This window comes from Lissotriton vulgaris, chromosome 2_1, assembly GCF_964263255.1.
Source record: "Lissotriton vulgaris chromosome 2_1, aLisVul1.2, whole genome shotgun sequence".
NCBI lineage: Eukaryota > Metazoa > Chordata > Amphibia > Caudata > Salamandridae > Lissotriton > Lissotriton vulgaris.
This window is the reverse complement of record NC_141687.1, coordinates 529454306-529598484: the sequence shown is the minus strand read 5'-3', so window position 1 is coordinate 529598484 and position 144179 is coordinate 529454306. Positions and strand designations below refer to the sequence as shown.

Here is a 144179-nt window from a genome sequence, read left to right as displayed (position 1 = left end):
GATTCTCTGGCGCCCCCGTTAGCAATCCAGTTTCTCGCCCTTTGCCCCTTCAAATTGGGCCACGTGAGCTCCAAGCTCCGTTGATTTTGACTACTGGTTGTGGTGAAAATCTTTTGGGCCTGGATTTGCTAAAACGTTTGTATGCGACTTTGTATTGTTCTCCTGCGGGAGTGAAGCTTACTTTGGGCGAGAGGGTTGTCTCTCCTATGTATTTGTCTCTCGATAAGCTTCCACCGGAATTGAGTTCTCTTCCTGCGTCTTTGTGGGCGACGGGTCCAAATGATGTGGGCCTACTTGATATCTCCCCCTATGTTGTTCAGCTGAAATCAAATGTGCGATTGCCGCGTATTCCCCAATATCGTATCTCCCTTGATGGTGAACGAGCGCTGTTAGCGATCATCTATGATCTCATCGAGAAAGACGTTATTGAAGAGACGCGGGGAAACGTGTGCAATAGCCCTGTGCTGCCCATTCTTAAACGTACTGATCCTACAAAACCGCCTGTTTATCGCTTTGTTATCGATTTACGGGAGGTAAATAAAATTGTGGTTCCTCAATTCCCCGTTGTGCCTGACATCACGGCGCTACTGACTCTGATTCCAGCTACTGCATCATGGTTTTCGGTGATTGATTTGAAAAATGCGTTTTTCAGCATCCCGATCGCCGAAGAGAGCAGGGACCTTTTCGGTTTCTCTCTCGGTGGACGTAGCTTCCGGTTCAAACGCGCTCCTCAGGGCTACTGTGAAAGTCCATCGATTTACAGTCAAGCCTTGAAGGGTCAACTGGATGCGTTTCGGTTGCCGGTTGGTGCGGCTTTGATCCAATATGTTGATGACTTATTGGTGGCTGCCGACACTCAGGACATTTGCAAAATTGCTACAGTGTCGTTGCTGCAACATCTCTGTGAGTTAAATCACAAGGTGTCGCCTTCTAAACTCCAATATTGTTGCCAAGAAGTCACCTATCTAGGTCACTTATTGTCAAAGGAGGGAAGGAGATTGACCCCAGAGAGAATTGCAGCGATTGCGCGAATGGCTGTGCCAAAAACCCAAAGAGATGTGCGTGCCTTTCTAGGTATCACGTCGTACTGCAGGCAATGGATTCCTAATTTTTCATTGCTAGCGAAACCATTGGTGGCGCTTACGTGTAAGGATGTTACAACTCCTTTACCATGGACGGAAGAATGTCAGAAAAGTTTTTCTGAATTACGTGATTCATTGTGTTCGGCTCCTGTGTTGGGTACCCCTGACTACAGCAAGCCGTTTACACTATATGTTCACGAGAGGGAAGGTTGTGCTTTGAGTGTCTTAACGCAACCTTTCGGTGGTAAGCAACGTCCATGTGCATATTTTTCCTCGACCTTGGACAAAGTAGCTAGAGCATTGCCGAGTTGTTTACGAGCAACAGCGGCAGCTGCGGTCTCCATCCGACAATCAGCAGGATTGGTCATGGATAATATGCTTACGGTGATGGTTCCGCATGCAGTCGATACTTTGTTGAATCGTACGAAAACTCAGCACTTGACGAGTGCGAGGTTGTCTGGGTACGAATTGACGCTCTTGGCAAGCCATATTCAGATAAAACGTTGTAATGTCCTGAATCCGGCAACTTTGTTACCAATTAGCTCAGAGTCAGATGAAGTAGCAGAACATGACTGTTACTTGAGGACTGAAGAGGAAACGAAAGGTCGAGTGGACCTTAAAAACACCCCATTGGAAGATCCGGATGGCACTCTGTATGTGGATGGGTCATGTTTTAAGTTGCCGAATGGCGATGTGACTACCGCTTATGCTGTTGTAACGTTGAATACTGTTGTTGAAACTGCAAGATTGAATCAGAATTCTGCTCAAGCTGCGGAATTGATTGCTCTCACTAGAGCATGTGTGTTAGCGAAAGGGAAACGTGTGAATGTGTACACTGATAGTCAATATGCGTTCGGTGTAGCGCATAGTTTTGGACGATTGTGGCGAGAGCGTGGTTTCTTGACGTCGCACGGTACGAAGATACAGCATGGCCAGCTTGTGAACGATCTTTTGGATGCATTGACTCTGCCTACACAAGTTGCGATTGTTAAGTGTAGTGCGCATCGTAAAGTGACAGATGATATTGGTCGTGGTAACGCGTTTGCAGATGAGATTGCTAAGGAGACTGCCCGGAACCTTAGCACTCGAATGTATGTGACGAGTTCGGTTAGGTGGCCTACAGAATCAAGTATGTGTGAAGATACTGTTGGCAGCGTGAAAGCAATTCAGAATGAGGCCACCGAGACTGAAAAGGCGAAGTGGAAAGAAAGTACGGGAAAGTTGGATGCAAGTGGTTGTTGGATTGATTTGTCAGATCAGAAAAGATGGTTGTTGCCTGACGCGTATGTATTGGCCGTTGTGACAATGGCACATGGGTTAGCACATATTAGTGCGAAAGGTATTTGTAAGTTGTTGTCGCCTGTATGGAAGAATGATGGAATTACGAAATGTGCTGAACGTTTGGTGAAGAATTGTATGGTGTGCATAATGTACAATCCTGGCAAAGGAACCCCAACTCCCCCTGGCAGTTTTGCTCCTCCTTCGTATCCCTTTGAGGTGATTCAATTGGACTTCATCCATATGGAGCGATGCAATAACCTGAAATACGTTTTAGTTGTGGTTTGCGCATTCTCCCGATGGATCGAGGCCTATCCTCTCAGAGACAATACTGCTTTGTCTACTGCGAAAATCCTACTGAAGGAATACTTTCCTCGGTATGGAATGCCTAGAGTCGTGTGGTCAGATAACGGAAGTGAGTTTGTTGGAAGTGTGATGAAGAGTGTGTGTAAGGGCCTTGGAATAAATCAAAAATTCCACAGCGCCAATCATCCCCAGTCAGCTGGGTTGGTTGAAGGGTACAACGGCACCCTTAAACTAAAACTAGCGAAGATTCAGGCTACGACTGGTCTTTCGTGGCCTGACGCTTTGCCCTTAGCATTACTGTCAACTAGGGCGACTGTACACTCCCGAATAGGGCTTAGTCCCTACGAAATAGTGTTCGGCCGTCCTGCGAATGTGTGGGGGGTTCCTAGGCCGGGAATATTCTCTGATCTTGAGTATCCAATGCTGATTGACTACTTACATGACTTGACTGCTAAACTGAGGTTAATTCACCAACAGGTTTACAACGCATTGCCGACGCAGACGGAGGGTCCAGGCCACCAGCTCCAGCCCGGAGACTGGGTGGTAACACGCAACTTTTCACGAAAGAACAATCTGGACCCCAGGTTTACCGGACCTTACCAGGTGCTCCTGGCCACGAGGACTGCCGTTCGTCTTGAGGGGCGGAAAAATTGGGTACATGCTACCCATTGTAAGCGAGTCCCTATTCCTTTGCCGGCAGACCCGTGGGTAAGGAAAGGCATTGCATCATCAGAGACAGAAACATTGCCGGCGTTTGTGCCTTTCAGCGACGCACAGCCTGTTGGAGAATCCTCAGCGCAGCAGACAGTTACTGTTGAACACTTGTCAGCAAAAGACTCGAGACCAGATCAATCAACTGATCAGCAGGACGCTGTCTCTTCAACAGATCCTTTGTTCGACGAACAGACACGTCCCGGGAAACATCGATATTCTTTGCGATCTCACACTAAGGACAAATAAAATATTTTTGCTTTGTTGAAACTGCCAACTGCATCATCCCCGTTTTCCCGAGATCAGTTTTGAACGTTCGTATCATTGTAATTTTTGTACATATATTGAGCTTCCTCCTTGTATCTTTTTACTCCCACAGCTGAGAGACATTGTGCTTATACATACATATTGTGTATTGAAGGCCGTAGGGCCGCGCGCGTACTTCCTTCTGGATAGTAGGTCTTGACGCTAGGTTAAAGGCCGTCGGTTCCTAGGAACTCCTAGGGATTGACTATTGCTGCACAGAACGGAGTGCGTCAAGAAACGTTGCGGACGGTCGTAGGGAATGGCATTCTCGAAGCTGAATGATTTGGAAGGAGCTAAGGCGCACAGACTCAAGCTGCAGCAACTCAGTCGTACTAAATGCTTCATATTTCAATTGTTTATGTTATTTCTGACTGCTTCTGCATTATTGGCGGGTGGGGTGTATTACATTATGTCCTACTTCTTACCTGCTACACCTACTCCTACCCCTTACCCTAATCTCACCTCTACTGCTTCTCCCCATTCCTTTCACATGTTACCGGAACACGAGCAGGCTAGACGTGTAGAATTCCGCAACAATTCCTTTATTCAGCTCCTTCACCAGCATCAGTTAGTGGTTAACACTACTAATTGTTGGGTGTGTGGGTTGATGCCACATACTACAGATAAGGGAATTCCATATCTAGTGTTACCGTATAGTTCCCAAGGGTCAGCTCGAGCATTCCAAACGATGTTTCGAAGCGCACTGGGTTTCCACCCCATTCGAGAACCACATTCCCCCTACTCTGGCCCTACCTCGTATCAGAAGCCTTTGTCGATAGCAATAGAGGATATGGAGAGTGAGATCCATGACTATTCGCTTATCCCTGAGGAAGAGGTGCAAGCCTATAAGGTCCTAAGTAGAGGTGAATATAGTGTGTTCACTAGTGAAAAGCAGCTTAAAAGCTCGCCTCCAATATGGGTCGTACCCCACACTGGTAATTTTTGTATCATGGGTCGTGGCCGAAGATTGCAAGCCCGACTTGGAGCAAGTGGTTGCATCGAAAATTACATTTTGCCAATGTTCTCGTCCCCTGTGTTTCTGGCTGCCAAGGGTACATACTTTATCTGTTATGATCGTGCATACACATGGTTGCCCGCTGACTTCATGGGCACATGTTTTATTGCAAATCTGTTGCCTCCGACGTTCACTGTAGATGCCGATTATCATAAGACTAGAGTTGTACGAGGCGTAATTAGCGAAGAAGACACTGCCGGTCAAGAGGCAGGAGACTTTTTCAAGGGTTTCCTCCCGTTTTGGGGACCTATGGTTAACAGTAGGAACCTGAGACAGTTGACTCGAGTGGTAGAATCGACGGCTAATATTACTGCCAGTGCCCTTGGTAATATTACCACAGAACTTCAGGCGGAGAGACTTATGACGTTACAAAACCGTATGGTTTTAGATGTCATTTTAGCAGATCGCGGTGGGGTATGTAAGGTGATCCATTCGAGCTGCTGCATTTTCATTCCAGATAATGCTCCAACTGTCTATCAAGCCATCTCGAGGTTGCATAAGATCTCCGAATCCATACACGTGGATGTAGGGGATTGGACGCTGCTAGGATGGTTTTGGGGCCTGATGTCGACTTGGGGTTGGAAAATTCTGATGATCATCGGAGTTGTGGTAGTGTTCCTGTTCACGTGTTGCCTTTGTGTGCAGTGTGGTCCTGCCTTATGTGGCCTCTGTGCTACACTATGTATGAGACAACCATCTGTTACCAAGGGGACTCGATTGGACAGAGCTATGCTACAACAACATCTCGAGGGTCTGATGAATATCGAATATGATTCCGACTAGTGCTTGCCTACATGAGGGCAAAAGGAGCGTCTGAGGTTCCGTGACAATTATAAGTGGTGCTTTCGACTCGCACGAATATGGTCGAGTCTGGTATCTATGAACCGCAAATGACGAGTTTAGTAAGTGTGCGCAGTTTCGCTGTGCTAACTTAAACCGTTCGTTTGTTATGTGGGTTTTTCATCTGTACCCACGGGTTCCATCTTAGATACGGCATCCATTTTGTCTCTTGCCCTCAAGTAGCCAGCGAACGGACGCTGTCCGCTTCGCGACCCTGGGACTCCCAAGATATTTGCGGAAGACACATGTTCTTTGTAAGTGTCTTTATGACGAGGGGGATGCTACTGTAAGGCAGATGGCGCCGCTCGAGGCTCATCTTGCCGCACGGGCTTATTGTCTCAGCCGTGCATCTCATTAGGCACGTCCCTTTGATGCCTGTATCTCGTGTTTCCCGTTACCTCCCCTTTTACACCCTTTCCGATCTCCCCACTGTCTCCGTCTTCCTCTACACCTGTCCTTGTTCCTAATTCGATCTGTTTTATTGCTGATTGGAATTTGCTAATGGTGGGAAGATGGGTTTTTACAGTTGGGAACCGCCAAATGTTTCCGTACTTATGTTCCGGACCTTATGTGTTTCAAAGTGACCAAAGCGACCCCTCTGGGGGATAAATGTGAGAACCGAGTTGTAAACTTTTGTGTACAATGTTATCCTATGGGTAAAAACTGTATAAAAGGAGCGATCCACAGAACCAATTTGAAGCAGTCTCCCCAAGTTGCACGCTGTGTACTTGTCGTGATCTCTGTGTTCCCCGCAGCAAATAAACCTTGAATCTTTGACGTCAGAGGAAGTGTCCCGTGTCTCTGTGACTTGTACGCCGGAGCAGGTTACCCACGAAGGTTTCAGGTGTTGTGCCCTGGCACCGCTGGGTCCAAAAGAACCCAGTCCTTCAACTGTCCTGAGCACACCAGCAACTTGCTGATAGGCATCAAGAACTTCAACAGCTGGATCACTGCATGCACTGACACCCTTGCTCCCTTCAAGTGCAACCTAATGGCAAGAGTACAATCCCAGGCCAGCTGGTAAAGAGAGGAACTCAGGATGATAAAACACCACAAGCAACTGGAGCGCAAATGGAGAACAAGTCAAGACGCCATGGTTAAAGACATCTTGGAATCTGACCTAAGACAATACTACTAGCAAAAACAGAATACCACACGCACAACTCTTGTAGATTGTTTAGACGCCGGTACAAATAGCATAAAAAAATCCTCACCATCATAAGATATTCCACCACTCCTTCTGCTGCTTTCAGCAACATCAGCCCCTCAAAAACCTTTTCAACAAGTTAAGGGAATTGCTCTGTAAAGAAAATCACCTCCATATATTAGAACTTGACCCTCTACCGGACCCCATCACCGACACAACTCAACCTGCCTTCATGGCCAAAGAACGAACCCTGACCTGGTGGCCTGCTATCACCACTGTGAAAACAACCTCTGCCTTAAAGGCCATCCACTCTTGAGCCTCATCACGCCTTCACCAAAGGACTTCTACCAATCAGAGTAGTACTAACGTTCATCCTCAATGCCTCCATCAACTCGGGGGCATTCCCAGACACCTTGAAACATGACTAAGCATGGGCGGAAAATCCGTTCCGCTCGCGGATTTTGCGGATTTTCCGTAAATTCGCAATCCGCGAACTCTCGCGAATTTACCGAAAATCCGCAAATTCGCACGCAGCGGATTGTTTTTCTTGGTGATACAATAGTGCGGCGTTCACTTACCGTCATTCAGCGTTTGCCAAGTTGTTTTTCTCGATATTTTGCGAGTGCTGTGCCATTTTGGATCTTGCTGCGGGATCCGCGGGAGTTTGGCGACGCATCGCGAGAGTTCGCAATTGCGAACATGTAGGTGCGGCGGGCAGCAACAATCTCGCACTCGCGAAATTACAAAATTTGCAATTCTGCACAAGAAATCCACTAGCAAGCAGCATAGACCTTCTGAAAATGATGATTTTTATCAGAATAACTCCTCAGGTTGACATTTACCTGCACGTTTTTGGATTTGAGACCATTTGACTTTCTTTGGATCATGTTTGGATTAGAAATCAACTTTCACAAGTAAGTTTGTTTGGGGCATTACAGTTGCTGTTCTGCAGAAAAACGAGTTTTGCAAAACTGAAAGCACTCAGCAGGTGCAAAAGTTCACTCATCATTAGTAACCATTCCCTGTAGTGCTTCCTGAGGGGCCCCTCCAGAGTTCAGTTGCCTATGTTTGTTTGGGGCATTACAGTTGCTGTTCTGCAGAAAAACGCGTTTTGCAAAACTGAAAGCACTCAGCAGGTGCAAAAGTTCAAACTCATCATTAGTAACCATTCCCTGTAGTGCTTCCTGACTGGGGCCCCTCCAGAGTTCAGTTGCTAGTTGCAACAATTCTATGACCCTGCTCTGACCCTCACAGCAGGCTCATAGAATAGCTACAAGTAGGCCACAAAGGTCCTGGAAAAAAAAATTGCACTGCAACAGAAAGCAAATTACAGATAAGGAAGCAGGTGCCAGACTGGAATTTTAAAACAGTGACACATTAATGAATCAACCCCAAATTAATTCATGTCAGTTGAAGCAGGGCAGGTGTGCTTGCTTTTCTCCCCCATAATCTACAGTGATGAACCAGAGGGTGGCATTGATGTACCAGAGGGTGGCATGGGTGAAACAGGGTGGCAGTGTTGAAACAGAGGGTGCTGTGAACCTGTGATGATGAACCAGATGTAGAAACAACTTAGTCGCGACCGTTTCGAGCCGACAAGTAAGTTTGCAATTGCGAACTGGTACAAAACCCTCACGAACTAGCAGAAACCCTTGCAAACACAAAAAAAAATCCACAAATTCACGAGAATTCATGGATTTTGCGGATTGCGAGTTCTCAAATACGCAAATTTGCGAACGCCAGATTCGCAAAATTCGCCCATGCTTAAACATGACAACGTCATGCCTCAGCTCATTGAATCATTCACTGATCCAGGCACACTCTCCAACTAAAGACAGACCTCCAGCCAAGGTTCTAAAGAAATGATTCAACCAATGCCTAACCTATCAGCTCCAAACTAACTGTGGGCAATTAACTCCGCTTCGCTAGCGGGGGTTGTGGAGATTAGGTAACTATGCATTTCATTGAAAACACAGAATTCATGTAATAATTATGACTCCGCTACGCAATGGAGTTAACTACACCCACAACCCTTTGATAAAACAACTTTACCTAAACAGCATATAACCAACTTTGAAAAATACCAGGCAATGAGAGGGGTGATGATTTTGAGGTCACCCCAAACTAGGGGGAAGACAAGCAGATGCCATGAACACAAAGAGCATGTCATGCTGAACCATTCGGTGGTGGTCCCTTCCTCCTAGGACCACCACAAGCAAAGTTATGGGCAAAAGTACAATGCCAACCAAAGGCCCAGCAAAGCATTATGGGGAGAGATTCTAGAGTTTAGTGAATATTATAGTATTAGCTCTCAACTGAGCCCCAGAGCATACCCTTGAGGAATGTTTTGATATTGGATACTATAATATTCACTGCACTCTAGAATCTCGTGCCATAATGCTTTGAAGGGCCTTTGTTTGGGACTGTGTTTTTGCCCATAAGTGTGCTTGGGGTGGGCCTAGTAGGATGGGACCACCACCAATCGTTCAGCATGTTGTGCTCTTTGTGTTCAAGGCATCTGCTTGGTTCTCTCCCTAGATTCGTGAGGAAACCAACATCATCACATCTTTCACTGCTTGCTGGATTTTCATTTTCACTTTTGTGAGATGACTATGCATTTTTGCATGTAATGATCAAGTTATTTGTTGTTTTATCAAGGGTATGTGAGGTTTGTGTTTTATTAATTGGGGTGAGATGGAATTCCGCATAGTGGTACTCCTCCAACTACGCCCACCCTTACTCCAAGCCCACCAGCATCTCTAAGCCATGCAGTCCAGATTCAGGCACAGCCACATTACAGCACTCCATGCCACAACAAATGACATCTACGTGATCCTTGACAGAGGAGGCACAGCAGCCCTCATTTTCTTGGACCTCTCTGCAGCATTTGAAATGGTCTGACACCCCATCTTCATCATGCACCTGCATAAGATTGGCAACTACGAACCACCTTTCTACTGGATCTACTCCTTCTTAACAGATAGAATACAAACTGTCAGCCTGGCACCCTTCTCCTCAGACACAAACACATTTGCAGAGTGCATCATGGTTCACCACTCAGTTTCTTCTACATCAGTGTATATATGATCCCACAGGCCAATATCATCCGCACACAAGACATCAACATCATTGCCTATGCTGACGACATGCAACTCATACTCTCCCTCTCAGACAAGACACCCATAACAAGAAATAAGTTCACCACCTGCATGACCAAATTTGTTAGCTGGTTTTGAGCCGAATGTCTCAAGTTCAACAAAGAAGAAACAGAAATAATGAACTTTGTCAATAAAACCTCACCACTGGACTAAAGATAGTGCAGGGATAAACTCGGACCCACAACCATGCCAGGAACTTTGGAATCATTATCAGCAACAAACTGTACACAAATCATGACTGCCTACGTCAATGCCATCACTACACCCTGCTTCTAGACCCTAAAGATGCTAATAAAGATCTTCAAATGTCTCCCAAGCAACACCCGAAAAACATAGCTCACACTCCGGTCACTAGCAAGCTGAACTTCAGGAACACCATCCACACTGGTATCAGCTCATTCCAAACCATTCACATACACATTCAAGGTACTACACAATATAGCCCCCACTGACCTGAACAGTCGCATCTTCTTTCATCAACCACCCAGACAACCCCACTTCGAAGGACTCCTCCTTGAGCACATTTCACGCATACATAAGTCCAGATATGGAGTGCTGGCATTCTCTTACGTCACAAAAGCATGGAAGGACCTCACACTCCACATCAAAGCCTCCTGCTCTCCTCCTGATTTCCAGAATAAGCTGAAGACCTGCCTTTTAAATGAACCAAACTACCCTAGGCAGGGCTTAGTACACACACCTGCTAGCACCAGTATACCATCACGGGTGATAGTAAACATTACAACTACACAAAACACATGATTTTCTAAATACAAATGCAGTTGTATATTAGATTACTGTGGGAAGCTCCTATAGCACACGGGGGAATTCTTTAGCAGTCTGCTGCAGGTGTTTAAACTGCATATTTCAGTCTGCATGTTTAAAGTTTTACTGCCCACCCTCCCCCCCTTGGAATAACATAGGATCCTGCGGGATGGGGTCCCCAGGGCCTAATGAGGTTCGGGCAGGGGGGCCACCAGGACCTCCTCCTTTCAAAAAAACACAACTCTGGAGATGGTGTCCCCAGGGCCTTTTAAAATATCAGAAAGTGGGGGGGTGTCCCCCCCCCTAAAATAAAACTGCCCTGGGTGATGGAGTCCCCAGGGCCTCATAAGGTTCAGGGAGGGTGTGGCACTTGTTCCCCCTTTAAAAAGCATAAGGCCCTGAAGGATGGGTTTCCCAGGCTCTAATGAGGTTCGGTGAGAGTAGCCACTTGCTCTACCTCCCCTTTACAAAGAAAAAGGACCTGTGGGATGGGGTTCCAGCACCTAATAAGGTTCATAAATGGGGGCTCGTGGCCCCCTTTTTTTTAAAAAAAACATAAGCCCCTGTAGTCAAACCCTCCTCAAAGAGCGGCAGGGTTGGCTTTACATTTGGTAATAAAATATTACTTTAAATGAAAAAAAACTAGAAATTCACTGTAAAACCAAATGTTAAAGTAATGTTATAGTTAAGTGTAATAAAATCATCTTTTTATATTTTTAAAAACTTTTTGGGGGGGACCAGCACATATTTTCTGCATCAGATATTTCCCCTGAGCAAGAGGGGGAAAACACACCAAGTGGTAAAGCGGAGGAAGAAAAAGATGGAAAATTGTCATAAAGGTAGAAAACAGGATCCTGCAACAGTTAGCTAAATGGGCAGGGAGTGTCTGGTGGGAGATTAGAGAGGCAAGAGGTATATTCAAGACGAGCAGACTTAGCATTCAGCGCACCAACCTGTAATTTCACTGACTGCAGGCTTCTGAACAGAGCTTTAGGCACCGGCCCTCATTCTTTTACAAACTATGAACTGTGTGTTTGTTTATGTATAGGCATACACACGTGTGTGCACAGAGCCAATCAAATGCTCTCAGGCACAACCTACTCATACAGTCTAGAAGGTATCACTCCAGCCACGCATCGCTTTATAACAACTAAACCAGGAGAATATTTTGTACTCAGAGAACTTTCCTTTTCTCACCCACCTCGCACCACAGGGCACCGCACAGCTCTTACCATCCAGTCATGGCGTCGGCCTAATATTGATTTAATCTGAAAGAAAAAAACAGACCGTTTGATGAGAATTCTTAACATCAAAGTTATAAAGGAATATTGCTGAGGGCGACAACACATGTAACACATCTTAGAGCCACTTTCCCGAAGTGTGTGAGTCTGGCACCAATCCCGCAGCCTACAATAATCAAGGGTGCAGCTCCGTAATTTATTTCTGTTTCATAAGTAATCGAGAAGTTTACTCACAGGAAGCCCTCTGGGCAGACGTGGTAAACAGTCTACAAATCCATATGGCTTGCAATCAGAAAAGGCTGTGCTGGGATCAGTGGATTAAAAAAAGTCTGGTCTGATTGTTTATCATATCACCATTTAATTTCTGCAAGGGACTGACAGAAGAATAGTCGGGTGTTTATTGTGCCAGCTGTGTCAGAGGTCAAACAGTGAGTACTGAAGGTCCCTCTGGGCGGCTGAGTCAGTTTGTCCTATACTTCAAAGTGGTATCTGTCCCACGCAACCTTTCTCCCCAGTTGTTAATTTACCACAGCATCTCCGGTGCATCAGCCATGTGTCTGTCAAGGGTTATTGGCGCTGTCTTGCTGTGAGCGCTTGTCAGACAGCCACACAATGCTTTGCAATGTCTGTTATAACTACACTGTCAATAAAAATAAATAGCGCTTTCAGAGCCAATAAAATAACTCTAGCACAAGTTTCACTGGATTCACAGGGATTTTGCATCTTGTGTTTTACTTTAGGAAATCAAGTAGGTTTCGCCTTAAAGTCAGTGGCTTTAGCCATCAATGGGGCTGCGTTGCAGTGGCACTGGGGTCACTGGCCCGAGGGCCCTCTGAAGCTGAATTGTTATTAGAATTTACTACCCATTTGGGGGTTTTGGGGCACAGTTTCCTTGCTTGCACTGAGGACCATTGTTCCCTTGTCACATCACTGCTCAAAGTGAGTCTCATTGATCCTATTTGGAAATAAGTGCATCTCTTTACATATTATATGTTTGTGCCTGTGGCTCCATTCTTTTTAATGAAAGCAACAAAGCTTGGGCCACTTGTGTATCTCTATTGTTTACAGCTGTGCCCATCTTTATTATGGCATTTAGCACTAAGATTCACACAATGTGATTCTTAAACTCAATGGTGTCCAACACTCTTGTGGATCTTGTTCATGCTAGATATTTTAGGATATACAGCTGATGGAGTGAAAATCTTATTTCATTTGTAGGGTTGCATATAATCACATGTAGAGCACACCTACATATAATCATGTACTGAATTAACCTGATATGTTAGAATCGTGAAATGCATTAACATGAATACGTGATGAATTTTAGGCCATTGACAAGTAGAACGAAAAAATAACGTAGAAAATAAAAGCAACTAGCAGAAAGCATTAACGTGCAGAACTCGTGTTATGCAACTGACAATTATTCATGTATTAATTGTGCTATTAATTATGTCATTTCATACGTAGGTAAATGCATAAGTTGAAATTGCAATAATGTTATGTGAATTTGTAAACCTTCTATGATATTTTCTTATGTTTGCTGAAATTTGTAGGCCAGAAAGGCAAGTCCCTGAAAACTCTCACTTTAAGACTAACAGTTTGAATTTCATGTGTGCTGTGGAATTTTGTTCTTTCTCAGCAGGTGAAGATACACTCTTGTTACATAGAATAATGTCTTTGTTTTATTAGTTAGGCAAGGAAAGAATCATGTGGCCTGAGTCGATAAAGGAAGGTCCTTGTGCTCCACACTGAGAAGGCCTAGGAACCAAGCACAAATTGCAGCAATGAAGGCACAGTGGAAAAATTATCTTCAGGGCTGTACCTGGAACGGATGGCGTGATTGTATTTGCATCATGGGAGTGCTACCTTTGAATAACTGGTGGATGGATTTAGGGATTCAGGGATATTGCCCAATCTTTTTTGCTTTTGGAGAGAGAGCATCTTAGAACAAGCTTTGTAGCTTTATGCTACATGACCCATTGCTCATGGAGAGACTTCCTAGGAAGACTCCACATGCTGACACCTTTTATCCTTTTGGAAAATGCTCAGGTAGGGATGTCACTTTAGTGTTAGAGTAGGGATAGATACAAGTTGGAAAGAGGGGACCCCTACAACCTAGTGGTTTGCTAATCGTAGGGATTGTACAGACATGAATTGAAAAGGAGAAAATAGCAAACCAATTGATGGTATTTACGCCCTTGTTACAACCTCATTTTACATAATCATTACATGAACATTAATAATTCACTTAGACAATAACGTATGCAAAATATATGCTTATTTTATTTTTCTAATTCTTTTGTTTCATTTTTTTTAAAAACTTTTTTCCATTTTTTGACAATGATTCATTGAATAACTATAATAGTTCATACCAGTAACAATAAATAACATATAATACCTCTTGTGAACAAACATGCAACAATATACAATAAATACAGACAAGGTGCTTTACGATATGTTCGGTCGATGGAAAGTTATATGAAGGCAAAATGCGGTAGAGTGGGACACAACGCGTTTCGGCCTGAGGCCTTCATCAGGTGACCGTCATTTCGTTTTTTACACAAACAGGTGTACAACAAGTGCCTTAACAGTGGTAGTGTAGAAAGAGGGAAAACATTTTTAGTGGTTATGCCACCATTCTTTATATTTTCACATTCGCCATTCCTTTTTGTAATCTGCTGGTGTGCCTTCCGGCACGACTGGAAGGCACACCAGCAGATCCCCTCATTACGGAGAAACGCGCACAGCTATCAAATATTACAATCCAGAAGAGGCCACCTAGTGAAACCAACCCTCTCTACAAGTTACAAAAAGGAATGGCGAATGTGAAAATATAAAGAATGGTGGCATAACCACTAAAAAATGTTTCCCTCTTTCTACACTACCACTGTTAAGGCACTTGTTGTACACCTGTTTGTGTAAAAAACGAAATGACGGTCACCTGATGAAGGCCTCAGGCCGAAACGCGTTGTGTCCCACTCTACCGCATTTTGCCTTCATATAACTTTCCATCGACCGAACATATCGTAAAGCACCTTGTCTGTATTTATTGTATATTGTTGCATGTTTGTTCACAAGAGGTATTATATGTTATTTATTGTTACTGGTATGAACTATTATAGTTATTCTATGAATCATTGTCAAAAAATGGAAAAAAGTTTTTTAAAAAAATGAAACAAAAGAATTAGAAAAATAAAATAAGCATATATTTTGCATACGTTATTGTCTAAGTGAATTATTAATGTTCATGTAATGATTATGTAAAATGAGGTTGTAACAAGGGCGTAAATACCATCAATTGGTTTGCTATTTTCTCCTTTTCAATTCAGAGTAGGGATAGATGTAATGCTTTTCACTCACCAACCTTCAATGCAGGGAAATTTGGGCTCATGTTTCCTGATTTTCTGTATCTTACTTCTTGAACTAATTGTGCTGTTTGTACTGCACCGCTTAAACTGGATGTGCAGATTTGGCTTCATGCTAATTCCTTTGTATTTCCATACCCTTGTGTTGAGGTGTCTTTATGTCCAGTTATTTTTGGCTTCGTAATAAAGTAACTAACCTAAAGTAGTTGTCCATAGGTTATTATGTATCCAAGAGAGTTATTGTCTAATTGATTGGTTCATAATGACTTTTCTCCTCTTAACACTTTCATGCTGCAAAAAAAAAAACATTGGTTCATGAACCTAGAACAGGTCTAGAAAGTATGGGCTCGGCCAGTAAGATAAATTATATATACAATTAATATAAATGTAAATCATGTACATAGCCAGTAAATATTCAGATAAGACTATGGATTTTAAATCGATACCCATTTTCCTTAATGTTTTTCCGTCCTAACAAAAATAACTGCAGAACATAGAGGCATATTTGGTCAGTATGTAGATTGTCGTCTGTCTCTCAAAATTAATGTCCGGCATCAATTCCATGTTTTAATTACATTTTAACATGGATGGGTACCGCAAACATTCTGCTATGCACATAATATGGAACCTTTTCCTGAGTAATAGAAAATGCCACTCGTGGTGGAATTGATGAAGTGGTGTTTGATGTCAACAGTGATGTTTTTTGTGACCAATGTAATGTATTTGTGATATCACAAGTTTTGCATTGTTGAACAGAAGGAGTTAAGGCTGCAAGGTGACATGCAGCATTGTCAGCAATATGGCCGGTAAGATGTGTTTTCTGCAACCTTGCAATTCTATCATAATTTTTCTCCGTTGCCCTGCTTAAGAATCAGCAATAGTCAGCTGCTACAAAGACCTCTTGAAAGGGAAAGGCCTCCTACCTCATCCGTAATTCAATGATATACCCCATGAGTGTACGGTCTCCCTGATGTGGTTTCACCTAGAAACAAGATGGCGAGCATATTGTGTTGGTCCTTAACACCCAGTTCTGTGCAGGGCTCCAGTCGAGGGTATACATGGGTAGGTGTTGTGTACCCACTATTTTCAGAAGGTAGACGTCATCTACCTTGCGGCAAAGCTTTTTGCTTTCAGCAGAGTACCATGTTCCTTTCCTACTTTCTAATATACTGAACTCCTTCCGGTGTAATTTTCTGACATCGCCGCCCATGCACATTGTCTTTTGTTCTGAGTAGCAACGTGCAGGCGGGGAAGGGGCTTAAAAGATTCCAGCTGGGTCCTTAACAATAGCTGCAGTTAAGGGGCCATGGGTCTCTTTTTGTTGGAGTATCCTGGCTAGCAGCTAACGAGAACCTCATACCTAGATATAATGGTGGCTCACATCTTATCATTTCACAGGTAATTTACGGAGAAATGCTTTTGACTTTGTTCAGCCCCTGTATATAAGTGATATGCATACACTGAAAGAATGTCAGATGTGCTGGTCTGTCCCAGTATTTAAAAGAATAGCAATTTAAATACCATTATTTACTTTTATTTCTGTCAAAGGGGCAGATTTATGTCGGACTTGCGCCACGTTTACGCCGCCGTTGCGCCACGCAACGGCGTGGAAACGTGGCGCATCCCTGTGACCTATTTACAACATGACGCATCTAGGCAGATGCGTCACGTTGTAAAGCCCTGCGCCACATGAAACCTGCGTCAGGTTTCATGTGGGCGTTCTGTCGCAGGGTGGGCATTCCCTCGTAGGAAAGCCCCGTAAAACTGACGCAGTGAAATCTACAAGATTTCACTGAGTCAGTTTTATGACGTTGCTGGGTCAAATCCTTACGCCTGCTTGAAGCAGGCGTAAGGAGTGACGCACCACGTTATGTATGGGTGGCCTCTGTACATTGCAGGAGTTGCGTCGCACTTGTGACGCTACTCCAGCAATGCGCCGCCCGTACACCACAAGATGCGTCACGCATCTGCCCTTCCTTGCACCATGGTGCGCCGCATTGTAAATGCGGCACATCTGTGGTGCCGCAAGGAGGGAATTGCGTGACGCATCAGTTCTGGCGCATCCCTGCTGATTTGCAGAGATGCGCCAGAACTCATAAATCTGCCCCATAGTGCTTTAGCACTACAGTAGTGATAAAGCGATATAAAAGAATGAAAACAAAATTGTGATATTTAAATTGTTATTTGTGTGCGTGTGATGATAAGCACTCTGACACCCTGCATTGGGATGAGCACACTACTCATCCCAATGCAGGGTGTCAGAGTGCTTTACACCACACTAACAGATTATATATTGAAAATAATGTGTATGTGTGCACATCAATATAACAGATGTATTATATAATACAATGAGAATGGAAGCCATATGTCCTTCATACCTCGCTGTTCTATATTAGGATTCAAATTTATGAACTGCAAGTAACAAAGGGATCTCTGTCTTAAAAGCAGGAACCCACGTACCCAATTACATAAAATATAAATCTGTCATCTGCGTGCCACATAATTTGCTTTGCAGGAGACATATTACCCTATGCTACTTTGATTCAAAACTAGGGCAAGGCACAGCACAGATCTCTCCAGCAAATACGTTATCCTCCTGAGCTATCTTACCATTATTATTATTCCCTGAGATTTAACTGGCGCACAAAGATATCTGAAGCAGGTGCTTTAACCCTATACAAGATATTTTAAAATACAGACAGTGCAACTAATTAAGCAGAAGAGACTTACTGCCACATTTCTCCTTGTTGCCAATGTCTTTGTGGCAGGGATGAAAAAAACTAGTGGCCTCCTTTACATTTTTACCTTTACATTTACATTTAGGTAAGCACAGCAAGGCTTCTTGCTACGCTGCCCGATGCCAATGTGAAAGGCCAGGAATGCACAGCATTTATGAAATACAGTGTATTCCTGTCCTTTCCCCTTGCGGTGGCACACAATTCCCTGCCTTGTGCCAACACAGGCACCCTTGCACCATGGTGCAAGGGTGTCTGTGCTGCATGCAGGATTTTTTTTGTGCAGGAAGGGAAACCTTTCTGCACAAAAATTATTTGAGAGGCATTTTCCTCTTTCTATGTCTGCTGCAAAATGCAGCACACATGAAAAGAGGAAAAAACTAAGAGAAATGAAAACATTTCTCCTTGTAACGCCTGCTCTGGGGCGGCGCAAGGGTTGGACACTGCCCCAGGTTTACATGATTTTTTAACTTTGGAGAAGCGTCTAAATCCCTCGGGGTAGTCTGGCAACATCAACTGCAACGCCCATAGAACGTCTCCTTGGTGCAGATTAAGGCAAAGCATCGCTTTGCACAGCCTTGCCTTACTCCATATCTATGAGGCTATGCAAAGCCTTGCAGGGTGGGTCACCTCATAGATATGATTGAAAGGCTAGCACCACCAGAGCGTCAACAAAACGTGATTCTCCAGCAGCACAGGCCTCTTGTAAATAAGCCCCTAAACGTATGAGTTGAGGCTCAGATTTTTAGTCTGGGTTGTGTCATTATTTTGGCACAACCCCAATGCAAAGTATACTTTGTTCAAAATTGTAATGTGCTGAAATGTTCTCATGATAGACCTGCTAAACATGTGTGAGGTCTTACGGTCTGATGTCACTTCCTGTGAGGTCATGGGTTGTGATGCCACTTCCTGTGATGCCACATGCGATGTCATACACTGTGATGTCACATGTAGTGATGTCACACTCATTCTACCTAAATTGGTGAGTCTCCCACTTCTTTTTATTGGACTTGAGCCCTGCTGGAGGACAAGGAGTAGGCATCTCTTTGATCGCTGGATGGGAAAAATGGGAGGGCACAGAGGCTGCAGGGTTTTGCTCTACCCTGGATCTGGGAGGATTCCGTTGCTGGACTGGCTCATGCTTGGCAGCGACGAACAAAAAGTGGCTGAAATATGGCAGAGGAACTGAACCATTGGCGTAGGACTTACCAGCTGTGTACACACTTGGAGGTCCACAACAAGTCTCATCTGGAGCATTTCAGGGTATGAGAGCTGCCCCCGCCACACAAGATTTCCAAATGAGACAATGTGAGCTGGGGGAGTGACTTAGGAGCCATAAATGACAGAAGCGTGAGCTGAGAGCTCCGCGCCAGCCGTGCCATTTATCCTGTTTACCGTGGTGTCTGCCGGTGCCCAGGGGCGCATTTCTGGAGACCTGACACGCCGGAGGTGAGAGGGACCCCAATTTTACTCCTCTGAGGTCTGGGGTGAGAGGAGAGCGATGCTGGGGCTGCGTGTCACCAAGATGGCGGCCTGAGGCAGCCCCGGAGTGAAGAAGGAGGAGATGTGCCGTGGCTGCTGCTCAGGAGAGAACAATGCAGGCTGGTAGCGGACACTGGCACCTGGAGTACCAATGGCAACCCAAGGCCCAGCTGGGGGCCATTCTTGAGCCGGAGAAGGGGTGCGTAGCAGTCCCGTCCGGGAGCTCCGTGAAACGTGCTGCTGCGCGTACAGCGATAAAGGAGTAGGGGGTGGAACATGCCGGAGGGCGCCAGGCTGCTGCCCATGATTACCTGCCTGAGGATGAGAGTAGCAGAGATGCTTGGGGAGGCAGCGGCACAGTAGAGAATGCTGCCCCCCCGGGAACCACTCCACATGAGGTGAGCGCCAACGGCATCGTGTGAGAACTGGAGGCCGGCGGCTGGTGTACAGAGACTTCACGGCAGGGGCTGATACTCTGTCTGGGCCCTTGGGGTGCCGGTGACTGCTACAGGTGGGTCTGGAGCCACAGAAGATCCACCAGACAGACCACAGATTAAGCCTGGGTACTGAGTGGGGTGTGTGACAAACTCCACTTCACAGTAGGTTGCTGTGGGGCCGGACGGAAGCAGAGAAGACCGGCCCTAATTGGAGCCCTGTGCCAAAGGACTGATCCCACACGCTGGCGCTTGGTGGCTCCGGAGCTGGCTGTGCCAGGGAGCACTGATTTGTGGGTATGCCCTCTGGCCGAGGAGAATCGGTGGTAGAATTGTGGCTCTAACACCAAGCCAGGAGGCACTGCATCGACCTATGACCCAGGTGGGTCACCTCACCTGGAGGCTGAGGATAGTGGTCCCGCAGAGCACATTCGGGTCTGACTGAGAGGCGGTGAGGAGCGGGGACCGGGGTCCTCAGATGGCAGAAGTGGATGCAGACTGGGCTAGGGTCCAGATGGACCGGAAGGGTGATTTGGAGTCCGAGTGAGACCCCTACCCAGAGATAAACAAATAAAGCCTGGGCGCAGAAGAGCCACGATGCATTATGGAGCAGCACGCCCCCCTTTGGACTTGTAAATGTGAGGACCCTCTGCGTGCGTGATAAGGTCTGGACCCAGGCACTGCACGTGCAAGACTTTGGGGAAGTGTAGAGTTAGACGGACCTGGTGGTTTCTTAAGCTGTTGCGGAGTGGGGCTGTTTAAAAGGCGGCAGTTGAAGGGACAATCGAGCCACAGCGCGTGGCACTTCACACTAACTCTGGAGTGTTGTGGGGCCAAGATCTTGGCGTCAGCTACCAGGCCACCTAGAAAAGGGCGGACCAAATCCTTGACTGGAGATCGCACTCCCCTGGTGATGGGAAAGCCTAGAGAGAAGCAGGTGAGGCCTCCCCTAGAGCAGGAGGACAGTGCGCCTGACCCGGTGCAAAAGGAGTCAGGAGGTGAACCCTCAGAGGCTCCTTTCCACCAGCAGTTAGCAAAGATATTAGAAGCTGTTGCTGACACCAAGTAGACGCTATACCAAGATATCAGCACTGTCACAGTGGGCCTGGGCTTGCTGAGGATGGAGCATGCTAAGTTAGCGGACAGGGAGAAGCAGACTGAATCTTCCCTGGAGGTTCTCACCCCGGCACAGCAAGCTCTGATTGGGCAGGTCGGAGAGCTGTCTAGCAGGGTTAAAGTGCTGGAGCGGTGAGTAGAAGATGCAGAGGGGCGGAATCGGAGGAACAATGTGAGGGTCTTGGGTTTGCCGGAAGGAGTGGAGGGCCATGACATGGTCAAATATTTGGAGGGTTGGCTCCATGAGGGGGTGCGCCAGAAGGCCTATCCCAGTTCTATAGTTTGGAGAGAGCTCACAGTGTGCCTGCCAGGTCGTCGGGGAGGCCTCCATGCCCCATGGTGGCCAGACTGCTCCACTTCAAAGGCAGGGATGTGTTACTGCAGAAAGCGCGCTCTGAGGGGCCATATGAGGTTGAGAACAGTAAGGTGTTTCTGTTTCCAGCCTACACATTATAGGTCCAGAGGCACCGCACCTCTTTCCTTGAGGTCAAAAGAGCCTTGCGGGAGGAAGGGAGTCATTAGTCTTTGATATTTTCGACTCGGCTCTGGATAATGTTAAATGGGAAGACTAACTTTTGCTAGGATCCTAAGTCCGTCTGGGAGTGGATTGAGGCCTACAAAATCAAGGGTCCACCCTTGACACAGAAAGGAGGAGTCCCGACTAGAGCCAGGGAACCTGGGAAGAGACTACAACAACATCAAAAGCAGGGGACTGCAAAAAAAACAAGCCTGTCTCAGACCAAAAGGTAGAGAGGGGAGGCACTCCAGGCAGTGGCAGTCATGATGCTGGGCCAGAGATTATCATCGGAGAGGGGCTCAGGATCAAAGGGAAGGACTTGATGTTTCGGATTCGGACACATCCCGTAGTGGCAGCGTATGGCTGCATGTTGAGACTCCTCAAACAGCCGATGGGATATTGTGATTTTTGAACTGTTACTCTCACTTTCCCCTTTACCCTCTTCCTCCCTTGCTCTCCTGTGCTGGTCTCCCCTCTCCCTGTTCTTCCCCATCTGGCCTTCTTTTCCTCAGCGGGGATCCCTGGAGAAGGCTGGGAGGGTGGCTGGGTGCACGCTTGGACACAGGCTGGAGCGACCAGTCAAGGCGTCAAGAGAGAATATTTGTACCTTGTTGGGAATCTACTGAGGTTGCCGCACTCCCCCTTTGATCCTTGCGCTAGTAGATTTGGGCCTCAACTAGTTGATGCAGTTTTGTTTGTGGTTTGGGTAGATGGTCGTTGCTAGACCGCTCTGGGGTTGGGTTAGTTGTCCCAATGGGGGTGTTAGTTATTGATTTTTGTTTTGTGCATGCAGATGGGGGCGAAGGAGTGTGGTGGGGGTCCTTGGGGGGGAGCTTGAATTACATCCCATTCAATGCATAATACATTCAAGTTCATTACATGGAATGTGAGGGGTATGGGGTCCATGGCCAACACTTATAAGATCTATGCATATCTAAAGAGGAGAGACATGCAGGTGGCCCTCTTGCAAGAGACCCACCTGACTAGTGGCAAAGTGGATAATCTGCGCAAGAGGTGGAGGGGCTGGATATTTGCTACTACTTATTCTGCTTTTGCTAGGGGGGCATTGATATGGGTGAGACTAGGGGTCCCATTCGAACACACCCGCACTAAAGTAGACAGCGAGGTAATGTATGTCCTGGTGACAGGGAGACTGGCTGGACGGGAGATGATGTTTGGGAGTGTGTACATACCTAATGTGGACCAGGTGATATTCCTCATAACCCTCTCAGTGCAGCTGGTTGATGTGGGGGGACAGGCGGTCATTGGGGGTGATTTCAATTGTGTAGTGAATACTGCTGCAAATGGGTCGCAGCACCCCTTCCCGGGTTCACCGCAACATCGGGTGGCAGCGGGGCTCCGAGATTGGATGAGTCGCTAGGACCTGCGAGATATCTGGAGGGTGCAGCATGCGACGGATAGGGGATAGTCGTACTTCTCGCCAATGCACCAGGTACACACCAGACTAGACGCCTTCTTGTGCACACCAGACATTAGGGCATCCGTTACACAAACAAAGTATCTGGGTAGGACCCTTTCAGATCACAGTCTGTTGCTGTTGACCCTCCAACCATTGGGAGACAACCCCAAATTCCGCTGTGGCGGACCCACTTGCATTGGAAGATGGGCATTTCCGGGATTCTCTAAGAGCTCTTTTTGAGTCTTATTTCCCAATTAATGCTGAGTCTGTGTCCTCTTGTGTTGGTTGAATGGGAGGCATTCAAGGTGGTAGTGAGAGGACACTGTTTGGGGCAAGCCATAGGTGTGCAGCGGGAAATTCAGCAGCAACTACTGGATATGGAATCCCAGATTAAGCAGTTGGATAATGTTCAGGGTCAGGAAAATGACTTTGCTGAGCTTTTACAAAAGGCTCATGATAGATACAGTGCCAGTTATAGGGAATACCTAGACGGAGTGCAGAAAGAGGAGGGGAGGGCCAGCCGGCTATTGGCTTGGTTGATCAAACCTAAAGGTAGAGGGGCACTGATTATCCAGGTCCTCAGACTCGGGGAGTCGGTCAGTGACCCTGACCCTTTTCGGAGAAGTTGTATACCAGTCCTGGGCCAGTCTCTCGTTCGGAAATCCAGCAAACTTTGCCATTAAAGGTGCTGGATGAGCAGGTGCAGGATGAACTGGGAGGCCCGTGACCCTGCATGAGGTCAGAGCTTCTATTTCAGCCATGGCGAAAGGGAAGACGTTGTGCCGGACGGCCTCCCAGCGGAATTCTTCATCACTTATAAGGACTTATTGGCGCCAAGATTAGTGACTTGCCAAATCCCTACACCATGGGGTCGATCCCAGAGCGCATTGGTGATACCCCTCCCTAATTCTAAAGAAGCGACCGCTCCAGTAATAGAGTACAGACCACTCTCTATGCTCAACCTTGATTTTAAAATCCTTAGTAAAATTCTTGCACTGTGCTATTCCCACATATGCAAGATGTCATCCATGCAGACCAGAATGAGTTAATTCCCTCCCGTAACACCTCTTATAACCTGCATAGGCTGTATTATGTCTTGTTTCACGAAGAGTTACGATCCAGGCCCTCGGCGGCTGCTTTGTCAGTCAATCTGGAAGAGGCCTTAGACACAGTAGAATGGGAGTATCTTTTTAAGACTATACTACGATTAGGACTTGGGGAGGATTGGGTGAAGTGGGTTTGACTGTTGTATACATCACCAACGGCACGGGTTTGTACCGGGAAGTCTGTGTCCTCTCGTTATCTGATACAACAGGGTACTCGATAGGGGTGCCCCCTCTCGCCCCTTTTATTTGCCCTAGCTATTGAACCACTTGCGGAACTGATCCGGCAGGGTGGAACAGGGATAGGCCTTAGCTTAGACAGATGGATGCATATGATCTCCTTATATGCAGACGACCTCCTGATCTGCTTAGGAGAGGGGGTACCTGGCACCTCAACGGCACTTGAACTACTGGAGTGATTTGAGACACTGTTGGGCTTATGGGTGAACAAGAAAAAGACCTACCTATTTCCCCTGCCGGGTCCGGAACCCAGGCGAGGGATACTGCTGATCTACATTAACTGGGCTCCCCACTCCATCAAATATTTGGGAATCCATGTTTTCCATTCTTTGGAAGACCCACAGGAACGGAATCTGGATAGGGCGCTGCCGTCGCTTCGGGCCTGTGTGCACGTCTGGCGCTCACTGCAATTGCCGATCATGGCATGAATCTCCATCCTCAAGATGGTCATGTTGCCGAGACAACTATATATTTTTTTGATTTACTGACCCTGATGCCACGAGGGTGGTTCAGGCCCTTGAATGCCCTGGTGAGGGATCTGATATGGGGGGATGACAGAAGGAGGGTCTCCCAGAGGACGTTGCAGTGCCCAATGGTGGAAGGAGGCTTGGGTGTACCAGACTTTGAATTGTATATGTTGGCTGACCAGCTGCAGTGGCTGGCACAATGGGTGGAGGGAGTGAATGAAGGGGGTACATGGCTGATGGAACCTAAAGGTAAACCGGATGCATTGGTGGCTAAATAACTGAGACTGGCCGTTACTGTCCCATATAAGTCGGTATTGCAGTGTACAGCCATACATACCTGGCAACGCTGTGTTCGCAAGTTGGATGGGACTCTGTGGTACTCCCCCACGCTGCCTTTGGTTGGGCTCCCACATCGGGATCCGGTGACAGTGTTCACTGCGGAACAGCTGGGGTCTTGGACAGAGGTGTTCTTAGATATGGTGGGTGATTGCTACAAAGATGGCTCTATGGTCCCATTTGCAGACATTGTGGGGAATTATGGCCTTTCTCCCAGTCAGTTCTTGCAGTACGAAGCTTTGGTCTGAACCTCAGGACAGGTATGGGGTGGAAGTACGGAGGACGAACCAACTCGCCCAGTGCTGCATGCGCTGACCACCTTGGGCACTGCGGGACACAAAGTGAAGTGGCATCATGAGGCACTTGTCGCCGTGTCTGTTAGCCATATGGGGGTTCTCTGAGGCAAATGGGAGAGGGCGATAGGTAGGGAGTTCACGGATGGAGAATGGGGAAAAGTAATGAGGTCCCATAAGAATATATCGTGGAACACCAGGCTTAAATATACGCAGTTCAACTACCTGAGTCTTTGACGTCTCACATACTCAATGTTATGTATGGTGGCGGCAAGCTGAGGAAATGCCAGAGGTGTGCTTATGTGGGTGCTGGGTTTATACACATGACCTGGAGCTGTGGAGTAGTGCAGGGGTACTGGGCGGAAATCCTGGATAAGATAAAGAAAGCACTGGGGAGGGAACTGGCGCTGACTATATGAGTCTGTTTGTTAGGCCTCTTCCCGCGCACCCCCCCAAACGGAAGGTGGAAAACCGATTTATTTACCTAGCCCTGGGCCTAGCTAAAAGATAGTGCTTATGTGGAAAGCTCCTGCTTGGCCACAAGTGGCCAGTTGAAGCAGGGAGGTTATTGGTTGGGCAGGAGAGGAGGGCAGAGGCCTGAGTTGGGAAGAAGCAAGAGGTATCCGGAGACGACCGATAGCAGGCCTATGGAAAGAAGTGCTGGCAAACTGGGAAAAACCAGAGAGGGAACAGACAACAGGTGGGGAAAACTGGGAGTGGCAGTTAGTGACTTACGTGATCTCACACGGAAGACATTGGACTCACAAGGGAGGCGAGCACAGTATTTCCGCTACGAGAGGGTGAACCAGTGGTCCTGGAGAGGGGAAGGACAGATGGTGCATGAGAGAGTGGGGTTAATGGATGGGGAGAGAGCAGTCTCCCCAACTTCCTCCCCGTCCCCCCCTTCCAAGAGACCCACACACTATGCAGAACATATAATGTAATTGACAGGATTAACCCCCCTATGCATGCTGTATTTGATTATGTTTCCGTTTAGGTTCTGTTTCTTTTCCTTTTCTTTCTTTTTTAATAGTTTAATTGTTATTGGTAGAAGAGTGACATTGATGAGGACATTCCCTGAATCCTGGGTGACGGCTTGAACCACCCACCAAGACAAGGCACGGAAGAGCAATAGACAATGGTCGTGAAAATCATTGATGGAATGAGACGGGCGATGGGCATGCACAAAGTGGTGGACAATAGCGATTGTGCAAGGTAAGTGTTACCATGCACTACCCCAAGGGGAAAAAAGTATGTCTCCCTGTCTAAATGATACAAGAGAATAATACTGAAAAGTGTTGCAAATATTGCTTTTGTAATTGTAACAAATATGCAAAATGTCAATTAAAAAATGAGACAATTTGAGCTTCAGGGGAAGGTGACACAGGAAGTTCTCTGGCTTATTAAGTGGAATTTCCCTTCCTACCCTAACCAACATCTACAACTCACTTGGGGTAAGGGATCTAGCCCTGCAGAATCCTGGAAATATAACATTATGGCACCCCACTCTCCTGGCAGAGTATATTAAGCTGGCTCAGGCCAACAAATACGTGGTCTAGCCGTTGAACAAAACTTAAAGCCTAACATTTGTCTAAATAAAACATTACTAATCTACTCGAATACCAATAGCCAGTACACCGTCTGCTCATACCTCTAGCACAGTCTAAAGATGACCAAGAATAAGCCATCAAGAAAATCTCAGGTGCCAAACATGATTGAGTCTCAGTCGATTGCTGAAGCAGGAGAGGCACAGTTGCCACAGTCAAGACTGGTTCTTATCTACTGGACCGATTGAATAGAATCCTGGTCACCATACAATAGACAAGAGTCGCTTTCGAGACAAATATTGATACAGTGGCACCAGATGTGGGTCTCTATGCCACAGTCTGAGTAAGATTTCTGACAGAGTGAGAAAGACTGGAAAAATGTTGGCAGCTTTGCGACCACTAATGGAAAAACCTAATAAAGAATTTGGTGATCTACACAAAAGTCTATGGTTCCTACAATCTTTCTTGGTCAGAGAATGCTTAAGGCCTTTACATTAAAAGCAATATCCATATAACTGGTTTGCCAGAACAGGGTCAGGTTGTTATTTGTCAGACCATGTTGTTCTTGAGCTGTGTTTGCTATTGAAGTCCTTTAGTGACATTGCAAATTAATAATACAAAAAACAAAATTCATCATATCACATATCGGCCATTAAAAACAGATATCAATTGAAGTTTAGCTTTCATCCACGATGTTCTTCATATAAATTAATCAAAATAAAAGCCCCAAATTTTATCAAATCTTCTTCCCCCCGACCCTCAAAGCATAACTTTGCTTGTTTTCCCTGACTCTCCGCATTTTCTGTAACCATTCCTGCATGGGTGGGATCTGTTCTGACCGCCAGTTCTGTAGTAACAAAGATCCAGCTACTGCCATTGCAATATACACTAATTTGGCCAGCGAGTCCGAGAGCCTGAGATCTGGATCAAAACCGTAAAGCATCAATTTTACATTTAAGGAAATCATAATCTGACAGTAAGTTCTTAAAAAAGCAAAAATGTCATCCCAGAATACCGTAATTTTAGTGCAGTAGACCATTACATGGGACCAGTTGGCCAGAGCATGATTTGACCATCTAAAACAATCAGATGAATGACTACTATACATTTTAGAAATCGCCGCGGGTGTACGGTACAATAGCCATTTGCCAAAAAATAACATTCTGCGCCAGTTGGCACCTGTTAGAACTGGGGGGCCAAGGTCAATTTCAATTCCTCCAGGGCACGGGCATGTTTGCTCTCCTCCGCCGCCCTTTCTTTTTCCATTTGCTTCATCTTCATTTCAAGCCTCAACATTTCTAATTTATGATCTCTAGCCCTTTGGTTTTTCTCCAAATCCTCTGGGGAAAAACTTTCAGCTGAATGATTGCTGCCAGCCCTTGAGGCTGCTCTGGACACAGGCAGATCCCGTGGCCTGAAACCATCCCTTTGTGCATCCTCATCCACTTCTGCATCATCTGTCTCCCCAGCCTTTTTGGGCTCCCACCAGGCCCTTAAGGCCTCCTGTAGCTCCTCCTTCTTGGAGCGGCGCTTCATGGGGCATCCAAAGTTCCTGCAGAACTGCCTGAGTTGACCTACTTTGTAATCACTTAACATTTCAATATCAAACTCCAGTTCTGCAACATCACTTGCTGGTTTACCATTCTGAGACATGATGCTTGGATTCTTTCAGGGTTACGATCAAAAATAGAGCCAAAAATACAAAAAATGTAGTATGCGGTGGCGTAGTGGTCTGCACTCACTAGTGATGTACACCAATTACTGTGGGTCAAGTACAAATACAAGTTCAAATCCCACCGCCTGACCACCAATGTTAGAACTGGGGGTCTCTAGTTGGCAGAGGTAGGTACCACTGTCCAAATAGGGACCCTTGCTTCTAGTCAGGGCAAGGAGATAACCCTCTTAGATAACCCCTGCTCGCCCTCAAGGTAGCTTGGCCTGAGCAGTCTAGGCTAACCAGAGGCAATGCGTTAAGTATTTGTACCAACACTCACAGTAACACAGTGAAGACACCACAAACTGATTCTACAACAGTTTAGGAAAATAAAGATATTTATTCTAAACTACACAAGACCAAAACGGCAAAAATCCAACATACACAGTTCAAGAATATGGTTTCAAAAGAGTTCTTCAGGTTGTAATCAAAGTTCTTTAAGTTGCGTTAAAATAATCCACAGATGCGTGAAGAGTTCACAGTTGCGTCACGTTGACTCACAGTACCTTTTAGATGCAACAAAGTTCCACAAGCAGGAAGCTGGTGCGGTGGAAACAAGCGATGCGTTACTCCTGAGACCCTGGGGAGGCGATGCGACAGCCCCGCTGCAGCAGCGGGCGTGTGGCGGCGAATCCGGTCTGTATGGGGAGGAAGGCAGCTTGCGTGGATTCCGGTGCGTAGGTTCCGTAGGAAGTCTGTTCTCGCAAAGGCACGATGCGATGATCTCGTAGGGGCTGCGACGATCTCCGGGGCGACGATGCGCGGTCCAGCGGTGATCCTCTCTCTCGCAGCTCCTCGATGCGATGGTTCTGCGACGATGTTCGCAGCGACGTGATGCGGTCCGCAAGCAAGCGGTGCGGCGATCTCACCCAGACGACAGGCTCTGCGACGACCCTCGCAGCGATGTTCGATTCTCCCGCACCGGTCTGGTGCGTCCCGCAAACGAAGGGTACGACGGCTCCGGCAGCGATGTCAGGCGCTGCGCCGATCTCGACCTTCGTAGCGGCGGGAAACTTCTCGCACTGTCGGGGATGCGCTCCGCAAGCGAGCGATGCGACACTTTTCAGCTTCACAAGTCTCTCAGCTTAGTCTCAAGCTTCCCAGCTCAGGTTCAACTTCTAGAGGCCCCACAACTGGATCAAGCACTCTACGAAGGACAGAACTCTCTCAGCAGAGTTCAGGGAGACTGGGGGTGAAGTCCTTTTGTTCCTGGGACTTCGGAAACAGGGAGCCAGCTCTTCTCAGGCCCTTGGAGATTCCTTACAAGACAGGGGACACAGCTCACAGCAAAGTCCTTCCCCTCTCCTTGGCAGCAAAGCAACAGCAGGTCAGTCCAGCAGAGCAACAGCAGGACAGTCTTCCTTCTTCAGAGTCAGCTTTCTCCTTGGCAGAGGTTCCTTCTTGATTTCCAGGATGATCTAATTTTCTGTTGTCAGGGGTCCTGTACTTATACCCCTAAAGTCTTTGTTCTCTCTGTGCATGTGGGCCCTGAGCCCGGTCTGAACCAGTTCTGGGTGGATCCTGAGCACTTTGTTTTGCTGGCTGCATCTTTCCTTTCAGAGTGAGGGGCAGGGTCCTCAGCCGCCCAGCAGGAGGTGGAGCCAGCTTTGTGGCAGGCAGGCACAGCCCTATTCAGCCCAGGTGCTAACTCCGCCCACCACTCAGGTAGCAATTGCTTCATTCAGCCTAGTGCTGACTCATCGAGCCTCCGGGGGAATTCCCCAGCCCCTGTCACTCACAAACCAGACAGTCAATACACAGACAGGCCCAGGCACACAGAAGGGTCAGAAAAGAGAACAGCAACTTTCTAAAAGTGCTGTTCTCAAACACTGGATCTAAAAACCACCTTTCCTAAAAGATGCGTTATTAAATTCTGAGTTCAGGGATACTAGATACTTATGTCCTATCTTGTTCCTATGGGAAGAAATGCTGTTAACCACTGTAGCCAGCATCCCCCATGTTAACCTATGGAGCAAGATAGCCTTACAATAGTGAAAAACGAAAATGGCTGTAATTCACTACCAGAGCATGTCACCTGCACCAGTACATGCTCTACCTTTCACATACACGGCACCCTGCCCAGGGGGGTACCTTGGGCCTTCCGTAGGGGTGACTGATGTGCACGAAAAGGGAAGGGTTCGGCCTGGTCAGCGGGGACGCGGACCAGGAGGACATGGCAGTTCTAAACTGCCCGTAGGCGCTGCAGTGGCAGGCCCGAGACACCATTTTAGAGCTACTCCTGTGGGTGGCACAATCAGTGCTGCAGGCCCACTAGTAGCATTTGTCATCACCGGCCCTGGCACACCCAGTGCACTTTACTAGGGACTTCATGGTGATACAAATATGCCAAACATGTATATCCAATCATGATAACAATTTACATAGAGAGCATATGCACTTTAGCACTGATCAGCAGTGGTAAAGTGCGCAGAGTCCTATTGCCAACAGCCACGGGTCAGGAAAAATAAGGGAGGAAGAAGCAAAAAGTTTGGGGATGACCCTGCAAGAAGGGCCAGTTCCAACAGCACCCCTTAATGTACTAAAATTAAATTTATTAATAGTACTCCAAGTGTTCAGGGATGATACATGATTTTCTTGTTCCTGCCATTTTTTAACTGCTTTAAGGCCTAAATCCACCTCCTTACTCTGTGCTAAGCAGCGTTTCCAATCCCCAGGTTTCCTTAACACTACGTTGACAAAAAGGTCGTTAATCAATGGGGATGACTGAATAAACTGTACGGGATCCAATTGCTATAGAATTTTATAAATCATATTATAAGACCCAGCCAGCAGAAAGTTCCTATGGACTAGACGTGCCATCTCTGATGGGGATATCCACACTCCATTTGTTAGAAAATCGGTCACTTTAATGAATCCTGCCCTGACCCAATTTTCAACTATCTCTGACCCTGCCCCAATCCCTATAAACGAAAATAAATTAGACAACAAGGTTGTTGAATTAAAGGGGGGCAGAGAATATCTTTTAAGCATGGCTGAACGTTTCCTAAAGAACCATACTAATGTCTTGTAACGGACTAGTTTGGGAGATTTAAGAGCCTGCAAGGGGGTGGTATCTGAATTTCGAGGCAAATTAGATCAAAAAAGAAGTTAATAAATACGTTTTGATGTAGAGTTTGGTTTTAAAATCTTGACAAATACTGGGCAAAATAGGCCTTGTAGGCCTCCCTGATCCAAATCCTCATAAAGAGTGCTTATTGCAATTCAGGGTGTTTTTTTTTTTGCCCAAACAAAGCCTGATAACATAGATTCAACTTTAGAAAAAAATGCTCCTGGCAAAAAAACAAGGAATGGTGGAAAACAGAAAATTAAATAAAGGGAGAACAGACATTTTTATCAAAGCAACCCTGCCAAGGATTGACAATGGCAATGAATTCCACCGAGAAAATATTATACGAATCTTTGAAGAAGGGGATCGAAGTTAAGACTATACAAAACTTTAACTGAAGCTGTAAAAAAAACTCGAGGTATCTTTTTGGTTTTTCATTAATACAGCAACGTATGTCAGGATGCAATTCTGGATCTCTGCCTCCGCAGACCAGACTTTCCGTTTTCTTTTAATTGATCCGATACCCCCCCAAAGCCTCAAATTCTTCAAAAAGCTGAAATACCCGTACTTGAGATTGTAAATCGGGTTTAATTAGCAGCATAATATCATCAGCGTAAAGCTTGATCTTGGCCATTAATGGAACGGGAGGGAGAATATTGGCGCAATTCCGAATTGCAACTGCTAGGGGCTCAATAAAGAACGCAAAAAGAATGGGAGATAATGGGCAACCTTGCCTCGTGCCCCTCTTAACTAAAACTGACCCTACCATTGCCGTATTTATAAAGACATTGGCTTTAGCACCGGTATAAAGATTACGAATTAGATTGATAATTTTATCCGGGATACCGAAATATTGCAAAATAATAAAAAGTGTCTCCCAAACCACCAACTCAAAAGCTTTTTCAGCATCTAATAACAAAATTAATGCTGGAATCCCCTGTGTCTCAAAATAATCTAGAGCTTCAGTCAGATAATGCGTATTCGTTATCAATTGTCCACCTGCAATGAATCCATTTTGATCAGGATGTATCAAATCTGGTTAAACCGGATTGACAGTAATTTTGTAACGATTTTATAATCAGAATTTATTAGAGTGATTGGGCGGTATGAGTTAGGATCTTTGGCTTCTTTCCCCTTCTTCAAAAAGCTAACCACCGTGCCCCCCCCCCCAAAAGATTCTGGAATTGGTCCTCCTTCCAACATAGAATTGAGGAGTTGCAAAAAAATGTTGGAAAAGGCGCAAAAAAAACTTTATAAAACTCGGCAGGTAGCCCATCTGGACCACTGTGCCTTTCAGTAGGCCGGGTCACCCCCTTGCTCCCGCCGCTTCCAGGCGATCCGCAGAGGACTGCCAAGGACTCCCGCCCACCTGCTCCTGCCACCGCTGCCCTCCCTGCACCCGAGCGACCAAGCCACAGCTGAGCCGCTCGGCCGTCAGTTTTTTTCCCGCTGCTGACCCCCTGCGGCCCCGCCCACCACCGCCCATTGGATGCCCCGCTCCCGCCTACCCAGCTGACTCGCCCTCCCGTCCCCCTACTTATGACGCCCCCAGAGCGAACGCGCAGCGGACGCGCGCAGCGGGAGCGCCGATTGAGCGCCGAAGGTGCACCAAAGGTAAGCCCGTCTGCGCCCGTCCACGCCTGGACCGCGCCCAGTGCCATGACCCCTGGCTCCCGCAGACCCCATCCCCCCCCCGGACCTATGACGCCACCGAACTCTACGCACTCAACGCTGGTCGAACCCCGGGATGCTATCGAGCCACCCCGAGACGCACCCACGGACCCTTCTGCTGCCACTCCTGCAAGTTCACCTGCACCCGGACCTGCACTACACCAGCAACGACCAAGCTGAGCAGCAGCAGCAACCACCTCAAGTGCATCCTGCTCAACACCCGCTCCATCCACAGACACGCCGTCGAGCTCTGGGACCTGCTCGACACCACAGCCCCAGACGTCGCCTTCCTCACGGAAACCTGGATGAACGCCTCCTCTGCACCCGACATCGCCATCCCGGACGGCTACAAGATCATCTGGAGGGACCGCATCAACCAGACAGGAGGAGGCATCGCCATCATCCACAGGAACACCATCCGCATCACGACCAACACCGACGACACCCTCGCACCCGCCGAACACCTGCACTTCCTGATCCACATCAACCCCAAGACCACCCTCAGAGGCACCCTCATCTACAGACCCCCGGGACCACGCACACAATTCAGCGAAGACATCGCCGACTTCATCAGCTCGCACGCCCTCCTCTCCGCTGACTACATCCTCCTCGGGGACCTCAACTTCCACCTGGAAAACAACAACGACCGCAACACCACCACCCTGCTGGACAACTTCGCCAACCTCGGTCTCAAGCAGCTGGTGACCACCCCATCCACTACGCCGGACACACACTCGACCCTGTGTTCTCATCCAGCAAGGACATCGCCGTCAGCCATGCCACCGGACTCCACTGGACGGACCACAGCTGCGTCCACTTCAGCTTCAGTAGGACCACGATCCACCACCACCAGCAACAGGTTGCACGCAGAAGCTGGAACAAGATCACAGCCGACCAGCTCGCGACTTCCCTGAGCATGAACCCTCCCACCAACGCAACGAACCCAAGCCAGGCGGCCACCAACCTCGTGAAGTGGACCAGCAACTGCGCAGACGACCTCCCCCCTCTGAAGACCCCACCTAGCAGACCCGGCAGCAAGAAAGCCCCATGGTTCACCGACGAACTCAAGAGCTCCAAGAAGAACTGCCGAGCACTCAAGAAAGCCTGGCGCAGAGACCCAACACCGACCAACATGACTGCCCTCAAGCTCGCCACCCAAAAACACCACCAACTGATCCACGCCACCAAGAAAACTGCATTCAAGGAACGACTGGACAACAACGCACACAACAGCAAGGAACTCTTCAACATCGTTAAAGAGCTCTCCAACCCCAACGCCGGAAACAACGACATCACCCTTTCGCAAGACCTCTGCAACTCCCTTGCCTCCTACTTCCACAAAAAGATCGCGGACATACACAACAGCTTCAGCACTCAACCGACGCACGCCACGACTGAACCACCGCCCCCCACCACCACCCTCCGCGCCTGGACCCCGATCAGCACCGTAGACACCATCCGCACGATGAACTCCATCCACTCCGGATCTCCGACCGACCCCTGCCCTCACCACATCTTCAACAAGGCCGACGCTGTCATCGCACTCCACCTGCGGGACATCATCAACACCTCCTTCGATACCGCTACCTTCCCGGAGAGCTGGAAGCACGCCGAACTCAGCGCTCTTCTAAAGAAGCCATCAGCCGACCCCACCTACCTCAAGAATTACCGCCCCATCTCGCTGCTCCCCTTTCCTGCTAAAGTCATCGAGAAGACCGTCAACAAGCAGCTGGCCGCCTTCCTCGAGACGAACGGATCCCTCGACCTCTCGCAGTCTGGCTTCCGGGCCAACCACAGCACCGAGACCGCCCTGATCGCAGCCACTGATGACATCCGAGCTCTGCTCGACAACGGAGAAACAGCGGCCCTCATCCTCCTAGACCTCTCCGCGGCTTTCGACACTGTCTGCCACCGTACCCTAGTGCGGCGCCTCAGCAACATCGGAATCCAGGAGAAGGCACTGGGATGGACCATCTCGTTCCTCACCGGAAGGACACAGAGAGTCCGCCTCCCCCCGTTCAGATCAGAAGCCACCGAAGTCATCTGCGGCGTTCCTCAAGGCTCCTCGCTCAGCCCAACCCTCTTCAACGTCTACATGAGCCCCCTCACAGCCATCGCATGCCAGCACAACCTCAACATCATCTCCTATGCCGACGACACCCAGCTCATCCTCTCCCTCACCAACGACCCCACCACCGCCAAAGCCAACCTACACGAAGGGATGACAGACGTAGCCAAGTGGATGACAAACAGCCGCCTGAAACTGAACTCGGACAGGACGGAAGTCCTCATCCTGGGATCTTCACCCTCTGCCTGGGACGACTCCTGGTGGCCCCCCGCCCTAGGCAGCGCACCCAAACCAACAGACCATGCACGCAACCTGGGCTTCATCCTGGACTCCTCCCTCTCCATGACCAGACAAGTCAACGCTGTCTCCTCATCGTGCTTCAACATCCTGCGCATGCTACGTAAGATCTTCCGGTGGATCCCCACCGAGACCAGGAAGACGGTCACCCAGGCCCTCGTCACCAGCTGGCTGGACTACGGCAACTCCCTCTACGCCGGAACCACCGCCAAACTCCAGAAGAGACTCCAGCGGATTCAGAACGCCTCAGCACGTCTCATCCTGGACATCCCCCGTCGCAGCCACATCTCCGGACACCTGAGAGATCTGCACTGGCACAAGAGAATCACCTTCCGTCTCCTCACCCACGCACACAAAGCCCTACACAACCAAGGCCCAGGATACCTCAAAAGCCGCCTCAACTTCTACGCTCCCACACGCCAGCTTTGATCAACCGGCCATGCCCTCGCCGCCGCCCCCCGCATCCGAAGAGCCACCACAGGAGGAAGGTCCTTCTCCTACCTGGCCGCCAAGACTTGGAACTCCCTCCCGACCCACCTCCGCCTGACCCAAAACCACCTGGCCTTCAGGAAGCAGCTCAAGACCTGGCTGTTCGAGCAGTAGCGGATTCCCCCCTCCCCCAGCGCCTTGAGACCCTCCGGGTGAGTAGTGCGCTATATAAATGCTTTGATTGATTGATTTGATTGATAGGCCTTACCATTCGGGAGGTTTTTCACTACCAGCTCTATTTCTTCCAAAGAAAATGGACTTACCATTACCGATTGTTCCGTTTGGGGAAGAGAAGGCAATGCATATTTTTCTAAGAAATCAGTTAACTTTTGCTGATCTATTTTATGTTGCTGACTATAGATGTTATTATAGTGAGTAAGCATTTTCTTCCCTATCCCAGCCGAGCCTACTGAAAGCAAATGCGTTGCTGGGCACTTTAAAACTCGGATCAAATTTGTGGCGGCTTGTTCTCTAACCTGCCAGGCAAAAAACTTCCCCGTAAAGTTACTCTCTTTGTATATTTTCTGTTATTGACTACGAAAAATCTCCTCACTCTGAGCGTATAAATGTGCACTAAATTCTAGTTTGGCTTCGTTTAATTGTTCTAAAACACTACTGGAGGGGTTCTGCTGCCTCAAGATACTTAAAAAGTATGCGTTGTTCCAATGAATTTTTAATGGACCTAGCAGCGATCCGAGCGGCTGCGTCTTTCCCTATGACTATACAGAGGATAAAAGCCTTTGAAGCATCCCAAACGATGTAAAGTGGGGCTGTTTCAATATTGCAGGAAAGAAATGATCTAATCTCTAATTTTAATGCTGCGACCCATATTTCGTCATTCAAAGATGTATTATTAAACACCCAACGTTTGGGAGTTCTTAAATTTTTCCCTAAAACAAATTCAATGACTAGCATCGCGTGATCAGAAAAACCATTATACACAGTCCTCTGGTGACACAGACTCAGTTTTCTAGAGGTGAGAAAAAAGTCAATCCGAGAAGAAGACTTAAATCCCCCTGACCAACAAGTATATTCTTTTTTGGATGGATATTGTATACGCCAGGGGTCACAGACATCAAGTGTTATTTTATAGTTAAGGATAGTTTTCGATGCTTTGGGTTTAGGCTGCTTTCTCGATTGAGTAGTTGAATCCAGATTGTGATTCATAAGGACATTAAAGTCGCCACCAATAACAATATCTCCTGCCACCATCAATAAAGATTGAAACAGATCTTCATACACTCTGAAATTATCATCTAACGTCGCGTAAAAGCTAACGAAAGTAATAGGTCTCTGTCTGTTTTTAATTTTACATGAGGCCCAGCACCAACGTCCTGAACCATCCTCTTCTGTTTGAATAATTTCATCGTGTATGTTCTCATTTAAGAATATTGCGACCCCTCGCTGGGATTCAGTAAACAAGGAAAACCCTCGATACCAAGCCCATGATTTAAACATTAAAAACTCTTCGAGCTTAGAAGAGGAGATATGTGTCTCCTGTTAGAGTTTCACAGAGGGGTTTTCTGCCTTGATCCACATTTCTACCGCCCGCATTTTCTTCATATTATTTAAGCCATTAACGTTGAAAGAAATTATTTTCAAACCTTCTCTACTAGACATTCAAAATTAAACCACATTTGGACACTTTCTGTCCATCCAACTCTCTCTTTTTGAATATTATAAACGGCCAGAGATTTGTCCATAAACAAGCTAAGCAAAATAACACCAAGAGCTTCATTTTTCCATTCCTTTTTTTCACCCCGCCACCCATGAACTCAGCCCCACCCACCCCAGCATCCAGTGGCCCATCTCCCTTTCCCCACGCTGGCCCCGGGAACCTACCCCCTAACATTGGGGTGTCCTGTTCTTACACCCCTTGACCTCCAGGACCCCTTGCCCTGCACCACCCCGCTTCCTCCCCGACTTTCAAGAACACTTAAACATAATAGCAATTATCAAATCAAAGTAATGAATCAACTCAGCGATTTCTAACTCTTCTGACCATGTGAAATCTCCTTAAGCAGATCCTGTGCTTTACCTATGTCTGACAGCATATAAAATCTGCCCTTAACCAGCAGCAGCGGACATGTCAGAAAAGATTCAGCATTTAACTGTCTCATTGACTGCAAATTGTCTTTGCTGGATAGCCGTGGAAAGAATAGTCTCTTTTATCCGGACATCTGCAAAATTTAGCAAAATTGTGCGAGGGAGCGGGGAATTAGGGAAGGGTTGGGCAGATACACGGTGTGCTCTAGTGATTGTTAAATGGCCCTCATGCTTAGGAATCACTTTTTGTTTTAAAAAGGAAGTGACCCACTGCACCGTGTTGGACCCCTCTATTCCTTCCGGAATGCCCAATATTCGAAGGTTCGATCTTCGATTATAATTTTCCAGGTCGTCCAATTTCGTTTCCGATGTCCGTGTGGTCTTGGAGATCAATTTAACGTCTTTTTTGCCCTTGTCATCTGGTCCTCCAAGTTCAATATTCGGCTCTCAGCTTCTTGAAGACGAACTCGGAAGGTGGAAACAAAATCCTCAATCTTTTCCAATCGCTGGTGAATTGAGGCCAATTCTGATTTTTGAAACCTCTTCATCTCGCGCACCTCATGTAGAATTAAATTCAACATATCTTTTACTGAGATCTGGTATTCCCCCACAGTCTCGGTGTTCAAATCTAAGATGGGGCTAAATGGGTCATCAGGGGATGTAGATGGGATGTCATCTTGTAGCGTGACTGCATTCACCACATCATTTCCGTTTTGAGCTGAAGATACCGGTGGTTTTTTCCCTTCAGGTAAGGTCGTGACGGGTGTGGGGATAGTGGTGATAGTACTGACCGTCGGACCTAACGCTGGTCCCAAGTTCCCTGTAAACAAAGTCACAGCAAGTGTATCTGGAGAATGGCTTGTTGCAGAGAAGGCAGCTGGTTGAACAGGGCTGCAAATGAAATACATGTTTGGTTTTTTGTCAAACAGAGGAAATTGCTTTAGCGCACCTGGTGTCTTAACCGGTGTCTTAACCTTCTTCTCTGTGTTTAGACCTTCTTGAGTAGATTGAGCAGTTACAGCGATTTGGGAGGCCTCCAAGTCGATATTCACTGGCCCTGTCTCTTCTCCTGGGTTAGTTTGATTTGGCAGTTCCATGAGAGACCCCTCCAACTCATGTGAGCTCTCAGAGGAGACATCTTCCTTACATTCGCCCTAATTGCTTTTATCCAGTAGTTTAGCGGCGTTTTTTGCTTCTTTAGCTTGCAGGCGAAGGGCTTTCGCTTTACGTGTATTAAGCAATCTCCCCATATGGAAAATTCCGACCCTCCAAAGCCTTTAAAGCCTTCCACCAGTAATTACAAACTGAGCCTGCTCTTGCAGCTAAAAAGAGTTCACCTGCGCCGCTGTTGTAAAAAAGTTTACCCAAAGCCACAATCAATCTATCACCAGGGAGCAGGGGGCAAGATTGAGTCCGCGGGGGCTGCAAGCACAAGGGGCATAGGCTGGAAGGACTAGCTTACTGCGCTGTCTCAGTTCTTATCACACAGCGCTCACAGCGCTTTAACTGTTATTCTTTGGGCATAAATCGATGCACCTCACAATGTCCATCCCCTGTGCTTGCCGCCAGATGAAAAGACTCACCCACCGCCTCCGCCATGAAGAAATCCGACGAAAGTATAAGGGAAAAGTCTGTCGGTAGAGAGCAGGTCCGCAAATCCGTGAACCCACAGGACTCAGACTCCAGCTTCAGGCTGGGAGCTTAGGCTCGGAGGGGGCTCGGAGGGCTTGACTGTGGCTTCAGGGTTTTTGCTTCACCAGAAAATATCACCACCGCTCAAGAAAGGACTCTGAGACGCTGAAAAAACACGCTGGATTAGTGCGGAAGCTGGAGGCAGCAGAGACGCCAGCTACCTGCAGCCATCAACCTCGTGGGAGGAGGAGCAAGGAGCAGGGATCCCAGGTGCTACACGGAGGAGTGGAACTCCGTCATAGCGTGGGGGTGTTTGTTGACACATCAAAAATCAATAAAAAGTGATTTGAAAAAGGCAATTAAACATCCCTATAATATCTAGGGAATGGCACTTTATCTAATAGCCACTACTCAACACTATGAGAATAGCCTCCTCTGTAGCATACCTTGTTCTTAGTTACCAGCATGCATAGTGAATAATTATTCTTCCTAAATAAAATTGTTGATGAGTGTCTCGAATTCTGGTTCACACTTTTCATTTGTTGAGGGCAGGTGGTGGAACTTGATCACGAAGGTGAAGAAAAGTTGTTAAGATAAAACAAACAGGCAAATGTTGGGGATGGTGATGCATTGTGATACCCCTTTTCTGCATCCATATCAATTCCCGTAGTGATGACAAGGTCTAAAGCACAAAGGACTATATGTAGATGTTAAATGGGAAGGTGACTTTAACTGCATCACCGATTTGGAGAACGATAGGTCGAATCCCCCATGCTTAAGACAATGAGCGCCGGGAATGTGATACCAGATGCACACGTGGTTTGTGAATTGGAATATGTGTGATTCTTGCAGAAAACAACACACTCAGACCCATGAATAATCCTGTCATTCACAAGTACAAAAAATGCATCCCCATGTAAAAAATAAAACACAACACTCTAGAAAGCCAAAACTCCAACTAGTGTTTAATGTAAAATAGAAAGCAGCACAGCAAAAGATCAAAACATTGGTCATTTCAACTGATCAGAGAGCTCACTAGAAAACAGCCAGTTGTTGCACAGAACTAAGATACATAAAACATGATTCACAGAGGTAAACTTACACTTTTGTGTAAGTTTACAATTGTTTGCAATTCACAAGGGATTTTACTAGTGGAGTTCTGGACTTTTTTGGTTCCGTCCAGAGGTGTCAGGGATAACACCCGAAGACCCCGGAGTTCTACCTGTCTCGGTGCACAAATAAACAGAAACACGGGCTTCTCGATGGTGGCGTCAAAGACCAAAGGTTTATTACTGCAGGGACACAGAAGTCACAGAATCTACACACGGGCAGAATCTAGGAGCCTGTTCGATTTGTACAAAAGAGGGTTGCTCCTTATATACTAAAAATTGGGCTTCAGGCAAATTCTTTACATGTTAGTACATTCCCAAACCTTTGTGTCCTAAACAATAAATATTTGGAGTTGCACAGGAATCGTCAACAATATCTGATGTCAAAACATTACGAACGAGGGGTTCCCACTGTTCCATCATAATCCCATGTCAACTTTTCATTCAAGAGCCGGACCGCCTCATCGTAAATTTCGTTACCTCCCCCTAATAAAGGGCCAGAAGGAAAGGAGCAGAGCCAGGTGCAGGAGATAGAAAAGCAGGATAAGAGATGTTTGTGGGTCGTAAATGGGCAAGGCTACCAGCTTCGGCCGCCTAATCATGATCAGGCCAGTGGACACGAGAACCAGTATAGCAGGACTGGCCTCAGGCAGAGGAGGCAGCTTCTGTCGAGTCATGCAGCCATGGCGTATTCTGTCCTAAGGTGTACGTGTCACTGGCAAGGTGAATTGCCGGCCAAGCCTACGTGTCCTTAATCGAAATGAAGTAATCAGAGGTCATTGCGTGTCCATTGTCTATGTGAGGGCAAGAAACACAAAATGGCTGCCATAATCTAAGATGGATGCCATGGGTAGATCAGAAATGTGTTTGTAACAGGAGTACTCTTGCTCGTAGCATAGCGAAAACACCAGGATATACTAAATGGACCATTTGCGGTTCGCTGATACCAAAATTATGTATTTACGACAATGTTGAAAACACGGGTTCAAATCGTCACGGAACCTCAGACCCTCCTTTTGCCCTTACATAGGCAATTACTTAGTCTATGTCAGAGTCTAATTCTATGCTCATCAGGTCAGTGACATGTTGCTGTATCATCATCCTTTCTCGCGCCTTTTCTCCAAACGCAGGTGGGTTTTTGAGACAGGTTGCAGCACAAAGACTACACAAAGCGGGACCACACTGGATAATCAGGCAGCACGAGAATAGGAATACTAAGATGACACCAATGACCATCAGAACCTTCCATCCCCACGCTGATATCAGAGTCCAAAACCACTCCATGAAGGACCAGTTTCCCTTGTCTACATGTATTGAGTCGGAAATCTTGTGTAGCTTAGAGATCGCCTCATAAACAGTTGGAGCATTATTGGGAATAAAGACACAGCAGCTCGATTGGATCATTCTGCATACCCCACCTCGATCTGCAAGTATTACGTCTAGAACCATACGGTTCTGCAACGTCATGAGACGATCCGCCTGAAGCTCAGCTGTCAAGTTGCTAAGGGCACCAGCAGTTTCGGTAATAGTAGATTCAACTACCCGTGTTAGCTGACGTATGTTTCTACTATTGGCCATAGGCCCCCAGAACGGAAGGAAACCTTTGAAGAAGTCTCCAGCTTCCTGACCAGCGGTATCTTCCTTGCTGAAGACACCTCTTGCTACTCTAGTTTTGTGATAATCAGAAGAAGCAGTGTATGTTGGAGGCAACAATCGAGCAATATAACATGATCCTGAAAAGTCAGCAGGCAACCATGTATACGCTCTGTCTTGACAGATGAAGTAGGTACCCCTAGCAGTAAGAAAGGCAGGGGAAGAGTTAGACGGAAACACGTAGGTCTCAACGCACTCACTCCTCCCTAGCTGAGCTCTCGGATTCCTCCCATTTTCTTGCAAACAGACTTGACCCCGGTGAGGTACGACCCAGACTGGAGTTGAGCTTTTACGCTTGCTTTCTCCCAAGCTAAGGCGATACTCTGTAGAGTTCCAACTCAAATACACCCGTATTTCATCTCTAGGGTAAGATGGAGTATTATTGACGTCTCTAATCATGTCAATAATTCCCTGGACTAAAGCTTTGTTGACAGAGTTGTATTTAGTGGAACGTGGTGGACGCGGAGGATAGGTCTCAAGGGCATAGGCAAAAATGGTCTGAAAGGCCTGAAATGATCCATTGTAGCTGAAAGGCAAAACTAGATATGGAATGCCTTTATCCATAGTGTGGGGTATCAAGCCACACACCCAGCAGTCTGTTGTGTTAACTACCAGTTGGTGTTGATGCAAGAGCTGTACAAATGTGTTATTAATGAATTCTGAGCGTCGAGCTTGCTCATGTTCAGGAAATGAGTGAAAACGCATAGAGGAAATAGTAGAAGTAGCAGGATCAAGGGGAGGTACTGTTGTTACTGGCATAAAAATTAAATTCACACCAAAGACGATTCCACCCACCAACGTTATCAAAACAATCAAAAATGTAATGGCACATTGCATTAGAAAACATTTGCTGTGAAGAATTCTGTAAAGTCTATTTCTGCGAACATAAATTACATTTTCTCGTTGCAGCTCAGGAAGCTCCATCTTCTACAATCCGCTCCCGACCACTGATGATGTGTACGTAGATGAAAATGCCTCTATCAGCTCTGGGAGTTCCCAGAACTAACAGAAAGATCGACCTTGTGTCTGACCCCTGCAGATTCAACTAGGCACACAGCCACAACCCTACGGCTGCCCAGACGGCAAGGCAATTTTTAAAACAACAAGACAATAGCAAACTTCCTGGCTGGAGGCAAAAGTGTCAAAAATTCAAATGTGTAAAATTGGCAGTTTCCTGCTTTATTTGTCCATATTGCGAGATCGTAAATTGTATCTCAGTTTTGCAGGAGCTGTTTGATCTGGAAACAGTGTATTATCAGCAGGTGTTGCAATGTTCAGGTTCGCAGTGGGCAAATGTTCTTCTGATGTGAAAGACAAATGTTCAGGGTTCAAAGGAGCAGTTTCTGGAGAAGAGCCAGAGTTCGATGTATCAGTGATTAGTTCGGCATCGCTGAAAGGGATAAACCTGGGTGTTCGTTCAAACTCAGAGGCACCAATTCCCTTCTTCACCCAGTTATCGTAAGGAAGTGGCAAGGGCACACGTTTGACGTGTGTCGTGTGGATCCAATTCTTGCGACCAGCCACACGAATAGCAGTTCTCGTTGCTAGCAGCACTTGGTAGGGGCCGACGAATCTGGGTTGAAGATTCTTCGTCCTTGCAAAATTGCGCACGACAACTTGGTCGCCAGGTTTCAGCTGGTGTCCTGGACTCTCCGGTGGCTTTGGCAATGCATCGAAAACCTGTTGGTGAATAAGACTCAATTTAGCAGTCAAGTCGTAAAGGTAATCAATCAACATTGGATATTCCAGCTGTCTGAACTCCTTTGGCCTAGGCACCCCCCAAATATTGGCAGGACGACCGAATACAATCTCATAAGGGCTAAGCCCTACCCGAGAATGTACAGTCGCTCTTGTGGATAACAGAGCCAAAGGTAGTGCATCTGGCCAGGGCAAACCCGTGGATGCTTGTATCTTAGCAAGTTTCAGTTTGAGGGTGCCATTGTAACCCTCAACTAAACCAGCAGACTGTGGATGGTTTGCACTGTGAAATTTCTGCTTGATCCCTAAACCGGCACATACACTCTGCATAACTTTCCCTACAAACTCACTTCCGTTATCTGACCATACAATCCGTGGCATACCGTACCTAGGGAAGTATTCTTTGAGAAGAATTTTGGCAGTAGACAAAGCAGTGTTGTCCTTCAGTGGATATGCTTCGACCCATCTGGAAAAAGCACAAACTACCACTAGGACGTATTTTAGGTTGTTGCAACGATCCATGTGAATGAAGTCTAACTGAATCACTTCAAAGGGGCAGGAAGGAGGAGCGAAGTGACCAGCAGGTGTGGGGACTTCCTTGCCAGGATTATGCATCAGGCATACCATACAATTTCTCACCACTCTCTCTGCACACTTACTAATCCCATCATTCTTCCAGACTGGAGCCAACATCTTGCAAATCCCTTTAGAACTGATGTGCGCTGCTCCATGCGCCATCGTTGCTACTGCAAGCACATACGCATCAGGCAACATCCAACGCTGTTGTTCCGACAGATCAATCCAACATCCACTCGAGTCCAATTTACCCGTACTCTCTTTCCATGCAAGCTTTTCCTCCTCAGTCGCCTCTTTCTGAATTTCTTTCACACTTTCCACTGTGTCCTCACACATTCCAGACTCAGAAACCCATCTCGCAGACATAGCAACATACATTCTACTCATCATATTCCTAGCTGTCTGTTTAGCGGTCTCGTCAGCAAAAGCATTCCCACGACCAACATCATCCGTGATTGCTTTATGAGCACTGCACTTCACAATCGCAACTTCAGTCGGCAAGGTTAAAGATTCCAACAAGTCGTTAACTAGCTGACCATGTTGAATCTTAGTCCCATGGGACGTAATGAAACCTCTTTCTTTCCACAAACGGCCAAAACTATGGGCCACGCCAAACGCGTACTGACTATCTGTGAACACATTCACTCTCTTTCCCTTTGCTAAAACACACGCTCTCGTTAGAGCGATCAATTCTGCAGCTTGGGCAGAATTCTGACTCACTCTCGCAGTCTCCACAATCGTACTCAAAGTCGTTACTGCGTAAGCAGCAGTCACATCACCATTCTCCAGTTTAAAGCACGACCCATCAACATACAACGTGCCATCTGGATCTGACAACGGAGTGTCTTTTAGATCAATTCGTCCTTTAGTTTCTTCCTCGGTTCTGAAACAACAATCGTGGGGTTCAGAATCGCTCGACTCCTGATTAGTCGGCAACAATGTTGCTGGATTCAATATATTGCATCTTTTGATCTGAATATGACTCGCTAACAGTGTCAGCTCATAGCCTGATAATCTAGCACTGGTAAGATGCTGCGTCTTGGTTCGGTTCATGAGTGTATCCACAGCATGAGGAACCATGACCACTAGCATGTTATTCATCACCAAACCAGCAGATTGTCGAATGGAAGCTGCAGCTGCCGCTGTAGCTCTCAAACAACTAGGCAAAGCTCTAGCTACCGGATCTAATGTTGATGAAAAATACGCGCACGGGCGTTGTTTATCACCAAATCTCTGTGTCAGAACACTCAACGCGCAACCTTCTCTCTCGTGAACATAGAGCGTGAATGGTTTACTGTAGTCAGGTGTACCCAACACAGGAGCTGAACATAGTGCATTTTGTAATTCAGAAAAACTTTCCTGACATTCAGCAGACCACGGCACCGGACTCGGAACATTTTTCCCAGTCAAAGCTACCAATGGTTTTGCCAAAAGAGAAAAATTTGGGATCCACTGCCTGCAGTATGAGGTAATACCTAAAAAGGCACGTACTTCTCTCTGTGTGCGGGGAACACTCATCTGCGTAATTGCTTTTATTCTCTCTGGGGTCAACTTCCTTCCCTCCTTTGACAAGAGATGACCTAGGTAGGTCACTTCTTGGCAGCAGTATTGCATTTTCGAAGGTGACACCTTATGGTTCAAACTAGACAAATGATGCAATAAGGAAATTGTAGCTGCTTTGCAAGTTTCCTTGTCATCGGCAGCCACTAGAAGATCATCTACATACTGTACTAAGGCAGAACCAGGAGGAAGTACAAAGGAATCTAACTGACTTTTTAATGCCTGACTGTAAATGGATGGACTCTCACAATAGCCTTGTGGAGCACGTTTAAACCTGAAGCTTCGACCTCTTAGAGAGAAGCCGAAAATATCTCTGCTTTCCTCGGCTATCGGAATGCTGAAAAAGGCATTCTTCAAGTCGATGACTGAAAACCATGTGGCTGTAGCAGGAATCAACGTTAACAATGCAGTAATGTCTGGAACCACAGGAAACTGCGGAACCACAATTTTATTAACCTCTCTGAGATCGATAACAAATGTATACACTGGAGGCTTTGAAGGATCAGTGCGTTTTAAAAGTGGCAATACAGGACTGTTACAGACATTTCCTCTAGTTTCTTCAACCACGTCTTTCTTAATCAAATCTTGCACAATCAATAAAAGTGCACGTTCACCTTCACTAGAAATCTTGTATTGAGGAATTCGTGGAAATTTGACATTTGCTTTCAAAGTGACTACATATGGTGGGATTTCCAAAAGGCCTACATCGTTAGGACCAGTCGCCCAAAGAGTATCAGGGAGAGAACGCAGCTCTGGTGGGAGCGCATCCATTGACAAGTACATCGGAGAGGTGATTCTTTTACCCAATGTAAGCTGTACTCCTGATGGAGAACAGTACAATGTCGCATACAGGCGTTTTAACAAGTCTAAACCAAGCAGATTTTCATTACAACCTGTCGTCAAAATCAAGGGTGCTTTCAATTGACACGGCCCAACAGAGATAGGCAAAGGACCAGATACAGGGTTGTAAACAGGGGCGCCTGAAAAACCTACTGAAACATTTGTTAAGCCGGACAAAGGTGCGCCAGGGAGTTTCGCATGAATGATAGAACTTTTTGCGGCACCAGTATCCAACAGAAATGGTTCGACTACACCTGATGTTGCTACTGCGACATAAGGCCCACTCTGATCCACTGGAACTGATACTATTCCCTCTCTCTGTCCATGGCTGTCCTAGTACTCAGTTTGCTGAAATCCCTCATCAACCTCACAATAGTCTTCAACATGATACTGTTGAGATCTAGTTTGTTGGGCAGACTGTCCATTCCGCTGATCAAAATGATTAGAAGGACGATCATTCGTCTGTGGGGGCATAGCACCTCGTCCTCGACCTCTAGAATTTTGCATAGAACCACCACGACCTCTCTGAGCTGCTGCAGCATTATTTTGTGCTAAGACTGGACAGTCATTCTTATAATGACCTTCTTTCTTACAATACGCACACTGGTTCCACTGATATTGCGGCCTCGGTGAATTATAATCTGTCCGTTGATATGATCCTTGCTGTGTATTAGTCTGATTCATACGAGGCGGATATGCCTGCTGCAAAAGAACTTTAGTTTTTAAATCTTTCGTTTTCTTGTCTGACTTCTCTTTCTCCTCTTTATCCCTATTTTCATAATACTGTGCAGTTGCAAGTATTTGCGCAGTTGTAGAGACAGCCCACGCACTCTCGGAATCTTTCAATTTATTACTGAGCTCTGGCAACAGATTGTGTACAAATTTATCGACAAATAGTCTCTGTCCTCCTTCTGTGCTCATATCCTGACCACTGTGATCTACAAAAGTTTCTTCGAACCTTGTGAAAAAGTCGGAGACACTCTCGTCTTTCTTCTGTCTGCATGCGGACAACTTGTCCCAGTTAACGCGCAATGCTGGCATCAGAGTCTTCATTAATTCAATTATTCTACCTGGAAGATCAGCAATTAGAGGTTCGGGTTTGGAACCACCTATTTGCTGACCATCTGCCGCAATAATAGCTGCCCAATCACCACCTAGGGCAACAGGATGATTCTCCTTACGGATTTTAGCCCATATTGGTTGCGGAACTACATTCCCAAATAACATGTCAATGTCCGCTAAATTCATCACACAAGCCTCAACTGTTTGCGCTAACTCTTTATAGTATCCGGCGGGATTCTTACGCGGATCTGGTAAGGCCTGTTTAACTGCTAACACTTCGGCTCGCTTCCATGGAATGTGTATCCACACTCTCTGGAATTGGGCCGGAGCGGCTGCAATACCACGGTTCGCATCAGCTTGAACGGCTTCGCGCCAAATTGGAGGAACCTCCCTCATTGGATATTGGCGATTCTGCTTCGTACTATGTTTCTCTAACTCTCTCGGTGAACGAAGGGATGGATCATTCCTATAGCTTAAAATTAGTTCCATCGCTTCCTTTATATCCTCACCAACTATCATACCCGCAGCAAACTCTTTCTGAACATTAATTAATTCCTCTAGATTTGATTCAGAATCGTCTTCTTCTAATTCGTCACGCAAAAGAGAGCACATCTCATCGAACACATATCGTTGTGTCGGTTCTTTCCATTGCATAAATGTATCTAATACATCTCTAGTACTATATCTTCTACTTTTTGAAATCCATCTAAGAGCGGTGGAATCTAATATTCCCCGTTCTTCAGTACTGGGAAGCTGACTACGTCTCTGAACAGAGTCAGAGGCCGGAGTCTTAATTAAAGTTTTATAGAAGGGAGACAGAATATTGGAGACGGAATCAGTGATTCTCCGACGAACAGTAAGTGGAGTCATAATACTAGCAGAAGCAGAAAATACAGTAGCAGTTGGAACAGATAGAACAGGAACAGTAGGAGTATCAGGCAAAGTAGCTTGTGAAACAGCAGGTATAAGTGGTGCAGGTATAGGTAAAGAAGCTGGCAACCCTGGAAGAGGGGGTGCCGAAAGGAACATTAACATTGCCCACAGGAGGTACAGGAGCTTGATTCAGGGGAGCAGGAGCAGGAATACCAGGTTGTCCAGCAACCGGCAATTGAATATTCGGTACAGGGGGAGCCGTAGCACCCAGTACATACGGTGGGGGTGACCTTAACAGATAAGACAGCAGAGGATCATTCTCGGAGTCCTCTACCGCCTTAGTTGTACTCGATGGCAAGGCAGGGTAGCACTTGTCCATCGCTAAATTATGCTCTCTAGTAGCCACCTCTATTGCTTTGTCAGACTCATTAAGTTGCAGCTGCTTAGCAGCCTGTTCTAAAGTCAACTCTTGCTCTTTCTGTTCTTTCTTCAGCTTTTTAATTTCTCTCTGTTTAGATTCTTTTCGCCAATAACGGAAAGAATCAAACATTGCCGGCCGGGCTTTCTTCTTAAACAACTTCACTTCCAAATTATCAAGGACCTCGGGTTCAAAACTACCATGCAGTGGCCAACTGAGGACACTGTCTTTCTCGGTATATCGGATCCATACCTCATTATAAGATATTGGACCCACACCAAACTTACAGTATAAATCATATAGAGGAGTTCCAATCGGAGGAACCAGACATGAGTCCTCCAACCGGGAATCACTGTTGCAACCAAAACACGACAACATACAATTTTTCCGACTTACCATTTTATAATCCGGAACACAGAACAGACAAAAACACAAACAGAAATGTGCACTCGAACCAAGAACTTAGGCCTACCAAAAGCGAACAAATGTATCGATACCCAAACTAAACCAATAGATTATCGTAATAACCAGTGATAATCTTACGAAACCAAACCAAACCAAGAACTAAAAAGGATTATCCAAACAGGAGTAACCCCTACGAAGTAGCCAACTAGCAACCACTTAATACTTAACTGAGGCACTGAAGACGTCACCAAGGAGAAACCCGTCTACGTCTCGCCGTACTAAGGACTGCACCTCGGGTCCAAGACAGGGAGACGGTCAAGGCAACGGACCACTGCAGCCGTCCGAACGGGAACCCTCGTGGAAGAGAACGTCGGGCCACTTTTGCGATATGCCGGGATCGATGAAGTGGGGCGCCTCCCTCATGAATCTTCACACGAAGCTTCTCGATTTCTTCAGGCTTTTGGACCGGTACCGAATGACGTCGCCCCACGTTGGGCGCCAATTGGAGTTCTGGACTTTTTGGTTCCGTCCAGAGGTGTCAGGGATAACACCCGAAGACCCCGGAGTTCTACCTGTCTCGGTGCACAAATAAACAGAAACACGGGCTTCTCGATGGTGGCGTCAAAGACCAAAGGTTTATTACTGCAGGGACACAGAAGTCACAGAATCTACACACGGGCAGAATCTAGGAGCCTGTTCGATTTGTACAAAAGAGGGTTGCTCCTTATATACTAAAAATTGGGCTTCAGGCAAATTCTTTACATGTTAGTACATTCCCAAACCTTTGTGTCCTAAATAATAAATATTTGGAGTTGCACAGGAATCGTCAACAATATCTGATGTCAAAACATTACGAACGAGGGGTTCCCACTGTTCCATCATAATCCCATGTCAACTTTTCATTCAAGAGCCGGACCGCCTCATCGTAAATTTCGTTACCTCCCCCTAATAAAGGGCCAGAAGGAAAGGAGCAGAGCCAGGTGCAGGAGATAGAAAAGCAGGATAAGAGATGTTTGTGGGTCGTAAATGGGCAAGGCTACCAGCTTCGGCCGCCTAATCATGATCAGGCCAGTGGACACGAGAACCAGTATAGCAGGACTGGCCTCAGGCAGAGGAGGCAGCTTCTGTCGAGTCATGCAGCCATGGCGTATTCTGTCCTAAGGTGTACGTGTCACTGGCAAGGTGAATTGCCGGCCAAGCCTACGTGTCCTTAATCGAAATGAAGTAATCAGAGGTCATTGCGTGTCCATTGTCTATGTGAGGGCAAGAAACACAAAATGGCTGCCATAATCTAAGATGGATGCCATGGGTAGATCAGAAATGTGTTTGTAACAGGAGTACTCTTGCTCGTAGCATAGCGAAAACACCAGGATATACTAAATGGACCATTTGCGGTTCGCTGATACCAAAATTATGTATTTACGACAATGTTGAAAACACGGGTTCAAATCGTCACGGAACCTCACTAGTTGTATCTTTATTACTGTAGAGTCTCCACACATAAAAAGATAGACTGTCCTGATTTACAAAGGTAAACATACTCTTGTGTGTGTTTACAATTGTTTGTAATTCACAAAGGTATTTTACTTAGAGGTTGATATTTAGACTAGCATATATATACTTTTTCTCAATACAAGTCAGTGGAGCTTAATCATGTGACTGAAACTTTTTACTCTTAGTGAAAACTTATCTAATGAGCAGGTGTCAAGATCTTCTTCCCAAAGACGCTCTGTAAATCATCAAGGAGAAGATATTATTCATACATACAATACTAGGGTCATTCTTCTCCCTATCTTTGAGCAGAAGAACTAATTCATACAAACAACACTAGGCTAATTTATCTCCTTAAATTCTGCTTCCTCTTGCCAAGTTCGAAAATGAGGCTGCACTTCCAAGAAATGTGCAAATGTACAACCTTGAGCCTTCTGGCGTCCTGGCCAGTTTGAGTCATGAAAATGAATTCACATTTGTTTATAAATTATTGGTACTTTCTTATGTTATATACATGATTATTGACACTGTACTACATAAGAGTATATGAAAGAACATGATACTGGTAGGATTTCAGTTTTCACACCCACATTGACAGATTCTTCATGCGCACATGCTTCATTCTTGAAGGGTACACTCAATGAAATATGTTTAGGGGCGGAGCTTGCCTGGCTCCAAGATGGCCACATAAAAAGCCCTCTCCGACCGGACACATAATCCTACAAAATCCTGCACCGTCATTTTTTATCCGTGGACTCCCAGTGCCTTCCTGCTCCAGGCGATCCTGCAAATATAGACAATGCGGGCCTGCGATGCTGTGTTCCTGGTGGGGCCTACAGGCTGTGGCCGCGCCGGCCGCTGGGAGAGCCCTGTGATCATCTGGCGGTGCGGGACCAGCCATAGTTGCCCCAGGGCATGCTGACCGGGGGTGGCGGTGTCTGCCAGGCCTTGCCTGAAGAGATTGCGTTTTGGTCTTTTGTCAGGTCCAGGCCTGCTTCCTGACTGGTGAGGGACATTGCCTGCATTGAGGTTGGCGCCGGGGCTCCGTTTCTCAGCCCTGCATCAGCCTTGACTGCTGGATCACGTGGAGCCTGTGCCCGCTTCCATTGACGGTGGGCTGCTAAGCACAGCCTTGGCTGGACCGGGTTGCAGTTGCAGCCTGCATCTGCTCTGTGCTGGCTCCCAGGCGGGCCAGAGGGCGAGGGACACAGACTGCATTGTTGCTGGAGCAGAGGCCCCTGTGCCCGGATCCACCTCGGCCTTGGCATTTGGACCCTGTGGAGCCTGCACCCTCTCCTATTGTTGGTGAGCTGCTGTGCCTTGCTGTGGCTGGGCCAGAGGGGAGGACGGAGGGCGGGCGCTGGTCCTCCCTGGTCTGTGGGGGCTTGGTCTGCTGGTAGCAGCTCTCTCCTGGACTCGAACACTCAGTTTCTGCCCTTTGCCCCCATTCAGCCTGCTGGACATTGCTGTTTGGCCTGTCGGGGGCCAGCTCTGCACAGCTCACTGTGAAGATCCACCCACCCGCATAATAGGTGCTAGCTACCGACACCGCACAGGGCGTTGATAGGCCCTACCCAGCTCAGCGTTAGGAGTTTACTGCATCGGAGAGGCTTGAAATCTCTATCACTGGAATTCTCTCCAGGTAGGCTCCGCACTTGCTTAGAGAGGCTGATGCCCACAGGTGCTTACAACATATCGCTGTGTGTCCTGAGAGATATCAACATGGGAAAGCCTCAGAAGTCGCTAACCAAACTGCACTTTGATCCTCGCAAATCGAGTAGACAGATGGAACAAGACAAAAATCTGGCTCTGACGTCGGTGATCCTCCATCTGACCCTGGCCAACTAGTCTGAATAAAATTGATGGGAAGATTGACTCTCTTTCCTTCCGTATGGATAGGATGAGCGAGCGACTAGATAAGCATGCAGAGCGCTTAGACATGGCTGAAAGACGAGTCTCGAGGTTGAAGACACCTTGAATTCTACTTCACTCTCCCACACTGCCTTGGACAAGCAACTTAAAAGTCTGTAGGCTAAGGCAAAGGATTTGGAAGCCCGCTCTTGGCAGAATAGTTTGCGAATCGTGGGTATTGCAGAATCCACCAGTATCCCCAACATGGAGCTCTTTGTCGAGCATTTGCTAACATCACTGCTGGGTAGGGAATGTTTTTCCACTACGTTCATGGTAGAGAGAGCACACAGTTCACTGGCCCCACGTCCTGTTTCTGGGCCGCCATCTCGCCCAATTATAGCGAGGCTTTTGAACTATAGAGATCGGGACAGTGCGCTCCGAAGAACCCGGGAGCTGAAGGATCTTCAATACGAAGGCATGGCTGTCTCTCTATATCCCAATTTTAACCAGCAAGTGCAGGATACTCGTCATTTATTTGCTCCAGTTCAGAGGAAGCTTCACGGTCTGCAGTTAGAATACAACATGATGTACCCTGCAAATCTGCCCCTTCCCATTTACAGACTCTTAAATACCGATTCGGTATATTTCGGTATTTAACCCCTTCCATGCTCATGACGGAACGGTTCCGTCATGAGCGTCGGTTGGCCTGTGCTTATGACGGAACCGTTCCGTCATGGTTCTATTGGTTCTTTAGAACCTTCAGCACCGCAGCGGAATTCGCGCAGCGCTGAAGGGGTTAAGAGTCTGTAAATGGGAATTACCTACATCTAGCCCTAAATTCTGTGGACTATCTGGCATACAAATAAATAAGGCTAAATCAACACTTTTTCCCCTAACCACGGACACTGAACATTTTGCACTGGATTGCCCCTCAAATGGGCAGATGGCCCGTCAAATACCTGGGGATCTGGTTGAGTAGGGATGTGCAGGAGCTCTGGAGCATAAATTACGGTCACACCATCTCCTGGCTGGAAGGCAAGGTAAGGTCCTGGTCCAAACTACCACTATCCCTTGCGGGAAGAACTGCAAGAGCAAAAATGATATTCCTCCCCAAACTTTTGAACATTTTTGTTAACCTTCCTCTCCCACTTGCTCAAGCTTTTTATATGCTACATTATATATGGATAATACCTTTCTTGCTCCCCCTTCACTAGGCGGGATACCACCAATAGGATCCTCAGACCTACTACTATATTACTGTATTCGCGTCACATGTCAGAAAATACATAACACATTCCCCAACCTCCACCCACTCTGTTAGCTCTCGAGCACATACTAACCACGCCACCATCGCGCAAGTTAATTATGCGACTGTATACCTTCAAGCAGCGACATAACCCGGTGACTGAAGCTAAGGCATAGATGAGCTGGAACTCAGAGCTGCAACCACCTATAACAAATAAACAATGGTGTTTGTGCTGTGAGCAATTAAAAATGTTATCCCTCAATTATAAACTCAGGTTCATTCACTTTAAGTTTCTCAATCGCTACTACCGAACGACCATACAGCTGCACCATATGGGCAATTGCCCAGACACCTACTGCTGGAGATGTCAGGCCACACACACCTTTTTCTTGCGCCTAGCGTGGAGTTGTCCCCCAGTAGCAGCTTATTGGTCTGAGGTATTTTACAAAATACTCAAAATCCTGGAGATACAGGTAGAACCTATGCTCTTGCTAGGTCTGTTAAGTTACGTTAAAGAAGCTCCTGTGGGGTCCCAAGCCCTTGGTCAAAGCTTGGATACTTGACGTCACCTATTGCCAAGAACAGTTGTCCATTTTGGGGAAATGCTGCCTGCAGCTTACAGACCCAAGGATATATATAGGGCCCCTTCCTCACCTGGCTGCATGTATATAATTTAGAGGGTCAGCGTCTATCACTGACGCGTTAATGACTTATGAGTGGTGGGTAACCGAGTCCCCCTACCATAATGCTTCTGTATCTTTAGCCCAACAACCACTACCTCTGTATTTCTACTTCTACAATAGAACACCATTGACAACATAAAAATATACAATGTATCTGTGACTTAGACTATTTGTATGGTTATATGACCACAAACATGATGTGTATGGCAACGTTTTTTTTCTTTTTTTTCTTTCTCTACACTTTGAACTGTGGTATAGCTTCTCCCTGTTACATGTTTTTCAGATTCTCATGGAGTTATTGCGCTGGTAAATGGGAATACCATGCTTTGCCACTCCTCTAAGAGCTTCTGTATATGAAATCTCTAAATGCCAATAAAGAAAGTTTTTTAAAAAGAAATGTGGGGAATGTACAGCTCTGTCTCAGAGTAAAAAAACAGGGGCCTGGCCAGCTTCTGTCTTGACCCTGACCCAGACCAGTACGGTCAGCTCGGTTTTCATAACAGAAGAAAGGGTGTAAGGTTTCCAGAAACTTCTCCTCAGGTTGAGTAAATGGTATTAAAGGTGGAAATTCTTGGCGGTCAGACATGAGCTCGCTGTGGACCATACGTTTTGCCACAGGGAACTTTGAGGGTCCAGAACAAGACTTCTGCCTGGCTGTCAGTGTCAAGGGCTCCTCCAGTCGAGTTGGCAAGAATGTTGAATACTCGTTCCGTGATGTATTCTTCTTACTTACTTTGTGTATGTAAGCTATCTTTATATATGGCATGTATATATGCCATCTGTTATCTTGTTTTTGTGCCTATGTCACCTGATATTTTGGAATCTGCATTAACCAATATATTTTGGCTTCCTTCTAAAAGTGTTGAGTTAATAAAAACACATGTTTTCATTTTAAATGCACCTGAATCTGTTTCCTTGTCTTATCTTGAGAGTGCTGAGTATTTTGTACGTGTGCTATTTGAAGGTGCAGTGGCACATTTGCCTCCTCTTGGGAGTGCTGAGTTTAGGTGTGTCCTATTGTTTCAAATCAAAAGCAATACATATGCATAAATACAACTTGCAGTGGCAGCGGGCACCGATTGGGTGAGGGTGACAGGGGTGGAGGGTGTAAATAAAAATAGAAAAAAAAGACCTGCTACCCACGTCTCTCCTCCATATCTCTTGTCATCTGTCCCCGCCAGAACAGGAAGGAAGAAGCACCCGGCTCCCCATAGCCTATCACAACACTGCAATGCAGCGTTGTGATTGGTCTAAGCGCCATATCTCGGCGATCAGACAGGCAGTGGGAGCCTGGGATGTTCTCCACCCAGACTGTAATGGTGTACTGGTGTGAAATCGACTAGCTAATTCATTTTTCACTTGATCTGCTAGGTTGGTTGCTACAGTTATCAGTTGGACAGTTTATTGTCAAGGATGAATGGCAGACTAGTACACTATCCAAAGATATCATCCTGAGACAATACTGTTTAGTTAACATAATGCCAGAAACGAACATGCTACTCTCTATTTACTATGACATTTACACTTCACTTTCACTATCATCCATACAATTTTCACTTTCGACACTTATTTACAATCACTCACATAATACAGTTAGTTTGTACAAACAGCTTAGTTCATTTTTTAACATCAGTTATATACCAACCCACTCCATGTAACAAGCTTTTTATTCGTCGAAAGCTTTATTTTTTTCTCTACATGCAACAGTCTCTTTCCTGCATGCTGTGCCTCCCTCTTACTTGTGAAGCTCTACTTCCCGCATACGGGGCAGAGATCTCAGCATGCAAGATGAAGGCAAAAAGGAAAAAGACATCAGCCATTTTGGGACATTCTTTCACTACAACAACATCCTCCAGCCTGCTGCTCCTTTGAGTAATCCAAGCCCACCATGCTTGAGGAATCAGAGGCGAGGGCCCCCAATTTCACTGATGAAGAGCTACTAGTGATTTGCGATGGTCCTACATAATTACCGTCAGTTCTATTGGGAACATATAACTAGCTGAGTAATGGAGCACGGTCCCAAATTTGGAAGGGCATTGGCATACATTGCAGTGCAGTGGATGTGCACACCAGGGGGGTACAGGATAAAAAGGCACTGGTCTGGGACTTTCTTTGTTGGGTGAAGATTAAGGAACGGGACATTTTTGGTGTACCCTCTCAGCCATATTCTCAGCACCCTCAGATGGCACCACTGTAAAGGAGGCTTCTAAGCTCAACCTGGTCAACCGTCCACGCTAATCTGGAACAGTTTGAGCAGCAGAGAGTTGATAATTGTATTATGTTATCATTTTAATACGAGCAAATGAGTTGTGAAAGGTTGGGTTCGTGTTCAGTTTGAAGTTTGTTCTGCTACCAATCCACGTTGCCTCTAACCTCGGGGAGAGAGGATGTAGCCTTACGGCTATAGCGGTCGACCTTGAAGGTGGGGAGCCGAGCTCGAGTCTCAGCACAACTCTCAACATCCTGTGATTCTCGGCAAATCACTTAATCTATCCGTGCCTACCAAAAACAAGCATTTGCAATGCAATGGTCTCGGCATCATTAAAGGTAGAGCTATTGGCAATGCTCATGACATTTCTTTTTTTTCTTTAAATCATAAATAAATGGCATTGTCATTTACATTGCCAATACACAGCACTCTGCACTCAACAGCACACACCACTCTGCACATGCACTCACTGCTCTGCACACTCACTCTGCACTCACTACTCTGCACTCACTACTCTGCACTCACTATTCTGCATTCTGCACACTCACTCTGCACTCACTACTCTGCACTCTGCACTCACTACTCTGCACTCACTACTCTGCACTCTGCACTCACTCTGCATTCTGCACACTCACTCTGCACTCTGCACTCACTACTCTGCACTCACTATTCTGCACTCTGCACACTCACTCTGCACTCACTACTCTGCACTCTGCACTCACTACTCTGCACTCTACACTCACTACTCACTACTCTACACTCACTACTCTACACTCACTACTCTGCACTCACTACTCTGCACTCTGCACTCACTACTCTGCACTCTGCACTCACTATTCTGCACTCTGCACACTCACTCTGCACTCACTACTCTGCACTCACTACTCACTACTCACTACTCTGCACTCACTACTCTGCACTCACTACTCTGCACTCACTAGTCACTACTCTGCACTCACTACTCACTACTCTGCACTCACTACTCTGCACTCACTACTCACTACTCACTACTCTGCACTCACTACTCTGCACTCACTACTCACTACTCCGCACTCACTACTCACTACTCTGCACTCACTACTCACTACTCTGCACTCTCTACTCTGCCCTCACTACTCTGCACTCACTACTCTGCACTCACTACTCTGCACTCACTACTCTGCACTCTCTACTCACTACTCTGCACTCACTACTCTGCACTCACTACTCTGCACTCACTACTCACTACTCTGCACTTACTATGCGCTACTCTGCACTCACTACTCACTACTCTGCACTCACTACTCACTACTCTGCACTCACTACTCTGCACTTACTACGCACTACTCTGCACTCACTACTCACTATTCACTACTCTGCACTCACCACTCACTACTCTGCACTCACTATTCTGCACTCACTACTCTGCACTCACCACTCACTACTCACTGCTCTGCACTCACTGCTCTGCACTCACTGCTCTGCACTCACTACTCACTACTCGCAATCTCCAGTCTAATGGTCTAATGGTGCATAATTAATAATATATACTGTATACTTTTTACCCCCCAAAATAAAGAAAACAATATCATTTACAATGCGAATAGCTTTAAACAATGTCACTGCAAGACCTATTGCATTGTAAATGTTTAATTTCTAATACATGGTATGTGTTGCATTTCTTTTGAGCGAACTATGACGCTCTACGTTTCATTTTGTATTCTTCTGCCCGTTTTTGAAGGAATTGCCTTCGATTTAGCTCTCATAGTGCCAGAAAGACTTCTCACAAAGTGCTTGGTAGATGCACCACATATCATACTTCGAAAGTCAAAGTCATTGATCAGTGTGTAGTAATGTTGTGTTTGAAAGATAACTATGCACTAACAATTTGCTGTTCCTGTACAACTCTAGAGATAACCACTGTGGCTGAACTGGAAACTCTGATCATGATACCTGGGCTGAAAGCGGCATGTTAGTTAACTAGCCACCTAGACTGTGATCAGGAGAAAACGGATTTAGCCCACTGTATTTCGCTTTCCGTAACTGCAAAATCTGCACGCATGTAGAAGCGATACAATTCAGAGTGAGCCCAAAACAAATGAAACATACGTTGTGTGCAGCTTAATAAGACTCAAATATTGTAATATTATTGACAAATTGTGCATACTAAAAATGTATGCCCCTTGCTTTACTTGAGACGAAGTGAGTTTGGATAGAAAAATAAAAGATTGTCCCCGCCGCCACCCGGCCCGTTGAAGGAAGTCAGGCAGGCCGGGGGCGGGACCGAGGGACAACAGGAACTCACCGAACTTCCTACGGAGGAGAGGAGCCCCGCCCGCGGCACCAGAGCAGCTACCGGAGGAGTGCTGAAGGAAGTGAGGCTCCCCCCTGGAAGAGAGAATCTCGCCGGTGCAAGAAGCCAGGTAACGGCCTCCACCCGCAACAGGAATCCCGGTGAGTGCGAGCATCAGGAGGGGGGTCCCAAGTGTGATGTGTGTGCCCGTGGTCCCAAGTTAGCGTATGCGTGTGAATGCGCGACAGCAGCTGCACACAGCGAGGGCGTTCGCGTGCGCGTTTGAAATCGCCTCCAAGGCGATGCGCGCAGCCAGGAGTGTCTCCTGGGAAGCACACACGCCGACAATAGGTTCTCGGCGGAGACACGCTTCCGCGCGGCTTAGCCAAGACCTAATTAATATGTCCATCTGTAAGGAAACTGGTGCTCATATAAAGCGCTGTGATATCCTCAGATCTAGTTTACGCTACATAAAACTCTTTAAAAAAAACTCTGTTATTTTTGTGCATGAATGGAATGATTATTTTCTATACTAATGTTTTTTACATTTTGTTTTTAAAAATTACATATTAGAAATGCTTTTCAAAATTCAAATTTTGTTTCGGCAAAACATTTCTCACACAAGTGGGACACTTCATTAATGTTACATTTCCATTTGGTCAAAGCATGTTCATATAAGCCTGACATTGTCTACATTTAACTTTATTTAACCCAACCTATGAAAGTTTTCAGAAACCATTCCAATAAAGCCTTTCTAACAATGGGTTTGTGTGTAATATATTTTACACAATCCTACTAAGACACTCACTTAAAAAGAAAGTCAGCCTGGTAAAGAATGTTTTAATATTCATTTGGACATGATTATGTAATGAATTAATGTTTCTTTGAAAACAATGTTAATCCTCCATGGAAAGTGTGATATGAATTACTAATCATTTTCAAACTATTTAGAATGAGTGCTAGCATGGTAAAGGTAAATTAGTGTATATAGAATGTAATAATATCTTGTACTTAGGGATAAAATATCCCTTATTTATAAAAGTTTGAAAAGCTATTAGGTATTGGATATATGCACTTTTTAAATCATTCATTTTCAGCAGAGAGAGGTGAACATGAAACATCTAACCAGGACCTGGGGCACAGATCAAGATCCTGGCCTGCAAGGTGGGCATGAGAGCTGTCCACCACCCCGAGGATGAGCAACCTGATACTAGAGGGAAGGCTACATCCACTCAGACACAAGCAATGCTTCCTGACCAAAAGACGCAGGGACTGTACAGCCAACTGTGGGGGTGGAGGATGTGGACACCGCCAGCAAGGAGGAGTCAGATATTGGGGTCCTCCTGGCCTTCAAAAGGATCAATTAGTGATGTCCAAAGTACAGGCTTCACCATCAGCTAGGTCTGCAACCACCCCACTCAACTCTAGAGGCCACCATACTATGAGGCATCCTGCTGTGCTTTCTTCTTCACCTTTTTCTCTTCCTCTAAGTGCCTGCTTAGTAGATGAGCAATAGTCAAGGGGCACATTTACCCCAACACCCCAGACCCACCATGTGGAGCACACGCCCTTCCCCCAGATTACATCTCAATGAATGCTCTCACGGAGGTATTGAGGCCAATGGAAGAGGGCCATGAATCCTTCCCCCAAGATATTCAGGACTTAGTAGGAAACATACAGATGCTCCGGGAGTCAGTATCTTAACAGCTTTTTCTGTACCCTCATGACCTCATAATATTTTGGCAGCCTCCCTATTCTACATCAACTTCTGTTGCATAGATTTACATTCCTTCATCTGCCATGTAGTTCCCATTAATTCCCACTAATCCACAAGACCTGCGCATTTCTTTGGACAACATAAACTTCAGGTGAGGAGCCTAGACTGATTTAAAGTACCCCTGCAGGATATGTTGGCCTTTACACCAGCAAGCTCACAGTGCCACCGTCAGCCTCCTAACATTACCAGGAGGCAAATGGTTTCTGGCAACCACTGCATGACAACCCTGACCCATCAGGGATCGTGGAAACAGATGCAGACCTTTTGCTCAGTCACTCCTGCGTATGTGTACTCCGAGAAATATACAGAATACACATTGGGAGGTTTTCAATATATTTATTGAACAAACGTTATACTTGTATAGAATACATGTGCAGCGATAATCAGTAGACAGAAGCAGATTAAGGTGATTAAGAGCACCTACTTTGCTTGCTCACCGGTACAGCTCTACTATGGTGCTAAAACAGTGTATATATGCAGGCATATATACAGCTCTACTATGGTGCTAAAACAGTGTATACATGCAGGCATATAAACAAGGCAGTAATCAGGTGTACTCTAACTATGCAAACCGTACTCTAAGTGTACCTAGAGTGTATGTAGATGTAGAGTCAAGAATCTCCCCTAGTGACGATCCAACCCCATTGCCTGGTGGGGGAGAATGAAGGACCCGTCTTGGTCACAAACTGGACACCCCTCATGGAGATGTGAGACTGCTGCGTGGTGAAATCTCAGCATGCAGTGACCCTCGGCGTCAGCTGAACTGCCTCCTCTGCTGATCTGTCAAGATGCTCATTATTTATAACAGAAAACAGCCTTGTGATGTACATTGTAGATTAGTGATGTTATGGATATGTAGATAGCTCTGTTGCCCTGTGGGTGAAGATAGAACGACATTTGTACATAGTGCATAAAGAGGCCTTGCACATGATGTTTGAGGTATCTTGATAATGTTGTGCGAAGCTAGATGTGTAAACAAAGTAGTTTCAGAGAAACGAATCCAACATTGTTGTGCATGCAAATATAGGGAAATGTTCACAGCAGAAAAGTTACTGTGAAAAAGACGACAATGTAAGAAATGAGCAGCTTCACTACATGGGCTTAACCCGGGAACATAGCACATCTTAATTGTTTCCCTCACTACCCCTGTGTTTTGAATTTCCCACAGAGTGTCTTGTCGTGCAATGGCCAGCTTTGTTACTTCCCCATCAGTGGATATAAACATTGTTGTGGTACAAAGTGAGTCAGAGTATGCTCAGGACTGTCTGCCCCCAAGTCTGGAATTTGATACAGATACCCTCCTCCTGCTTTGGGCAATGACTTTATTATTATTTAGGACACTGGACTTTTGTTTAAAAGTTTGACTGCTACTTGGACCTTTGAGTATAACTTAAGGGACTGCTTATGATGGATTTTGTTTTCTTATACATTATTTTTGTAATTTATGTCCTTATATTTGCAGACTTCATCCCTGACAACTTACAATATGTTTTTTATTATTTGCCCATCCCACTTCTGAGTTTATTTCCCATATAAAACAAGCATTTACAATGCAATAGGTCTCGCAGCATTAAAGTTTGAGTTATTAGCAAACTTTGACTTGGTGAGAAGTGAGAGTGTGTGCAAGAGTACGCTGTTGCTCACAGCGGTTATTATTCACACAGCTCTGATGATGCACCTCACGCACGGGGCTGATGCAGTTATTATTCACACAGCTCTGATGATGCACATCAGGCACGGGCTCACAGCTGTTATTATTCACACAGCTCTGATGATGCACCTCAGGCACGGGCTCACAGCTGTTATTATTCACACAGCTCTGATGATGCACCTCAGGCACGGGCTCACAGCTGTTATTATTCACACAGCTCTGATGATGCACCTCAGGCGCGGGCTCATAGCTGTTATTATTCACATAGCTCTGATGACACACCTCAGGCACGGGCTGGCGCAGTTATTATTCACACAGCTCTGATGATGCACCTCAGGCATGGGGTTCACAGCTGTTATTCACACAGCTCTGATGATGCACCTCAGGCACGGGCTGACAGCTGTTATTATTCACACAGCTCTGATGATGCACATCAGGCACGGGGCTCACAGCTATTATTCACACAGCTCTGATGATGCACCTCAGGCACGGGGCTGACGCAGTTATTATTCACACAGCTCGGATGATGCACCTCAGGCACGGGGCTCACAGCTGTTATTCACACAGCTCTGATGATGCACCTCAGGCACGGGCTCACAGCTGTTATTATTCACACAGCTCTGATGATGCACCTCGGGCACGGGGCTGACGCAGTTATTATTCACACAGCTCTGAACATGCACCTCAGGCACAGGGTTCACAGCTGTTATTATTCACACAGCTCTGATGATGCACCTCACGCACAGGGCTGACGCAGTTGTTATTCACACAGCTCTGATGATGCACGGGTTCAGGACTTGTAAATAGCTACATGCTGAAGTAAAGTTTATCCGGCTTCGAAGCACTACTCTGAAGTGATACCGCCGTTACTCAACTTGGTGCATATAGATCCCTCCCATGGGCATGCCACTACCTCGTCTAATACATCAGTATATTCCGGGAAACTCCAGCAACCTCGTAAAGCTGCCAGTACGTGCCCCCCCTCCCACTTGGTGGGAGTTACACATGTATTATACCATGTAAGGGAGAGGAGAGCAAACATTTTAATACCAAGTTCACGCCCGTGAGTTTCTCATTAGAGTACGCTATATAGGGTTACTTTTTGGCATATGGAGAAATTATAGTCGGACTATTTCCAAAAAGGGTACTTCCGCATACATCTTTCCGTTGAAATGGTCTGTTGTGGTAGGGCCTTGTCGAAGCGCAGGGCGCGCAAAAGAAATGCAGCTGCTCGCCTATAGTCAGCCACCCATCCATGGTTTGTGCGCCCGGTACCGCGGCCGTGTCACGAGGGTGGTCATGGATAAGTGGGGGCACATGAAAGTGAACAGCAAAGAGGCGTCCTTGGACAGCCCCTGCCATACCCTATGCCCCGGCTTCGAGGAGCATTCACCTGCAGGCAGAGCTCCTCCGTGGACGTCATTTCTCCACTTCAAACCCAGGCTTCAAGGCGCACTCACCTGTAGCCACCGCTTTACCCCGGCTACAAGGTGCAACTCACTTGAAAGTACCTACAAATCCATACCTCGCCCTGGCTTCAAGGCCCACTCACCTGAAGGTGTTGCTCCTCCATGAAGCCACCCCCTCACCCCAGATGCAAGGAGCACTCACTTGTAACTCCACTCTTCCTACAACGCCATACGTCAAGCCTAGGCTTCAAGACGCACTCACCTGTAGCAACCCCTTCCCCCCAGCTGCAAGGTGCACTCACTTGTAAACACCGCTTTTTCTCCAACATCATACATACACCCCGAGCCCAGGCTTCAAAGCGCACTCACCTGTAGCTACCCCTTCACCCCAGATGCAAGGGGCACTCACTTGTAAACACGGCTCTTCCTCCAATGTCAAAAGTCCATCCCCTGCCCCGTGGACGTCATTCCTCCACTTCAAACCCAGGCTTCAAGGCACACTCACCTGCAGCCACCCCTTCACCCCAGATGCAAGGCGCACTCCCTTCACCCCAGCTGCAAGGCTTACTCACTTGTAAATATCGCTCTCTCTCCATCATACTTCCACCCCGAGCCCAGACTTCAAGGTGCACTCACCTGTAGCTACCCCTTCACCCCAGATGCAATGCGCTCTCACTTGTAAACACCGCTCTTCCTCCAACATGAGACTTCCACCCGAGCCCAGAATTCAAGGCGCACTCGCCTGTAGGCTCTGCCTCCGTTCAGGTAGTTCTGCCCCGGCCCCATGCCAGGAGGGTACTGGAGGCTGGCCAGCTCGTCGCGGTGGTACTGCTGCTGGTAGGCCAGGGAGTCGCCCTGCATGGGGGCATAGGCGGCATTGTGCGCCCAGCTGTAGGGCTCCATGCGCGGGCTGCCCCCGGGCCCGTGGCCCATCATGGCCCCGGAGTGCAGCGCGTACTTGGCCGAGTCCTTCTTGAGCGCAGCCTTGCTCTTGCGCCGGGGCTTGTGCTTGTAGTCCGGGTAATCCTTCATGTGCGTGGCCCGCAGGCACTTGGCCTCGTCGATGAAGGGCCTCTTCTCCGCATCGCTTAGAAGCTTCCACTCGGCGCACAGGCGCTTGCTGATCTCTGAGTTGTGCATCTTAGGGTTCTCCTGGGCCATCATGCGCCGCTGGTAGGGCACACTCAAAGTCGGTGGCCGATGGATGGGGGCCACACCTCAAGCTATTTGCTGGAGACCGCTCTGGCCCAGAGGCACGAATGCCCCTCTTCCGCTCCCGCGAGGTCTCACTCCCTCCCCATCCCAAATACAATTGAGTCATGTGAAAGGAAGTTCGAAATACAAAATGACACACCTGACTAAACCAGATAGTTATAACTGCTCTAAGAGAATGCACCCACACTCAAAACCTTAATAGTCATAACACCTCCCAATAATGCTGAAAAGTTTAAAAGCCCTCGTTTCTCTCCTCAAAGCCGGGGGTGGGTGGAAATTGAAAATAAGCAAAGTTCCCTCTAGGTGCTGTATTTAACAAAACAAGACGTGCGTGCGCACTTCTAAAAACGAAACCTATCGTGGGGGCGGGACTTCCGTCTTGTGCGCGAAGCCTGTGCCCACAGAGTGCCTGGCCCGAGAAGCAGTGGTGACGCGGGGCTCCCATGCCCAAGGGAGAGCCCTGCGGAGGCTGTAGATGTCCGGAGTGGCGGTAAGTGGCCCTTACTTGTAGGGGGGGCGGCAGGGGGGGTGTTGGTGCGCTCGTGTGTGTATGTCTGCGCACGTGTGTGTATGTGTGCGACGGTGGGGGGGGTGTCTCTGTATGTGTGCGTGCGTGTATGTGCGCTCGTGTGTGTGTCTGTGTGCGACGGCGGGGGGGTCTCTGTATGTGTGCGTGCGTGTATGTGCGCTCGGGTGTGTCTCTGTGTGTGCGCATGCGTAAGCAGGGGGAGGTGTGGCTGTGTGTGTGTTTGCGCTTCCCAGGAGACAGGAGATGGCCACAGCGAGCGTGTTTGCGCGCACGTGGCCTGCTCCGATCGCCTTCTTCAAGATGCGCGCTGCCAGCTCCTGTCTCCTGAAAAGCTGTGTTACTGACTATAGGTCTCTGGCGAGACCGCGCTTTCGCGCGGTTAACGCCACGAGACCTAAAAATGACTTTATGCTTTCCTTTCTACCAATCCTAAGGTGTTTTTTATTCGAAAATATATATATTTTAAACATTTTCAGAATTTTATGAACACATTCCAAGAATAATGTTTCATATTTTCTTGTTAGCGGCTCACAATCCACTCCTGGGATGTGAATGGGCTGGGGAGCAAATTAAAGTGAGTGGTGGTATCACAGTTCTTAAACAATCACAGCCCAGACATAATCCTGCTCAAGGAGACTCACCTAGTGGGGAACAAGTGTTTCCAGGAATTTAGGGGTGGGCGTAGTTCGCGTAGTAGCACTACGCGTAGCTATGCGAAGTGCGCTTCGCACTATGCGAGCTACGTGTAGCTGTGCGAACTGCGTAGCGCACTGTGCAAAATGCTGTTCACACTGATTGCACAGTGCTAGATGATTGTACGCAGTGTGCAATCAGTGCAAACCGCATCTTGCACAGTGCAATCGGTTGTTTTCTGCCAGTCCTCGTTGAGAAAGCGGCAGCTTTCTCAACGAGGACTGGTAGTTTCTCATCGCGTGCATGACCTGCCTGTTCCTGCCTTCAACCGAGATGACGCTATGGTACTAGATGGTCAAGTCAATCAATCAATCAAACAATCAGGGTTTTTGTAGAGTGCACCGCTCACCTGTGAGGGTCTCAAGGTGTGGGGGGGTGTGAACAGCTCCATTGGGGTCATTCGAAAGGCCAGATCTTAAGGTCCTTTCTGATTTGGTGCAGTTTCAGGCTTCTTCGGAGGTGAAGGGGGAGTTAATTCCAGGTCTTGGCTGCGAGGTAGAAGGATTTTCCACCTGCTCTGGTCCTGCAGAAAAAAGGGACTGTGGCTAGGGCGAGGTCGGCTGAGCGGAGCTTTCTCTTGGAGGCGTGGAAGGAGATTCGGTCGCTGGGGTATTGCGTTCTGGTGTTGTGGAGGGCTCTGTAGGTGTGTGTGAGTAGCTTGAAGGTTATTCTTTTTTTGACTGGGAGCCAGTGGAGGTCGCAAAGGATTTGGGTGATGTGGTCATATCATGGGATGTTGAGGATAAGTCTGGCTGCGGCGTTCAGGACAGTCTGGAGTTTGCGGAGGAGTTTTTTGTTGATTCTGACTTAGAGGGCATTGCCATTGTCCAGTCTGCTGGTGACAAGTGTTTGGGTGACAGTTTTCCTGGAGTCGGGGGGATCAACTAGAACGTCTTTTGAAGTATGCAGAGGGTGTTGAAGCATGTGGAGGATACCATGTTGATCTGGCGATTCATGGTTAGTGAAGAGTCGAATATGATGCAGAGGATGTGTGCATGGTCCGTTGGGATGGGAGAGTTTCCAAGGGCCGGGGTCTACCAGGTGATGTCCTATGCAGAGGGGGTGGAGCCAAGGACGGGGACTTCTGTTTTCTCTGAGTTTAAGCTGTAGGCAGCTGTTGCTCATCCAGGTCGTGATCGCATTCATCCCTTCTTGGAAGTTGTGCCTGGTGATGTTGGGGTCATTGGTGAGGGAGAGGATGAGCTTGGTGTCATTCGCGTAGTAGACAATGTTGTACCCCTGGTTTCTGATGATGGTTGCGAGGGGGGCCATGGAAACATTGAAGAGAGTGGAGTTGAGGGAGGATCCTTGTGGAACTCTGCATCTGGTCTCTGTCATTTTTTAGCAGAAAGGCAGGAGTCTTATTCTTTGTGTTCTGCCTGAGACGAAAGATCGTATCCAGTCTAAGGCTTTTCCTTGGATGACAGGGTCATGGAGTCTGGTGGCTAGTGTGCGGTGGGAGACAGTGTCAAAGGCTGCTAACAAGTCCAGGAGGATGACGGCTGTCGTGTGGTCTTAGTCGAGGAGGATAAGGATGCCATCGGTGGTGGCAAGGAGGGTGGTCTCAGTGTTGCGGCTGCTACAGATTCTGGATTAAGAGGTGTCTAGGGTGCTGTTGGTTTCTATGAAGTGTGCTAGCTGGGGTTTGATGGCCTTTTTGATGACTTCAGAGGCAAAGGGAAGCAGTGAAATGGGCCTGAAATTCTTGAGGTCTGTTGGGTCTGCAGATGGTTTCTTTAGGAGGGGCTTGACTTAGGCACGCTTTCAGTTGTCAAGGAATGTGGGGGTCTCAAGGGAGCATTTGATAGTTAGGCATAGCTCAGGTGTGATGGCAGTGGTGGCCCTGTGGAACATGTGTGGCGGGCAGGGCTCAGAAGGGGCTCCGGAGTGGATGCATTTCATTGTCTTTAAGGTGTCTTCTGTGGTGAGGGGGTCCAGGTGAGAAGGGTTTGTTGCATGGTGTTGTTGGGATAGGGAGTTGAGGTGGTGCCATGGTCTTGGCCTTGGTCATCGAAGTTGTCATAGAGCGTCTTAATCTTAAGGTGAAAGAAGGAGCTGAGTTTGTCGCAGAGGTCTTCGGAGAGAGGTACATTGCTTGTTTTGTTGTTGGGCTTGGTGAATTCTTGTATAATGGCGAAGAGTTTCTTGGAGTTGTGGGTGTTGAAGAGGACTCTGTCTTGGATTAAGCTTTTCTTTGTTGATTTGATGAGCTGGTGGTGTGCCGTGATGGCTGTTTTGTAGGTGGAATGTGCTTCCTGGGTTTTACTGTTTCTCTACGTCTTATCCAGTCGTCTGCAGGAGCACTTGAATTCTCAGACAACGTGGCAAACCAGTTCGTTTTCTTGTTGTGTCATCTCGTGGTGTTCTAGAGGGGGGCAAGAGCGTTGGCACAGTTGGCAATCCATTGGTGGAGGTTGCTTGCCGCTGTGTTGGTGTCTGTCATAGTTGGGGGAGTGCAGGTGAGGGCAGCGATTACTTTTTCTTCTGAGACTTTTTTCCAGCTTCTGCGTGGGAGGTGGCGTGTGTTTTGTAAAGGAGAAATGTATGCAGTGGTGGTCTGTCCAGAGCAGTTCAGGGTTGTGGCTGAAGCGAATGTTGTTTCTTCCTGCGAAGATTGTGTGTGTCCTGCTGTGTGAGTGGGGATAGAGACAAGTTGCTTCAGTCCTATGTTGGTGAGGTTCTCCAGGAGGGTGGTGGTTTTAGGATCGCTGTGGTTGTCCAGGTGGATGTTCAGGGCTCCAAGTAGTATGTAGTCCCTAGAGGTGACGGCGTTGGGTGTGATGTGGTCAGTGATGACGTTGGTGAAGGGGGTGCAGGCTTCAAGAGGTCTGTAGGTGAGTGTTCTGGGGAGCGTAGTTTTGGGTTTGGGATGTATCGGGAAGTAGATGTGTTCTATCAGGGGCAAGGCATCATCAGAGTTGGTGGCTGTCAGTCGGAAAGAGCTATTGTGGATGGTGGCGAGGCCTCCTTCTGGGCAGTTGGGGCAGTTTTTCTTAGGATCTTGTATCCATCGGGGATGGCGGTTGCGATGTCAGGTGAGGAGCTGACGTTGGTCCAGGTCTCTGTGAGGAAGGCGACGTTGAGCGTGTGTATGTTGAGGAGGTTCCAGATTTCTATGGCGTGTCTGTGCAGGGACCGTATGTTGAGGAGGATGCACCTCAGTGGCTTTTGTGCTGCGGTGTCCGGTGTGTTGGGGGGAGCTGCCAAGGTCTGGAATTGGGTGAAGGTGCAGCAGCAGTGTCAGCAGGAGATTGGGCATTAGGTGTTGCTTGGTTTAGAGAGTTGGCAGTTGATATTGCATCCAGGGTTGGGAGCGTGGAGAGTGCTGGGGTTGAAGCAGCAGGGGAATCGTGGGACCAGGGTCCCTGGTGCTGGTCACAGTCGGGTCACTGACGGGCGCAGGCATGCTTGGCTTTGGCATGCCAGAGGGCACCATTAAGTAGGGGTTGGGGGAGGGCGCTCAGCTGGGAGGCAAGGCCCGGGCAAAATGCTGGGGGGGGAGGGGCCGCAGGAGCAGAAGCACCAGGAAGCATGAGGGAAAAGAGGCAAAAGAAGGGCAAAGAGAAAGAGGCAGGGAAAGGAAAAACACAAAGGCTAGCAAGAAAAAGGCAAAGAACACACAACATGAAAAAGGCAAATAGGAGACAAACAGAGCAGACAGGAAAAAAGGCAATGAGGACACAACAGGGAAAAAGCAAATAGGACACAAACAAAGCAGACAGGAAAAAAAGGCAATGAGGACACAACAGGAAAAAAGGCAAAGAGAGCACATACAGAGCAGACAGGAAAAAAGGCATGAACACACAGCAGGAAAAAAGGGAAAGAGGGCACTAACAGAGCGGACTAGCAGAAGAGCAGAGCTCTTCCACTAGGTCACCAAGGATGAGGTGCATGCAGGAGCTTGTGGGTGGAGGAGGGCCTTGAACACCTACCTGGCAGGGAGCTCAAGCGGCGCTATGGGCAGTCCCACAATGGCGGAGCTGCGCTGGGGAGAGCAGTGACTCTAACCAGGAGTGCCAAAGAGATTAGAGAGACTTTCTAGTTTAGAAGGGAGTAGGCACCTGGGCCTAATGGGCTTCCCCCAGAATACTTCTGATATGTTGGTAGATTGCTGTGTGATCCAATCCGTAAAATTCTATACGAAGCGAGATCTTAGAACAGAGACTATAGTCCTTGCCCATGTGCGGGCAGGCGGCCAAAAAAGTGCTTCTCTAGCAGGCCAGTGACTCTTCTAAATGCTGAAGTTTAAATACTGGCTAAAACACTAGCCAACTACCTTCGGCAAGTAATTGACAAATTGATTAAACCACCAATCGGGATACATGCCCTTGCGTTTTACCTACCAGAATCTGCGAAGCCTGGCTATGTGGCATGCCCTGAGGGAGCTGAACGTCCTTTTATTGCTGGGATGCAGAAAAGCCTTTAAGTCCGTTGAATGGCAATTTCTGTTTGTGGTATTAAGCAAAAGTGGGTTTGGCAAGGAGTTCATATCCAGGGTATCTGTATAATAAGCCAGTTGCTCAGGTGCGAGTCAACAGATGCCTTTCAATAGAGTTCACCCTGGTATATGTCAGGGTTGCCCATGCCCTCCACTGTTGTTGGCCCTGGCCTTGGAACCCTTAGTGGGTGGGGTGCAAAGAGACAGTCAGTTGCAGAGTCTGCGGAGGAACCTGGACTAGAAGGAATCTCCTTTTACACAGATGACATTTTTTAATATCAGATCGACCCCCTGCGGTAAGATTCGGTAATTAAGAATCGGTAGTACTGATTCAGTAATTCCCGTTCATTCCTATGGGCCTCCTATTGACACCCTGTTGCACCCCTGAATTGTGCATGGGTGCGCATGTGGCATGTAAGGGCATGTATGTCTGATACATGGCATTGTTAAAAAAGCACAACATTTCTTTTTTAACGGTTTTCGTTATTTACCACCAACTTGTAGTTGGTGGTAAATAACAAATCTTTACACAGGAAAAGCACTCACTTGAGTGCTTCCTAAATTTCAGATTCGGTAATTTACCAAATCGGTATTTAAGAATTCGGTAATTTACCGAATTCTTAAATACCGATTCAGTAAATTACCGAATCTGAAATGTAGCCACCTACATCCCAAATGCCTAATACCAGTTGGTAACGGCCGAAATGCGGTAATTTTGGCATTACCAACCGGTATTAGGGTTCCTACATCTGGCCCTTTGTGATGTCATAGTGTTCTATACAGTTAAAGGTTCTGGGGTTTGAACAAACAACAGTCAGTTGAAAGTTTGATCATTGTCTCTAAAGGTTGGTGGTTTATTCTGTGTACATGATTAAGCTCTTCACATCATTTTGTGGATGCATTATCATTATTGGAACATCACATTGGTAATGATTTGGGCCAGGAAGAAGGATTGACCACCAGCTTCAAAATTAATGAGGAACCTGCGCATGAAGCTTTGTGGATATACCCCCTTTTTGCAGCGTGCACCTTATATCTGATGAGTGCAGTCCGGTTGTGGTGGTGCAGGTTGGGAGGTACAATGCAGAAGCCGGAGTGACTAAGGACAAGGCTCATTGTGGGTTGAATAGGCCAGGAGCAGCGATTTGTGGGGAGATTTGATCCCAATAATGGTAGCTGAGCAAATGGTGACGTCAAGCAAATTTTAAAGGTTAGAAGTAGTGGAGGCCGTTACTAGCTGGAAGGAGCAGACAACAGAACATTGAGGCATCAGGCGAGTTCTCACTTGTAGTGTAGATCCTATTTTCCCAATGGGCTCTGCGCATTGGAATAACATAAACAGCAGTGTAGACGTAGGACTGAGGTCATCTAGGTCTCTACTGACTATGTTAAACTTAATTTAGGTTTGCGCCAGCTAGGTCAGAGGTCACTGGAAACTTCCTTGAATGAATAGAGAGGGATGAACTTCCCTGGCTCAGACAAGAAGGGATTCAGTTTCTGACAACCGCATAAACATGACAACTTTGCTCCCTCAGAATAAGAATGTATCTCTAGAGTCGTGTGAAAACAATAGACAGCTATTTCACTCAGTCAGCAGTGCATACTTAGTTTCACCAGAATGCAGAGAAATAGAGAGACGGGTGTTTTCAATAAAAGGTGTTATTTATTGAGCAGTCTTCTTCCTCATGCAAGAGAAATGAATTGCCACAATTGCAATACTTAAAGTAAAGTAAAGTGCGTACAGTAAAAGTAGTATTATGAAATAATACTGTAAAAGCATTGATATGGTTTCTTAGCCATATGATACTTTAAAATGGATAAAATATATACATACACTAACGTACTCAACTGGTGCTTCTAACTAAGCCTACCCCGGTGTACCTGACCTAAGCCTAATACATGGGAAGGGATGAGTAAGTAGCAGTTTAAGTTAAGTTGGTTAAGATAGTTTTGCCAAGAATCTGCATCAAGAATTCTCTTAAGGGTTTAGTCAGCTCCGTACCTTGGTAATAGAATGTGGGAGGTCTGGTATCTCTTTCCTCAGGACTCGATCTCCCAGCCACCCGCAAGAGTAGGCTGGAAACACCGGAGCTGGATTTTCTCATCTGGAGAAAAAGACAGCGTCTCTCTCAGTGCGTCAAACGGGAGGGGCGGCTTCCGTGGGCTCTTGCATCAGCTGGGCTCTCGGGCAGGTAGATGGCCGCTATGCTCCAAACCACCGTGTGTTTGCTTAAGGCAACTTTTGGTATTTTATACCTGGAAGATGCCGGGTTTGACGTAAGGTTGGACATAAGACGTCACTAAGAACTAACAGTTCTTTCTGGACTTCAGGAGTTCTTGTTCAAATCAAAACAAAAGCAGAAAGGATTTTCCCGGGCTGCTGGAGGATTGGTTTGTTTAAAGAACGCGTTGTGCTTTCTAGGAGTCGATGGGAGTAGCCGTGCTGTGCTTTGGACTGCATGGGCTATTACTGAATATGGATCTGATTCTTATGCCCTTATCAGGATATTATTGATTATAACCTCACAAGGGCATAAATAAGGAATATTGAATTAGGATCCTAGATATAAACACGACACACTGTGTCACCTCACAAAACGTAAAACGTTTACTTGAACGCGGAGAAGCATCGCAGCTGAGAGTCAACTAGAGTGTGACCATGTGGTGGCCATCTTGAAAGTAGACACAATGTTGGCAACACAGTTTTGAGGTAGTGAACCACTTATCATGCACTCTTGGGCATGAGGTGCTCAAAGGAATAAAACTCCTTCGGTTGCATTTGGATTATCGCTGTGATGCGCACACCACTCATGAGTTTCTTTGGTCATTTTTGAGTGCATTTCAAATAATGTGATGACATGCACACCACACACGTGCTCTGTGGTCATTCCTTTCTTCAATTTTCGATGATGTGCACATCTCAAAAGCGCTATTATTACAGTGATGCGCGCACCTATTTGCTTCTACTGGAACTCTTAACAGAATTGTGTAATGTTTCTGTGAGTAGCGTGAAATATTTAGTTTATTTACTGAGGTAAAGGGGAATGATAAATAGAGAGACAAGTGATGCTGGACATGTTGATTAGAGACAACTGATGCCATACATGATAAATATTGTTGGTAGATTTAAGTGTTAGATATATAGAGACAATTGATGTTGTGTGTGATATGTAGAGTCAATTTTTACTGTATAACAATGGATTGCGGCAGGTTTGTTTATATGACATCATATCAAGTACCAATATGTCTGAACCTCCCCATTTTCTTTCTGACAAAGGTGAACCTATCCTCCCTTGGAAAAGGTGGAAGCAGATATTCGTTTCATACTTGATTGCTATGGGGCAAGAAGTTTTCAGCTGTTTGTAAACAAGGTATTTTATTACATTATTTGGGAATTGAGGAAAGGAATGTATACAAGAGATTTGATGAAATGGACATTGGGGAAGGTGAACCCAAAATGTTTTTGATATGTCTGTAATGAAGTTGGAAAAAACCTTTTAGATCGCAAATTAATGTGGTGTTTTACGAGGATGCAAGGGAAGCAAGAGAAATTGGAAGTTATGTTGCAGCTTTAAAAACATTGGCTCGCATATGCGAATTTGATCATCGTATTGATTCTATGGTTAGAGATCAAATAGTGAAGTGTGCAAAATGATGTGAAAGTTCAGGAGAAGCTTCTTGCGAAGAATCCTAATTTGAGAGACACAGTGGCAGTAGCTGAGGACATTGAAAACACGAGCCTGTGGGTATGTGAAATGCTGATGAGAAAGGGAAGGACAATTTGGGCCTAGATGGAACAGTGAATAAGGTAAAAAGGGATACGCAGATACACAGATAAGGATGGTGACAAAAGTTTGGGAATCAAAATCAAGGAAGAGGACAAGAAATTTGAAAAAATAAATATTCCCAGAATTATGCTAACATTTTCTAATAGTCACGGATGTTTTGCCAGATTTGTGCTTTACAAAAAATGTGGCAAGAAAAGGCATTTTGCATGTGTTTCCAGAGGGTCTAAACACCACGGTGGGATTTGTGTGGAAGAGGAGGGAAAATGTGTGCTAATTGTGAGGAATGATGGATTGGTGGACGCTAATCCCATTGAAATGCCAGAATGCAAAATTGTGTTTGATGGGAAAAAGAGTACTGGTACTGGCGGACTCAGGATCATCTTATACTATGAATGGAGACAAAAACTGGGACTTAATATTTGGAAATGAAGAGATCACATTACAAACTCCGGAAATAAACCAGGTAAGGTATGGAGGTATGAAAACAGATGCACTGGGAGAATCTGTAATGCTGATCATGAAATAGTGGGGAAAGTATATTGCAGACAGCTACTCCAGGGAGTGTCCCAGCGAGGTACAAGCTGAAAGGCCAGAGAGAAAACAAGCGCAGTTTGGGGGAAGAACCAGGTTTTCCGCTTTTTTTAAACAGCCCTGGATCACTTATAGCGTGTAATTCCAAGGGAAGCTGATTCCAAGTTGCTGCATCCAAAAAAGTGAGTGATCCACCTCCTGCTCTATGTCTGCGGATCCTAGGGGTGCCTACCAGAAATGTATGGGTAGTTCGAAGCTGTCTTGGAGGGCTGTAGATGCTAAATCTGGTACTTAAGTAAGCAGGCTTTTGCCAGGTTTGGTACTTAAGCAAGCTGGTCCTTTGCCAGTTTTAGTATCTACAACCCTCCAAAACAGCTTTGAACTAGCAATATATTTATGGTCTCTCCCTAATGGGTCGCTAATGTAGATCCCGAAGATGCAGCCTGATGCACATTTGTCTTGGGAGATTGGAGATTGAGCAGAATTCCAACTGCAACATTCTGGATCAGCTGGTCCAGGACATATTCCGGGTGGCCTACACACAGGGCATTCCCGTAGTCAATACTGGACAATGATCAATGCCTGGCCGACTGTTTTCTTTGCATGGAACAATAAGAGAGGTAGGAAATTCTTCAGGGATCTCATGATCCCAAAGCAGGTTCCAGCCAACCTGTTAATTTGGGGTCAAAATGACAGCGTGTTATCAAAACAAATCTCCAAATTTTTTACTGGATCTCTTTGGGGATCCGGCAAGGGTGCCTTGTCTGGCCAAAAAGTTAGCAAGATAATATTAATGCAGATACACCCCTGTTGTCCAGTGTACCCCTGATAAATTCAGATACGTCTACTAGAGCGGTTTCTGTGCTGTACTGGACCCTAAAGCCTGATTTCCGTGGGAGAGAAGCCGATTAGTCTCCACATAATTTGACAGATGTCCATTTACCTACTTCTCAAGTATCTTGGTAAAAGCCGGCAGCAGGGAAATGGGTCTGTAGTAAGAAGGGGTGGCTGGATGTGTTGGTGGCTTTTTCATTGCCGGTTTACAAACTCTAGGAACCGTGGCTGTTCCTAGAGATGTATTAAGAATCTTATTGACAATGGATTAATTAAATCAGCCTTATGCAGTTAGCAGTTTAGGAGGGAATGGGGGATTCGGGGAACCTGACTTTAAAGTTTTGAAACCGCAAGAGACCCTTCTAAAGATAAGGTTCCGAAGGAGCTCAGTTTTGAATTTCTTACAGATATCTTTATACTTAAAGTTTTAACATCAGTAGCCAGTATTCTGCCTACTCCTAGGCTTGCCTGAATACTTTGGACTTTGGATGCGAAAAAACTTGCCAGTTCTTCAACCCATTCACCAGAGGCCTCTTTCAAGTGAGTACAGGCAGATGGGGTCATAAAACTCTTAACTATTACAAAAATCTATTTTGAATTATTTCCTGTTTTTCCAATTTGCTCCTCATAATATATTCATTTAGCTTTCGTTATAGCTGTATAATAGTTATTTTATGCTTTTTTAAAGGATTATTTTATCCACTAAATTATATTTCCTCCTCCACTTACGTTCCAGTGCCTTAAAATGCTTTTTTCCAATTTGAGAGTGGACGAGAACCAGGGATTGAAGGGTGTGCCTCTGGATGCTCTGCACTGGAGGACAGGGGCCAGCTCCTCAGTGGCATTTCTAATCCAGTTATTACATTTTAGTGCGTCTTCCTCAATCATATCTAATAGTTCTGTTGTGTTCCGGGTTAGACGCTCCATAAGCTCAAGAGGATCGATTTTATAAAGGCTTTCACCCTATGTATTTGCCTGTTAGGTATCTGATCCAGTTTTATAGAGAGCAGCCAAGAAAACCTCATCAAATTGTGGTCAGACCAGATCAAAGGTAGTGGGTTTTCCATAAGCAGAGCCACGTTGAAACATACTTGGTCCAATATGTGACCCCCTTGATGTGTTTGTTTTAACACATGTTGGTTCAGGCTTAGCTGATTCATAAACGCTTTGAATTCGATCGCCTCACCAACACTCAGTTTATAAAAACAGAGTATTTTAGGGCAAGGTATGTATTGGCATTGCCCATTGATTTTAAAAAGGATCCTGCTGGGCCCGGTTGGCATATACACCAAAACTTCTGCAACTGAATGCTGTTGTGTGAGGTTGATACACAAGCCCATTGCTTCTGCTCCCATTAGCTCAGTAATTTCATTACACTGACAAGCCCATTGCTCCTTTATAATGATTGCTAGTCCGCCTCCCCTCCTTCCAGTCCATCCTAATAATCTTAAGACCCTTATGTATGGCCGTGGCAATGACCTGGTTTGAGGCTTCAGACAGACACATTCCCATAATACACAGTAAATTGAGATTCCACTTATCTAACAAATCATAAATGCTCTGCATGTGTTTTAGTATGGAGTGTGCATTGATTAGGGGGCACTTACAGCAGACATGCCCATTGCCAATGTCCTAGATTGAGTCAGTTACTGAACATCCCTAGAAAACCTAAAGATACATTCAAGGTAACAAGTATTTTGCTCCACCAAAGGAGCCCAGTGCTCCTTTATGCCTTTACTGGTTGGTGCAAGCTGCATGAGTTCCGCACTGCTGTATTTATTAAAAATGATCATACCATCTGGAGACAAACGGGCAGTATGGCTGGTGCTGGCCCCTTCCAGGACTCTGACGGGCACAGGCGGGCTTGTCTAGGGGTGCCTTTGGCGTGCCAGCAGTGGTGGCTGATCTCGTCCACACAGCATGTCTCTTTTTGAACATGAGTCCCGCTGATGACTAGAGTGCCCACAACCAAAAATTGGCGTCTGTAGTCATCCAACCCGGAATACTCTTTCCTCCCTTTACCAAATGTGAGCCCTCTTCCCCTACTTAAATGACACAACAGAGGATCAGGTTCAACAGAAAATACATTTGATTAATATATAAAAAGTATAAAAGGCTAAGAACATGCACAAAAAATATAGCTAATCACAGTAGAGGAGCTTAAAAGTGCAAAGTTCAGTTAATGACCCTTTAGATAACCTTTTGGGATGGAGATATCAGAGGGACATGGGGATAACACTTAATCCCATTGCTAAACAGAAGGTGTTAGAATTGGCAAATAAGGAGTTACCTGATTAAATCTGTTCAAAGTTTCCCAAGGTATTTGGTAATGAGTTTCGATTACTGAGAAATTTTGAACATAATATTGTACTGAAGAATGGTGAAGTGCCATGTGTGTTTAGAGTCAGGAAGGTTCCTCATATTATGTTGGCCCTGCTAGAGCAAGAAATAAAAAATTGAAAGAGAGAGGCTCTGAGTGATTGGCTCCATAGTCTTGGCATGCAAGGATGGCGGTAAAGGGATTTGAATCTGTGCTGACCTGAGGGGGTTGAATAAACACATCAGAGTTTATAGACAGCCTTTACAGAACATTTTGGAAATGTTGGCATTAATAAAAGACGCACATCTATTTAGTGTGATGGACGTGTCCTCTGCCTACCACAAGGTTATACTACATCCTGAATTGAGACCTATTACATAATTTGTGACACATGTGGGAGTATTCTGATTTATTTGCAGGCCTTTGGTCTTGCTTCGGCTGCAGACTGTTTCCAGATGGTCATGAAGAAGGTGTTAAAAGGTCTGGACACAGTGTTGTTCTTTCAGGATGACATACTAGTTTATGGGAAAATCAACAGGAGCGTGATGAGATTTTATGGAAGGTGTTGCAGCAGTTGCAAGATGCAGGGTTTGGTTATAAAAAAAGAGAAATGAGAATTAGGGTATCAACAGTGATTTACTTGGGTCACACCATCTCAGGAGAAGGTAAAAGTCCTAAAATTGATATTGCGAACAGTATTGTTCAGGCCCCCAAACCAGAGAATAAAGATCAGATGTGCTCACTTCTGGGGCTAGCAGAGTTCTGTTAAAAATTAATCCAAATGTTTGCTAGTATTTCTAAGTTTTTGTGGATACTATTAAAAAGTGTTCTCAGTTCAGTTGGACTGAGAAGTGTAATCGAGCTTTCAGAAGCATTAGAGGTAGCAATGGAAAACGACCAGTTTTAGGATACTTTGTTGCTAATAAGAATATGATTCTGTCTATTTAGTCCATCATCAAAGGTTTAGGTGTATTGCTGGCTCAAGCGGCCAATATGGCGTTTGCCTCTTGCTCGTTGAAGGGTGCGGAAGAATGGTATTCCATTATTGAGCGAGAGGCGTTGGCTGATTATTGGGCTATTCTCTTTTTAAAAGTTTTTTGTGGAGTCTACATTCCACTATAAGGTCAACTCCTCAACCACTTACCCAGATTTTCATGTGCAGAGAATTGGAAAATGTGCCCTCTAGGTTTAGACAGACAGAAGGATTGTCTAGTTACAATTTCGGGGTTGAGTATGTGCCTGGTTCGCAAAATAGTTTGGTGGACTGTTTACCAATGTTTCCAATTCATCGTTGTGAGTAAAATTTTGAAAGTACATTAGTGAGTACATTAGTGAGTTTGTTATGTGAATCAGCTTTGTATGATAAATAGTGGGATAAAGTAATCTCAAGTGATTCAGATTTGTTAGTATTGAAGGAATTCCTCATAAAAGGAAGGCCAAACAAAAAGGAAATACCCTCTACTTTAGATGGATTCTATAGTGTAAAATATGAGCTGACCATTGTTGAAGGGAAAATATTCAAGGAAAAACTTGTTGTGTTTCCAAGAGCTTTGAGAAAAAAGTTGATTAATTTACCCCCCTGAAGGGCATTTAGGAAGGAACAAGACAAAAGCAAGACTGTGTGAATTGTATTGGGGGCCGGGGATGGATCATGAGCTGGAAGAAGTTGTAAAGGTTTGTTTGCATTGTGTAAACAATGATAAGACATAGAAAACTCACACTGCTCCTTTGACTCCAGTTGAAATTCCAGTAGAGCCTTGGACTAAATTCGGTTTGGACATTGCTGGTCCCTTTGATTTAATGGCTCATGATGAACAATGTGTAATGCTACTAGTAGATTACACATCTAAATTGGTAGTCACTAAATGTGTGTCTTCTGTTAATACCAGAACAGTTATTGAATTCTTGAGGAGAAATTCTCAAGTCTCGTCACAGACAATGGGGTACAATTTGTGTCCCAGGAAACGGGAACTTTTCTAGAAGAACTTTCCATTTTACACTACAAGAGAGATCTTTATTCGCCTCAAGCTAATGGTTTAGCTCGAGTATGAATTAGATAGTGAAGAGCTGTGCCCAGCACATACTTCTTAATAAGAAATCCCTGAAAAACGTGTTGAGCACATTAGGTTACGTCTGATAGTGACATCAATATCTCCTTTTGCTTCACTTAGATGTAGGAAACCTCACTGTAAACATAACCCAGTTTGATTAAAGTTGAGCACAGAAGTAGAAGAACAGCATTCTAAATAAGATCTGGTTTTGGGTAGATTGGAACATCAAGACAAATCTAAAGTGTGTTTTGATACAAAGTATTGTGTGCAAAAAGTAGGTGGGAAGTGGGTGACTGAGTATTGGTGAAAAGACCTGGGATGTTAAAAAATGGATGTTAAAAATTTGTGGGTACATTTGTAATAACTTCTATGAGAAAATATGTTGCCATTTTGGATCCCGGAGATGTGTGGAGCATGTCCAAGTTAGTAAAAGTGGGGATCCGACTATTTCTAAGTGTGCAAACTGGGAATCATACTATTGTGGATTAAAGTTGTACTGAGGAACTGGAAGCAAAAAGGGAGAAATTCAAGCCTTGGTGGCATAAAGACTGTTTAATAAATGATCATTGTTCATGGACTCAGTGTATAGTTCATGATTTAACATTATGCGATATTGTGATCTGTTTATACATTTCATAGGATGATTGTCATTTTTGTGCCAACGCATTTTTGCTTCATTTTAATTCATTATTGATTATCTTTATACTTCAGTTAATCTTATATCATAGTTTTTAAATACAATGTTTGTGTTTTTCTATTTTGTATTGTAAATGGGAAAGGGGAAAGATGTGTTATGATCTGTATCAGGTTGGATCAGTTTGCTATGAGTGGAAAATCATGTATGTCACTTTGTGATGTTATGCTGCTCTATGCAGCTGAAGGTTCTGAGGATTAAACAAAATACAGTCACTTGGGGGGTTGATCGCTGTCTTTAAGGATTGGTGGTATATGCTGTGTACTTGATTAACCTCTTCAAATCATTTTGTGGAAGAGTAATCATTATTGGAACATAGCAGTTTTACTGTAAAGTATCCAGCAGTGCCTCCTATGTGTCCAAAACCAACATGGCAGAAACTTTCATCTCCTGTGCAAAGCTCCCTGTGCCCACACAATGGTTTGGCTACTATAATGGGCAAACATCCTTTGTGGTCATTCAAAACAGACTCTGGGGAGAACTCTTCTCTCACTTGGATTGGTACCCCCCCATCTAGCAAGACAATTGAGGGGGCAGGCCCATGTGAGAGCTACATCTGCTTGTGATAGAGTATGTCTTCTTTGAGGGTAATTAAGTTCCTAGGCACAGCCCAGATGACCATCCTGTGATGGAAAGGTCAGCACCTCTTCATTTGTCTCAGTCCTGGGAGCCCCATCACAACTAATGAACAAGCCATTCAGTTCCTGTGTGACAGTAAACACTGGAAGAAAGGCACATTTAGCTCAGGCAGAAAAATGACAACTTTCGAAAATTGTCATATTTAAAATAGTAATATAAAATCCGACATGACCATTAAGCTGGACTTTAAAATGAAATTGAAATTACTCTTTTAATCATGTTTCCAGCTACTCTAAAGCTGTTTTTATGCTTTGTAAGATGTTATGTTGTAACCCTGTGCTTTCCTCTGGGAAGCCCACCTTTACACAGTAAAAAAGGATTTTGGATCTTTTTCAGTGCCAGGGCATGTAAAACATAAAACATATACGTCTTAGTTTTTACACTTCATGCCCCTGCCCCATAGAAAGGAGTGCCTGATAAGTATTACAGAGTTACTCTCTCAGTCACTCCTACCCAAAATCTGTGTGACTCTCTCAACGCATTCTTTGTGAATAAAATCGAGGTTATTAAAAATAGCATTCCTCCTGGCCTGTCACACAACAACTTACCATCAGGTAATGAGAATAGCCAAATGATCTCTTGCTTCCCTCACATATCGCAAGAAGATCTAGTGAATTTACTGACAAAAGTCAAGACAGGCTCACCAAAAGATATATCTGCCCCCCAAAGGCCGGTTTGCACCCGCTTCACTGACCTGCTAATGCTACTACTTCACCAGTCCATCGATTCTGGGCTGGTTCCCAGAGTGTTTAAGAGAGCGATGATTGTCCCTATCCTTAAAAAAGAAGGAGCATATCCTAAGGATCTGAAAAATTGCCGCCCGATCTCCTTATTACCATATCTGGCAAAATTACTTGAGGCTCATGTAGCCCACCATCTTTGCTCTTTCATAAAAGAGTCAGAGTTCCTGGACTGAAGTTAGGCGAGATTTAGGCCAGCACACTCCACAGAGGCAGTGATCATGTCAGTCGTATATGACATGAAGAAGGAAGCTGACAAAATGGCAATACCCTAGCTTGGTGCTATTGGACCTGTCTGCTGTTTTTGACATGGTCGACCACATCATTCTGGCTGACCGGGTCAGGACCGCAGGTTTCCGGAATGCAGCCTTGAACTGGATCATCTCTTTCTTGAGTGAGAGATCACATTCAGTTTGATTCATCTGAGGTACAAGTGAATTGCAGGGTACCACAGGGTTTCTCCCTTTCTCCTCATCTTTTTAATATCTATACCCGCCCATTGGTCAATCACCTTAAGAACATGGAAATCAACATTTTTAATTATGCTGATTATATGCGTGTACTATCACGATTAACGATAGCCGCACATCTAAACAACAATTTCAGGATACCATGCTGTTCATCCGAGATTGGATGAACTGTAATCAGTTGAAGTTGAACTCTGACAAAACAGAGATTGTTATCACAATAAGTAAGGTGGACTATTGAACCCCTTATTTTGGCCCAGCGAAATGAATCTCCCTCCAATTCCTAAAAAGGTGGTAAAAAGCCTCGGGTCATCATCGATGAGGAAATATCATTTAAGCAGCATGTAGGAGCCGTGACCTTGTCAAGCTTCTGCCAATTACGGCGCACAAAAAAAGATAAAGAAATTCCTCACTAAGGAGGCTCTGACCCATGTCTAGAAATGACTATGCCAATTCTCTTTACCTGGGTCTTCCTAAAGTCCTGTTGCGCAGACTCCAGTTGATCTAGAATCAGGCCACTCAGTTTATATATTATCTACTCAAATATGGCCGCATCACCCAAGTGACAAAGGACCTTCACTGGCTGCCAGTCGCGCAGAGAACAATGTTTAATCTGTGCTGTACGGTCTTTAAGGACGTATATCTTTTTCTGTAATCGAGCTAATGAATATTCATTAGGCAGGTTACAATTTACGAATAGGCCTGGGTAAAATGGCATGTCTTCTACCTGTGGTAACTGGATTGGAAACAGCGGGCAATCTCACTATTTCGTCAAGTTCCTGCCATGGACTGAGATAAGAGACAAATTCCCTTCAAAACAAACATTTATTATTCTAGGCATTCACCAATGCAAGAAATTAGGAATTGCCGAGATTCTTCGGTCATGTCAGGGGCTGTCACTGTAATTACCATAATTGTGAGTTAATAATAATGAGTGGCTCCTGACAGTACTCTTCAAAGACTCTTTCCTAGCAGGGAGCTTGAATGTGGCACCTGCCGGCATGGGGAGCTCCGCAGGCAGGAACGGCAAACAGACTTCCCTGTGAGGGAAGGTTCACTGTTAGGGTGACTAAAATTAACATAAATATATTGTCCTGCACCTCACCACCTCACAGTGCATCAAAATGTAACAGTCATTTGGCGTGGGGGGGTTTAGCCCAGGGAGCAGCAGATCAGTCCCTATTCCACTCTGCAGCAGGACGATACATTTATTTTTAGTTCCTCTGTTTCGCTTTCCACGTGGGAATTTCACCCTCCTGTATCCAATGCCATCCTGTGATTGACTGTGGGGAGCAGTATGACAAACTTTGCTGAAGGGAGCAGTTACGGCCACCAGTAAAGACCACACGTCCCAGCCTGCCAAGCAGCAGCTATGCTGCCAACATCTTGGGGACGTGCCTGGATGCGATTAATAAGCCTGCAGGGCTCCCGTGGGGTGGGAGCTGGTTTACAAACTTTGCTGCAGGGAGCAGTTACCGCCACCAGTAAGGACCACAAGTCCCATCCTGCCAAGCGCCTGCAGGGGCGGCTCTAGGCTCATGGCGGCCCTGGGCAGGGAGCATAGGTAGGGGGCCCCCGGAGGAACGCAGGCGTGGAGGCTAGTGAAGAGGGGGGGTCAGGGTGTTTGGAAGTGGAACAGAGCCGGAGGCCGCCAAATCCCTGCCAGGGGCCGCCCGCAAATATGTATCCATCTTCAGAGGATTATTATATTGAGGATATATATTGGCGTGGCGACCCCTGGGGTTTGGCGGTCTGTGCAGGTGCACAGCTTGCACATGCCTAAGGCCGCCCCTGGCCCCTGCTACCCCGCCAATGTCTTGGGGAAGCGCTTAAGATGCCTTTAGGGCTCCCGCCGGTGGGGGGCCTTTTACAAACTTTGCTGAAGGGAGCAGTTACTGCTACCAGTAAGGGGCACAAGTCCCAGCCTGCCAAGCGGCACCTTCACCGCCAACGTCTTGGGGACATGCCTGAAGATGCCTAAGAAGCCTGCAGGGCTCCCGCGTGGCGGGAGCCGTTTTAAAGACTTTGCTGAAGGCTGCAGTTACCGCCACCAGTAAGGACCAAAAGTCCCAGCCTGCCAAGCGGCCGCTACACCACCAACATCTCGGGGACACGCCTGGTGGCGCTTACGAAGCCCGCAGGGCGGGAGCCATTTTACAAACTTTGCTGAAGGGAACAGTTACCGTTACCAGTAAAAATCACAAGTCCCAGCATGCCAATTGGCTGCTATGCCGCCATCTTGGGGACACGCCTGGTAGCTCATAAGAAGCCCACATGGCTCGCGCAGTGCAGGACTTGTACAGGAGTGCCCAATAAAAGCCCGGGCCAAGGGTGGGCCCATCTGCACCCGTTCGAGACCGGAGGAAGCTGGGCTGGGCCTACCCTCTTGGTTTCTTTTTTTTACCCTTTCAAACACCCAGCACCTTGTCGCAGCAAGATTGACCATCTTCCAGCTCCAGCTCCAGTGGCAGAGGAGCAGGTAGGGAGGCAGCTCCCCTTTTCATTATCATAGACAGCTGTAAATTGTTCACTGGTTACAGGCCTGGAGTATTAGGTAACTAAGGAACTTGTATCCTGAGCACCAAAGCTCTTGTGTTTAACTACGTGTATGCATCAGTAGACCCTGAATTTGGTTGTTCTTGTGTTGAAGCCCGTCACGTAGCTCATAGACTTTGGTATACCATGGGGAAACGTAAGGTGACTACAGATCCTGACAGGTCCACAGCAGGCACTGTAGTGAATATGGACTAGTTTTTACAGCGGGCCGCAACAGTGCTCACTAAGGAGATAGAGCTGATGAACCAGCGTCTTTCTAGTTCCCCCGTAAACGGTCCTCCACCCATGCCCGCAGATATACAAATGCCTGTGGATAGTGCTGATGGATCATCAAATAACTCTGGAGTGCAAGAACCTGTCGGACTGAACAGTTGCTCAATTGGCCAGCAGTTACCCCTTACACGCACTATTATGGTCAATAATTTTAGGAGGGACAATGTACCTTCAAGCCAGGGGCATGTGGTGGACACTTCCATCAATCATCGAGTTACACCAATAGCTGCCAGATTTGCTATGCGAGGGAGACCAGGATGTGTTGAGTCAGTCATTCAAGGGTCGGGTACGAAAAGAAAGGGCCAAATGCCTGGGAGAAAAGCCAAAAGACCAAGAGCTGATTTAACATCCCAGAAGTCCCCAAACGATCAAGCACTGACAAAGGCAGATATGATGTGTATATTAGAATCCTTCCAGGACTCTTTTAAGGCTATGATAGACTCCAAATTGGGTTCATTATTTCAACGTTTGACCTTGATTGAAAAGGGACATTTTGACCTCAAATGCTGTGTACCCCTAAGTGGTGAAGCACTCAACCTTGAATTAAGGCCATTAATGGCTCCCCCAGCAAAGGACTGTCCCACCATGGCAGCCCCACACTCAAACATTAGAGAGGATCCTCCTTCCCCCTTAAAGTCAACAAGTGGCCAGGCACACTCCTGACGGGTTTCGCCCTCCTCTTTGATACACACAGTGTCAAATCCTGGCGCAAACTTTAGCCCTGTGGAAAGGTTTTCTACACGGATCAGCCCACTCCTGAGAGTAACATAGCTGGAGAGCCATCTCAGGGGGGCAGGGGAGGGCTTTAAGCAGAACCTGCCTATTATACATCTGCCATCAGAATCGACAACATATGTTGTGATCCTGGGGAATGTGCCAACTCTCCCTCAGGGTGCCAGGGTGGATTGCTCTCAACTGAAGAATAAAGTCTTTTATTGGTTATCCTGTAATACTGCTCTAGGAATGAGGGCAGAGAAAAACATTAACATGGTGGGAAGGGTCAACTGGGTAGGCAGTTCTCATTAGTCCTGTAAGGGCGATTGTGTTATCATCGATTTCAATAGACCCCACATTGCAGAAAGGATTTTGGTTACCACTCCGAATAATGCCCCCCTTGGCCCCAAGTCATGCATCATGGCTCTACCTCTCAGAATGTTTTACAAACTTGAGACATTTGGGTGGAATTACATGACTAATTTTACAAGGGCTCTATTTGACAGGCAGACGCCATCATATCCACCTCACAGGAACTCAAATTCATATTTAAATCCTAATCCAAATGATATTTATTGGCCAGCAATCCAAATTATATGTATTGGCCAGCATAAGGCGGGCAGCAGTCAGTACTATCCCTTATGGAGCTAACAAACCATATTGCACCCTTGGCTGTGTTGGATGCTTTGGTTTGACTTAGTGGGCCTGCTCTCGGGAAACATCATGGCAAAGTAATGGGACCCCAGGTGAGATTGATTGTAATTTTATATCATGGAACATTGCCAGCTTAGCCAACAAGTTCTCTGACCCTTCGTGGATTGTATTCATAAAACAGTTCAGTGTAATTTGCTTGCAGGAAACATGGCTGTCTGAAAATAATTTACCACTGGAGGATTAAAGTCTTTTTTTGTTCCGGCTACCCCTCACCTGAAGGAAGATCAAGAGGTGGCCTTGCAATTTATATTTCTCTGGCAGTAGAATGTAAGATATTGGCTCTGCCTGTAGAGAGTCCATGTATACAGTCCCCTGGTAGTTTGCAAGGGGTCCCATAAATTGGGTCTTATTAATGTTTCTCCTGTGCCAAGAGTGTGTGTAATATTACCATTTTGGGCTCCTTTTTAAGGCAACATCTTAATGTAGCTTTCCAAGATTTCATAATTGTCGGGGATTTCAATATCCAGTCATGCGGAGACCCCAGGGTCTCTAGCCTGGCTGATCTGGGATGCCCACGTGTGAGGGGAATTCTTTTTGAACACTCTCTACAAGGGGATACATTAAATGGTTTCTTTCATGAATGTGACTTATTGTCCCTCATGTGTTCAACCGACCCCAGCAGTCAGGCCACTGTTCCATCTTTTAATGGGAGGGGTGGTGGCTCATTTATTGATGTTATACTGGTATTATCGCCTTATCTTGAATTATATGCAGGATTCGTTATTCCAGCTAGTGTACACATTGACCATACCCTTTGTGTCTTCATTTTCGTGGGCCCCTACTTTCGCACAGAGGAGGGGCTGGGCAGTGTGGGGTGGTGAGACCAACAAATGGTGGAAGTTGGCTAAAATGCACCCAGATATCCCCAGATGCATTTTATGAGTGAATATCGGTCTTGTGTGCCAATGAGTTAGCCCTGGGCACCACCTCCTCCACGACTCAGGGGGAGGTTGTTAGTGCTTTTAAAACTATTTCCCTTAAAATAAGTGACTTTTTAAGTGCCCGGCTTGGCGAACTGTCACTCAGAACACCAGATGTTACGAGTCCCTTTACTCCCAGGTAGCAAGGAAACTGCAGGAATCCCTAAATAGGAGCACAGGAGATTCTACATTTGTAAGATCGTGCTGAAGAGAGTATAAAATGGAACTGGCAAAACGTAAGTCCACTTTAAAGGAGGAAGCCTGGATAGAGTTAATTGAGGCCAGCACTCTGAGGGACAGTTCCTGGTTCTGGAACATAATTAATGGCCCCTTCTTAAATCACGAGGAAGGAAGGGCAGTGGGTGCCCATATTACTGAGGAGGAGTGGGTGCTCCATTTTGAAGCCATGTTACAGTGTCCCCCGAGTTAACTGCTCCTCTGTTCGTGAGGCAGGTATCCCTGATTTGGTTTTTAATATAGAAGAGGTCAAGGATGGTATTGTCGGGTTGGCAAGTAACAAAGCCCCGGGACCTGTCGGACCTTTGTAAATCGGATCCAACTTTTTTGGGCACCGGTTCTTACAGCAGCCTTGAATGCAGCAGCAAAATCCGGCTGTCCCGAGTCTTGGGCTACTTTCACTATAGTGCCTGTTTTTAAAAAAGGCTATTGAGACAGCACTCACTGCTATAGACTGATTTCTTTGCTGGACTCGGTGGTTAAGGTGGTGGGTCGAGTACTTCTAGATAGGTTGACTAGCTGGGCAGAGGAACATGCTAATCTATCAGACATCCAGTACGGGTCCACCCAGGACGGTCCACCGTGGCCCAGTGCCTTAACCTATCTTTGATTCTTAATTAATATACGGTTGCCCACCCTGGCACTATTTATTTAGCCTTAAATGGATCTGTCCTCCGCGTTTGATCGCATGAACAGGGCTAAACTTTGTCAGACCATGCTGGCTATCGGGGTAGATGGCAACATTGTCTATTTTTTGGAAAACCTCTACCAAGCAACAAAGGCGCAGGTCAGATTCTCACAAGATTTAAGAGTTTTCTGCAATTTTGCCAGAAAGAGAGGAGTACGTCAAGGGTGTAATTTAGCCCCCTACCTGTTTATTTGTATTTTAATGAGCTAGATAAAGTTTTATTTATGACAAGGGTTGATTATCCGCAGGTATGTCGATGTGGTCTGCCGGTTTTATTATACGCCGGTGATGTGGCCCTTACAACTTGGACCGCTAGGGGGTTACAAATACTGCTTGACTCCTTCTCTACCTTTATGATGGATCTGGATTTATCAATACACTACTCCAAATCTTATGTGATACAGGTAGGTCTTCGCACAAAAAAGACTTTTCAATTTAGGGTAGGATCTGCTCAGTATCTTCTCGTATCTGGGGGTCATAATGGATGAGCAGATGAAATGGGGCCACCCTAAAACAGAGAAAGAGGGGAGACTTTGTTAGGGCAAATACGGCCATTTTTAATTTTGCTTCTAAATTAAGTAAAAGACCGATTGCTGCACTTTTAAAGATATATCAGGCTAAGTGTGTCAGATACATAAAGAGTAGTTTTGGAAGAATAGGAAGAGTAGAAATATATACAAACCCTGAATATGTAACTAAAAAGGATCTGAGGTGGACAAGGGAGTCCCTCTGCAGTCTAAGCAAATTAGAGAGGGAAGAGCTGGAATTGAGGAAACCTAGTGTTGGAAATGTTTTAATATTAAACACAACACTATCGACTGAGCCATATCTCCTTGGATCTTTTAGCTATTACGAACGCTTTTTACTGACCAGGTTTGCCTGGAACTCTTTCACCTCTTGTTAGCCTAGCCACAGGGGAGCAGCAGAGGACAGATTCTAGCATCCTGTGGCTGCGGCGGTGAGTCTCCACAGGACGTGCTTCATTTTCTATTACTTTGTAAATATTATGCGATCCCCAGAATGTTTTTATTACCACTATTTTAAGGAGGTTGGAATTTAAGCAGGCCCATCCAGCTCTTATCTATTTACAGCTGTTGCATAGAGATTCTATTCTATTTGTCCTTAATTTCCTAAAGTCTGCAGTGAAGCTTAGAGCCTGCCTTGATTAAATGACAGTATCTGTTAGGGTTTGTTCTTATTCTAGTCACCCTGATGATACATACAGATCAAATAAGGCCTTAGGACTCATCCTTCTAATGGTTTACTTTTACTTTTATGTTCAAGGGAATATGCACTTTATATTGAATTTTGGCTATGTATTAAAAGAGATTTTCAGGCAGTCTGGTCCATCATGTGATGAATTGTGTAATTATTTTATGAAGTTTTTAACACCATGCATTGTTTTTTAATTATCAGAGAATGTTTATGGTTTTATATGTGAAAATTGAATAAAGTTGGTTTTATTGATTGATTGGCTGTGAATGCAGGGATGGCGATCTGCTTGAAACAGCAGGATGTTTGTGAAAAAAAGATAATCTCTATTAATGTGTCCCATTTAGTAAGGCATCGGGGAGCACTGAGTGTTTCCCCTGAGGGTGCTGACAGGCCCTGAATTCCTCTTTGTGAATCAGCCTCTTACTATCCCATCGCAGGGTGTGGGGCTTCAGTTGACTTCAGTTGAGGTCACAAACCACTGACACACACCGTCGGGTCCCATAAATAAGTCATTTTCACACCTCTGGCATTCGTAATTGAGGAAGGGCCGGAAAAGACCTTTTACATAATTCATTTGGTTGCATTACAGAGTCTTACCACAGTTCCTCAAGTAATTGTAAAAAAACACACAGAACATGAAGGTACTAGTCTCAAAATGTTCCGTATCCTAAACATGATGCTTGCAACATCATGTACATGATAATTAGCATTTGCCAACGGGCGAATATCTTCTTTCTCTTGGGATACAACCAGCTGCCTTGCTTCCTCTGTGCGTTTGAGGTATTTATCACGGCTCAATGTAGGTGAGTAAAAAGGATCGCCGAAGAGCTCAAGGATAGGTGTTCAAACACCGAAGGAAAATAATTGTTGAGACAATTACTGTATGTTTACACAAGGTATATCCTAATATGAAAGAATATGAGTGGTAGCCTGCTTCTGTTGTTCACATGAGTAAACTCTAGATTGTCACTTAGTGTTCTTTAGTATAACCTGAACCAATAAAATATATAATATAGTAGACTTGTGCCCTTGTATAACGCCAGATGGAACCCCTGTGGCATTTTCCTTAGCATATCTTGGTAATGACAGAAAATAGACCAAACAAACAACTAAATAAATTAACAGAGGGAAAAATCGAATCCAAGGACAGCAAATGAGATCCATAATGTACTACTTCCTTTTCCCAGTATGCCATGTGTGACTGCCGGCACACCTGCAGATATATGTTAGTTGAGCACAGCCCGACCCTCGCCCATGATATGCACTTACACAGATCTCAAATGTACATACTGTTGAACATTCCGCGTTACAAGTGCATTATAGCGCACCCTGGGTTTTTTGTTGTAAACTTACATTAAAATATAAAAAGGATTGTTTAAAAAGGCTTCTCCAATGAGTAGCTCATGGGCGACTGGTAGCTCTCCAGCTACCTGTGGGTAGCTCTCCTGTGTGCAGCTCAGCCTACGAAATTAGAAGCTTTTGTTTGGTTGAATTATTTATACCTATATCAAAATGTAAAAGTGTGTGTTTGATCTGAAATGTGTGTTTTTTCAGGGCACATCATTTCCAGAATCTTTTTAAAGGCGATATTTGAATGATAAACCATGCAGGTTTGGGAGACTTATTCTAATATTATTACCTTGATGCCAAGAGCATTGCAGCTGAGGCTGTTATGCATTAATGTTGTGAAGTTGTTCCAAATGGACTAAACCTTTTTTACGTTACGTCTGGCATTCCTGCAGTGAGTTGATCATAGCTTCTAATCTTGCAGGAGTGGCCACTAATGTAATCTTGTCTGATGTGTGCAACACTAATAATATTAGTAGCTCAGGAGGACTTTCACTGAACATAAGTAGCTCTTGTGAGTGAAATAGTTGGGGACCACTGCTTTAAAACATTCAACAAAAATAAAAGTCTTCAGGATTTCCTTAAAAAGTAGACAGTTGCCAAGGCTTCTGGATTAAACAGTGAGGTTGGTCATACCGTTTGACCAAAATAAGGGAGGCATGACCACCTGCGTGATTCCCAATCAGTGGGACTAGAAGTGGAAAGAGACAACCTGAGTGGAAGGGTCTATCATACTTACAAATACAAAAACCTTCCTATAGATATGAACAATCAATCATATGCTTTAATGAAAGGGGCTTACAACTCACCCTTGATTGCGCATGATGTAATAGTACTCTCTGTGCTTCTTAAACCTGATTGTGTTTTTCCAGGTAACTTTCAGAACTGCAAAATTGTGTATCCCATGATGCTGTATGAGTGCTGCTTCCAGAAGGCCCGAATGTAAACAGTTTTCAACAGTTAATGCAGAAAAGCACACAGGCTGCAAACAGTTTGCATTCTTGTCCTGTTGGAGGGAATGGATGGATCTTTCCTAGAAGATGAAGGGCATAAACATAAGAGGACGAGACAACATTAATGTGAGCCTTGGAAGAGAGCTCTTCATCTGTGAGAATCCCAAAAGATTTGAGTCGCTCTAATGTTTTAACAGTTCCAAGGGTAAAAAGCTATATTTCTGGTTGTCAGCCAACAATAGTTCAGTTTTATTAACACCACCACCTCAGTACATCAGACGTAAGGCCTAGTACAACAAAAAAACAGCAGCACTAGCAAGCACCCTTGGGAAAATATGTAAGACAAGGGAGACAAGGAGTGTGCACGAGGAGAGCGATCAGTGGAGATGGGGTTAAGACCCAGAGCACAGATGCCACCAGTATGTAACCAGGTATGCAACAGAAGTATTATGCAAACTTCCTTTCTTTGCTGCCTTGTCACTTGTGACTTTAGGCAAGAAGTAGAAAACAATCAAAATTAAAAATTGCTTGACTAACCTTCATAGCTGAGCTCATTCCTTTTAATGCACTTCCCTCCAACAAAATTTTGAAGGGAATAAATTGAAATTGTACAGTAATTATGCAGTCCCACCTTCCATTCAAAAGCTGTTCTGTGAAGTAGTATAGTTTTATGTTTATTATCTAAACGTTTGACTAGGAGTTAATTTAGAATTCAGGACAAGAGCCCTTAAAAAGATATGCAAAATATTTGTGACTGTCTTAAAGCAGAAGGCCCTTTTAAAAATCACTGTAGGTTTCAGAGCAGTGTCTGTGATATGAACATGAATTTGTGTTAATAATGAAATAAGATTTTTTTTTAATATTGATTTATTTTATCCTCCCTATTTGAATTTCACCTAAATATTTAAATGTATTGTATCATTCAGCAAGCAAAAGTCATTTCCCCAATAGGGTATATTTAAACTATCTTGGAAATTGTATCACCTCTGTAATCGGCTAATTACAGCAATCTGATTCAAACAGAGGGCCTGCATGCTGTTAATTGCATATAAATTCCATCATTGTTAATATTCTTAGGATTTTCTGAGCCCATACTCACCACAGCCACTGGTAATACATTAAACAACTAAACTGATTCTAAAAATGATCATTTGTAGTTTAGAGTTGCACTGGCTATTGACTCATTCTAATCAAATATTTAGAATGTGCCACATACTTTTGTTAAATACGTTCTTGCTCCGTGTTATGCTAAAATATTTTTACCATAAAGTTAAATTCCTACGGTATTGAAAGTGCCCCTCTGGAATATATTCATCTGTTTCAAACAAAATATTTCATACAGCACAAGATGCACAAATTCATGTCATCTCAGCCAACCCAAAAAGATAACGTTTTGTTCAAACATCCAGTGCATTCCAAAGTACTCGGCTGCTTCATAGTGCAGAACAGTTTTCATTAACATTACCAAAAAAACTACAGGGTTATGTTTTTCTCATTCCTTGCTAACCAACAAAGCCATTTCGTTCATGGTATTTTGATCCTTGGGCAGAGTGCACGCGTCTGCTGACCTGGAGGTGAATGTCAGCAGCCTGTTGAATACGAGTATCTCAAGTGTAGGTCTCGTCCGGATTGTGACTTGGAAAAGGAGATCTGAGTGTTGGAGAAGGAAACCCCGGTTCGCTGTGTAGGACCTTCGAGTTATGTTTCCTCGGTAAGCTCCTCTTCTTTGTGGTTGCACCGACACCTCGTACAGTATTTCAAAGCCCCAGAGCGTCGATATCGAGAAACATTCACTATCACAGCGTACCTGTTGTGTGCGGTGACCCTGCTCCAACTCTCCACGCAGGTGGTCTCGCTTCAATTTTCGGAATTGTAATTTTTTTGCCAGTTAATATTTTTGGATATTATCATTGTAATAATAATATATGCACAATGATACAGGGTCAGATTTATCAACACTTTGCCCCAGTAGATAGTCACCAAACTCGATGCAAAAAAGGGCAGTGTTGATTTTTTATTTTCTTTCCAGTAAAAATCTGAATTTGTGCTGAAACGTTGCCAAAAACAAAAGCAAGACAGCTCTTTACGCTGTTTGCATTGCTTTGCATCATGGGGCTGTTTGATGGATGGCTCAGTTGTACCATGCAACCGCCTATGATTGTTGACGCAAAGGACTATGGACTAACAATTGTAGACAGAGCTTTGTGCCAAAACTTTATCCCTCCTCAAGGTAGGCACGAAGACGAAGAAAAGTTTCCTTTTCATCAAACTTTTTTAAACTTTGCATATGTGCTGCAAAGTTCAGACCCATACAAAGTGGAGACGTTTTAAAATGATTCTGTGTTTTGTACTGAATAGGTTCTCTTCTAGTACAAAAGCTACACTAGACTAATGTAGACACCTTTGCACTATGTTGCAAAGGTGTGTGTGTGTCGCTAGGCGACCATAAAGTGTGCCAGTGCTTGTGAAGAGAGTTGTCACGCCATTATATTTGTAGATATGGTGCTGCCCTGCTCTCTTCCTTTCACCTAACACAGCACAGCAGTTTACATTTCTGACTGCATCACATAAAAAAGTAGTAAATGTGCCCCTTACTGTCTCTATTTACTTCTCACATTCATAAACAGCCAGGCCCTATGGCGTTGCATGTTTTTTACCTTCAGCACAGCATCAGTGCAGCAGCAAGAACTGCGTAGAGCTAGAAGCAGTAAATTGTAACTTTTCAAGGCTGATTTATAAAGTTGTCACGTAAAGCAACTAGGCGACCAACGTTGCTGCACAGCATTCCCTGAACGGGCGAGACATCTACGAAAACAAGGCCCTCCTGTTCTATTCCCAGGGTCTGGCGCACAATCTGGCTGTTTTGCACCATGCACACATTTTAGCACCATAATGCAAAAGTACCTGTGTGCAGAGGCTATCCTGGAAGACTGGAAGGTTGCCCTTTAAGTACCAAATACCATGCACAGACAAACTTTAAAACCTTTCCCCCGTTGGATGTGTGCTTTACATAGAGTGCAGCACTCGTGCAAAATTAGAAATGTTCGGAGAAATTAAAGTAATTGGGGGCATATCATGAAGGCGCCGCAATAAAATTATCGCCGCTTTATCGTCCGTTTTCGGGCGAAAAGCGGCAATACTTTTATCACATGATCAGCAAGGTCACGCTATCGCGTGAATCCTTGCCTCAGCGCCTGTTTCCTCAACGCCCAGCATCTCAACGCCAATGAGATGCATAGTAGTTCTGCGTTCTGCAGTAAAATAACGTTAGGAATGTCGCTAACACGAGCTACTCCTATCAGCAAGCAGGGTACAAACACGCGTGGCGACGATAATATCGCTAACCGCGCTTAACGCAGCTTTGTTTACGCCTGCAACAGAAGTGACTTACCCATTACTTCCAATGGGAGGTGGATTGTAGGGATGAGTCTGCCCTTCACTATCAACAAGGTTTTGATTATCGCCGTCATGTTATCGCTGGGTTTCCAGTGATAAGCGCACACTTTCGCTGCTATCGCTGGATTTCCAATCGCATTGGAGATATGCATTGTTGATAGCACGCTATCAACGCAATAGAATCCAGCGCTAGCTGGCGTTAAGTTGTAACGCGTTAAGCGCGCTTAGCGATGTTTATCGCTTCATGTTGCTGATATGCATGCCCCTTATTCTTTAATACTATCAATCAATCAAGACATTTATAGAGCGCGCTACTCACCCGTGAGGGTCTCAAGGCGCTGGGGCAGATGGGGGAGGGCGGCTGCTGCTACTGCTCGAAGAGCCAGGTCTTGAGGTGTTTCTTGAAGGTGAGGTGATCCTGGGTCAGTCATAGGTAAACTATACTCGAAGAGGCGTTATTTTGCGGCGCAACGCCTTCTGTACAAACGTTGCCAGATTTCTCTTGGCTCTATAATCTGCCACTTTCACTCTGTATGGACTTCACAAGGATGGAAGTCTGGGTCGGCACTGCAGGGACCTGCAAGGTATACAATGAGCACCACAAAGGGCGCCCAGTTTAGCCACCTATCAAACCATTGAAGATTATGTTGGAGATGTGCAAAAGTGAGGATAAAGTTGTGAAAAAGAAAGAAGCTGCAAGGTCTCACTGATCCAAGACTTCAACACCCTGCGCCTCCATTTCCGGTGTACCTCTAGCTCCGTCCGCCCTTTAAAACTGAGCAGACATCTTGTAATTTATCGCTCGAAAATCGCAATGCCTTTTTTCTGGCGTGGGATTTTTCACGAACGCTTATTTAAAATTGTAGGCGCGTGTTAATGTGCATTTATTTCCTTCTCTTTCACATGGTGTCGCGCTTTTCTCTCTTCGCGTTGAGGATGTTAGCCGGTAGGTTTACGTGATTAGTTTCTAAATCTAAAAAGTTACTTTTTGAAATGTTAGCCCCAGGGCTGCAGCCTTGTGGTCATTCAGCAGCCCCTGGAATGAGAGAGTGTGCTTCGGTGGGCGTCAGAATATGGCGCATGGGAACGGCGTGTTTATTTCTAAAATTAAGCACATGATCATGTGTGGCACCTGTCAAAGGATTCGGCAGTGCACCGGGCGTCAGGTGAGAGAAACGGTTCCATTTCCCTTCTTTAGGATCCTGCTTTTCATTACCTTTTACAGCCTGCGTCCTCAAAACAACTGTATTTTTTCTTCCCATAACAGTTCCAAGACCACCATCTTCTGGCACAAATCGGGAGGTGCATCGTGTAGTCGTGTAAGCGAAATTGTGGCTGTAAAAGATTGAGTTATCAGCTATAATATATTTCAGTTATTGATTAAATTGGTTACCCATAATATTTGAAAACAATCAATATACAGTGCAAAATTCAATATATTCACATCAATAATCCATTCAGTGATAGGTAATTTTTCAGTGTAATGAAATGATGGAACAACAGAAGTGAAGAAATATGTTTTAATACATTTAGCATTGCTTCAAGAACTTCAGTTTTTACAAGACTAGTAAATGTCTGAGTTTTGATGTCGCTTACTGAAGGATGGGGGTACCTAATAATAAACCCAAGAACCTGGGGTTCACAGTCCGAGACTATCAGTTCCCAAATTCTACCTGCATTCGACCTCACCTCCACGGATAGCCTCACCTTCCCACTACAAGACAAAAGGGGCAGAAATCCTTGACATAGTCGCCCCTCTGAAATTCAAGAAATCAAGAAGCATCCCTTCCAGATTCTGGTTTAATAAAGACTTTAACAAAGAGAAGCGACAACTTTGATTGGCCAAAAGAAACTGGAAACAACAACCATCGCCAACCCAGCTCTCGCTCCTCTGAGCAAAAAGCCTCAAATACCAACAAGCACTGGCGTTGCCAATAGGTCTCGCAGTAGGAAAGTTGGAGCTATTGGTTTTGTAAATAACATTTTATATTTATATATTGTTATTGACAATGCCAATAACGATATATAAATATAAAATGTCATTTAGAAAACCAATAGCTCCAACTTTCCTACTGCGAGACCTATTGGCAACGCCAGTGCTTGTTGAACAGTTTTGCTCTTTTGATGTTGGGTTCGCATCATGGAGGGGGGCACACGTTCGCACACAGTACTTAGAACTCATGTTTCAGTGTGTGGTAGGAGGTTTCTCGTTGTGAGTTGCTAGGGCCAGGCAGGTCATGCTTGCAGCCCTGGTCGTCCCTTGCACTTTCTCTGGTATGCGTAACTTGCATTTCGCACAGGGCGATTCTGTGAAATCACTCGGTGGCCCCTCCACATTTTCCCAGCCTGCCAACATCATATGCACCAGCTCTGTTATGTGCAAACGTTCCTACATGTTTAAGTAAACAGCTTTGCTGTTCGTGTAGTCGCTGTAGCCCGAGGCTTAGGAACTGCTTTTGTCAAGACCCTTTGCTAATGTTGTTTGAGGCCGAATGTGCCCTCGGTGGGGAGGGGGGTGCTTTGTTTTCAGGGTGTGAAGGGTGTGAAGCAGCAGGGGCCTGGGGGAAGCTGGCTGGGGAGGGGGAGGAGAAATGAGCAGATGTCCGTGAGGTGTGGGAGGAGTGCCTGATGCCGGATGGGGGCGGGAGAGCCTGGGAATGCGAGTGAGGGGAGGAGTAGCCCGAGGCTTAGGAAAGAGCAGGCTGCTAACTGCTTTTGTCAAGACCCTTTGCTAATGTTCTTCGAGGCCGAATGTGCCCTCGGTGGGGAGGGGGGTGCTTTGTTTTCAAACCTCCGCATTCAGTGCAGAAAGATTGTTATGAAGTGTGCAAAGTCTAGTGGTTTGTTTGCACAACATGGGAAGAAGGCATTTTGTGTTGTCAAGTGGCTTGGATAACGCGGCCTTTGACACCGTGATAAACCTGGCCCATGTGGCGTGTCTCCCGGGTGAACCTGTCCCTGCCTTACTCAAGGCCCAGGTAGGTGGTGTGCTTTCCCTGTGGTTAGTGATTGACATGTTTTTGGCACTTTTAAAGAGACAGTGCTGGGCTTTAGGAGTCAAGTACACACAATGATTGTTGGTACTTCAACTGGTTGGGCCACGCTTCTGAACATTCCCATTGGCGTTAAACTGAGACCTAGGGCGCTAATGGGTGGCCTCCAGCTAGCCAGTGTCTTCTCGTATGACCTTGGACCTGTGGATTGACTTTGCACCGTTTCATTTCTGCCTCTGTGTCTTTAAACACTGTTCACGAGTTGGCCCATCCTGGCACGAGCCGTACCCCCGCTTTGGCGTATGCCACAAATGTGTGTGAGCAGGGATCCCCTGTCAAGCGATTTATTAAAAAAAGAAAAATGCATGCAAAGTTCTATTTTGTACCCTTGTAAAACTATGTTGCCTCTTCTTAAACTTCAAACTTTAACATGCCGCCTGGAAGTGAGTGGGGGTTGTGGACGTAAGCGTACGTGACGTCTGTAACGTGGTTACGATAGGGCACCATTTTGAACGGAAAGCCCTGCGGTGGCGGGAAAATTGGCGAAGTCCCGGGTCCGAGGAGGGGGCCCCGGTGAAGAGTAGAGGCGGCGGAGGGGGAATATGTTGGAGCGGGGTTTTCTCGTGGAGAGGATTTACGGAAAGGAAGAGCAGGTGAGTAAAGCTTTTTTGGGGGGAGTAAAGTAGAGGTATTACGCCGTTGCCTATTGTTAGTGTTGCCTTGTTTGTTAGAGTAGTTGTGTAAAGTGTAGGTAGCTTTTTAAGATTTGGATGAGGCAATGTGTGTGGTTGTTTATGATTTGTGTGTACATTTTTTGTGCGCTGACTGCGATACAGTTTGTGAGAACATGCTTTGTGAGTGTGTCTGCGAGTGTGTCTGCGAGTGTGTGAGATGGTGTGTGTGAGAGAGAGTGTTTTTAGTTGTGTTATGAATCTCCAGTATTAATTGGCGCACTGTGATAAGTAGTTTTGCTACTTACAGTTTGTGATGCTGTCTGTGTGGCAGGAGTGTTACCTCCAGCTGGAGATGTTGTGGCTATGTTTTTCTTTGGCTTGTACACTGAAATTGAGTTTACATAAAAAATAGAGCGCCGTATTGGGGTAGACGGATAGATTATGTAGTGATTTTTAACAAACAAATAATCTAGCCTTCCCGGAGATTACATTGAAATACATGTTTATTTTTACTGCTATTGCACCATGTTGTTGGATATAGTTGTGAACGGTACAGAACATAATGCGGCTGTGCTATAAAGTGTTTTTTTTAAAATATGTCTGAGCAAGATGCTGTTACAGTGCTACCGGCGCAAGTACGTGTTTTGTGAGTAAGTTAAAACAAGAACAAGTCGGGTTGAGGCGGGAGAGTGAGAGAGTGGGAGGGAAGAGCTGGAAAAGGCCAGGATCGGCAGTGCGGCATGGCTGTGATTGCGTGGAGAGAGAGGGGAGGTGCTGGTGTGGGAGGGGGAGGCTGTGATTGCGTGGAGAGAGAGGGGAGGTGCTGGTGTGGGAGGGGGGAGGTGCTGGTGTGGGAGGGGGAGGCTGTGATTGCGTGGAAAGAGAGGGGAGGTGCTGGTGTGGGAGGGGGGAGGTGCTGGTGTGGGAGGGGGAGGCTGTGATTGCGTGGAGAGAGAGGGGAGGTGCTGGTGTGGGAGGGGGGAGTTGCTGGTGTGGGAGGAGTGCTGCTAGGGGAGGAGAAGCCTGATGCCGGATGGGGGCGGGAGAGGCTGGGCTTGCATGCTAGGCGCGTGCATGTACACGGGCACTGCATGAAAACCGCGGGGCTGAAAGCCCTTTGGTTTGAAGATGTTTTCGCCACATGAATTCTCGCTACGCTCGATGCGCTTGCGCGCATCGATAGGTCGCGAGACCTAAAAACCGCATCTTCAGGGAAAAATCCTCCTTTTTCCTAGCCCAACTTGACCATTCTAGGAACAGGCCTTAAAGCCATTTCAACATCATCGAACAACAAACCTCTTTGCCTAAACATCCAATTAATGTCTCTGTTAAGCGCTCTGAAGAGTTCGCAACATTCTTCTCGGAAAAAATGACTAACATCAAATTCTCACTTGACCCATCATCCTCCCCACCCTACACCAAAGAAGCACCCTCTAGCAAAGAAGGTCGACCTAATGCCCTACCTGAATCTATGACAAAATCTCGAATAAAAAAATATCAAGATACAAAATTATCCCATAAAAATATTGATGGCAAAAATACCGGGATCCTATCCCTAACAAGGTAAGTACAAAAATATAAAAGAAAATATATAGAATGTCAAAAATATCGTTTTTTGTAAAATATCGTTTTATTTTAATAAAATAAAAATGTAATATTAACAAAATAATACTTATAAATGTAATAAACATTTAAAAATATATTATAATATTTAAAATTAATACATAATGTAATACAAATTAATAATAATAAAGATATAATACATAGATAGTATATTTTTCATTAACAATAACTCTAAATTAATTATTTTAATAACTTATAAATAAATAAAAATATAATAAATTACAAATACGTTTATATACATAAAATAATATTATAAATAACAATTAATAACAACATAAAACGAATAAAAAAACTAAATACATTTTAGATAGCGTATGAGTAAAAATTACTATTCCCACTCCAGAGAGTGCAACAGTAGGGAAAGTGTTGGATAGCGTAGGGGTAACAATTACTATTCCCACTCCAGAGAGTGCAACAGTAGGGAAAGTGTTGGATAGCGTAGGGGTAAAAATTACTATTCCCTCTCCAGAGAGTGCAACAGTAGGGAAAGTGTTGGATAGCGAAGGGGTAACAATTACTATTCCCACTCCAGAGAGTGCAACAGTAGGGAAAGTGTTGGATAGCGTAGGGGTAAAAATTACTATTCCCACTCCAGAGAGTGCAACAGTAGGGAAAGTGTTGGATAGCGTAGGGGTAACAATAACTATTCCCACTCTAGAGAGTGCAACAGTAGGGAAAGTGTTGGATAGCGTAGGGGTAAAAATTACTATTCCCACTCCAGAGAGTGCAACAGTAGGGAAGGTGTTGGATAGCGTAGGGGTAAAAATTACTATTCCAGCTCCAGAGAGTGCAACAGTAGGGAAAGTGTTGGATAGCGTAGGGGTACAAATTACTATTCCATCTCCAGAAAGTGCAGGGGTAAAAATTACTATTCCCACTCCAGAGAGTGCAACAGTAGGGAAAGTGTTAGATAGCGTAGGGGTAACAATAAGTATTCCCACTCTAGAGAGTGCAACAGTAGGGAAAGTGTTGGATAGCGTAGGGGTAAAAATTACTATTCCCACTCCAGAGAGTGCAACAGTAGGGAAGGTGTTGGATAGCGTAGGGGTAAAAATTACTATTCCAGCTCCAGAGAGTGCAACAGTAGGGAAAGTGTTGGATAGCGTAGGGGTACAAATTACTATTCCATCTCCAGAAAGTGCAACAGTAGGGAAAGTGTTGGATAGCGTAGGGGTAACAATTACTATTCCAACTCCAGAGAGGGCAACAGTAGGGAAAGTGTTGGATAGCATAGGGGTAACCATTACTATTCCAACTCCAGAGAGTGCAACAGTAGGGAAAGTGTTGGATGGCATAGGGGTAAAAATTACTATTCCAACTCCAGAGAGTGCAACAGTAGGGAAAGTGTTGGATAGCGTAGGGGTAACAATTACTATTCCCACTCCATAGAGTGCAACAGTAGGGACAGTGTTGGATGGCGTAGGGGTAAAAATTATTATTCCAACTCCAAAGAGTGCAACAGTAGGGAAAGTGTTGGATAGCGTAGGGGTAACAATTACTATTCCCACTCCAGAGAGTGCAACAGTAGGAAAAGTGTTGGATGGCGTAGGGGTAAAAATTACTAGTCCAACTCCAGAGAGTGGAACAGTATGGAAAGTGTTGGATAGCGTAGGGGTAAAAATTACTATTCCCACTCCAGAGAGTGCAACAGTAGGAAAAGTGTTGGATAGCGTAGGGGTAACAATTACTATTCCCACTCCAGAGAGTGCAAAAGTAGGGAAAGTGTTGGAGAGCGTAGGGGTAAAAATTACTATTCCCCCTCCCGAGAGTGCAACAGTAGGGAAAGTGTTGGATAGCTTAGGGGTTAAAGTGACATACTTATAAATAAATGCTTTTTTTAATAATAAAAATATGACCTATTAAATAAATATAAACCATTTACAATACCTATACATAATTATTAAAAACATGATTAGCAAAATATATTTAACCAAAAAGAATTATTACAAAACACCATTTTATCATATTTAATTACCAACTAATAATTAATTAACAATTATATAATTAACAAAACAATTAATTTAAAAACATTATTACTTAATTACATTTAAATTACTTCCCAGCATATTCCCCTATAAACCCACAACCCGCAACAGAACACATTTATCAATTAATGAATTAATTAACATTAATTACCAATTAATTAAAATTAATTTATAATTCCTACTGATTAATAATTAATTCAACATAATTAAACTACTTCCCACCCTATTCCCCTATGAACTCACAACCCGCTACAGAACATATTTATCAATTAATCAATTATTTAAAATGAATTACCAATTAATAAAATTTAATTACCAATTATTTAAAATTACTTAATAATAACTACTAATTAATCATTAATTTAACATAAATAAATTATTTCCCACCCTATTCCCCTATAAACCCATAACCCGCTACAGAATATATTTATCAATTAATCAATTATTAAAATTAATTAAAAATAATTACCAATTAATTAAAATTAATTAATTATTCCTACTAATTAATAATTAATGTAACATAATTAAATTACTTCCCACCTTATTCCCCTATAAACCCACAACCCGCTACAGTACTAAAGTACCAAATTTAATTAAATTACATTAAAAAAATTAAAAAACATAATAAATATAATATAATATAATAAACAAAAAAATATTAAAAAATCGATATTAATAGCATCGAAATGATTTACATCGATATTACTGACATCGATATTTAAAACTTCGATATTACTAATATCGATATTAAGAGTGTCGATATTACTTACCTTCTATATTATGTGCCTTCGATATTTAAACTTCAATATAATTGTATATCGAAATTTAAATCTCGATATTTTGTCTGTGCACCGCCCTACCTCCAACTAATTGTTGTCTCCCCAAACTCTCTCCCTCAGAAATCCAGAACCCCAACCTCAGGCCCTTGCAACTGAAAAATCATGCAGTTTGGACTGAATTAGACTACATCCCTGAAGAAGAAGCCCTCAAATTCCGTGCTTGCATGAATCCGACATCGCACCTCTCTTACCCGCTTCCTGCGGTGCATGTCAAAAATCTTACAGAAAAGGGGGTGGTGATGAACAGATTGTCTGAATTAAGCAGACCACTCTTACCCAGTCCAAAGATCAGGGCTTGATCCATCACCGTTTTTTAGCTCACTGCACCATCCCAGCTCAGAACCTGGCTACATGCAAATTAGTCTGTTCCTGTCCCAGTGCATGATGGGAACAGGGCAAACCAAACTACCAAGCCAATTCTTATACTGGGAAGGAAACAAGCTTCCGGGGACCGGTTTCTGGCATTTCAGCCGTCGTCGGCCCGGCATTTGTTGGTGCGGATAGCCAATTTGTGTTCCAGAATACGCAAGCGTAATTCTCTGCTTGTCTCCCCTACATAGCCCAAATTGCATGGGCACAGGAGTAGGTACACGACATTTTGACTGCGACAATTGTCGTGTTTTCATATCTTCTATATATCTTCCCAGTCTTTACAGCGATGTACTCTCGTAACTGAGACTCACAGACTTGACTGGGCTGTGCCTTCGCTGGTTGCGATAAGGAGCAGATACTATAGAGTGTCTCCATACTGCTTTCCACCCGCCAACAAACCTCATACAGGTATGCCTGTTTGCACCCTTTTACAGTTAGTAGAGGCTACACGTTTAGCCATATTGTTATAGCAACTCATTGAGTCCTAAATTGCTTTTCATGTTCCTTTAGGTTTCATTCACAATAAGAGAAGATTTTAATTATCACGTATGAGGTGCGGCTCTGCTTCTCAATTCACGGGGAGCATAAGAACAAACTATGTTCTTACATCATAAGGTATATCCTGATTTTTCAGGTCTATAACAGAATAGTGGAGAGATGTTTTAACCACATTCTTGTTTAGTTCCTTATTTCTGTTCCCTATTTCTTGTACCATAGGCCAGAGGCTTTTATCGAGTGCATCGTACTTTCCTTCGACAATTCAAGAAACGTGTCCCTGGGAACATTTCCCATCTTTAAACAGCTTAGGTAAGACATGTTCCCTGCAGCATAGGGGTAGTACTGTAAATAATAGACCTTAGGACACCAATAGAGTCCCAGGTTAGAAAGGCTGTAATACTGTGAAACCTTGATTAGAATGCCTTCCACCACCATTCACAGTAGACCCATATGGCCTTTTGCCCACTGCCAATGACATAGGATCTTATTTTATATAGGCCCTTTGGTTCGAATATGACAATTCCCGTGTATCAAACATCCAGTAGTTCTATTTCCAGGACATGGAGGGTAAATAGTATCCAAGCAAAACCTAATATGGTACAATAGAGTAGATATGAATTGAAGGAGATTGTCTAAAAAATTTGGTTATAAATTTCTAATAAAATATGACTCAGTTTTTGTGAAATATTATAAAACTATGACCAATTTGCTTTTCACCTCGACCCACTGTAGGCTTATAATCATTTTGGCTTAGAGCCAACATTAATAAATAATATACAGGCCTATTTTGTCTAAACATGAAAACTTTCCAAATGTATAACCATCCAGTAGTTTTTCTATTAGAAAATGGAGGAGAGTTAATTTTTCTTGTAAACCCTAGGTGGTACAAGAGTGTCCAAGATATATGTAGGAGGTTGTTACAATTATTTTTGTTGTTGATCATGGATTGAATGTGACATATTAAATAGTTTTTTTCAATCTCTCCTAATATGTTGTATATCTATTTTAGGGATATTATATGACCCCCTGGTTACGACAGATATTGTGATAGTCCTGAAAAAGGTGGCAAAAATCAAGAAAATCCACCGAAACGCGTTGACGCTTTCTCAAGTTGTATAATTCAAGACTCCTTCATCGTTGTAGATATACTGATGATTTATATATACGACATCAATGTGATCAATTAGGAGTCCGAATATACTAGAAGTATTGTACAATTTTTATGTCTTACTGTTTCTGTCTTCCTTTCACCAATTATGCGGGTCATAATTGAATGAATGTATTTTATGTCCTGTATTGATTTGTTTTTATTAAAAATCCCTTATATGTGTTCAGTTCAAGAATCTACTGTATTTTAGTGTAATTGTTAATGTATATATACATAATAAACTGTGATTCCCTCTTTTATTTAGTGTGTCAAGATATTTATGATTTCCTGTGATTTAGGTTTTAATTGCTCTTACCAAATACCGTATAGTTTTGTTCAAGGGAATTGTACTTTTTTCTGGTTGTTCAACCCTATTTCCCTTGATTAGTTTAAGGGGTACCTCTCTTTTCTTAATTCTTGCTGCAGCCGTCCAATAGTAGGCAGTCTAATACTTTTCAATACTAAGGGACCCGTTAGGATGGCGGTCGGAAAACCACCCCGACCGCCATGGTAGGGGAAATCAACTGCCCGCCGGTATCGCGGAAAAAATTGAGGTAGAATTATGAACAACCACCCAAAAAATCCAACAGCGGCGGAACGAGGCAATGAAAAAACGCCCGTAACGGGCGGAGAAGGCCATAATCCGCCCACGGTGGTCGTATTTGCGGCGTGAAATCACCGAACCTCCGCCATGATAGTGGAGACACAGCATGGTACGTTCCGCTGTTTCCGCCGCGGTCGCAAACAGTGATGAATGGGAGAGCCCGTGGAAGAGCTGTAGCATAACCACCACTCCGAATACTTTGTGACAAATATGGTGGTTGACAGAAAAAAGTCACAAAAAAGCCACAAAAGGCACACAGCAAACTAGCCATGCCCCAAAAAACACCCATCACACCCCAATGACACAACCACATGGCTACTACAAAAATAAAAATCCAAGGGCAACCCATACTGCACACCTGACAGCAATACCCCATTTGGACACACCCAAATAGCTGTGTATAAAACCAGCCCCTTCTCTGACCACAATCCTTTGCAAAACTCCACAACTGAAGGGCCCAACACCAGAGCACAAAGAAGAGGCAAATCAACACACCATCACTACTCACACCACACACAGCACCACCACCACTTCCACACCTGCACCTCTAACCCCCTGCACATCCCACACCATACGCATCACCACCCCCCCACCACTTACACCCCTGCCCCAATAATTCCTCTGCACATCACACACTATGACAACACAGAAAATGCCCAAGTTCACAGAGAGTGAGTTGACAGTCATGGTAGATGAGATAATCAGAGTAGAACCACAAGTGTTTGATGTCCTGGTCCAACAGACACCATTAGCCACAAGAGCACAAATGTGGGCATGGATAGTCGATAAGGTCAATGCAGTAGGGACCACCCCGCGATCAAAAAAGGAAATCATGAGGCGTGGCATGACTTGAAGATGGTTGTCAAAGAGAATAGGACCAAGAAACGAGAGCTAGCTCAGAAGACAGGCAGTGGCCCTCCCATTGCACCCAAACCTTTCACTGCATGGTAGGAGAAGGTGCTTGCCATGGTAAACAGTCAAAATATCGAATTTTTAATTTCGACTTACACTTATATCGAGTTGCTAATATCGATGGGACAGAATATCGATGTCCAGAATATCGATGGCCAGAATATCGACCCTAAGGTAAGTAATATCGAAATTTCTTATATCGATAGCATATATATCGATGTAAGTAATTTTGATTTACTAATATGTGTTAGAAATTTTAGTTAAGTATTTAAATTAATTGTTATAATATATGTTTAATATGTTTTTATAAATAAAAAATATATAAAAGTAAATAATATGTTTTACTACCAGAGCGGGTTGTGGGTTTTTAGGGGAATAGGGTGGGAAGTAATTTATTTGTAATTAAATAATTATTTTTTAATGATTAATTTATTTTGCAATTAAATATTAATTGGCAATGAATTATTTTAATTGATTAATTGATTAATTAATTGATAATTTATGTATATTTTTAAGTAAATTATATGTTTTACTACTGGAGCGGGTTGTGGGTTTTTAGGGGAATAGGGTGGGAAGTAATTTATTTGTAATTAAATAATTATTTTTTAATGATTAATTTATTTTGCAATTAAATATTAATTGGCAATTAATTATTTTAATTGATTAATTGATTAATGAATTGATAATTTATGTATATTTTTAAGTAAATTATATGTTTTACTACTGGAGCGGGTTGTGGGTTTATAGGGGAATAGGGTAGGAAGTAATTTATTTGTAATTAAATAATTATTTTTTAATGATTAATTTATTTTGCAATTAAATATTCATTGGCAATTAATTATTTTAATTGATTAATTGATTAATTAATTGATAATTTATGTATATTTTTAAGTAAATTATATGTTTTACTACTGGAGCGGGTTGTGGGTTTATAGGGGAATAGGGTGGGAAGTAATTTATTTGTAATTAAATAATTATTTTTTAATGATTAATTTATTTTGCTATTAAATATTAATTGGCAATGAATTATTTTAATTGATTAATAGAATAATTAATTGATAATTTATGTATATTTTTAACTAAATTATATGTTTTACTATTGGAGCGGGTTGTGGGTTTATTGGGGAATAGGGTGGGAAGTAATTTAATTGTAATATTAATTAATTTTGGGTAAAGGAGTATTTTTAGGGTTCAGGGCCAGTTTTGGGTTTTTGGGTAAAGGGGTATTTTTAGGGTTCTGGGTCAGTTTTGGTTTTTGGGGTAAAGGGGTATTTTTAGGGTTCAGGGTCAGTTTTCAGTTTTTGGGTAAAGGGGTATTTTTAGGGTTCAGGGTCAGTTTTCAGTTTTTGGGTAAAGGGGTATTTTTTGGGTTCAGGGTCAGTTTTCAGTTTTTGGGTAAAGGGGTAATTTTTGGGTTCAGGGTCAGTTTTTAGTTTTTGGGTGAAGGGGTATTTTTAGGGTTCAGGGTCAGTTTTCAGTTTTTGGGTAAAGGGGTATTTTTAGGGTTCAGGGTCAGTTTTCAGTTTTTGGGTAAAGGGGTATTTTTAGGGTTCAGGGTCAGTTTTCAGTTTTTGGGTAAAGGGGTATTTTTTGGGTTCAGGGTCAGTTTTCAGTTCTTGGGTAAAGGGGTATTTTTTGGGTTCAGGGTCAGTTTTCAGTTTTTGGGTAAAGGGGTATTTTTAGGGTTCAGGGTCAGTTTTAGGTTTTTGGGTAAAGGGGTATTTTTAGGGTTCAGGGTCAGTTTTACCTACTGTTGCACCCACTGGAGTGGGAATAGTGATTATTGTTAAGTAAGTATATATTATATATTATTTTTAAATATTATTTTTTTAATTAAATATGTATTATTATTTTTTTTTACCATTATTACATATATTTAAATATGTTTAAGTAATTAATAAGTATTATTTACAGTATTTTTTATGTTATTTTAAATAAAAAACAATCGATATATTTGACAATGATATTTTTAACATCGATATTCTTTTTCGATATTTTGGTACTTACCATGTTGTACATAGGGTATCGATATTTTTGCTATCGATATAATTACGCCGATATTTGTGTAGGTCGAAATTCTGTCTGTCGAAATTCTGTCATAGATCCGCTTGCCATACTGCATCTAGAGAATCTCACAGGAATAGCCGGGGAGTGCAGGCTGGTAAGTGCAAACAAATGTAGACCATTACACAGCTATTTTTTTTTGTAAATATATTTTTATTGCAGGAATTAGTTATAGTTACACATTGGTCAGTGATAAGGCAAACGGTGATGATAGCACCAACGGTGAAATTACATTGATACACGGCCATTTAGCCCACAACCCGGAGGTCGGGCGGCAAGTTATGCTGTAGCGATGGTTCAGGTCCAGCGGCCTTCTAAATGTGACCAGTTATAAGTTCAAGTTTTACTTCTGCTTTTCTAAACAAATAAAAACTCCCTCCCCCCTTCCAACTAAACAACACACTCCTAGAGGCCTAATGTCCAATCAGAAAGTGCAATAATCAAACAGTGCAATAGGAAGCTTATGATGCTCCCTCCGTCCTTTATCCCCCACCCCCCTCCCACCCCCGCCATCGGTGTCCTGGTAAATGTGTAAAGAGCGTGTGGTAGGAGACATTACGCATCCCGGCGGGAATACCGTGCCGTTATTGCCCTATGGAGACGTAGGCTGCCCATCGGCATCACTGTCAGTGTCACTGGGTGTGCTGTGATCACGCAGGGACTGCACCAATGTCTCCCACGCCTGTGCTGATTCTAACGCCTTCTCATTCTGCTGCCGCCTCGCTAGCTGCTATCGCAGGGTGCTCTCTCCCTCAGCCCACTTAAGAAATGAATTGCGCCATTTAGTGCCGTTGGACGAACTCGTGCCTTCCAGTGTCGAGTTATTTCCCGTTTCGCGAGAAGTAGCCCCATATCAATAAATTTACTGGTGACTTTGTTTTTGGGGGTATGAGGAAACCAGTGCAAGATCCCCACCGCAACGTCAAATTGTAGGAACCGCTCAGTGACCCTGTTAAGGGTGTCCCCTATCAACGTCCAATACGAGGACAAAGCGGAGCAGGACCACAGCATATGTATAAGGTAAGCCCCAATCATCCGGCATCTAGGGCAGGCCGCCGTATCAGAGGTGAAGTATTTCTGTATCTTCTCCGGGGTCAGGTAGGCACGGTGCAATATGTAAAAGTGGACCAATTGGAACCAAGCGTTACGTGTGCTCTTCCAGGCCCGGCACATCAACTGGGCCCACGTGGTCTCCGGGATGTCTCTCCCTATGTCTGCCTCCCATCGGACCCTGAGTGTGTCCAATGGAGGCAACGGCTCGTTGACCATCCTGGAGTACAAACACGTTACTGCTTTGATCATTCCCGCCGCCATCATGACATACTGACATGCCGCTGACTTCTGTGGTTCCTCAAAACCATTCTGCCAGTGCGCTTGGAGTGCCCCTTGAGACCGCCGCATGGAGCAAAAAGTCGCCCCAGGGGATGTCAAAGCGGTCCAGGAGCGCCTGGAAAGACAGTAGCACTCCATCTTCGTAAAGGTCACCTATGATCTGAATGCCCGCGTCCTCCCAAACCCGCAGTTGTGACCAATCGCCACCATGCGGTAATGCACTGAGCATCCCAAGGGGGATTTCCGGGGCGTAAAGGTGTTTCATTCCCGACTTGCATTGCACCCGGTTCCAGCACGAACTGATAGTGCGTTCCTCCAGTGTGAGGTCCCTCAGAGCCAGCCTCTGTTGCAATGCAATATAGGATAGAACGTGTCTGGGTATGCCCAGCACCCGCTCCTCCTCGGGGCCTCGAAACTCCCGTGCCATCTCCTGGGTGTAGGTCTGCAGTTGGGCGGCCAAGTAATAAGTTTCAAAGTCGGGTATGGCTAACCCCCCCTCCGCTTTAGGTCTCATTAGGGTCTTAAGCGCAACTCTGCGGCGACCCGATCCCCAAAGGAATGCCACGAGCAATGAGCTCAAGTTTCGGAAAACTGCCGGTGGGATCCAGACCGGAAGCGTCCTGAAATAATATAGCATCCGAGGAAGTGCCACCATCTTCAGCAATGCTATACGACCTGCCACCGATAGGGGCAGGGTGGCCCAGAAGGACATGCTACTATTCAGTGCCCGGACGCTTCGGGAAATGTTGCCCTCCAGGATGTCAGCAGGGATGTGATAAACATAAACACCCAGATATTTGAGGCAGCTAGGCGCTCATCTGATCGCTCTAGGAGTGTCGGGTTGGGGCTCCCCCCCACGAACCGGGAACAGGATGCTACTCAAAATTTTATAGTCGACCGTGAGCATCGAGAGCGGCCTGTACGACGCCGGGTCGTTGCCCTCCTTATCGGGTTTGAGCAAGGGGACCACCAGGGCCTCACGCATTGAACCCGGGAGGCGCCCCAGCCGCTTCACCTCCCTGTAGACTATCAAAAGTTGCGGGGCCAGGAGGTCAATGTAGGTGGAGTAAAACTCCACTGGAAGTCCGTCCAGGCCTGGGGTTTTGTTCCGAGCCATCTTTTTTATGGCGCTGCGGATCTCCCCCAGCTCCACGTCCCTCCCCAGTTCCTTTGCCTGTTCAGTCTCCAGAGCGGGGATAGGTAAATCTTGTAAAAACTCATCAATGGGGGTGGTGTCCGGTGGCATCCTACTTCGGTATAATTCTTCATAGTAGCTCAGGAAGCAACTGAGGATTTCGGGTTGGGTATAGACCTCTATGCCTTCCGCATCCCGTATAGCTACCGTGGGAGAGGTGCGCCTGGTAAGGTTAGCCAAGCCAGGAGCGCTCCTGATCTATCTCCCTCAGCGAGCGACCTGGTCAGGAAAGCCTTGTAATCGAAACTACGCAGCCGTTCACCTTCAACATCAGCGGCTTCCTTCGCCGCCGCAGTCCGCTGTTGAAGCTCCGGGTGGCCGGGGCGGAGGAGCTCCATCTCACGGAGTTTCCGATCTGCTTTACTAAGATCTTCCAAAAGGACCCGTCGCATCCCCACCTTCTTCGTTATGCAATAGCCCCTAATTACCACTTTAAATGCATCCCATTCTGTGGCCCTTGCACCAGTCGTACCCTCGTTCTCTGCGAAGTACGCGGCTATTCTGTCCTCCAGTTCCCTCCTGAACACCAGGTCTTCTAGGATCTCGGGGCGCAGCCTCCAAGTCGGAACACAGGGTGTACCCGTAAGCCACCTAAAGTCGGCCAGTAGAGGGTTATGGTCGGAGATAGTCCTCGCTAGATACTCGGGCCTCGTGGCCATGGAAACTAGTTCGGCCGATCCCAGAAACCCGTCCAACCGCACATGCAGTTCTTGCATGCCGGAGAAGTGAGAGTAGTCTCGGGCACGCGGGTGCTGGGCTCGCCAGATGTCCGTCAGTCCCCATTTAGTCTGCCATTCCAGTCTCCCCTTGGCTATCCGGTGGGTTGGGGAGTCCGGAAGGGGAGGGTGAGATCTGTCGAGGTCAATGTCCTCCACTGAGTTGAAGTCCCCCCCCCCCCGATCAGAAGAGGCTCCGATAGATAATGGGCCAGAGAGCCCGACAGCGCCGCAAAGAAGGCTAGTTGGTCCACGTTAGGAGCATAAATGCTGCATATGTTCAGGTCCTTTCCCCCCAGCTTGCCAGCTATGGCCACGAACCTCCCCTCCGGATCCACTGTGTGTTTAGTTGCCTGCAGGGGAACCCCGGCCCGCACCCAGATCAACGCGCCCAAGCATAAGCTGAGTATGTGGTGTTGTATAGCTGCCCCCTCCATCTACGCTGCAACGCCAATCCCTCTGCCTTTGTTAGGTGTGTCTCTTGTAACAGCGCAATCTGCACTCCTCTACGCACCAAGTAAGCCTGGACCTTATGCCGCCTGGACATGGAATGAAGCCCACGCAAATTCCAGGTTATGCACTTCAAAGTGTAAAGATCAGCCATTGTCCCATGGTACCTCTCCAAGTCTCCCCCAGCAATGCTCAAGTGGTAGTAAACACAGTGAATGCCCCGCACCGATGACGTACCTCCCACTCAACAATAACAAAACAACCCCCGAACACATCCCTTCCCCCTCCCTCCCCAGAACAGGTCCCAGATAGTGCCATCTAGTTCCCATCCAAACCGCACCCACAAAAGAACTCAAAACTATCCTGGCGGTAGCCACCGCAGGTATGCCTTAAGGGCAAAATGGGGGTCGAGCATCGATAGGGGGTCTCCGCACCTCAAAGCTACCGAAGTGCGATCGAGCCCTGAGTTATGAGGGCAAAAAGAAGGGCTTGTCCCCAACTCACCCCATGTCCAGTCACCCAACAGTTCCCACATAGACTCAACCCCCCCACCGCCTCCCCCTCCATTGAAACCGGCTCACCCAAGTTCACCCTTGGCCATCAAGCAGGCCCTCCGCTGTCTCTGGAGTTATCACCGGAAGGTTCACACTATCAGTCTCAGAGTCCTCCGTGTCCGTGTGACCTCTACCTCCGCCCGGCTCCGAATATTCAGTTATAGGTCCACCTTGGGAGCCTGACAAACTGGATACCATCTCCAGCACCCCCGCCGCTCCGCCGCAGTCTCCACTGTCGAGGATCGGCCAGGTCTGCCTCGTCGATTCCGGATCCTCTTAGACCTCCGTTGTAGGCCTACCTCCGAGGTAGTTGAGAAGGAGGACCCATGGCCATCCTTGCCAGCTCTGTACAGTTCAAGCCAATTACATGCGTCATCCGGGGTATCGAAGAATTTGGTTGTGCCATCCAGGATGATGCGGAGCCTCGCCGGGAATATCAAGGAATACTGGATGCCCTCGCTCCTCAGTTCTCGCTTGATCGCTAAGAAGGAGGCTCGCCTCCGCTGGGTCTCATAAGTGTAATCCGGAAAAATGTTCACCTGGCTATTTGCCACCTGGTACGGACCATTTTGTCTGGCGGCATTGAGGAGCAGATCCCTGTCGCAGAAATGTAGTAGCCGCGCCACCACCGGGCGTGGGGGTATGCCCTGTTGCGGTGGCCTAGCCGGCACCCGGTGCGCCCGTTTTAGGGTGTAAAAGGAGGAAAGCCCCTCAGGTGCCACCACAGTTCTGAGCCACTCCTCCAAGTAGGCCACCATGTCCCCACCTTCGATTTTTTCCGGCAGGCCCACCACACGGATATTGTTCCTTCGATTGCGCCCTTCAGCGTCCTCTGCCCTCTTCTCCAGAGCATCTATGCGGGTCAGAGCGTCCTTCATGGTGGCAGCTAAAGTTTTTTGCGCCGGTTCCAAGATTCCCACCGAGCTCTCCACTTCCTTGACTCTGTCCGAGAGCTTACCGTGGTCCGCTCTGAGCAAGCCCAGGCTCGACGCAACCTGGGCAATGTCCTGCTGAAGGGCCGACCACGTATCCGTGATCGCCGCCAGGATCTTATCGAGTTGTTGCTGGAGGTGTGGACTCCCAGACATCTCCGGGTCTAACCGATCTTCTTTATCAGGCGCCTCCACGTCTGAGGCGGCCTGGGAGCCACCCTTAGTACTCTTCGGCTTCACCATGGTGGCTGTGGTGCCCTGCGGTGGACCCGTAGGTCGCCCAGTCAAGGAGAGGGTCAATCAGTATGTCCTCGACTCTCGTCGAAGGATCTGTGGCGATACGGACCGCCAATCGGCCTTCAGTGTGGCGGCTGGAAGTAGCGCGACTGCTCATAAGCCAGGCGCACAGAGTTGGGCGCTCATCCAAGCGGGTGCATCCGACCACAGAGATCATGGGAAGTCAACGATAACCGCCAGTGGGTCTTCGCAGGCTCGGCGAGGTCGCCGGGATCATGCAGCAATGGCGTCAGCTGCTAGGCCGCAGCAGCAATGGGCCGGGCGAAGTCCAACAGCACTTCCCCTGGAAGCAGAAGGGGGGGGGGAGAAGGGTCACTATCAGGCAGTAGTGTACAGCCGGGGTCTTCGATCTCCACGAGATATCGTCACCTGCGACATCAATTGCAGGCCTCCCCGACCACCAAATTCGGCCTATGTAGTTATTGTGACTAGGCCAAGCTCTGTCCAGCCACTCTCGCTGTGCCCCAGTGCCTGGTCAGGGCTCAGGACTCTGCCGTGTGGCCCAAGTAAGTCCGCACGCTGCCGATTCCAAGGACCAAGATGGTGGCGGTCGGCATCGTCTTGAGTAAGGCGAGGTGTCGGGCCGCTCCCCGGTCCCTCCGTGGCTTTACGTCCTGTTCAGGGCTCGGCTGAGCAGCGGTCTCGATGAACACCACTTGGAGAGTTTACTGGTGTCACCAGGTGCTCAGGCAGTCGGCACTGACATCGTTCCTCCAGAAAGGGAAGGAAGAAGAAGGTGTTGCCGGAGTCGCCCCTGGGTCCGCGGCCGCTTCAGGACCACGGAGATGGAGCAGGCGCCATCTTGAGCTCCACGCCGCTCGCTTCGTAGACGCTCGTTCACCTCGATCGGGCCTCTCTGCAGGGCTCCAAAGTCGCCCCGGGTTCAGCACCAACAGCACTCAACGATCTGTGGGGCGGGGTGCCCGTATCGCCCGGGGATCAGGATTAATGGCGGCTCGATCGCAGAGCTGAGCGCTCACGAGACCTCCACCATCGGCGCCCAAGCCACGCCCCCACCATTACACAGCTATGTACTGTCCAACACAACTACAAAGCCACATCTCAGAGGCCCAAGTGTATCCAAATGCACCACAAAACCCAACACATATCCCACAGATGTAACATTCACTACATCTGAATCACCACAAAGGTAGCTAACATTTACAGGGTTGAATGTGTCCAGGCAACCAGCACTACAACTCCCCACCATGCCCCCTGTCCCACCCCTGAGCCGGCTGGAGCACTCCACACATCAACCCAGAAGCAGTTGTCAGCCATTGTATAATTCACCCTTACCTAACAGGTAGGTAGCCATCTTCCCTGTGAGGGCTGTTTGGGGCTGGAAGGCCTGCACAACAATTCCCACCAGCCCCCCTGTCACACACCTGAGTAGGATGGGGCACTCCACCCGAGAAGCATTTGGAAGCCATTGTATCTCACCAACCAAACGTACAGGTAGGTAGCCATCTTATCAGGGAGGTGTGTGCTCAGCACTACAGCTCCCAACAGGCACCCCTGTCCCACCCCTGAGCAGGATGTAGTACTCCCCACCCACAGAAGTATATGTCAGCCATTGTGTGGCTCATCCTCACCTAACAGGTAGGTAGCCATCTTCCCTGGGAGGGCTGTTTGGGGCTGTTTGGGGCTGGGAGGCCTGCACAACAACATACCATGCTCCCTGTCCCACATCTGAGCAGGATGGAGCACTCCCCCCAGAAGCATTTGGAACATTGAATCTCACCGACCAAACTTACAGGTACGTAGCCATCTTAACAGGGAGGTGCGTGGGTGGGAGGCCAGCACTACAATTCCCAACAGACCCTCCTGCCCCACGCCTGAGCAGGATGTAGCACTCCCCACCCACAGAAGCATGTGTCAACCACTGTATAGTTTACCCTCACCTAACAGGTAGGTAGCCACCTTACCTGGGAGGGCTGTTTGGGGCTGGGAGGCCTGCACAACAACCCCACCAGGCCCCCTGTCACATACCTATGCAGGATGGAGCACTCTCCCCAGAAGCATTTGGAAGCCATTGTATCTCACCAACCAAACGTAGAGGTAGGTAGCCAGCCTAACAGGGAGGTAAGTGGGTGGGTGGGAGGCCAGCACTACAACTCCCAACAAGCCTCCCATCTCACCCCTGAGCAGGATGTAGCACTCCCCACACACAGAAGGATATGTCAGCCATTGTATGGTTCACCCTCACCTATCAGGTAGGTAGCCATGTTCCTTGGGAGGGCTGTTTGGGGCTGGGAGACCTGCACTACTACTCCCACCATGCCCCCTTGTTCCTCAGCCCTTCAGGATGGAGCACCCCCCACCCGCCCAGATGCATGTGGCAGCCATGTATCACTGCAAACAAACTAACAGGAAGGTAGCCATTTACCAAGGTTGTTCTGTTTGTGGCTGAGAGGCCTGCACCACTACTCCCACCAGGCCCCCTTGTTACCCAGCCCATCAAGATGGAGCACTTCCTCCCACCCAGATGCATGTGGCAGCCATTGTATCACTGCAAACAAACTGTCAGGTATGAAGCCATTTACCAAGGTTGTTCTGTTTGTGGCTGGGAAGCCTGTACTACTCCCAACAGGCCCCCCTGTCCTACCCCTGAGCAGGATGGAGCACTCCCCATCCACAGAAGCATGTGTCAGCCATTGTATGGTTCATCCTCACCTACCAGGTAGGTAGCCATCTTCCATGGAAGGGTTGTTTGGGGCTGGGAGGCCTGCACTACTACTCCCACCATGCCCCCTTGTTCCAGAGCCCATCGAACTGAGCACTCCCTCCCACCCAGATGCATGTGGCAGTCATTGTGTCACTACAAACAAACTACTGGGTAGGTAGCCATTTACCAAGGGTATTCTGTCTGTGGCTGAGAGGCCAGCACTACAACTCCCAACAGGCCCCCTGTCCCACCCATGAGCAGGATGTAACACTCCCCACCCACAGAAGCATGTGTCAGCCATTGTATAGTTCACCCTCACTTAACAGGTAGGTAGCCAACGTCCCTGGTATGGCTGTTTGGGGCTGGGATCCCTGCACAACAACTCCCACCTAGCCCCCTGTCACACCCCTGAGCAGGATGTAGCACTCCCTCACACCCTGATAAATTTGGTAACCATTGTATCACTACAAACAAACTAACAGGTAGGTAGCCATTTACTAAGGTTGTTCTGTTTGTAGCTGTGAGGGCTGTACTACTACTCCCACCACGCCCCCTTGTTTCCCAGCCCATCAAGATGGAGCACTCCCTCCCACCCAGATGCATGTGGCAGCCATTGTAGCACTGCAAACAAACTAATAGGTAGGTAGCCATTTACCAAGGTTGCTCTATTTGTGTCTGGGAGGCCTGCACTACAACTCCCAACAGGCCCCCCTTATTACCCCTGAGCAGGATATAGCATTCCCCACACACAGAAGGATATGTCAGCCATTGTATGGTTCACCCTCACCTAACAGGTAGGTAGCCATCTTCCTTGGGAGGGCTGTTTGGGGCTGGGAGGCCTGCACAACAATTCCCAACAGGCCCCCCTGTCCCACTCCTGAGCAGGATATAGCACTCCCCACCCACAGAAGCCTATCAAGATGGAGCACTCCCTCCCACTACGATGCATGTGGCAGCCATTGTATCACTACAAACAAACTAACAGGTAGGTAGCCATTTACCAAGGTTGTTCTGTTTGCGGCTGAGAGGCCTGCACCACTACTCCCACCATGCCCCCATGTTACCCAGCCCATCAAGATGGAGCACGCCCTCCCACCCAGATGTATGTGGCAGCCATTGTATCACTGCAAACAATCTGTCAGGTAGGTAGCCATTTACCAAGGTTGTTCTGTTTGTGGCTGGGAAGCCTGTACTACAACTCCCAACAGGCCCCCTCACCTACCAGGTAGGTAGCCACCTTCCCTGGGAGGGCTGTTTGGGGCTGAGAGGCCTGCACAACAATTCCCAACAGGCCCCCCCTGTCCCACTCCTGAGCAGGATATAACACTCCCCACCCACAGAAGCATGTGTCAGCCATTGTATGGTTCATTCTCACCTAACAGGTAGGTAGCCATCTTCCCTGGGATGGCTGTTTGGGGCTGGGATGCCTGCACAAGGAACTCCCACCTAGCCCCCTGTCACACCCCTGAGCAGGATGTAGTGCTCCCTCCCACCCTGATGCATGTGGCAACCATCGTATCGCTACAAACAAAATAACAGGTAGGTAGCCATTTACTAAGGTTGTTGTGTGTGTGGCTGGGAGGCCTACACTATTACTCCCACCATGCCCCCTTGTTTCCCAGCCCATCAAGATGGAGCACTCCCTCCCACCCGGATGCATGTTGCAGCCATTGTATTACTATAAACAAACTAACAGGTAGGTAGCCATTTACCAAGGTTGTTCTGTTTGTGGCTGGGAGGCCTGCATTACTACTCCCACCATGCCCCCTTGTTCCCCAGCCCATCAAGATGTAGCACTTCCTCTTACCCAGATGCATGTGGCAGCCATTGTATCACTACAAACATACTAACAGGTAGGTAGCCATTTACCAAGGTTGTTCTGTTTGTGGCTGGGTGGCCTGCACTAATACTCCTACCACACCCCTTTGTTCCCCAGTTCATTAAGATGGAGCACTCCTTCCCACCCAGATGCATGTGGAAGCCATTGCATTGTTCACTACAAACTAACAGGTAGGTATCCATCTTATTCTCTCTTGTCCCCCGAGCAGGATGGAACCCACCACCACACACACACACAGATGTGTTACAAATCCCATCCAAATGTGTAAGCAGAACAGGTAAGTAGGCAGTGCATGCACCCAGCCATTCCGCTCAAAAAGCATGGTGTTATATGACAACACCAGCCCTCACATCCCACAAAACTTCACACAGATCCAATTGCCACTTACAGTGTGCAGACAGCTAAGCGAATGTAACTGTCACCGCAACCAGAGTATGACTCACTAATTCCCATGTTGAAGAAAGTTTGTGCACAATCATGCACAGCACTAAATCCCATGTGTAAGTGCCATGGGGGTTGAGCTGCAAGGACGATACAAAAACAAAGCAAGCCTGGTCTGTAGTACAAATGGAGATTTGCACATGATATTACAAAGGTATGCATGAGATAATGGGAAGTCCATGCTCAGATGTAACGTCTGCCAGGCAGAGTAATCATCACAGATGCTTCACATAAATTCGTTGTGGCGCTAGTCGGTAGATGACAACATGTCCTTGTAACCACAAAATATGCACGTGGAACATGGTATGTCTTGACACGTCACACCATGGACAAGTAATGCATGTATTGCAACATCATGTCAGGATGCACAGTAGTGTGCATACAAACAATATGCAAACTAGTAAACTGTGTGGTGTATAACCTGTGAATAAGATACATCTAACACCAAGCTTGAGGGGTGCACCTCAATGACCATTTCTACTCTATCCCACAGGTGAACAAGATTTGACTGCAGAAGATATTACCAGCAACCTGCAGAGCCAATCTCCCCTCCTTACTCCCCTCCTCCCCCCACCGGAACATGAACTTTCGGATGTTGACTCCGAGATTCTGAGAATGAGGAGCTCGTAGCCGGCCCATCTGGTGTGCCAAGGCGCAACAGGTCCCAGGACCTCATCGTCCCCCCATCACATCTGCAGTAATACCACCTCATCCGCAGACCTCTGCTGTAATGGTCCGTGCGTCCTCCACCACCACCTCCACCACCACCAGTGATGCCTGCAACACCCTTCCTGTCCCAGAGGATGACCACCCCATTCCACCAACTGAGAAGGGCAGGGATAGGATGTGGGTGTATACAGTGCTGAGGCAACAGCTCTGTGGCAGCAGGGCAGGTGGGAGGGCAAGGTTACGTCAAAGACAACCTGACACCGAGACCGGAGCCCTGGACAACATCACCAGAGTCCTTGGGGCCTATGAACAGGCCCTTTTACGAAGGGGCCGGGTTGAGGAAGATTCACGCGAGCTCCTCCTACAGATGAGGTCCATGGATACCCGCATGGGCCAAATTGTGGACCTCTTGGGCAGCTAGTGGCGGTACTGGGGGACAGGCCTGCATCACAACCAACACCTCCACCTTCCTCTGATGGGCCTCAGGATGACAGTTTACCATCCTCCCCTGCGGCCACAGCGAGGGGTGATTCCTCAGACCCCAGAGGCCCCGCAGCAGAGGCCCCCCTGCTAAACATCGAAGGGGCCGTCCTAAGAAATCCCTGGGAGTATCCCGTGGCTTGGCACCTGCCAAACGCCAGTCACGGAGCCAGCCATGATGGCAACCCTCTTCAATGCTGCATCAACTTTATTGGACTGTTCTTACCCACACTGCTTTGTGAATGGTATCTGTCTGTTGGACTGGGTTACCACATCAATGTGGTGACTACTTGATTCTCTCATTTACCATAACTTCCAAGTCACTGCTTCACTAATCACCTCAATATAAATGTCCCCCATATGTCACCATTGTAAATACATACTCCTTACATATATGTTGTTGTCTCTGCTCTGTGTTTATTCCAAGTTGTACAGTCTTCATCATGATTACAATGTACCAGGAGCATTGAATGCATGTAAGCAAGGAGAGGCTGAGGGACCTAGGAAAACACATTAGAACAACATTTACTTGTCTGGGTTTGGCATCACAGACATCACACAACACTTACCATCAAACTAATCCATCATGCACACATCACAATGAGCAACAGTGCCAACATACACATCCTGCAGAGGTACCAAAATACCCTGTCCTGGAAACATTGTCAGCCACCACTGAGTAAACAACTGGCTGCAGTCACAAAGCTCACATACACCTTGAAAACAACAGCAACATCATCAGACAATGGGTCCGTTGTACAATGTCACACACCTTCCTATGCAACCTAGTACATGCCTGGAGCTTTCTTCGTCTCAGCTCGCACTACAATTACCTGTGCCAGTGGTGCCTTTTTCCCCTGTCTTCCTTGAAGGGAATGGGGAAAGCAAACTCAATTCATTAGTACATGAGAGGGAATCTATGAATCCTCCACCTATGTCTCAAACCACGCTGAAGGATAAGTTGGATGGTGATTTATCCGTATTACTTATTGATCATGAACTTTGTGGCCGGTATGTAGATATAGCGAATAGGGAGTCCCTGGCCCCTAATAAATCCCCCGGGGGTGCTAGCCCATCTGGTCTAATGTTGTATAGTAGTACCCCCTCATTGAATGATCAGGATATGTCTGACTTGTTAGTCGCTTCCGGGACCCCGGGCCTTAATCTCTCTGGCATCTGCCGTCCATTGGAAGCATGTGAAAAACCTATTTCTGAATCCATGGTTGCTTTGGAACAATTACTAGCCTCTATTTTATCTCTTTTAGGGAAATTTGTTGGCAATTCGGATTGTATTTTGGAATCCGTTACCCAAATACTGAAGACTCTGCTACAAAAGTCACCGGATTTTAGGAATGTTCCCCTCATGACCGAACATGGTCGGCCTGGGGGGGAAATAAACGTGGCTTCAGTAGAGCTTGACACGAAAGCTGGGACATCGGTTTTGATACCACATACTGCGGCTATCTCTTCAACTGCAGTGCCGAACTGTATAAATAACTCAGTCCTTGTAATAATGGAGGAAAATAAATCCATTTCTGAACCTAAAGTGGCTCAAGACCTTTTTCCCATCTTCATGTCGGAAAATAAAAAAGATTCTCCCGAGGATAAAAATGAGGCTAAGGCAAAAAATGTGAAATTTAGAAGCAACAAGGGGAATAAAAGGAAACCAACTCGTAAATATAGGAAGAAAAGGCAGCGTCGGATAATTTTTCAAAATTCAGTCTCTGCACTGGAGAATGAAGTGATTGATCTGGAGCTATCTTCTACTTCTGGAAAGGCAGATATTGATATTGAACGGAACTTACCTATTAGTACCTTTTTTAAGGTAGAAAGTGATTTGTGTCCCCCAATGGCTTTGGAATCCATCTCTCAAAGGGGGGGCCTCCCTACCAGTCTGCCTCAACCACCAATGACTGAAGTTGTTATACAAAATCCACCTGGGTCCCTTAACCCTTTGGCCTCTCCGTTCCGTGTAGTTTCAGGGAATGGAGATCGCCATTTCCCGGATCGCTCTTTAACAACTTTAAACACTCCACTTGAAACTCTTGTGTTAGACTTTTTACCTTTATTCGACGTTGACTTGCCTTTAAACAGAGCTTGGCTTCTTAAGCGCTTTAGTGAGATTGATAGTTTACATCATATCCAAACTAGGGATATTGAATTAGTCTCCCTGTTTGGTGAAGCCAATGTAACGAGTATAAGGGTGAAATTTTATTCTCCTATTATTGTAAATCTGATACTTCAGCAAGCTGAGAACTTCCAACGTATAGGCATAGATATTCTCCCGATCTTTAACCTTGGAAATAAAAACTCGGCGTTTGGGGAGGTACCCAGAAGGGAGGAACAAAATGGGGTAGCCTCCCCCCTTAGGGACCTGAAGATTTGGGTAGCTAAGGGAAAACGCTTGGTTTCACAAGTGAAGCCTCTTCCGCTGACTCAGAACTCCTCTCTGGTAGAGGATAATAATCAGTGGAACTGGCTGCAAAGTGCCTTATCTACTAAATCTAAAGATGATCCAAGATTGTTCCGGCACCTTTAACACCCCACTAAATATTATCTCCTGGAATGCCGCAGGGATTCACAGTAGCCCTGAGAAGTTTGAGTTGCTTTTTTCTCTAGGAGCAAATGTGATCTGCCTACAGGAAACGTGGTGTATTGATATGCTGAAGGTCTCTAAGGATTACTATGTTCTGGAAGTTCCCGCCGTCCCCTCTAAGAAAGGCCATGCCAGGGGCGGGATTGCTTGCCTATTATCTAATAAATTACATTGGAAATTCAGCCATTACATGGATCCTAGTAAATTGTTCCATGCTATAACTATCGACAATTTGTTTAATAATGGGATAAAATCCCCTATGGTAATTTTGAATGTTTATATTCCTCCGGAAGAGTGTTTTAATGCGCTTTTAAAGCAGGTATTTCGATACATTGACCTAATCAAAAATGTCCCATCCCCCCCGGACATTCTGTTGGTAGGAGACCTGAATTGTAAAATTTCTAATTTTAGCCTGAATCTATTTAGGAATAAACCTAAAGAAGAGGCGTATTTTGTTCCGCAGGCACTCTTCCCTGATAAATTAGTGACAAATAAAAGAGGGAAGATCCTGCTAAATGAATTAGAGGCCGTCGATGGACTTATATTAAATGGGAGATTTCCGTCTGACGTGCCTGCAAAACTTACTCACAAGTCTCCGTTCGGGACCTCTATCTTGGATTATGTTATTTCAGACTACGGTTTGTTTCCTCTTGTTCAGGATATTAAGATAATATTTACTCCTTTGAGCGACCATAGTATATTGCTTGTTACTATTTCCTTAAAGCCTCTGACAATGGCACCTTGGTCTCTTAAGGATAGTGATGTCGCTTTCCACGCCTCATCGGGAAGGTGCTATTGGAATCCCACCGCCATTAATGGGGTACAGGACTTTCTAGACGAGACCCTATTAATTTTAAATGAGTGGCATGGGAATGAAATAGCATATTTTGAAGAATTTGTACGTAATATTACTTCTTATGCCCAAAAAAATTTTCGACCAAGAAATAGGGTAGCGGTCCCGAGTATACTGCGTAGCCTGAATAAGGAAATTAACAAACTGGTTCGCAAACAATATCTTGATAGAGTCATGGATCGTGGTAAAGAAATATCAAGGTTAAAAAGAAAGAGAAGCAGAGTCCAGTTAAAATTAAAAAAAAGTAAGGGAGGACAATGTATGGATTAATTTGAGGGAATCGGTGGTCCATGGTAGGACTAGAGATTTTTGGACAATAATTGGTAAGGGGTGTGGGTCTAGACTAGGCCCCTCCCCTATCCCTATAGCGGAAGAGGATTGGATATCTTATATTCGGGAACTCTATGCAGGGATTGGGATTTTAAGTAACGATATTGACACCAGTGTTAATTTAGGCAATAATATTGCCATTAGTGCTACTCCCCTGGGGCTTACTAACTACCCCGTTGAGAAGGAAATTGAGATGGCGATAAAAAGCATGCGGGTCTCCGGGGCAATGGGACCCGATGAACTCCCTATGACGGTCCTGAAATCTGATCCTGTAAGGTGGAGTAAAATTCTGTTTCCCCTGTTTAGAGCATGTTTTATGACGAAAACGGTCCCTGATTCGTGGAGGGGTAGTATCCTGGTCCCTATCTTTAAGAAGGGAGTTAGGGACAGCCCCAGTAATTATCGTCTGATTGCTCTCCTCGACTCCATCGGAAAAGTGTTTGCGAAATGTTTACTAAAAGCCCTCTCCGATTGGGTAGAGGAGAATAATATTCTGCCGCTAGAACAGACTGGCTTTCGTAGGGACCACGGTACGTTAGACAACCTTACCGCCCTTCATGTGGTTACTGATAAGTATGTTCAGGTGAGAGGTGGGGTGGTGTATGTTGCCTTTATCGATTTCTCCACAGCGTTCGATAAAGTGGACCGCGGAACGCTGTGGAGAAAATTGGCAGCGCTTGGTCTTCCATCCTACCTATTGGAGCTGGTGCGGGCTCTACATACAGAGACCTGGTGTAGGGTGTTGATGGGAGGCGAAAGGGGTCTATCGGATATAATTCCTTCTTTGAATGGCCTTAAGCAAGGTTGTTTGTTGGCCCCCCTTTTGTTTTCCCTGTACACGGTGGACCTACCCGCAGCCCTTTCTTCTAGTGAGGGCATTGCCCCGGTGCTCGGGGGGTCCCCTATATCTTGCCTGATGTACGCCGACGATGTTCTTATTTTTGATTTATCCCCCAAAGGACTTGCAAATCGTCTAAATGCACTCCATATGTTTGCTGTGGCTCATCATATGAAGATCAACATTACTAAAAGCAAAGTTATGTGTATAGCTGGTAAGAAGAGGTGCCGCTCTGTTGATTTTGGTTGGTTTATAGGGGGCCAAAAACTTGAGGTGGTAAAGTCCTATACTTTTTTGGGGAAAATTATCATGGCTAATTTGAGTGAGAAACTCCACATAGAACATTGTACACGCAAAGCTATTGCCCATGGCAAAGGTTTAAACTCTCTTTACCATGCAACGGGGAAACGGCACTTTCCGATTTTATTGGAAGTGTACAGATCTAAAATCCCCGCAACAATATTGTATGGTATTGAACTTATAGATGTGAAAAAGTGGGACTTTTGCCATAAGATAGAGGGTAAACTTTTAAGATCTCTCTCTTCCCTAAACACCGCGTGCCCTTTAGCTGCCTGTAGGCTTGATTTCGGCCTCAGGAGTAGCTGGGTACAGGGACTATCGGCCCTTGTCAGATGGGTGGCCTGCCTTGCAAGAGCTGAGGTAGGGACAATGAGAGCTATCCTCAAAAGTGAATTATTGGGTAATTTTAATGAGTTTTCTCAACTTGTGCGTAATTTTAGAAAAGCTGTAACCCTCCTAAAATTAGATGAAACTGCTTTGTTTTTGTATTCTTCTTTACAGTTAAAATTTGTTTTGAAAGCAGCTTCATGGGACTTGTGTTTCCAGACGGATAAGAAAGTAATTTGTGGAAAAAGAAAGGTAGAACATCTCCTTGATTCCTATCTGTGGAAACTCCCTCAACCCTATGTAAGATGGAACCTACCACATGGTATCCGTAGATTTTGGTTTATTTTACGTTATGATTTATTACCTTTAAACCGACTGTTATTTAAATGGAATGGCTCCTCTCCTTTGTGTAATTTTTGTAAAGTAAATATCCAGGACTGTATGCATGTGTTGCTGATTTGCCCCGCGCTTCGCAAATTGCGCTTTAGATGGATAAAAGTTATTTGTTTGGATCTTGGCATTGTCACTTTGAACGATTTCCTGTTTGCACTTTATTGCCCTCCCAATGAAATGTTCTGCTTCCATATTTTTAACTTTTTTAAAGGGTTTTTAGCTATTTATTAATATGTCTCTGGAGATGTATCTTGACTGTCCGACTTATGTAGTTTTTGATCTATATGTCAGTCTCGTATTTACCTTTGGACATTGTAAGGATATATATTTTTTCTTTCTTTTTGTTTTTGCTGCTTTCTTGGAGCAATGTAATTGTTGCGTTGTAATTGTTGTGTGCTAATTCTGTATATTTTATGTGGCCCTCTTTGAGAGCCAAAACATAATAAATAAAATTGAATTGAAGTAGTGGGTGATGAGCTGTTGACGCAGGTCGACACCTTCCTCCTCTCCACTATCCTCGTCACTGGACACGGGTTGGTTTGCAAGTGGGGGCCTTGGCTGCTCATCAGCATCCAGGAGCAGGGGGATCTCCTTATGAATGGCAAGGTTGTGGAGCATGCAGCATGCCACTTCAATATGGCACACCTTCCTGGGCGAGTGCCTCCGTGCACCTCCGGTCTTGTCCAGGCAGTGAAATTGTGACTTTAGGAGACCAAAAGTATGCTCCACCATACGACGTGTCCTCTGATTGACATCATTGTAGCGGACTTCAGCTGGTGTCCTGGCATTCCGCAGTGGGTTCAGTAACCAAGGATGGTTGGGATACGCAGAGTCACCTAGGTGTGAGAAACACAGGGAAACCTTGTAATATTACTGTGGCAGAGGACAACATGTCCCACCAACAGCACGCTATTTGCCTATGCATACTCAACCACAATCCATGTACGCTCAGGAAGCAGACTAGCCATCAGCTGGGGTACAATGCTGTTCTGCAGGATGTATGAGTCATGGGCTGAGCCTGGGAATTTGGCACACATGTGCAAGATGATCATATCCGCCTAGCACACCACTTGTACATTTATGGAGTGGAAATGTTTATGATTCCTGTAGATGTACTCACGTGGCTGTGGTGGAACAAACCCAACATGGGTGCAATCAATTGTACCAACAACATGGGGGGATGTGTCCAAGGGCATAAAAATCTCCCTTCACAGCTGCCTATTCACACCCCCCTGGGGAAATGGATATACCTGTCCTTGTAGATCATCATAGCGGACAGGACATCATGCAGCACCATGCTGAACATAGGTTGCGACATTCCACCTGCGCTGGACACCGTCTGCTGAAATTATATAGTGGCAAAAAAATGCAGGGATGCCATCACCTTAGACATTGGGGTGAAAGTAGTTGGATATGTTCTGTGAGGCTGCAGGTGGGCTCCAACACAGCACATAGGTTTTGTAGGGTGGCTCTATCCAGATGGAATTTTGGGATGACCTCCTCATTCTCCATGTCTGCCAGCACTGTGAAGGGACGATGCAGATTTGGTCTCCTCCTAGTTGAGATGAAAGTGAAAACATGTCAATGCAAAAACCATAGGATATGTACATCTTACGTTTTGACTGACACTACGCCAACAATGACTGTCATCACATCTGAGTTACAGACCAGCTTACATGTAGAGACACCTTCAGCTACACTACTCGTACGCTTGTCCCCTTTCACACAGCAAGTAACTCCGAAACAACATCTGACTATGAGAATGCACAAAGGGATATGGCCACATCTAGCATGAGCAGGCCTGAGAGTATTTCATACTGCATATGTGTGAAACAGCAACACTACTGTCTCATAACTAGCTGCTGTACCTGCCACACCTTCAGGCGGAAGTTGAGCATGGCACACATCAACAACACAATGTCCCAAGACTGTGCGCTTATTGACCAGTATGTGCATGACAACACACTATCACCTTGGGTCTGGAAAATGCACTACAGTAGCCTTTACTAGGCAGAGTAGTGGTCTATGTCCTACTCTCTCACTCTGAGTTTTGTGTTTTACAGTAAATCTTAAAGGAAAAAAAGTGTGGGAATTTATCCCTTAAGGACTAGAACCCTCAGTCACCCGAAGGTGACATGCTTCCTCATATTGGTTCTTCCTTACCAGTAGGAAATCCTAGTCCTACTGGGAGCTACAATTTCATCACTATGAGGAAGGAGCTCAGAGATGTTTTCATTGACGTTTAACTATGGAGATAGGATGCTAAAATCCCATATGTAAGGCATATGGTGTAGTGAGGGTGCAGGGCAACAAAAGTGACGTGATAGAAATATATATAGTGAATGTTAAAACTGCCCAGATTGATGCACAAATCTGATTTCATTAGCGTGCTCTTACTGGCAGGATTAAAAAGCAGTGCAAAAAAGTAGTATGGATTTACAACTACTATTGAATAAAGGTAGACATGTTTCAGCCATATGATCAGAATTCTCTATCGGTGGCTTTCTTCAGGACCAAAAAAAGGGCTAGAATGGTACAAATGCTGATGCATGATGTGTCCATAGGTGCTGTCAAAGTGCACCTCCACCCAAATCCTGGTCACTCATATCAATGTATAGCACCCAAATCGCAGTAGATACCATGTTGCCCCAGCGGTGTGTCACCACCAATGCCCAACACACAATCACTGTAGTGATAGGCATATACACAATTTCAAATGGTGGTTGGCATGCTCCGTCACCGAAATCCCGGTCACCCATATCAATGTATGGCACCCAAATCGCGGTAGCTACCGCCAGGTCCCCACAGTGTGTCACGAGTCACGACCAATGCCCAACACACAATCGCGGTAGTGATAGGCATAAACACAATCTCAAAAGGTGGTTGGCATGCTCCGTCACCCAAATCCCGGTCACCCATATCATTATATGGCACCCAAATCACGGTAGATACCGCCTGGCACCAGCAGTGTGTCACGAGTCCCGACCAATGCCCAACACACAATCGCGGTAGTGATAGGCATATACATGATCTCAAATGGCAGTTGGCATGCTCCGCCACCTAAGTCCCGGTCACCCATATCAATGTATGGCACCCAAATCACGGAAGCTACCTCCTGGCCCCAGCGGTGTGTCACCGTCATGGACAATGCCATTACAGCCAATTGGAGCCGCAATCGCGGTAGCCTAATGCAATTTTGAAAATCGCGGTAGGCGTCCTCTGCCACTGCAGAGCCGGTCATTGGATGCATTTGAAAGATGCACCACCGAGGTAACGCCCCACTGACCCCTGCGGTGTGTCACCACCTTGGACCATGCCATTACATCCAATGGGAACCACAATCGCGGTAGCCTAATGCAATTTTGAAAATTGCGGTAGGCGTACTCCGCCACTTTGTAGCCGGTCATTGGATGCATTTGAAAAAGGCTGACCTGGAACACCAACTGCAGCAGCTTAGAACCACTGAAACGACCCTAGGGGGCTTTATATGTGTGGAAAAGAGCCTCACATTTCCACAGTTCACAGAGCCTGCTGCCTGAGAGTGAGACCCCTCACCACCACCTGCTGCTGCTCCTGCCTCCAGAGCCTGCTGCCTGAGACCCCTCACCACCACCTGCTGCTGCTGCTCCTGTCTCCAGAGCCTTCTGCCTGATACTCCTCACCACCACCTGTTGCTGCTCCTGTCTCCAAGGCATGCTGCCTGAGACCCCTCACCACCAACTGCTGCTGCTGCTGTCTCCTGGCCACAGTGGTGTTGAGGACTGAGAAGATCTGTGCCAGTCCCTTCACCAGCGAGGAGCCAGAGTTCCTGGTAGACGAGGTGCTCACACAGTATCCGAGGTTATATGGTGCTCCAAATGTTGTGATAAGTATTCCAGAGTGGGAGTGAGAGTTCAGTGGGGAGCACACATGAAGTTGAACTGCAGCAGTATGTGCCGGAGAGTGTGGGGTTGTGCCATGCAGTGTCTAGCATGCTGTGTCCTGGGGAAGGGGGTGCGTAACCAATTTCACACGTCACCCTGCCTGCACATCAAGACTGGAGGGACATGTATTGCCTTTTCTGCCATACAGTGATGCAGCAAGTTGGTAATGCAGGACTCAGGGCAGTGATTGATTGTGTGAATGGATGTGTGGGTCGCTGATGTCCATCGCAAGCCCATCAGTGGCTTTAGCTGGGGTTTTTGTACAGAGGGTACTGATGGAATTGTGTCTGACTCCTAATTGTACATCATCTCCAGTTCTGCACTAAACTCAGAAATTCATTACCCAAGGGTGACACTATTGGTGGGCCTTCACCTATGGCAGATTGCCATACTATTGTGCGCTGCACCCTCCATTCCCACCAACATATGTACTGACTGGCATGTGTAAGCACTGTTTCCACTCTCAATTTGTCCCTTCATGTGTCATTTCCGATGCCACACGTTGGGCCTCAGTGTGAGCCCACCTGGCCTGCACAGTGACCGCCCAATCTGGCAAGGACACATCACTGAATTTACAGAGGGTTACATGTGGGTATTTATCGGGACTCTCCATCAATGAGACATCTCAGCCCTGTAGATTGCACACAACAACCCTTGTGAGGAGGGTTTGGGTTTGCAAAAACATGCCCCTCAATGTGACATCCATGACACATTGAGCCATTCACAGGGATTGGACATTGAGGGCTGCACAGTGTTGGACACAGTGAGTCAACCCCAAAACATATATTGACATGTACTGTATGTCTTGCTCAACTTAAAAATGGACAGTAGATGTGGGCAGCCTGTACATAGCTGTTAGACCTAGCACCATTGGCGTGGGTCTCCCTTCCATTTTTTGCTGTTGCCTCATGTGTTGTTGCTGGTGTTAGATGCTTTGGGCACTGTGCCACTGCTGTCCAGTGCCACAGTGCAAGTGCTCCCTATTGTAAATGAATGTATTGATCAGTGGTTCCATGATTGGCTTGCTTGGTTTACCTGTCAGACCCTAGTACAGTGCACCAGGAGTGCCCAGGGCTTGTAAACCAAATCATGCTAGTGGGCTTGCAGCGCTGGTTGTGCCACCCACAAAAGCAGCCTTGTAAAATGTGTCTAAGGTCTGCCATTGCAGAGTCTGTGTGCAAACTTGGTACTGTCATGCTGACTGGGCAAGTGCACCCACTTGCCAGTTCCTAAACCTTCCCTTTTCTTCACATCAGACACACCTATGGTAGGCCCAAGGGCAGGATGCATTGTAAGTATAAGGTAGGACATGCCCTGGTGTGTGTGGCAAGTCCTAATAGTGAATTACAGCCATTTTCGTTTTTCACTATTGCAAGGCTACCTGTTCTCCATAGGCCAGAATGGGCGGTTAGATTATTACATCTTATAATCCTAACTGCCTCAGGTAACATGGTAGAAATTCGAGTTTAGTATGCCTGAACTCAGAATGATAAAACACATCTTTTAGTGAAGTTGGTACAGGTGGTTGCTTTCATGAAGGGCATTCATTCAGATGAGGGTGGGCTACACCAGACTGTCCAGTCTTTTTCCTCGCTGTTACAGCAGCAATTCAACTAGCACAATCTTAGAGTCCAGCTCCAGTCCCTTTGTCAACCCCCCTGCCGGTGACCACATCGGACAATAGTGACCACACACCACAGACCTCAAGGGCAAGATACAGCACATGCAGCACACAGCATCAGAAGCCCAATAGGTCCAGGGCACAGACATCATCCCCACAGAAAACTAAAGCCACTCCAGAGCGCAAAGACAAAAGCCCATCTGGCGACACGAAGGGCCACAAAAGCAAGAAGCAGTTCTCAGGGTCACATACCTCAGAGGCATCCCCAGCCCAGTTCTCTCCGGTCCCAAAAGCGTCTCGCAGAGACAAGCAGACAGTTTCCGTGCCCGCTGAGAAGGTATTGCCTACTAAGAGTACGCATAAGAAGAGCTGCAAGACAGATTCACCCACAACTTAAACTCCCATCCAAAGCCCTGTGAAGCAGAGAAAGGAGGGCAGTGTCGGGGTACACCTGGTAAACAGGGGATAGAGGGGCATAGGCAAGACCAGTCCAAGCGTCCTGCTAGATCCAGCACGTCCCCAGAGGGAGGGCCACCGTCTGCACCCGATGCAGCTTTGGTGGTGAGTGTGCCTGTTGTGTCCACACCACTTTCCATTAATCCCCAGACATGGAAGCCATTTCGAATCCCAAAGAAGTGGAAAGGTACCCTTCAACAATCTCCCACCCACACTGTGTCTCACGGCAGCATAACTCCACCTCCACGTGCCACTACCCCACCTGGTCCAAGCAGCCCTCCAGCTTCCCAGGCCACTGATGCCTTAGCCTCAGCTGGGACTCTCTCTCCCCATTCCATTCCTCCAACTGTCCCCAACACACAGCCACCTCCCAATCAGAATGATAGCCAAGTCTGAGTGGAAGTCCCCCTCACACACCTGTCTCGCCCACAACGGTGCCTGTACTGCCCATTGTTACCACCCTGACTTTGTTGCTGACCATGGCAGGGTACAGTCACACACATTCCCTGTGCAGGATCTCGTGTTGCTACTCTGCACTTCGTCCTGGCCACTGGCCTTGTTGTTCCCTGTTGTTTGCCCCTTGCCTGTGCAGGATCTCATGTACCTCAACTGCACTTTGTTCTGGCTGCTGGCCTTGCTGTTCACTGCTGTTTTCCCCTTGCCTGTGCAGGATCTCATGGACATACCCTGCACCTTGAACTGGCTACTGGCCTTGTTGTTCACTGCTGTTTGCCCCTTGCCTGTGCAGGATCTCATGTACCTTATCTGCACCTTGGACTGGCCACTGTCCTTGATGTTCACTGCTGTTTGCCTCCTGCCTGTGCTGGATCTCATGTACCTCAACTGCACTTTTTTCTGTCCTGGCCACTGGCCTTGTTGTTCACTGCTGTTTGCCCCTTACCTTTGCAGCTTCTCATGGACATACTCTGCATTTGAAAGATGCACCACCGAGGTAACGCCCCACTGACCCCTGCGGTGTGTCACCACCTTGGACCATGCCATTACATCCAATGGGAACCACAATCGCGGTAGCCTAATGCAATTTTGAAAATTGCGGTAGGCGTACTCCGCCACTTTGTAGCCGGTCATTGGATGCATTTGAAAAAGGCTGACCGGGAACACCAACTGTAGCAGCTTAGAACCACTGAAACGACCCTAGGGGGCTTTGTATGTGTGGAAAAGAGCCTCACATTTCCACAGTTCACAGAGCCTGCTGCCTGAGAGTGAGACCCCTCACCACCACCTGCTGCTGCTCCTGCCTCCAGAGCCTGCTGCCTGAGACCCCTCACCACCACCTGCTGCTGCTGCCCTGTCTCCAGAGCCTTCTGCCTGATACTCCTCACCACCACCTGTTGCTGCTCCTGTCTCCAAGGCATGCTGCCTGAGACCCCTCACCACCAACTGCTGCTGCTGCTGTCTCCTGGCCACAGTGGTGTTGAGGACTGAGAAGATCTGTGCCAGTCCCTTCACCAGCGAGGAGCCAGAGTTCCTGGTAGACGAGGTGCTCACACAGTATCCGAGGTTATATGGTGCTCCAAATGTTGTGATAAGTATTCCAGAGTGGGAGTGAGAGTTCAGTGGGGAGCACACATGAAGTTGAACTGCAGCAGTATGTGCCGGAGAGTGTGGGGTTGTGCCATGCAGTGTCTAGCATGCTGTGTCCTGGGGAAGGGGGTGTGTAACCAATTTCACACGTCACCCTGCCTGCACATCAAGACTGGAGGGACATGTATTGCCTTTTCTGCCATACAGTGATGCAGCAAGTTGGTAATGCAGGACTCAGGGCAGTGATTGATTGTGTGAATGGATGTGTGGGTCGCTGATGTCCATCGCAAGCCCATCAGTGGCTTTAGCTGGGGTTTTTGTACAGAGGGTACTGATGGAATTGTGTCTGACTCCTAATTGTACATCATCTCCAGTTCTGCACTAAACTCAGAACTTCATTACCCAAGGGTGACACTATTGGTGGGCCTTCACCTATGGCAGATTGCCATACTATTGTGCGCTGCACCCTCCATTCCCACCAACATATGTACTGACTGGCATGTGTAAGCACTGTTTCCACTCTCAATTTGTCCCTTCATGTGTCATTTCCGATGCCACACGTTGGGCCTCAGTGTGAGCCCACCTGGCCTGCACAGTGACCGCCCAATCTGGCAAGGACACATCACTGAATTTACAGAGGGTTACATGTGGGTATTTATCGGGACTCTCCGTCAATGAGACATCTCAGCCCTGTAGATTGCACACAACAACCCTTGTGAGGAGGGTTTGGGTTTGCAAAAACATGCCCCTCAATGTGATATCCATGACACATTGAGCCATTCACAGGGATTGGACATTGAGGGCTGCACAGTGTTGGACACAGTGAGTCAACCCCAAAACATATATTGACATGTACTGTATGTCTTGCTCAACTTAAAAATGGACAGTAGATGTGGGCAGCCTGTACATAGCTGTTAGACCTAGCACCATTGGCGTGGGACTCCCTTCCATTTTTTGCTGTTGCCTCATGTGTTGTTGCTGGTGTTAGATGCGTTGGGCACTGTGCCACTGCTGTCCAGTGCCACAGTGCAAGTGCTCCCTATTGTAAATGAATGTATTGATCAGTGGTTCCATGATTGGCTTGTTTGGTTTACCTGTCAGACCCTAGTACAGTGCACCAGGAGTGCCCAGGGCTTGTAAACCAAATCATGCTAGTGGGCTTGCAGCGCTGGTTGTGCCACCCACAAAAGCAGCCTTGTAAAATGTGTCTAAGGTCTGCCATTGCAGAGTCTGTGTGCAAACTTGGTACTGTCATGCTGACTGGGCAAGTGCACCCACTTGCCAGTTCCTAAACCTTCCCTTTTCTTCACATCAGACACACCTATGGTAGGCCCAAGGGCAGGATGCATTGTAAGTATAAGGTAGGACATGCCCTGGTGTGTGTGGCAAGTCCTAATAGTGAATTACAGCCATTTTCGTTTTTCACTATTGCAAGGCTACCTGTTCTCCATAGGCCAGAATGGGCGGTTAGATTATTACATCTTATAATCCTAACTGCCTCAGGTAACATGGTAGAAATTCGAGTTTAGTATGCCTGAACTCAGAATGATAAAACACATCTTTTAGTGAAGTTGGCACAGGTGGTTGCTTTCATGAAGGGCATTCATTCAGATGAGGGTGGGCTACACCAGACTGTCCAGTCTTTTTCCTTCGCTGTTACAGCAGCAATTCAACTAGCACAATCTTAGAGTCCACCTCCAGTCCCTTTGTCAACCCCCCTGCCGGTGACCACATCTGACGATAGTGACCACACACCACAGACCTCAAGGGCAAGATACAGCACATGCAGCACACAGCATCAGAAGCCCAATAGGTCCAGGGCACAGACATCATCCCCACAGAAAACTAAAGCCACTCCAGAGCGCAAAGACAAAAGCCCATCTGGCGACACGAAGGGCCACAAAAGCAAGAAGCAGTTCTCAGGGTCACATACCTCAGAGGCATCCCCAGCCCAGTTCTCTCCGGTCCCAAAAGCGTCTCGCAGAGACAAGCAGACAGTTTCCGTGCCCGCTGAGAAGGTATTGCCTACTAAGAGTACGCATAAGAAGAGCTGCAAGGCAGATTCACCCACAACTTAAACTCCCATCCAAAGCCCTGTGAAGCTGTTTGCCCCTTACCTTTGCAGCTTCTCATGGACATACTCTGCACCTTGGACTAACCACTGTCCTTGATGTTCATTGCTGTTTGCCACTTGCCTATGCTGGATCTCATGTACCTCAACAGCACTCACTTTGTCCTGACCACTGGCCTTGTTGCTCCCTGCTGGTTTCCCCTTGCCTGTGTGGGATCTCATATACCTCATCTGCACCTTGGACTAACCACTGTCCTTGATGTTCACTGCTGTTTGCCACTTGCCTGTGCTGGATCTCATGTACCTCGTCTGCACTTTGTCCTGGCCACTGGCCTTGCTCTTGTCTACTTTTGGTGCCTATATATGTCATATGTGAATACAAAAATGTACTCCTGCTTTCTGCCTTGTCAGTGTCCTTGGTAAATAAAATGTTATCTATATGGGTATGGTTTACTATGACACATGCACTATATGCCACTTCAACATTGTTTCCTCTGATCATGTTTGATCCACTTTGGGGTCCCAGTCTTGTGCATCTGTGGGTGTTGGTTTAGCTGTATGTGTGTTTGCTGAAGGACTGCTTAACTTCATAGGTGTGGTGTTGTCTGTGTGATTTTTTGATTTTTGTTGTGGGTGTTCATGGTGTGTCACTCATATCTGTGTGGAACTGGTATGTTTGTTGTGCACACACTGCTTGGTGTGCATGCAATGCTGTGAGTGTGTGTTGCCTTGTTCTTGACTGGTGTGCATTCCTTGATGTACTGCTGTGTTTGCTATGTGATTTCTTGGCATGTGCATCTGTGGTGTGTCTGACGTGGCTGTGTGCAGTGTTTGGGCTGTGTTGTCTCTTGCAGTTGACAGGTGCTATGTGTGTGGTGTTCTATTTGCATGTCAGTGTGTGTGTTTTGTTGGTGTGTTTAATTCAGATGTGTGTTGGACCTTACTTATGTGGTTGTCACATGAACGTACATCTATTCTAGTTCCTGTGGTTGTGTTTGGTTCGTCCTTGGTGTTTCCTCCTCTCATATTTGAGCTGTCTCTTGTCATTCTTGTGCATGTGCATGCATGTGGTGCACTATGACACCATGTTGACTTGATGGGTGGTGTGGTATATCTGGGTGTGTGTCATTGTAGGGCCATTTCTCCCAGTTTGTGTACATGGTTGTTTTGTGTTGATGCACTTCTTGTCTGTGTTGTGGTTTGTTGTCTGTGCATTGTTCCTGACTGATGAGGTTGTGTACTCCTGTTGTATCTGTGCTCCCATTGCCTTTCCACAGTTTTGCTGCACAGGTCATGTCTGGTCTTGTTGTGCTTCTATGTATGTTTTTATTGAGTTATGTGTTTGGCAGTTGTTTTTGTGCACACATTGGTTCAGGCTTCGCTGTGTATGTGTGTGATGTTTGTGGATCCCCCCCAGGGAGTGTGATTGTTTGTCAGTGTATTGCCTGGACATTATTGGAATCCTTTTGTGTGTTTGACACTCGTGGCGTGTGTTGCAGGTGTAAGGGGGATATGTGTGAAGGTTCATACTTGACAGTCATGGAGTGTTGCAATGGACCCTGTGTGTTGTGCTGCTGACATACTCCTGTCAAGTAGTTGGATACAGATGTGTGGCTGTTCACTGTTTGACCTCATACCCTTCTTTTCATCCTTGTGCCTCTACATGGGTTGCCTTGCTGTCTCCCTGAGTTGTTGCACTGAGGTGACTGTGGTTTGACTTCACTCACTGTGCTAGCCATGTGTGATTTTATGGGCTGAGGGTGTTGTTATATGTTCCTTGTCATGCATGTGAAGTACACATGCTTCGTGGTTGGCTCCTTGTCCTTCCATTTGTGTGCACCTCACTTTGGCTTTCCTATATCTTGTAAACCATTGCTGCTGGCATGTGGTCTGTGTATGTGGCTGTGTGTCAGTTTGGTGTATATTTGTGTGACTTGGCAGGCTGTGTGTCCAGTGGAGTGATTGTTCATTATCTGTGTGTGTGTTCATTTTGTGCTTGAACTCAGTTTTCTTGCCATGAGTGTGGTGTTGTTGTGGTGTGTGGGTTGCCCTGGCCCTGTCCTGTGTGTTCCTCTGCAGCCACACCTGCTGTGGATGTCTCCCTAGTTGTTTGGTGTGTGGTGCAGGGTGTGGGTTTACCTTGCTGGTTATTTTGCATGGGGGAGCACAGGTGGGGCACATGGCATGTCCCTTCATGTTAGGGGGGGCTAGTGTGTAGAGGGTGGAGGTGTGACCCTGTGGTCTTTGTGCACTGCCCGTGCCTGGTGCAGGTCCTGCCTTCTGCATTGTGCGCATATTTTTATGCGTCTTTACCGCTGTAGTGATGCGAACGGGACATTACTTCATGATCGCAGTAGTTGGGTGACCTTGATGCGGAGGGGTGACTTGGTGACAAGTAGGACATGTGTGCGTACACTAGTGAATGTGTTCCTGTCCCCACCAGGGTATCTGGTGTGGACAGGAACCCTATATCAGCACATTAGCTATGTGTTGTGGTTGTGTGCGGAATTGTGTGTTTGTGTACCTGCGGCGGCGTCCGCGACTGTCCATGAGCTGCTGGTAATGTATCAGGTACAGCACCAGGAAGACGTGTAGAGCTGGATCCATTGCAGTTGGGACAGGGTAGAAGGGACCGGGAATCTGGTTTAGCTCTCCGCTGTCGTGCTTCTGCCGTCTCTGGTTGGGCAGTTTCTCCGCTGCGGTGCGACTGGCTGTTTGGCGCATCCTGAATTGTACTGCGGATGGGACGTCATTCCGCACGCGGTGAGTCTCCATTGGCTCACACTGCCGCAATGGCGGACACACTTTGATGGCGTTTCGCGTCGCACCACGGCGGACAGGGAATGGACTATGTTTGGCCAGACTAATATGGCGGGAGTGAGGACCGGTGCTGACATGTGGAATAAAGCCTTTTCTGCCTGCACCGCAGTGGTGCCTCCGTCCGCCATTCTAATAGACCACATAGTTTGAATAGGACTAGCAATTCAATAACAGAGGAACCGTTTTATTAGACTGAGAGTCATGCTTTGTTTTCACTTATGAAATGCACAATGCATTAACCCAAGTTCTTAGTATATTTCCCAGATCTTAAAACTGTAATGCACTAGTGGAAACACATGACAGTCTATCACATACAGTAAGCTGCGTACTTGATAAATTTTGATTAGCAGTCATTTTAAACTGGAGAGGATAGTTTGTGTCATAACATCCCAAAATGCTGCAGTGAAATTACTCTTGACATGGCATGTTGTCTAAATGAAAATGTATAATGCCACTCCCTATGCATAACATACTAACTATCAAGTGTTGCTTATTTGTATTGTTGCTGTGACCCTCCAACATTATTGATAGACTGTATTTCATTAATAAGTAATACGTGCATCAACATTTCAATGAGAGCTATAATTGAAACATACAAGATGAGAGATATGCATAATGCCCAAAAGAAGTACGGGGGTGTCACACTAGGTACAGTACTGAACTAGACAGCATGCCACACAGTAATAATGGTAAGCCGCATGACATTCTGTCCAGTAGAACATGAAATAATGCAACACCCTTAAGCAATCAATCAATTAATCAATCAATCAAGGGGGGTTTAAAGCGCAGCTACTCACCCGAAAGGGTCTCAAGGCGCTTTAGTCCGCAGCACTTAACATAATGCTTTTTAAAAAATATTAACATTACAATTCCCTAAATACATGACGGTGGCTTACATCCAAACTGGTGTATAATATTATGGGTTTACAGCATAAACTCAGAAAATTATTGTGGCATATAAAACCAGTTAAAAATCATTTAACGTTCAACGACCAAAGCAGACATTATATGCTGCCCATTTAATGTAGCTGCACAATTCAAAGTCAAAGCATAGAACAAAGTCTAAATTGACACCCTTTGCGCATGTCAGACACTCGCTATACTAATATCTAAAACCCCAATGGGTTTTTCTTGAAACGTGAGCTAACTCTGTCATCCAATCAAATGCATTTCAATTCTCATGTTTAAGATGTAACCAGATTTAAACTAAGGAAGCCCTTGCTACATTTAGCACAGTCTGAAACACATGAATATTCCCTAGTTTTAACATTTTGCGCAAAACAATGCTACAAGCGCATGATGATGTGCTTTGGACACAGCATATCACTTTTTTTGTACTGGGGACCGCATTTTATGCCCGAAACACATGAAATATCTCACAGTTTTCTACAGACTGAACAATAACATCGGCAGCACATGATAAACCAGCATATGGTTATATCATGGCATTCTGCATAGTTATTACATTGGCCGGTATTGCATAATGATTGCAATTTTGAAATAAGTTTGCGCATGATATCATACCCACCAGTGGCGTAACGAAACTTGAGGGGGCCCCCCTGCAAACTTCATGGAGGGGGCCCCCCATTCTCCGTGCTAGTCTAGAGCTCTCAGGCCAGCGACCAGCCATACTGCAGGGGATGTGGGGCAATTGTTACGCCACTGTCACCAATACAGCCGTTATAAGTGACACTGGATGGTGGAGTTAAAGGTTGGGCTTAGTCTGCCCGCAGGCTATCATAGGTGGTGGTCCATTCATTACAGGGTCCCTGCCATCAGTAGGCCGGGGAAGTTTGCCCAATTTTAGGTGGGTTTCCTGATGCAGACTCCTGTCATGATATACAACACCGGGCCCACTCATCGCTCAGTTTTGAAAGAAGTGCATCCACTGCTCCTTCTCATTTCTGTTTTAAATCATTAGACAAAGCGACAATGCAGTATTTCAAAAGCAGATGTAACTACAAAGAGCACATTTTGATTATACATTTTTATTAGTAGACAATAGTAATCTTAAGAGGCATTGCATAGCTTCATACACACTGTGACCTCAATTCCATCACAGTCTCTCTCTCTCTCGATCAGTCAGTCAGTCTCTCTCATTCAGTCTCTCTCTCTCTCAGTCAGTCTCTCTCTCTCAGTCAGTCAGTCTCTCTCTCTCAGTCAGTCAGTCTATCTCTCTCTCTGTCATTCAGTCTCTCTCTGTCAGTCTGTCTGTCAGTCGGTCTCTCTCTCTCTTTCTGTCAGTCTCTCAGTCAGTCTCTCTCTGTCAGTCAGTCAGTCTCTCTCTGTCAGTCAGTCAGTCTCTCTCTCTCTCTGTCAGTCAGTCTATCTCTCTCTGTCATTTAGTCTCTCTCAGTCAGTCAGTCTCTGTCAGTCAGTCAGTCTGTAAGTCAGTCCGTCTCTCTCTCTCTGTCAGTCTGTCAGTCAGTCTGTCTCTCTCTTTCTCTCTGTCAGTCTCTCTCAGTCAGTCCCGCTCTCAGTCAGTCTCTCTCTCAGTCTCTCTCTCTCTCAGTCTCTCTATCTCTCTCTTTCTGTCAGTCTCTCTCAGTCAGTCTCTCTGTCTGTTAGTCAGTCTCTCTCTTAGTCTCTCTCTCTCCGTCAGTCAGTCTTGCAGACAGTCTCTCTCTCCCTCTGTCAGTCTCTCTCAGTTAGGCATTCTCTCTCTCGCAGTCAGCCAGTTTCTCTCAGTCAGTCTATCTCTCCTTAATCAGTGACTTTCTCTGTCAGTCTCTCTCTGTGTCAGTCAGTCTCTCTGTCAGTCAGTCTCTCTCTGTGGGTCTCTCTCAGTCAGTCTCTCTCTCTGTCAGTCAGTCTCTCTCTCTGTCAGTCAGTCTCTCTTTCTCTGTCAGTCTCTGTCTCTCTCTCTCTGTCAGTCTCTGTCAGTCAATCTCTCTCTCAGTCAGTCTCTCTCTATGTCAGTCTCTCTCTGTCAGTCTCTCTCTCTCTGTCAGTCTCTCTCTCTCTGCGAGTCTCTCTCTCAGCCAGTAAGTCTCCCAGTCTCTCTCTCTCTCTCTTAGTCTCTCTCTCTGTCAGCCAGTCTCGCTCTCTCCCTGTCAGTCTCTCTCTCTCCCAGTCAGTCAGTCTCTCTCAGTCAGTCATTCTCTCTCTACCTCCGTCAGTCACTCTCTCTCTCCCTATCAGTCCCCCTCTCAGTCAGTCTCTCTCTCTCTCTCTGTCAGTCTCTCTCAGTCAGTCAGTCTCTCTGTCAGTCAGTCTCTCTCGCAGTCAATCAGTCTATCTCTCTCAGTCAGTCAGTCTCTGCCTCTCTCTCGCTCTCTCTGTCAGTCAGTATCTCTCTACCTCAGTCAGTCAGTATCTCTCTACCTCAGTCAGTCTCTCTCTCTCTGCCAGTCAGTCTAACTCTCAATCAGTCTCTCTCTCTCTGTTAGTCAGTCAGTCACTCTCTTAGTCAGCCAGTCTCTCTCTCTCTCTGTCAGTTTCTCAGCCAGTCAGTCTCTCAGTCAGTCAGTATTCAGTCTCTGAGTCAGTCAGTCAGTCTCTACTCTCTCTCCACTCTCTCTCTCTCTCTTAACTCTGTCCACTCCAACTCCACTGTCTCTCCACTCTCTCTCCACTGTCTCTCTCTCCACTTTCTCTCTCTCCACTCTCTCTACACTCTCTCTCCACTGTCTCCCTCCCCTGTCTCCCTCCACTCCCTCCACTCTCTCTACTCTCTCTCCACTCTCTCTCCACTCTCTCCCCACTCTCTCTCCACTCTCTCTCCCTTCACACTCTCTCTCTACTTTCTCTCCACTCTCACTTTCTCTCCGCTCTCTCCCTCCACTCTCTCACTCTCTCTCTCCACTCTCTCACTCCACTCTCTCACACTCTCTCACTCTCTTACTCTCTCTCTCACTCTCTGTCTCACTCTCTCTCCACCCTCTCTCCACCATCTATCTACTCTCTCTCCGCCCTCTTTCTACTCCCTCTCCACTCACTCTCCACTCTCTCTCCACTCTCTCTCAACTCTCTCTCCACTCTCTCTCCACTCTCTCTCTGCACTGTCTCCTCCACTGTCTCCCTCCACTGTCTCCCTCCACTCTCTCCCCCACTCTCCCTCCACTCTCTCTCCACTCTCCCTCCACTCTCTCTCCACTCTCTCCACTCTCTCTCCCTCCTCTCTCCACTCTCTCTCTCTCCACTCTCCCTCCTCTCTCCGCTCTCTCTCTCTCCACTCTCTCTCTCTCTCCACTCTCTCTCT

The 144179-nt window shown here is 46.1% G+C and overlaps 1 pseudogene; it reads right to left on the bottom strand.

Moving 5' to 3' along the window:
- Positions 1-65343: 65343 nt before the first annotated feature.
- LOC147730699 (transcription factor Sox-19a pseudogene) lies at positions 65344-111648 on the bottom strand (annotated as a pseudogene).
- Between the last annotated feature and the right edge of the window lie 32531 nt (positions 111649-144179).